General features: G+C 32.7%; 12 protein-coding genes and 1 long non-coding RNA gene across 19 annotated transcripts; 5 read left to right on the forward strand and 8 right to left on the reverse strand.

Annotated features, from left to right (window-relative positions):
• Positions 1–2,767: 2,767 nt before the first annotated feature.
• Positions 2,768–4,220, reverse strand: LOC123215027 (EPIDERMAL PATTERNING FACTOR-like protein 8). 5 transcript variants are annotated; one of them, XR_006501937.1, is made up of 4 exons: positions 3,929–3,974; positions 3,366–3,383; positions 3,131–3,274; positions 2,858–3,047 (listed from the first exon to the last, which is right to left on the reverse strand). XR_006501937.1 is itself a non-coding variant. In XM_044635063.1 (2 exons), exons 1-2 carry the CDS (start codon positions 3,225–3,227, stop codon positions 2,803–2,805), a joined length of 342 nt encoding a protein of 113 aa, XP_044490998.1. In that variant the 5' UTR covers positions 3,228–3,359; the 3' UTR covers positions 2,768–2,802. The 5 variants fall into 5 exon arrangements, 1 of the variants encoding a protein (XP_044490998.1); XR_006501939.1 differs by having other exon boundaries at positions 3,131–3,262; positions 3,929–3,943; XR_006501938.1 differs by lacking the exon at positions 3,366–3,383 and having other exon boundaries at positions 3,131–3,262; positions 3,929–4,220.
• Positions 4,221–9,148: 4,928 nt separating this feature from the next.
• LOC123214310 (auxin-responsive protein SAUR68-like) lies at positions 9,149–9,589 on the reverse strand. Its single transcript, XM_044634068.1, has one exon. The coding sequence runs from the start codon at positions 9,587–9,589 to the stop codon at positions 9,149–9,151; it is 441 nt and encodes a 146-aa protein (XP_044490003.1).
• A 2,462-nt stretch (positions 9,590–12,051) lies between these two features.
• On the forward strand, positions 12,052–20,182 carry LOC123214101 (alanine--tRNA ligase, chloroplastic/mitochondrial). 3 transcript variants are annotated; one of them, XM_044633826.1, is made up of 13 exons: positions 12,059–12,291; positions 13,281–13,391; positions 13,492–13,700; positions 15,182–15,360; positions 15,512–15,590; positions 15,677–15,811; positions 15,962–16,111; positions 16,277–16,387; positions 16,493–17,395; positions 17,495–17,767; positions 18,374–18,583; positions 19,085–19,242; positions 19,608–20,182. In XM_044633826.1, exons 1-13 carry the CDS (start codon positions 12,183–12,185, stop codon positions 19,942–19,944), a joined length of 2,964 nt encoding a protein of 987 aa, XP_044489761.1. In that variant the 5' UTR covers positions 12,059–12,182; the 3' UTR covers positions 19,945–20,182. The 3 variants fall into 3 exon arrangements, with proteins under 3 accessions (XP_044489763.1, XP_044489761.1, XP_044489762.1); XM_044633827.1 differs by having other exon boundaries at positions 12,157–12,291; positions 13,284–13,419; positions 15,162–15,360; XM_044633828.1 differs by lacking the exon at positions 19,085–19,242 and having other exon boundaries at positions 12,052–12,291; positions 19,608–19,758.
• Positions 20,183–23,252: 3,070 nt separating this feature from the next.
• Positions 23,253–24,762, forward strand: LOC123213316 (expansin-like A1). The gene is made up of 5 exons (XM_044632721.1): positions 23,253–23,414; positions 23,539–23,648; positions 23,740–23,918; positions 24,146–24,278; positions 24,371–24,762. The coding sequence occupies exons 1-5, from the start codon at positions 23,303–23,305 to the stop codon at positions 24,614–24,616; spliced, it is 780 nt and encodes a 259-aa protein (XP_044488656.1). The 5' UTR covers positions 23,253–23,302; the 3' UTR covers positions 24,617–24,762.
• An 8,812-nt stretch (positions 24,763–33,574) lies between these two features.
• On the forward strand, positions 33,575–35,474 carry LOC123213396 (cytokinin riboside 5'-monophosphate phosphoribohydrolase LOG5-like). Its single transcript, XM_044632827.1, has 7 exons — positions 33,575–33,901; positions 33,973–34,070; positions 34,163–34,193; positions 34,294–34,393; positions 34,541–34,611; positions 34,705–34,848; positions 34,935–35,474. Exons 1-7 carry the CDS (start codon positions 33,779–33,781, stop codon positions 35,043–35,045), a joined length of 678 nt encoding a protein of 225 aa, XP_044488762.1. The 5' UTR covers positions 33,575–33,778; the 3' UTR covers positions 35,046–35,474.
• An 8,677-nt stretch (positions 35,475–44,151) lies between these two features.
• Positions 44,152–45,488, forward strand: LOC123213276 (NAC domain-containing protein 6). Its single transcript, XM_044632674.1, has 3 exons — positions 44,152–44,389; positions 44,498–44,766; positions 44,853–45,488. Exons 1-3 carry the CDS (start codon positions 44,233–44,235, stop codon positions 45,288–45,290), a joined length of 864 nt encoding a protein of 287 aa, XP_044488609.1. The 5' UTR covers positions 44,152–44,232; the 3' UTR covers positions 45,291–45,488.
• Positions 45,489–49,599: 4,111 nt separating this feature from the next.
• On the reverse strand, positions 49,600–51,223 carry LOC123213263 (probable inactive chitinase-like protein LaCIC). The gene is made up of 3 exons (XM_044632659.1): positions 50,761–51,223; positions 50,523–50,664; positions 49,600–50,154 (listed from the first exon to the last, which is right to left on the reverse strand). Exons 1-3 carry the CDS (start codon positions 51,167–51,169, stop codon positions 49,761–49,763), a joined length of 945 nt encoding a protein of 314 aa, XP_044488594.1. The 5' UTR covers positions 51,170–51,223; the 3' UTR covers positions 49,600–49,760.
• A 3,168-nt stretch (positions 51,224–54,391) lies between these two features.
• On the reverse strand, positions 54,392–54,907 carry LOC123214311. Its single transcript, XM_044634069.1, has one exon. The coding sequence runs from the start codon at positions 54,905–54,907 to the stop codon at positions 54,392–54,394; it is 516 nt and encodes a 171-aa protein (XP_044490004.1).
• Positions 54,908–58,371: 3,464 nt separating this feature from the next.
• LOC123214690 (serine/threonine-protein kinase BSK1-like) lies at positions 58,372–66,437 on the reverse strand. Its single transcript, XM_044634631.1, has 9 exons — positions 65,950–66,437; positions 65,748–65,883; positions 64,981–65,114; positions 64,802–64,907; positions 64,123–64,208; positions 63,308–63,496; positions 62,717–62,881; positions 62,513–62,626; positions 58,372–59,017 (listed from the first exon to the last, which is right to left on the reverse strand). Exons 1-9 carry the CDS (start codon positions 66,268–66,270, stop codon positions 58,769–58,771), a joined length of 1,500 nt encoding a protein of 499 aa, XP_044490566.1. The 5' UTR covers positions 66,271–66,437; the 3' UTR covers positions 58,372–58,768.
• A 1,090-nt stretch (positions 66,438–67,527) lies between these two features.
• On the reverse strand, positions 67,528–73,089 carry LOC123213714 (protein ALTERED PHOSPHATE STARVATION RESPONSE 1-like). Its single transcript, XM_044633197.1, has 4 exons — positions 71,481–73,089; positions 71,012–71,214; positions 70,161–70,384; positions 67,528–69,188 (listed from the first exon to the last, which is right to left on the reverse strand). Exons 1-4 carry the CDS (start codon positions 72,805–72,807, stop codon positions 68,450–68,452), a joined length of 2,493 nt encoding a protein of 830 aa, XP_044489132.1. The 5' UTR covers positions 72,808–73,089; the 3' UTR covers positions 67,528–68,449.
• Positions 73,090–86,917: 13,828 nt separating this feature from the next.
• Positions 86,918–87,907, forward strand: LOC123215061. The gene is made up of 2 exons (XR_006501943.1): positions 86,918–87,535; positions 87,623–87,907. It is a non-coding gene; the product is annotated as an uncharacterized LOC123215061 (long non-coding RNA).
• Positions 87,908–91,930: 4,023 nt separating this feature from the next.
• Positions 91,931–96,215, reverse strand: LOC123213005 (protein HIGH CHLOROPHYLL FLUORESCENCE PHENOTYPE 244, chloroplastic). Its single transcript, XM_044632314.1, has 8 exons — positions 95,924–96,215; positions 95,602–95,849; positions 94,922–95,020; positions 94,471–94,665; positions 93,854–93,946; positions 93,650–93,745; positions 93,347–93,487; positions 91,931–92,568 (listed from the first exon to the last, which is right to left on the reverse strand). Exons 1-8 carry the CDS (start codon positions 96,072–96,074, stop codon positions 92,392–92,394), a joined length of 1,200 nt encoding a protein of 399 aa, XP_044488249.1. The 5' UTR covers positions 96,075–96,215; the 3' UTR covers positions 91,931–92,391.
• Positions 96,216–96,644: 429 nt separating this feature from the next.
• Positions 96,645–100,567, reverse strand: LOC123213536 (protein ROOT HAIR SPECIFIC 17). The gene is made up of 10 exons (XM_044632992.1): positions 99,939–100,567; positions 99,762–99,824; positions 99,585–99,675; positions 99,338–99,414; positions 98,772–98,860; positions 98,499–98,682; positions 98,017–98,198; positions 97,804–97,906; positions 97,381–97,712; positions 96,645–97,303 (listed from the first exon to the last, which is right to left on the reverse strand). The coding sequence occupies exons 1-10, from the start codon at positions 100,140–100,142 to the stop codon at positions 97,009–97,011; spliced, it is 1,620 nt and encodes a 539-aa protein (XP_044488927.1). The 5' UTR covers positions 100,143–100,567; the 3' UTR covers positions 96,645–97,008.
• Between the last annotated feature and the right edge of the window lie 3,784 nt (positions 100,568–104,351).

Consider the following 104,351-nt stretch of genomic DNA (forward strand, 5'->3'; position numbering starts at 1 on the left):
TGAATATCTATTGAGATGTACCTATCGGAGTGATGTAACCCCAATTGATCGTCTCATGTTTGTCAGTCTATTAAAACTATTTATGACCTTAAATAGGCACTTCGTGCATGGTATTATTGGTTGTATTCCTTTCTATTTGACTATGGCTTATCCATAATTAGTCTAATCCCTCACTATTCATCCATTGTAACTTATCCTCAGCTATGATTCTAACCCCAATTGATCGTCTCATGTTTGTCAGTCTATTAAAACTATTTATGACCTTAAATAGGCACTTCGTGCATGGTATTATTGGTTGTATTCCTTTCTATTTGACTATGGCTTATCCATAATTAGTCTAATCCCTCACTATTCATCCATTGTAACTTATCCTCAGCTATGATTCTACTTTTTATGTATATGATTTAGTTGTTAGTGGTTTTCATGCATTGATTGTTACATATTCTATATCTACCTTGTGTTCAGCCTTTGTTTGTCAAGACATGGGTTCACTCAGCTTCTTCCTATATATGGAACTTGTTCGATAATTCACCACAATGTATCTTTCTCAACAACGCTACATGATAAATTTGCTACGATGCTTTCAATTTAACTTGTGTACTCTTTATGCTGCATTTTTTTCAGTTCCAATACATCACCATTTATTGATGATGTCTCATTTCATGATGTTACAATTTGTCACAGCATGGATGGTGGTCTTCAGTATCTTACTCTTACTCGACCTAATATATATATATATTTTTGGTTGTAAATCAAGTTGTCTAACAACTATTTGCTCATACTCCCCAAGATATGTGTGCAATAAAAAAGAACACCCTGTTTTATGGTCTTACCTTTTATTGTGAATCTAACCTTCATCTTTTGTCTTATTTGAATGTTGATTAGACTATTGATGTTTCCACAAGATGTTGGATTACTATTAGGAAACAAAGGTTGTTGTGCCCTAATCTTGTGTGAAATTTGAGTATCTTGCCCTTGCATATGTTGTTGTTGATGTTTGATGATTTTGTTCATTTTATGTGAGCTCGACATTCCTCTCAACTCATCTTTACTTTTGTTTTGTGACAATAGTCTCTTCTCCATATGGTTGTCAATCTCATGTTTCATGCTTACACGACTTGATATATTGACATTAATCTACCATTTATTCGTTAGTTGGTTGCTCGTGGAGCTCTTTGACTCCGACATATTCTTAAAGCCTCTCAACATATGGATATATTTATCAAGAAGTTGTCTTACGAACGCTTTTTTATCTTGTGTTTCTATTGTAGTTTTAGGAACTTTTGTTGTTATTGTGATGAAATGTTAAATAAAATATATGATTATAATATGATTTTGATTTATTATATATTATTTTTTTCTTATATTAAGTATAACAAATTATAGTCCTTTTATTTTATTTTCATATGATTAGAATTTTATTTCAAATTATATTGTAATATTATATATTATGAAGCATTTTATAAATAATATTTATTCCATTTGCAAATTTTTCAAAGGGAAATTTTAAAAAATGGCCAAAATGCCCTCCCATTAAGCAAAAATACCCAAAATCACTATTTCTAAGCCAAAATGCCCAAAATCACTGTTTCAAAAAAAAAAATGCCTATGACTTTTTTTAATACCAAAATTACCCTTCCTCTCATATTTATATAACTCTCCCACTTACTATAGGGGTTTAATGTAATTTTAGATAAATATGAGGGGTTTTTGGATATTTTACATTATAAAGGCATTTTGATATTTATTTATTTATTTCAAACTTTTTTTAAAATGCCAAAATTACCCTTTCCTTCATTTATATAAACCTCCTCACTCACTAGAAAGGGTTAAATGAATTTTTATTAAAATTAGGGGGGTATTTTGATATTAAACATTATAAGAGCATTATAAATTCTTCAATGAAATTTTAGGAATAGATAATTGAGGGGTCAAATGAAATGTTATTAAAATTTGGAGGGCATTTTGATATATTGACTCGTATTTTTCAGATTTCTGAAGAATTTTTCGATTGTTGCCATTCTAAGGTTTTTCAACGTTTAGAATTCGAATTTCAGTTTCGTTTTTTCGAATTTAACCGTTTTACGATATATCGACTCGTATTTTTCAGATTTCCGAAGAATTTTTCGATAATTGCCATTTTAGAGTATTTCAACTTTTAGAATTCGAATTTCAGTTCCGTTTTTTCGAATTTCACCGTTTTACGATATATCGACTCGTATTTTTCATATTTTTGAAGAATTTTTTAATTGTTGTCATTCTAGGTATTCTAGGGTTTTTCAACGTTTAGAATTCGAATTTCAGTTCCGTTTTTTCGAATTTAACTGTTTTATGATATATTGACTCGTATTTTTTAGATTTTCGAAGAATTTTTCGATTGTTGCCATTTTAGGGTATTTCAACTTTTAGAATTCGAATTTCAGTTCCGTTTTTTTGAATTTCACCGTTTTACGATATATCAACTCGTATTTTTCAGATTTTCGAAAGATTTTTCGATTGTTGCCATTCTAGGGTTTTTCAACTTTTAGAATTCGAATTTCAGTTCTGTTTTTTCGAATTTAACCGTTTTACGATATATCGACTCCTATTTTTCAGATTTCTGAAGAATTTTTCGATTGTTGCCATTTTAGGGTATTTCAACTTTTAGAATTCGAGTTTCAGTTCCGTTTTTTCTATATAAATAAATAACTGATAATATAATAATGTAACGTGTAACTATATAAATAAATAAATAATTATATATTTTTTATCAAAAAAAAGATAGAGATACCCAAATTGTAGAAATAATATTTATTTTAGTGTTCAAGGGTCATAGATCTTATCTCCACATTTGCATTTCCACACTTGAGCATAATAATAACTCTCAATATAATCTTGAAGATCAATATTATTTAGTGCTGCTCTTGGAGGCTTTTTACTGTCATCAATAAGTACAAGAGTAGCCATGCAAGGCCTGCAATTAAAGCACTTGTTTGCACAAGCTGGAGGGCTTGAACCAAGTTTCATCTCGAAAAAATTCTTATCATCATCACTAACTTCTCCTGAAACTGCATAAATTACACAAAAACATGCAAGTTATTATTAACCCTAATTAAGCTTGAAAATAATATAATCACTTGATATTCTTTACCAGATTTTGGTGACAGAAACGAGAGCAAAAAGATGAAAGCTGCAGTGAATGTTGCTTTCGGCTTTGCGCCATGTGGGAAGTTTCTTAAAGGATTCATCACTATGATTGAGGCTTTTTTTTGTAAATTTTTTCCTGTAAGTTAAACTGAAGAAAAATTGAAGTTAAACTGAAGATGAAAGCTTGTAAATTTTTTCCTGTAAGTTAAACTGAAGAAGTTTCTTAAAGGATTCATCACCATGAAGTTTCTATTCATCTGCAGAAAAATTTTTTCCTGTAAATTTTTTCCTGTAAGTTAAACTTTCTTTTAAACTTGGCGAAAGGAACAAAACACAGCAGAACTTAAGCATGGAAACTTGCTTTTAATGTATAGAGAAGCAAAAATGAATTGTCGATTTTGGAAAACATTTTGCACAAATGCAATCCATATATTTATGATAGGTAAATGTAATATCTAATGAATCTCTGCAGATGAATAGAAAAAGCCATCTGTTATCTTTATGTACTGGAAATATCGTTTGACCGTGGGAAACACTGTTCCCACGGTCAGACTGCCGATCCTTTGGCAGCCATTTTCGGCCAAATTTTGATTGTTTCGGCCTCCGATTTTCACATAAATCAAATCTACACATTATATAACACAAAACCCCTCAATCAATTCAACGAAAACAACCAAGAATTAAAACATTTTAAGCATTGTTCAAATCGAAACCCTAAAATTTCAAACCGCAAAATCTCAATCAAATCTCAATAATATGAGCAATAACTTGGTTTAAATAAGATTACGGGATATATACTAACCTTCTTTGCCATTTGCGGCTGCCGGAAAGCAAGAAAATCGGCGGAAATGTGGTCCGCCGTGGGATGAACGTGGAAAGTTTTGAGTTTTCTTTGAAATGTACAGTAAAATCGCAAAGATTATCGTGGGAAATAAGAAATTTGGCTGTGTTTATATATAAGGGCATTGTTGTAATTTCGCAAAACCCACGGCGACGTGAGAAATTTCAAGAAAACCCGACGTGGGATAAGACTTTCCCCGACGCCCCAATAGTTTAAAAAAGCTAATTTACACCCCTAAAAAAATTTCAGTGTCTGTTTGACGTGGGAGAAATTGCTTGACGTGGGAAACACTGTTCCCACGTCGGACTGCCGACCTCTTCGGCAGCCATTTTCGGCCAAAATTTCGTTGTTTCGGCCTCCGATTTTCACATAAATCAAATCTACATAGGGTATTACACAAAACCCCTCAATTAATTTAATAAAAACAACCAAAAATCAAAACATTTTAAGCATTATTCAAACCGTAAACCCTAAAATTTCAAACCAAAAAATCTCAATCAAATCTCAATAATATGAGCAATAACTTAATCCAAACAAGATTACGGAAGATGTGATAACATTATTTTCCATTTTCGGTTGCTGGAAAGTAAGAAAATCGGCGGAAATGACTTTTGCCGTGGGATTGCCGTGGGATGTGGAAAAAATTGAATTTTCTTTGAATTGTACAGTGAAAATTTGTTGTGTTTATATATGGGGGCAGTTTCGTTATTTCACAAAACCTGGGTATTTTGGCTTAAACCTGAATTTTTTGGGTAATTTCGCTTAGACCCCTTTAATTTTGCCTAGTTTTTAAAATTTCCCTTTTTCAAAACTGACCATGATGAAATTGTAATGTTACAGGCAGTTTTTTCGAGCTAAGGGACTAACAAATGGTGATCGGTTGTTTTATACAACATCGAGGCCTAAAGGCACTTCATCTGTTGTAGCTTTTTACAAGAAATAGCTTCAACCACATTATTTTGCCTGGCAACCAAAAACAAAAAGTAAATTTTGTCTGATTTTCACCATTGTAATTCACCAAGTACGGCATTTAATACTGATCATCAACCGAAAGAAACAAACGAGAAAGAAGAAATACAGTTTACACAGATTCCCAAGCCTAAGTCCAAAGATTTAACCCAAAATGGCTCCGGGAATGCACATTAAGTTTTGGCAAGTACTTAAAAAAAAAAAAAAGGGTTTTGGCAAGCATTAAATGACAGAAGCATATTTCTTTGGAAATATAAATTCAATATGAGAATATAATATATATATATATATATATAGAGAGAGAGAGAAAGAGAGAGAGAGAGAAATTTCCGGGTAGCTCCCTAATAATATTGCAGTAAATTAAATTGTCTTCTTGTAACATTATTTTCTGCATGCTATTATTGAAACTATTCCTTTTTTCATTTTTTAGCAAAAGGACCAGTTTTCTGCACGCCATTGAAGATGTTGGCTTCTTATAAAAAAAATTCTGCATGTACTGTTGAAGATATTACTTAACTTTTATTACAAAAATACCCATTTACTGCATACTATAGAAGATATTGCTTTATTTATTTTAGTAAAAAGGGCCACTTGCTTCGTACTATTGAAGATATTGCTTTATTTTTATCATAGAAGACCACTTGATGGGATTTCTGGCATGCATGAGTTGCTTTGAGTTTTAGGCAAAGCATTGAAGGAGAATAAAGAAATATAGGAACCTTAACTACCTCTAACAGATGAGAAGCATTGGAATTTTTAGAAGAAATCTAGCACTTAATATTTTTTTTTCACAAAAAAACAATGATGCTAAATTGGTTTTTGTATGAAAAATCTTCGTGGCAAAACCAATGATGTAATAGTTACAGCTCCAATGAGATTTTACATTGTGTTTCATATGTCAGCAAATACTAACAGAATTTGCTTTCCTTCCTTAGTGTTAAATATTTATATATGCTTGCAGGTGTGTAAGAAGAGCCTTCTCTAGATCCTCAGGAATGCATTTTTTCAACAATGGCTTGACATACTCCAGAAAGGCACTATCACAAGGAAATGTGATAGGTCCATCTGTTGGAAGTCCGAACTCCTCTTCAGATATTCTGAATAGCTCTCTGAAGACCCCTGTGCTGAGATATTCCAAGGGAATTGTGAACCGAGTTCCATCAGTGGTGTACACAACAAAATGGCCTCTATTAGCAATCGATGAGGTCTGGTCTGCATCGCATCCTGGAAACAGGATTCTAGGGCTATGCCCATAAGTTGGCCCTAGACATGTCCAAGGAGTAAGGCTATGCCCAAAAGTTGTGCGGATCATATTGGAGAGCTTTAGAGTTTGGCCTAGAAGATGGCGCACGAAAATTTTTTTAAAATAATTTCAAAAATAAAAATAAATAAATTTATAATACACCAAACTGATACATTAAAATATGTGGATTGATCTATTAAAAACATACGAAGACATGACCTAGAGGGTCTAGGTAGTGTCTCAAGCTTTGTTATGTCGTGGGTTGGCACTATCTACAAAGCTCAGTATAGCTAGACAAATCGCATTGAAATTGGCTTGGCACAGCCCATGACTGTGTCCACTTGGCGCACTTAAATCATGCATTAAATCGCTCAGGCATCAAAATAAAATTCCAACAAATCATAGGGTTTATGAAGCAATGTTCTTGCCAGTCCAAAAGTTTGCCGACCACCACAGAAAATCTGAGTCTTCGAATCCTGCCTGTGTAAACAAAAAAGACACAAAAAGACGAAGAATATTTCGCCAACAGTAAGAGTGGGTGTCTACAAGGTTCAAGATTTTGTGCTTATATTGAGCCATAGCAATAATACTTTTCCTGATTGCCTTGTACATATCAGAATGAAGGACATCACATAGAAATTGACAAAGAACAATAAATTTAATATAATTTGCATAAGCGGCTGGTTTATATATATATATATATATATATATAAAAGAGGTAGTTCAGCAGCCCTCATTTTTTAACTTGCTCCTTAGGATTCACTTGTCTCTATCGCCATTTATATGCATTTTCTAGGTGATTCTTAACATTTTGGCTATGTCCTTGAAGAAGTTTAGAAGAACTAGAAATAATATTATAAGAAAAAGATTTTCTCATATCAGATTGGGAGCTAAAACTAAACTACTTACTTTCAGGTTTGAGCTCAGCAGTTCCCAATTATAACTCAAATTCTCAAGATGCAGCATAAATGTCGTCATGAAGGGAGAATGAAATATAAGGAGTGTCAAGGTTAGAATAATAATAAAAAAATAAGAGATAATAAAAATAATAATGAAATCTAGAAGGGTCAATGGTCGAGATAATAGTAATAATTCCTTTTTTAATTTTCACTTCATCAAGTGGTATAAAAAAAAAAAAAAGTACAATTTTTATCAAACTAATGATCGAGATAGTAACCATTATAAGTAGAGCATAAAGGCTATAACAACAATTGTTATATAACATCTTTGTTTAATAATCATCCAATTGTCAATATATTATCAATTTTAGAAGCACGATTTTATTTTTAGAACTTGTAATTCAAAGTGCATCTTGACACTTTAGAGCTCAGACTATTTAACTCTTCTTTTTGTTAGGGTTATGCCCTAAAATACAATTGTTTTCTAAAATAATGTGAACCATTGTTTTATAAATAAAAATGTTTTATTTATAAGGCAATAATCTCCCTTTTTTTATACATATTCACATGCATTTACATAAATGATCAAGGTTCCAAAACTACTGTGAATAAATATAATTAATCCGCGTTTTTAAGTAGTTATATGGGAGACACGTGATTTTATCATAGGTTAAAATTCTGTTCACAATCATGAAATGAGAGTTGGGTGCTTTGTTTCTGTAAAGTTTTTGTGTTGTCTACCTTTGTAGGGTAACTGTTAGGATCCTGAGTACAAGACATGGACTTGGATCCCACATTAGAAAGTATAGACAACTAGTGTGGGGTTTATATGGTCTTAGACTCTCTCATCTCAATAGCTAGCTTTTGATATGTGGTTTTCCTAAGGTTCGTATAATTTGGTATCAAAGTCATTACCATGTCTCCTAGTTGCAATCGTGCAGTACGGGTGGTGACGCCGGCATTGCAGTATTCCCCTGGGGCTAGCAAGGAGCTAGCACACATTAGAAAGTACGGATAACTAGTATGAGGTTTATATGACCTTAAGCTCTCCCATCTCAATAGTTAGTTTTTGATGTGTGGTTCTCCTAAGGTTCGTATCATTTGGTATCAGAGTCATCATTATGTCTCTCAATTGTAATCGTGCGGCACGGGTGGTGACGTCGGCATTACAGTGTTCCCCCGGGCTAGGAGGGAGCTAGCGCACAACCAGCCATCGTGGGCGCCAGAACTGTAGAATGTGGTGATATGTTAGCATCCTAAGTGCAAAGTATGAGATTTGGATCCCACATTAAAAAATATGGGCAACTAGTGTTGAGTTGATATGACATTGGACTCTCCCATCTCAATAGCTAGCTTTTGAAGTGTGATTTTCCTAAGGTTCGTATCAGTAACAAGTTTCGAAACACTAAAATGGGATTTTATGATAGACATATTTGTGCATAAAAAAGATGATTTAACCTGGACGTGAAATTTACGATTATATGATGTAACTATCCAAACAAAAATAAGAACTTACCTTAATCTGAGTGGATTTAAACTTTGTTCTTCTGCCAGAACAAACTCCAATAACCATATCATGCTAACAATTGTCCTTACTCCTTAGTATAGAACTTCTGAATTTTAAAGGTTGACAGAGTTAGACATGTCAAACAAAGTCTTCCTCATAAATTTAAATGGGGGCAGCTGGATACAGTAGGCGAAGTATAATAATTTAACTTTGACTGATGGCCCCCGTTTATGTTTGCATAAACTTTGCTTCTATATTCAAGTAGTCATGGTGCTGTATAGTCTCAAATTGCCACTGGCCTTAATATCATTGCATACCTTTGATGGCTATGTGAAAAATGAGACAAACTATGATGATAATTATTAATTGAATTTTGCAAAATCATATCGGATATTTGAACTACAGTGGCCTGTGGCTGTATTGTGCAAAGACTTACTCAGAATGTTGCTAAGGCTAAATGCATTCAGTTTACAATGAAAATAAGTATGCACCGTTGAATGGTGGACTCATGTGTATGATACAGAAGTTTCGAATATTCACAAAATGCAACACCTATGTTATAATCAGCTGCAAACAAATGACTGCTTTCCTGTAAATTCTCGAAGGAGTGTGGCAGAAGATGTGCAATGACTTGTGGTTATATAATCGATAAAAGCTTTTTCGGAGCCTTTATCTGCACTGTGTTTGATCAGAGAGACTATGCATTCAATGGAAAATGCATCAGAGGCCAATGTTATTGGCCCATCACCTGATATTCCAAACTCTTCTTCAGATACTTTTAAGAGCTCAACGAAGATGTTGTTGTTGAGATACAACAAAGGAATTTCTAAACGCTTTTGATTTGTGGTGTAGACAACAAAATGGCCTCTTCCAGCTACTGAGGGTTTCTTAGGGCTATTCACATTCAATTCTTCCTTGGTTCTTAGTACGGAGATTGCTTTTTCCCCCTTGGCCATCTTCTTCAGCTTCCTTACCAGGCAGGTAGGTTTCCTGGGGCTGATCATGTTGCCTTTCTCAGTAAATTAGACGTCGATAACTTTTATCAGGAAGAAGCAAAGATATTTGGATTTGTCAAACCTCAAACTGGTACTAGTTGCTGATCATATGGATAGAAGTAGGATACTAAATTGTATAGGCAAATGACTGAGAAACAAAGACAAAACTTTTATCCATGCAGATTTCTTCCGTTGTGAAATTTTCTATGCAAAAGAATCTGGTTAGTTATACAAGAATCGGCATGTCAGCTGTTTGCAGACGCCGTTGAAATTAACATTTCATAGGAGAGCTCATCTCTTCTGTCTTATGGTAAGGGACAAAAAGCAGCCCCTATCAGTAATGGTGATGGTTATAGATAATCTCTAAGCGCCATGCAGAAGAGTTGATATCAACTAGGGAAAAACTCACAAGAAGTGGAACTACCTTCAACAAAGGCTGAGAATTTAATTGAAAATTGACTTGGAAGGAACTGAGGTGATTTTGTGTGTTCACTTTGTGCTCATTAATTAAACTTAAAAGGGCAAGAGATTATGAATGCAGAGAGGAATTTTTCTTTCTTACTCGGATACACATGCAACACCAGAAATCCATTCATATTTTCCGTTAGCATAAGTCTCCTTATAGAGGAGAAAAAGGAGAGCAAGATGAATTAGCCTATTACATCTACTACACTTCTTTATCAAAATTTAAGTGCAAACCATGGATCACCATCCATTCTTACTAAATATTGCACTACCCAAGGTTATCCATTACAGTTTTACCTAACACCATGCTGGCTAAAGATTACAATACCAAAAATATCTTGGATTGTGGAGTCTCCAAGTAAACTCTTATGACATCAATAAATTTCTTCCTAAAGAAGATTACATCACCACATACTAAATGTAAAGGAAGATCATGAGGAGGAGATAATCTTTTTGCAATTTGTCCTTTACCATAAGACACAAGAGATGTGCTCTCCTATGGAATGTTAATTTCAAGGGCGTCTGCAAACAGCTGACATGCCGATTCTTGTATATAACTAACCAGATTCTTTTGCATAGAAAATTTCTCAATGGAAGGAATCTACATGGCTAAAAGTTTTGTCTTTGTTTCTCAGTCATTTCCCTATATAATTTAATATCCTACTTCTATCCTTATAATCAGCAACTAGTACCAATTTTTCACCTCTTTCAAGTGGTGACATGTAGCAACGGAAGTGAGTAAAGCATTTTGCATCTCTTCAAGTATGCGTCCTTGGGTCAATGAAATGACATAATCCAAGAGGCTGCTATCACAAGGCAATGTGATGGCTCCCTGGCATGGAAGACCAAACTCTTCATCTGACATTCTCAACAGCTCTATGGAGACATTTTTACTCAGATATTGCAAGGGAACCATGATCCTTTTCTTATCATTTGTGTACACAACAAAGTGGCCTTTACTAGCAACGGAACTTCTTGGATACAAGATTCTCCTTCACTTTGCAGATGCCATTCAATTCTCTGCCACTACCATGGCAATTCAATGAACCTTTTTGGGAAAGTACCTCCCACACAAAAAAAAAAAAAATGATAAACGAAGAAGCCAAGCCCAATATTAAAATTCGATCCCTAACAAATCCACCAATTTGGGCTTTCCTATAGTCCGATTGATCTCTTTATTTTATAGGGTTTTTAAAAAAAAATAAAAATCAAATGTTCATCAAAGGTTTGATAAAATAGTAGTTATCATTCCTTTAGATTTAAAAAGTCAAATTTTTTTCCATTTATGAAATATTTATATCATTTTATCCTAATGTTATAATATAAAATTGTAAGTTTTAATTTTTAAAACTTATTAGAAGACAAATAAACATTTCTTTATTTTATTTTTTAAAATTATCTTTATATATTTTAAAAATATATTTATAATCCTAATAATTTTAATATGATATTTATATTATTAATTTATTACGTTTTATTCATTTTTTATGTCATTATAATTTTTAAAAACTATTAAAAAAATTAAATTTTTAAATTTTTAAAATTCTTTCAAACTCTTTTAAAATTTTAAAGATCTCATAAAATTTTTATTATCACCCCTAAATTTTTAAAAAATTAAAATATAGTCTGAATGTGTGATTGCATGTCATTAACACTCTTATATATATTTGTATGGATATTTTTTGAATTTTAATTAAAATTAGTATGAGTTAGAGGTATAAAAATTATTAAATGAATTTTTTAAAATGCAATATTATTTAATTAAAGGTTTTTTAATATTTAAAAAAATAATAAACTTTTTAATAAATTTAATATATAGGGAAGAAATTGTCTTTTGCAAATTTAAAAGGTTAAACCTTGGTCGTAAATAGTCATTTAGCTCTCTCTCCCTCTTTTTTTTTTTAATTATTATTATTCGGTGTTGAGGCTATTCCAAGAGAATAGACAATTACGGTTTAACAAATGGGTTTACAAAAATCTAAAAGTATTGATTTGATGGAGCAGAGCAGAAGAGGGATAGAGAGGGAGAAATGAACATGTGGACAAGCAACAAAAAGCTTATCTTTTTTACATCTTATATATATAAAGGCCAAGTTGAAAAATAAGTGGATATTGAATTTCACACGGAGAGACAGCCATGGCAGGCTTCACTCTCCCATACTCTATTCATGGCGGGATATCTCTCTTCATCTCTTTACCTTCTTCTTCAACGCCGACAGCAAATTACACTTCTGCCCTCTGCGGTGGTTAGTATTGCCTCTGACGTCTACAGTTCATCCTCTGTGTTAATGTTCATGCTTTTTTCCTAATTTGAGGAAAAGTTTCAAATTTGATCAGGGATATTGATTTAGTTTTAACTGTGGTTTGATTCATTTGAAACAACCCCATTTAGTTTTAATTGTGAATATTTTTGTTTGTTGGTTTTGTGTAGCTGTGTTACTGGTGTGGTTTTAACAAATAAAAGATAAAAAGTTTCAAATGTGTCACTATTTGTGCAAATTAAAGAACTTTGAAGTGTTATTCCAATAATTTGAAATAACCCCAGTTGGCTTTTTAGTCTTAAAATTGTTTGGTTTGTCTGTTCTTTTTGCTGCATGATTTCGCATGTAAATTGCTTTTGTTTTTGGTTATCTGTTTTGAGCTTCTTAAATTAGTACAATTTGAAATAACCCCAGTTGGTTTTTCTTTTTTCCTGGAAACTTGATGAAATTTGAATCCTGATGTTAAACAATAACCCCATCTGGTTTTAGTAGTGAATTCACTCTTTATCTTATTGGGTGTTTATCGTTGGGTTGTTTTGAACATGGTAAAAGCTTCAAACTTGGATCTTTTTTTGCAAGTTAATGAACTTTAAACTGGGTTTTTGCTTATTTGAAACACATCCCCATTTGCTTTTTGTTGTGAAGTCCTTTTGCCTACTTGCTTCCATATATTATTTTTTATTAAAACATGGAACTAGGTATATTAGTAATTAGTAAAGATAAAAGGATGGACAACCAGCTGTCCACCACAAAATAGTAAAATGAACAGATGAAGCAAAATCTAAGAGTATAAACTTAAATAGCATATGTTGTATCAGTATGCCTACTGTATAAATTTTGTGTCTGATATATAACATCATTGAACATCTCCTTTCTTAGGATCTTATTTATTTATTTAAATTACACTAAGATCCTTGTGGCTGGTTTAGGTCTTTAATATTCAGTTATTCTATCTTGAATCTTGGTGGGATTAGCAGGATTTGTTACAGGAACAATCAATCGATTTTCCCCAAGTATTCTGCATTGTAGGCATTGTCTTCAGAGGAGAACCAATGCTGCGAAGTTTAGAAAAAAAAGCACATCAGGTTGCCGTATTTAAATAGTATAAAAATTGTGAGTTGGTTTTCGCAATTATCTTCAGCTTCTATCTGCATAGGATATTGTATTTATTTAGTTGCTTTTCAGCATCAATACAGCCTATGACTGAAGAACTAATGGAAGATGAGTCCAAGGATATCCCAGTGAGTGGGGATTCCATACGTCAAAGATTTCTTGATTTTTATGCTTCTAGAGGGCATAAGGTTCTTCCTGGTTCTTCTCTTGTGCCAGATGATCCCACTGTTCTACTGACAATTGCAGGAATGCTTCAATTCAAACCTATATTCCTCGGACAGGTATGGAAAAATTTTACTTGAAGTCCACCAAGATACAATAAAAAAATCAGGATGGCATAAATTTAAAATTTCAGTATTTTGTTACCTTTTGTTTGTTTATCTATTATGGCAGTTTTTATCTTTGCTTTGTTTGTTTCACTCAAGCCTTTTTCGTTAGTTCTTTATGTTCCAAGTCTTTTTAAAATTGTATGAAAGAACAAGAGATGGTTAAAAGTCATGTTGATAAGGACTTGCATCTGCAACTCTAATTCAATCAACAACACACCAATAAAAAAGCACACAACCAAACAGAATTAATCTTCTGAGTAAAATAGAATGGAACAAACAGAAAATTGGTATAAGGAAAAGAAAACAATGTTGGTAATAAGAGTTGTCAGCTCCTCCCAAGGCTTGTAGCCTCATAATCAACCAAAGGCTACCCAAAAACCAAAACAATATTTTTCCTCTCCCTTCCTCATTCCAGTTGTCTCTTTTTATTCTTCCAATATCTTAATCTTTAAATTCTAATATCAATTATAACTCTATCAGTTATTCAAATTCATGTATCAATTATTAATCAATAATTAATTTAAAGTGAGAATTGGGTTGAATTTTGAGTAAGAATTGAGCAAGGTCTTGGGTTGGATAAGTGAGGTTTTGAATCGGGTCTCTTTAATTCCTTTTGCTCTTTTTTAAGTCTTCCTACTCAACCACCTCCTTTTTTACGGCTTCCTTCTTAGCTTCCATTCCTTGTAGCACCCTTTCATTGTTTTAAATTCATTGGTCAGTTTAACCAACCTGGATTCCATAGCTTCTAGCTTCTCCTTCACTACCTCTCGACCAAACAAAATTAATCTTCTAAAGGGTAAATATAAAAGAGAACAAACAGAAAGATGAGAAATGGAAAACAATGCTTTGCTCTTTTTTATGTCTTCCTCCTTAATCACCTCCTTTTTTACGACTTCCTTCTTAGACAATTGTGATGGTGGTGGTAAGAGCAACACTTTCCATTTCTTTTAGCACTCTCTCATTGTCTTAAATTCATTAGCCAGTTTAACCAACCTGAATTCCATGGCTCCCAGCTTCTCTGTCACTACCTCTGACCAAACAAATTTAATCTTCTATAAAGTAATAATAGAAGAAAACAAACAGAAATATGAGAAATAGAAAACAATGCTAGTAACATAAGGTGTCCCAAGGTCGTAGCCTCCTAATTAGCCAATGGCTGTCCAAAAACTCCAATATCATAATCTTCAAATTTAAATATCAATTATTATTTTATCAATATTTAAGTCAATATCAATTATTATCCTATTTATTATTATGCTAATCTTTATTAATCAATATTATCCTGACACATGCCAATAATATTTAGTTGATATTGTCTAGATTGATTGTGTGTATGTATATGTGTATGATTTTTTTGTAACATGTCTGCTAAATTTTTGTTAGTTGTCTTTTTCGTCCTTGTCTATTCAACAGGCTTAACATAACCTTTTCAGATGCCCAGGAAAGTACCTTGTGCTACAACTTCTCAGAAGTGTTTACGTACTAATGATGTGGAGAATGTAGGCCGAACTACCCGACATCACACATTCTTTGAAATGTTAGGAAACTTCAGTTTTGGAGATTACTTCAAAAAGGAGGCAATCCAATGGGCTTGGGAGTTATCAACTGTAGAGTAAGCTTCAATCGATTATTTTCAATAAGCTACAATTCTTCAGATATATTGTTTGTGCTTCTTTGTGAAATGACAATAACAGTCTCATGGTCATTTACTCATCATTCTTTTCTTTTGGTAGCAAAGTTTATTTATATGCATACTGTTACAGGTTTGGGTTGCCAACCAACAGATTATGGGTAAGTGTATATGAAGATGATGATGAAGCTTTTGAGATATGGGTTAAAGAGGTAAGCTAGACAGGGACTCATCGCTTCTTATACATTTAGTTATGAGAGCTCCCTATATGTGATTTAACAATACAGGTTTGCATCAGGTTGGGGTTCCCATTGAGCATATTATAAGGATGGGTGAAGATGATAACTTTTGGACCAGTGGAGCTACAGGTCCATGTGGCCCATGCTCTGAAATTTATTATGACTTTCATCCTGAGAGGGGATATTTGAATGTGGTACGATGAGATGAATCCAAGTGAATCTAGTTTATCCATATATTCCCAATTTTACTTATCTATATTTTTCATTGTGAGGGGAAGAAGGGATTTTCTTTAATGATTATTTTTTCATATCTTGTCTTTCTTCTATTTGGAATCAATTTCCAGGATCTTGGAGATGATACTAGGTTTATAGAATTCTACAACTTAGTTTTCATGCAATATAACAAAAAGGATGATGGATCACTTGAACCCTTAAAACAAAAGAATATAGACACTGGTCTTGGCCTGGAGCGCATGGCCCGCATTCTTCAAAAGGTATCCAATACTTGGAAGTCCACCGAATTTTTCATTAGTAAATGAGCAATCTTTTTCAATTTACATGTTAAAGCAAAAATGTTTGAATTGTTGGTTGCTTACTTCTATTCTAACATACACATGTTAATGTCAAAAGCTCTAATGTTAGTCAACTTTCCTTTGCAGGTTCCAAACAATTATGAGACTGACTTGATTTATCCCATTATAGAGAAGGCCTCAGAATTGGCAAATGTCTCATATCATCTGGCTGATGATCGTACAAAGTTATATCTGAAGGTTTGTTTTCTTCAACATGTTGAAAGAATTTGTACTGTTTGATTTCACAAATAGTCCTTTCATGGGACATAGGCATCATTCATATAGAATTTTTGTTTTCCACAGATTATAGGAGATCATTCACGTGCAATTGTTTATCTAATATCAGATGGAGTTTTCCCATCAAATATTGGTAGAGGTTACGTGGTGCGGAGGCTTATCAGGAGGGTTGTTCGTACGGGTAGGTTGCTTGACATAAAGGGGGACTGTAGGGGTAATCCTGAAGGAGCATTTTTGCCATCCGTTGCTGAAAAAGCAATAGAATTAAGTACCCACATTGACCCAGATGTAAAGGCTAGAGCACCTCGCATTCTTGAAGAGTTGAAAAGAGAAGAACTTCGTTTTGTGCAGACACTGGAAAGAGGAGAAAAGCTACTTGATGAAATGCTAAAAGCTTGTAAGAATGAAAAGAATCCTGTTCTTGCTGGCAAAGATGCCTTTCTTTTGTATGACACATATGGATTTCCAGTGGAGATAACAATTGAAGTGGCTGAGGAACATGGCATTAGTGTAGACATGAAAGGTTTTAATGATGAAATGGAAAACCAAAAGCGTCAATCCCAGGCCGCGCATAATGTTGTTAAACTTGAAGTTGGTGATAGTGCAGATCTTGCCAAAAAAATTCTGGACACCGAATTTCTAGGATATGATACACTTTCTACCAGAGCAGTTGTGGAGAGCCTCCTGGTTAATGGAAAACCAGTGATAAAGGTTTCTGAAGGAAGTGATGTGGAAGTTTTGCTAAACAGGACGCCATTTTATGCTGAATCAGGTGGTCAAATAGGGGATCACGGTTTTCTATATGTTAATCAAGGTAAAAACCAACAGACAGTCATTGTGGAAATAAATGATGTTAAAAAATCACTAGGTAATTTGTTTGTTCATAAGGGCACTATTAGAGAGGGAGTTCTAGAGGTTGGCAAAGAAGTGGAAGCTGCAGTTGACCCAAAACTGAGGCAGCGAGCAAAGGTACTAGCTAACTGTAGGTTACATTTTCTTCTCCCTAATTCTGATGTTTAAGTACCATAGGTACACTATATACTGGAGATCAAACTTTGATTTTTACAGGTTCATCATACTGCTACCCATTTGTTGCAATCTGCCCTTAAGAAAGTTATTGGACAGGAAACATCACAAGCTGGTTCACTGGTGACTTTTGATCGTCTGAGGTTTGATTTTAACTTCCACCGACCACTTTTTGATGCTGAGCTTGTTGAAATTGAAGGATTGATCAATGGATGGATTGGGGATGCCACACTTCTTCAAACGAAAGTCATGCCACTAACTGAAGCAAAAAGGGCTGGAGCAATTGCAATGTTTGGAGAAAAATATGGAGAAGAGGTTAGAATTTTATTTGAAATTATGGCAACCACCTAGATTTAAATTTTACCCACCCAACCTACCCACATTCATGTTTACTTTTATTGTTCCCTGGGAATATCATTGACTGCATCATACATCAACAAAGTGATTTAATTCAGTTAATTCAGTAGTGTGCATATCCTAGTTGGTCTTATCAGTACCAACGGTGGCTATAAAAAGGTTAAAAGATTGTAAAAAATAAAAATTATATTCAAGTTTCTATTTTAAAATTGTTGAAATTACTGACTGATGAATAACATGTTCAGAATATTTTGGATGTTATCCCTGCTGCCATGACACTTGTATGTCATCATGTGATCACCTGTTGTAGATTGGGCACTTGAACTGCTGCCATGTAGTAAATTTGAACTCCATGTATGAGAAAGAAAAATTACATTTTAGAATCAGTGCAATGGAAACAAATATGGATTTTGAATTTATACTTGGATTCTTGGAATAAGTCAGAGGAAGGTGATTTGACTTGATAGATTTATCTATATAAACATCAGAAGGAATATATTTTTCACCGTGGTTTTAACATGCAATAGAAGCCAACATGTTTTTATTTTTTCTATTTTGTTGTAGGTACGTGTTGTGGAGGTTCCAGGTGTATCTATGGAACTTTGTGGTGGAACCCATGTCAGCAATACTTCTGAAATACGTGCCTTCAAAATAATCTCAGAGCAGGGAATCGCATCTGGAATAAGGCGTATAGAAGCTGTTGCTGGTGAAGCTTGCATTGAATACATCAATGCCAGAGATTATCATATGAAACAACTTTGCTCCACTCTCAAAGTATGTTTACTCCTTATGAACATGTATATGTTTAAACCTCTCTGGCACATGTTTGTAGTAGTAACATTCCCGCGACGTGAGGTAGTCCACATATATCAAATTGCCTTATCTTTTAGGGGTACAGATTTTCATAATCTGATAGAGCTTGATCGTTATTTTCCTTGAGAGAAGTACCTGACCTGAGTCCAGAAGCCTTTGTGTCCAAATTGCATTTGGTGCTCCTTTTGCTTTTATATATTTTATATTACTGTTGAAAGATATGATGCACTAGAAGAGGTCATCCAGAATGAGAAAGCACATTAAACTTTGTCACTCCAAGTTAAGATGGTTAATTTTGAGCATATCCAGCTGTCAGGAGGAATTTATGGTGGTCCAACTTGTGTTCATAGAAGCACTCCATAGGTTCTTTGACGTTTCAATTCATCAGTGCTTTTTTTCTTTTTTCCTTGTAAATCTTACAAAGGTAAATATAGAAGTGTTATATAATGTAATGTTGTGAAGGTGAAAGCTGAAGATGTAACAACTAGAGTACAAAGTCTTTTGGAGGAGTTGCGAGCAGCAAGAAATGAAGTTGCTGCTTTGCGTGCAAAAGCAGCAGAATACGAGGCATCAAATATTTCAAGCAAAGCATTCACAGTGGGGACCTCAAAAAAGATTCGGTAATTATCTGCAATAGTATAAACATATATGGTTGCACGGTTGTAATTCTCTGACCCATTCATCTAATCAACTTCCCTGGAGAGAGCTTGTACCTAAAAATAGGAGGAAAAACAAAGGAGAGGAAGAGGGAGAGGGAAAGAATCAAGAAACATTGAAGTCCACTAGGTGTTGCACTATCAAGTCATTATCTTTTATATACAACACTGACACTGATATTTCAGATACTTAACATTTACCAGCTGCATACATTAGTATTTCTTGATCTTCTATACAAGTTAAATTAAATTAAAATAATACAGAATTCTGTTGTGTAATGGCACCTTCAAGGATTTTTATTTTTTTATTTTAAAAAAAAATGTTACAGGGTGCTTGTTGAGTCCATGGACGATATTGATGCTGATTCACTAAGAAGTGCAGCAGAATATCTGGTAGACATGCTTCAAGATCCAGCAGCAATAGTTTTGGGCTCCAGTCCGGAGGAAGGGAAAGTGAGTTTGGTTGCTGCCTTCTCTCAAGGAGTTGTTGATCTGGGTATTCAGGCTGGAAAATTTATAGGTCCCATAGCTAAGTTGTGTGGTGGAGGAGGTGGTGGCAGGCCCAATTTTGCTCAGGCGGGTGGGAGGAAGCCTGAGAATTTATCAAGCGCCCTTGAAAAAGCTCAAGCGGATCTGGTCTCAATTCTATCTGAAAAGGCAGGTTGAAACAAATTACTCAGATGGTCAAGAAATTACATACACCAATTCTTCTGATGGCTCCTTGCAATATGGATAACATTTGGGGTGACCAGACATCTACTTATTATATATTTTGGCTAGATAAAGAAGTGTAGATTATTGGTTTGTTGCGTGACCTTAGTGATGCATGCTATACATTCAACACCAATTTGTAAAAGCTTCTAGCCTCTATAAGTTATGGTTCCTATCATAGTTGACAAAGAAAGACTTCAAAATTATTTTTAATAGTGTAGTAAGCTAACAATGGTTACTGAAAACTGAAGCAACAAACTAGATATGCAAAACTGTCTGTTGGATCTCCATCTAAACAAATGGAAAGCAATAAAAAAAAATACGTTATACATTAGCTTCTGTTGTTACAAAAGTACATATTCTTGGTGATTGTGGTTACCAACTGTTTTAAACGCATTTCCCCACCTGGGAAGAGAAATTCTAGAATTTATGATGCTTTTTACTGCCTCGGCCATTTACAAGGTATCATAAAGTTACCACATTGTTTCATCTTCCGTTACCAAAACCTCCCTGTCGTTCACAGCTGTTGCGCATCAAAGTGGATAATAAGCTCCTTGTCAGGTCACTCTAGAAACTGAACTACCAATTAAAAATTGTACTCGTGCATCCTTAACCTTTTTTTAATGAAATGGCAGCATAATTATGCATGAAGTTGCTGTTGCCCCATCATTATCAACAAGCATTATTGGCTCTGCAACACCAATTTCTATTTAATTATTAGAGATGCATGGAGATTTGGTGGACAATAATATTGTATACATAACTTTTGTGCATAAAAAAATTACAAAGAAGTGATGTAATGCTGATATAATATTGATGTGATAAATGCTTTTGATAAATAACATTTACTAAATTAGCGTCACATTAGTCTGTATAATATTTTTATATAGAAAAGTTACGCATACAGCATTATTGTTTGATGGGATATGTATTACCATCAGATACCCAAATTGCTATATCTCGAAAATTAAATCATCATTAATTTTGGTTTAAATCATCAGATACCCAAATTACCATCAGATATTCTCCAGGGGCAGGTAGAGCCTTCAAGACATATGACACTTGGTTTGATTTTGCGTAGACTGTATGGTATGCCATCTGATGCAGGAGATATGCATGGTAGTTACATTGCCTCTGTAGTCGAGACTTTTCAGTTCACAGTGATGGTTAAATTCTACAGAAGTATGCATATACTGATTGATGTCAATTTTGTCAAAAAATGGCAATAAACTTGCGTTCAACATTCAATGACTTGTAGAAAATGTGACTATGCCGTATTTATCGAGACAATGGTCGGCAAGAAAACTTGTACCAATGAGAAGTACACTACAGTATGGAATTCATTGTTGAAGATTATGAACAATAGTAAGTTTTTAGTACATTTCATCCCATAGCTCAAAAGCTCACGTTCACAAACCACAATTATGTAATTGTCTGATTGAGGTAAATTTTAGCGATATTACAATATAAATAAAGAGTGTGCCATGCACAAAAATTATAGCTCATAGTGATCTTTTTCTTCCAAACTAGTAAGAGAATAATTACACCTTAATTATAATTGATATTAGCATGGAAAGTGATTTCATGTTAATAGGAAAAGATAGTGATATCTTTAAAGAAATCGTAAAAATGGTTATAATTGTCAATTCTTATACTTTGTGTTGTGTTAAATATGGAGGCTTTTATTTGTATCCTAAGTCGACCTGCATATTAGCAACATAGCTAATCATTCATTGTCTAGCTTCTTGTTTTCTAATAGCTAGCTGCCTCTTTTGTGTGGAATTAATGCATTTGACCAAGGAGGGTTTTGAGTGCACACAACAACAATGAAATTGAATCTTTAAGAAAAGGTGGGGTTGAACAAGTTGGCATTGTGCTGGCTGATATGGATCAGCTCTTAGTTAGCTAGAAATTCATGATTGGTGGTGTCACCTTTGAACAAAAGTGTTTGGAACCTTGTCCAGGCAGGCAAGCTGTATGCAATAGCTTCAGCTTCAAGTTGGAGAATTCAGTGCACATTGTGGTTTACACCAATGACCCAACTGCAACCTGTTTTCTAGGAAAAAGACAGTCCGAAAGCCTACAAGCTTTAACTTGAAATGAAGAAACCCATCAAAAAAGAAATAATCAGGCTCTTGAAAGGTAGGTAATGGATCCAAAAAAAACCATTTATTCAGCTCCTAACTTCCAATAATAGTAAAATAACAATGCATTTGTTAACAACACCACAATAAAAGAAAGTAAATATACACTGCATGCTAGAATTAACAAACCTGAGAAGGAAAGCATGTCCACAAATTAATTACAAGTTTAGGATAAAGAAAAGACATGACTAGCTGTTGAGTTTTGGTGCCATTCTTGCTTGGAGAGTGGGACTTGTGCAGAATTTGTTCTTATCTTCTACACTAAATAAAAGCAGTCATCATCTTCTTCACCCATCTTATCCAATTCAATTCTTCCTTTCTTTCTTACTGGGACCATACATGTATTCACCTCTAATTAGGCCCACAAATGTCTAACTTTCTGTTAATCTAGAATTATCATATTATTAATATATTAATTAACCTCCCAACCCCCTCCATTATCAAATTAACACAAACCTCCCAGTCAGATTAACAATGTTATCCATAGCTACTTTTGAGTTTCCCTGTCAGCATTCTCAGCAAATTATAATCTTTTAAAAGGTGCTAAAATTAACCCAATCGATTTATTGACTCAACTAAACATCTTTAATCAGACTGAAGCTAAAGAAGCTATTATTAATGGCATGAAATTTCGACAGACTAATTTACATATTCCTGGAAAAGGAAAGGCCTGGTAAAAGCAATTTATATCGATTGTGAAATTGATTATTAGGTATAAAATTTTATCTATTCAATATGATTGATTCGATCGGAAAGAATAATCCAACCTAATGGAGTTTGTCGTTAAAAAAAAAAAACAGCTATAGAACAGAGAGAACACAGGAATGCAAAAGCTGTTTGGAAATAGGCAAAGAGTCGGTGACTGGACCCATCTCAGTCTATGTTCCATCCGCGTTTTCGAATATAAATTTTCTCTTTCCTCTGCGTGTAAGCCTGTTCCGTATTTTACATTATAATTAAACAACTTCAAAAGATTGATATCTAGAAAAAAAAAGTTTTACAACCTGTTTGATTATGCTGACCTGTAGTCCACACTTTTCTACGTGTGAAACGCTTCACTATTATATATATATATATATATATATATATATATATATATATATATATATATCGTTGCTCTCTCTTTTGTTCTCATTTCCCATTCGTATCTATATCTCTTTCTCACAAAGATGGCTCTCTTTCTTTGCTTTCTCTTTTTTTTATTGTCTTCTGCAACTGCTTGTGATCGCTGTGTGCACCAATCCAAGGTTGCTTATTTCTCCAAAGCCTCTGCACTTTCAAGTGAGTTTCTCCTGTTTTGATCATTTATTTATTTAATTTGATTTGTAATTAAATTTGGCATGACCCAGATGCTATTTGATGAGACTTTTGGTGGGTAATTTTAATTTGTTTTGATTTGATGCAGCTGGAGCTTGTGGGTACGGTTCCATGGCAGTAGAAATGAGTGGTGGACACCTTGCAGCTGCTGTTCCTTCCCTTTACAAAGATGGAGCTGGTTGTGGTGCGTGTTTTCAGGTAAATATATACATTACATTTTGTCCATTGTTAATTAATTTTTATTTTAAAAAAATGATTCTAACTTAATTAAATAAACATATTTTGACAGATGAGATGCAAGGACAAAGCTCTATGTAGCACCAAAGGAACCAAAATAATCTTGACCGATCTTCATAAAGATAACAAAACAGACTTTGTTCTAAGCAGTAGAGCTTTCATGGCCATGGCTAAGCAGGGCAAGGGCCAAGACATTTTGAAACTTGGGCTTGTAGACGTGGAATACAAAAGGTAAACAAATATGAACCCCTATTTGGACAGTATAATTTTATATTATGAGCTATAATAGTTTTGTCACGCTCACAATCATAATGCACAGCAAGAAATAATTGTAAACAGTAATCTTGTGGACCATTTTTAAACGTTACATCATTGTTCAACTTACTCCACCTTCTGCCACAATCACATTAATTGCCAGTAACGGTCCAAAACATAATTCACATTTTATATTAACCCAGGGTTCCATGTGAATACAAAAACAAGAATTTGGCTGTTCGGGTGGAAGAATCAAGCAAGAAACCAAATTACTTGGCGATCAAAGTGCTGTATCAGGGTGGTCAGACAGAGATAGTAGGAATGGATGTGGCTCAGGTTGGTAAAAGAAAATCGAGCTTACCATTCACTTTAGGAGAAGTAAATACAATTCTGATGAAGTTGGGTTGTTAAATGTGTGTTTTGTGCAGGTGGGTTCTTCCAACTGGGGATTCATGAGCAGAAGTTCTGGGGCAATTTGGGATACAAGTAGGGTGCCAAATGGGGCATTGCAGTTCAGGTTTGTGGTAACATCTGGGTATGATGGCAAGTGGATTTGGGCACAAAATGTACTTCCTGCTGATTGGAAACCTGGAGTTGTTTATGATTCCGGAATTCAGATTACTGACATTGCTCAAGAGGGCTGCTCTAAGTGTGATGATGGAACCTGGAAATGAGAGGAATTGAATAGTTGTTGCTACTAATTTTGATTTGATTCCTTCGACATATACATAATCGAATATTTTAGAGGATTAGAAAATGAGAGTACAGAGGAACATCATTTATTAATATACTAATATTATATATATTTCAATTTTTTTCATTTTTGGTTTTGACTTTGTTACATATGCTTATTGATGACATAGTTTATGCACCTCCTTTTTATAATAAAATGAAGAAAAATAATAAAATTTTCATTTGGGTATTGCATTGTCTCCTTTGTGTGAGAGACATGTCATGTGACCTTTATTAATTCGGTAACATCATTGAACAAAACATATTATTAATAAATCAGTAATATTTGACCCAATTACCCAATACAAATAAATACTAACTATTTCAAAGCTTAAACTGGCGGAACTAACTTTCAATAATTATAATATTTACAGTGCAATTCCTGGAAAAAATTAAAACTTAAAAATAGGCAGAATGATTATTTCCTCTGAAATAACAATTGTCAAAATCACAATTAAACATTTTAACAATTATAATATTTACAGTAAAATTGACAGAGTATTAGAACTTTCAGATAAAGATCTGAATTCGAATCTTAATTATGCAACGCATTAAATTAAGTGATTAAGTGATTTTAAATAAAAACACATAAAGTCTCAATAACAATACTACGAAAACATATCCAACTCACTAACCACAAGGATTTCAATTCAAAAGTAATCAAGGGCTCAATAATGTTGCATTTTTTTGAAATAAGCTCATTAGGTATAAATAAAATAAAATTTTGTACATTTCAAAACTAAATTTTAAATAACAATAAGAATAAAAAATATCAGGAAAAAACACAAGGTAGATTTAAAAACTTGAACCAAATTACCCAAAAAAACATGAGTAATACTATGTGTATCCACTTTGGATACACAAATGTATACACACTCATATGTGTCATCATATGATTGGTTATCGTTTTATTCTTAATTCAAAATCATTCAATCACATAATGATACATATAAATGTGTATACATTTGTGTACCCAAAGTGAGTACACATAGTTTTATTGAAAAAACATATGCTATTCAATGAGCAGCTAAGGGGATCGTGAGCAAAATTTATTGTGAAAAAAAAAAAAACTTGTGTGTAGTCAATATATATTATATCGTTACATAAAAACTCGTACAGGAAACAAAATAAATAAAACATTACAATTTAAAAATAGATAAAGGGAAAATCGAAAAAGTTTCTAACACATCGAAAAAGACAAGATGAGAAGGGAGTTATCAAGGTTGTTGATACGAGTTAAAGAAAGATAGATCTGTTGAAACTTTAGATGGACACAAAGTAAACGCAAATACTATTAAAGAATTAGTATTTTAAGGTTTGTTTTGTTATATACAATAGTATTTTGTGTTAAATGAAGGACAATTTTATTCCAAATAACAAATTACTCAAATCAAATTGGTATTTGGTATGTTTGCTATTTTAATTGGAAATAAGGGCATTTTGTCCTAAAATTATTATAATTGAAGTTTAAAAAGGGTTTGACAAGTGCTTGTGGGAACTCTGGCCAAGTAGGTTAATTAATGTGTTCTTTGATTCCCATTGAACCTACCATACTACTATTGGTTTGGTTTGGTTTGGTTTCCCACCCTTTTTCTGCCCAAAGGCACAATCACCTCTTCATCTCCATTACAATCTTGACAATATTTGACTGCCAATTTCAAGGTGCGAGAGACATTCATAATTTACCACTTAAGGACATGTCTAGAGGATTTAGTTTTGAATGAAATGAACACAACTATTTTTGAAAATGAGGAATATGACTAGCATTCAAGAGAAGAGAATTTTTGAAAGGTTTTATTATCTTACAATTATCTCGATTCTAATTCTTGTCAGATGTTGATGAAGACTTACATGGTTGTTGGCATATTAATGTCCAAAATGAGAGAGAGATTATTGGAGGATGATATTGAAATAAGCCATAAGCTTGAGATCTTCCTTTCTAACCTTCATCAGCTCCTGAACGATTGTGACAATATTAACAAATGAGATAGGAGAAAGAAATAAAAATTAAAAAAAAGAAAAAGGGATAATTAAGGCAAAAATATAACTGCGATTATTGCAGGTTGAATGAACTTAATGATAACACCCTTCTCACCCATAAGCCTCTTTGCAATCTCAAATCGACATTGACCCAACACAAAACATGAGAAGCCCATCATAGTCAAGGTCTAATTGGATGGGCTCGGCCGTTCTTATCAGGCTGAAAAGTATCCCACCAATTTGACGTCAATCCAAAAAGAGTTGAAGATCAAGAGAAAGGCTTAATAATTTAAATAAGCCTGCCAAATTGAAGTCTAATTCTTAATCTTTCCACACTAGTTCTATCAGCATTTGTAAGTGGTGGTTGCTTCTATCTTAATGTCCAAATACGCTAAACCAACAAAAACTTACTAGAGCTATAACTATTATACTAAATAAATCAGGGTTTCACAAATATTCTATCAGTTTTGTTAACCTTTTGATTAAAAAAATTTTTCGAATGTTGATGGATGAACAAACTCTTCCTACTCATTTTGATATCAATTGTTCAACATGAATCTTGGGGAATTCAAATTCAGAGATCATGTTGTGTACCAAAGCTAGCAAACTCTCTTGAATCTCCATTGAGATTTTATTGGAAGTCTCCTCCTAAGATTAATAAAATTAAAATTAACAATTGACTCTTAAAATTGTTGAATGAATAATTACAATTACATTTGGAATAGAAGACATTATTCTCCCTCAGCTTCTCAGCATTGAAAATAAAATTACAAGTCATACCATACAAAGATCTACAAAAATGAATCTTTATAAGCCTCATTACATCAATCATCAAGAAAATAAAACTCAACGCATCCCAATGTCTAATTGTTATCTTGTTGTAATGTATTAAAATAAGAAAAACACAGCTAGACACTATAACAAATTTCATAAAATGTGACAAAAATTTTTATCTTTAAAGGTAAAAATTTTGTCTTTAAAAGTAAAAAATTCGTTCTTAAAAATCAAATATTTCATTTCTAAATTGAATATTTATTGTAGTGACAGTTTTTAACCAAAGAATTACAAGACACCAATTTGAAGGCTTCCAAAACTATTACAAAGACTCTCGTTATTTAATAATGTCGGGCAAAATGCATGGAGTCTAAATCTGTATCTCTTTAGACTTCTCCTACTAGGACTTGCAAGATGCTATTGCTTTTAAATTAATTTAAGGCAAGTTGGATTCGGCGAAGTTCACGAAGCATACTATATATAATATTGTTCATCATTCATGCAAAATAGTTCAAGGAATTTTATTATAACAAGTCTTCAATGAAAGTTCCAAAAAGCTTGAAGGAAAAGTTAAATGCTGTTGACTCATCTTTGAATGTTGAAATCAATTAAGAAATTGATATGTAGCTGTAACCTGATTGGTTTGGCATGTGCTTCTACATTAGATGCCGAAACATTGTTAAAATATTCAATGAAAAGACACACTTTTTAGCTCAAAATTTGACAATAATTTGAGATGGTAGGTAGTCTCTCTATGGTTTTTTGAGATAAGAATAGGTAGTAATCAATCGGGTAATTTTTATATTTCTTAAGCAAGCCAAAAGGTAGGTAGCCAGACAGATTTAAGTCGCATCTTAGACACAATCAAGTTTAGAAGAAAGACCCCAAGTCAATAAGCTAACTCTTATCATCAAATAATTGCGGAGAGAATACTCAGTGTGTTAGGCAGAATCTTTAATATTTTCTACAACCATAGAATAGAATGTTATTAATTGGTTTGGTAATTAAATTTAAAAATATACCAATATATTCAAACTTGTCAATTGAATGTGATATTTAAGTTTGGAGGTACCTTCAAAAACCCTAATATTGTTTGTTTTGAAAGATTTATGATTAATCAAATATTATCAATACGTAGTTAAGATAAACTCATAGTGCCAAATTCATCTAGAAGATGATTTACGTGGAAGTCACAAAGAAAAATGTGGACATAAAGCGTTTTCCAAAGAGAAAATGCCCCCCACTATATGATCTTAATTAATTTAACTAATTAATCAACCGAAAAAAAAAAAGTGAAATAGCTCAAGCTAGTGCCTTCGATTTTTCAAAAAGAGCATGCTATATAGTGTGGCTAGCTTAGCATAAAATGGTTAAAAAGATTCATTACTTAGTAATTGACTCCCTTTACTTTTTTGCATGAATCAATTATCATGTAGAAGACCTAACTTATAAGATGTTGTGTACTTTCCTAAGCTATTGGAGTTTATTTTTATATCAATAAATTTATGCGTAATTATTTTACTACATAAATTAGTACATATTTGATATATATTATTATATGATTAGATAATTTTAAATTAAAAATAACATAACATTCTATCATATAACGACACATATAAATATTTATTCGTTTATATATTCAAAATAGGTACGTATAATACTGTTATTTTTATATAATTAAAAATTCATATGCTATTCAAATTCAAATCTAAAGACATACTTGATTATTTGATTCAATAGAAACTTATAGGAGAAAGATCTATATAGGGGAAAAAGAATTAATTTTTGAATATTAAAATGAAAAGACGGAAAGGCGGTTTAATTTTGGGATTTTAGTATTTATTTCACCCAAGATTTGCTTAAATGACACCTCTAAGTCTTATTATTTAACTTTAGTAGTAAAGGGGTAAAAAAAGTATCAGAAAAATCAACTAAAGAAAACAATTTCTTCTCAAATAAGACTGATCACCATCTATAGAAGGATTTGAACGGTAGTTGATCATCGACTCTTGCATGTATTGTTAGTTTGACATTATAATATGACTCCTGAAAGATCAACAAAGAGCACCTCCCTTTCATCATAAACTCTAAATTAACCTATCTTACTAATGAAGGAGGTGAGATAGGCAACGAGTAGATTTCTTGCAAGCTAACCAAATCGCGAGGAAGAAAGAGATTTTTAATTTGGATGCTAACTTTGAGCTCAGGTGACGAAATAAGTGGCCAATGTGAAACCCTATTTCGATAGCTTATATTTGGAACTCAATATGAAATCTTAATTTCTAGCAAGACTCATTTGGATAAGGAAAAACTCCAGAGATTAATTTAAAGTGAGATCCTTGCAATGAACCTTTCTTGAATCCTGAACCAAAATCGCCATCAAGAAAGTGAATGACTTTCCCACCTTCCCCACCTTTTTTTTTTCCCCATGATTTAACAAAGTTATTTGGGGCACTGTGAGGGAGGATGGATCAAAATGTCCCATAAAAAAAGTGGGGGTTTCCCTACCTTCTCCACCTCCCTTTATTTTTCATGGATTCCTCCGGTCAACAAACTAATCACAACTCACTAGAATTCAACACGACTCGTGCATGGAAGCTTGATGGAGTGAAGCTGTCTAAAGGAAATCATTTTTTCTTAATCAGTTTGATTATAAATCTAGTGTAATGGTTGTTCTCCACTAAACACAAGAATATAAGAACTTTATATTTCATCTTTGATGTCATAGTTGGAATAATAGGTACATGCTTCTCAGTTTTAATTTATATTAAATTAATGTTACCTAACAATTAGGTTTTTGGTAGGTATTATTAACTTTATAATATTTCAATTTAACGATAATCATTTTAGTGAATAAAATGATAACAATATAATAAACGTTTGAGTCACACACTCATATGTACTAATTGTCCCCATCTCAATCACTTTTTCTCCTCGCGCATCCACAATCATCACTTATATTTGTTGATGACATATCCGTTAATAATATTTTCACCCTAAACTCAAATTTTACGTGTATTATCTTGTGATTCACATTTGATATAACTAAACTTAGAGATTGCCACAAAATCGAAACAACATTGTCCTAGTAATTTACATGCTTAATGATTTTTCTAAATAAGAGCAAAAGGGTGTTTATGTATTTTCATTGATTTTATAGTTAAAGCTAATTGATTTTACTAGCAAGACTTTTGAACGGGTTAAAATTGAAATTTCAAACTTATAGGACGGGAAATGTATATTACAGCAAACCTTGGGCGGAAACAGTCATTTAGCCTTTGTTTTTTAAACAATCCCGAGTGGAGTGCAAACACATCCCAAGAATTAGCAGTGTTAATTTATGCAATGTGTTGGTTAATGATTGGCTAAGCTTGTGGCTAATCAAACATTCTTTCATTGGCACTGCAGTCTAGGAAAATGATTTTTCACAATGCTCCCTATAATTCACTGTAATCACCAAATTGCACCTCTGCCTTCTTTTTTCTTGCACCCGTTAACCATCAACACCCAAAAACTCTTCTTAATTACTTATGCCTCTCGTTGGATCAAATGTCCTTGTGAACTTATTTTATTAATGAACGCAAACATAGGAAATAGATTACAATCAATGAAAGTGAAGTTGAACCTCATTAAATTAATAATGAGAAGAAGAGAGAGCATTTCAATTCTACCATCAAACTACTGGTTCATTAAATTGAAGAAGAGAGAGTTGATGGTGATGGACGGCGGAGGATAATGATTGCGCCGTTCTTCTGAGAACCATTTTCACTTTGCTATTGCGCTACTTTCTTTCTAAATCAAATACTAGGCTACACACACGAAGTAACAGTTCCAGTAGCGTCTATGTTAACGGGCATTAACAACCCAGCAATCACCATCTTCTCCTCTCTCTCTCTGTCACTGCAGTAGCCTTTGTCATTTTACTGTTTGTAAACTGTGGAAAACGTACATTGCCATAGCCTTGGCCACCTTCAAAGACCTAATTATAGCCTTTTGCCACAACTTCCCCACACCGTTTATAAGGAGACATATATATATAAAATGAATTATGGACTTGAATAGTATCTGTATAGTACATGAGACATGGTACCACGAGTTATCACTTTGCAGATCACCCATGCATGCATCATACACCTTTTTTTTCTGTCTTTATTACTAAGCTCAAACCCCAACATGTATCAATTGGAGGATTTATGCAAGTCTTACAGAACAATTTTAATTTACCCTAACCGGCATTACAATAATCTTCTATTACTTATGTTGATGTGATAGATAATATAAATAGTAATCTGATTACCATCTTTACCTTAGGTATTTAAAGATTATCAAGATAATCTTGATTTTATTATAATTATATTAGTATTTATTAATTTTTTGAAACAAAAATAAATCTATTTTTAATTAATATAAAAAATATTTAAAAATAATTATATTCAAGAGCATTTAAGTAAAATAATTTACTAATAATCTTTTATTACCTTTAATCAAACACAATAATTATTTATACCTATCAAATTTTATCAAATATAGTAATCATTTATACCCAATGATCTTTTAAATAATCTATCTTCAAGATAATATTTCTATTTTGATAATAAAATATTATCTAAATCAAATACCCTCTAAATATTATATCATACATTATCAACCTTTAACATGAACCAACCATATTCAGTATATCAAATCTCAGTTGTATAATCATTAAATCAAAATTTTAATTTTAATGTATCTGCTCTAATCCTGCTATGCTTTGTCACCATCAGATAATTTTACAAAGGCAAGATTTTACAACTTTTGGATACATCATACATGCAATTTTTGGTGGGTCCTCATGCAGAATTTGCAGAGTTATCACCTTCTTCAATGTCATTCCTCCTTGCGAAACGTGGAGAAAACAATGAGAGCAAGATATATGTGGAGTAAAAGAATTAAATGGGGTCAGAACTGATCGGCTGCAGTAAACGGAACGGAAACGTGCTAGATGAAGGCTCTCTCTGTCTCTTTTCATTATTCTTTCTACTTCAGCGGATGAAATTCAGCTAAACCACATAGCCTCCATCATAATCCCCCCCTAACCACCCAACTACAAGACAATGACTCATTCCGGACCAAAACTCCACAAGGGTCTCTCTCAACAATAACTAAATCACTGTGCATGTCTTTCATATTCAACTAAATTAAGAGCCGTGTTAGTTTTTCTTCAGCCATCGCTCTCCTTTCTTTCTTTTGATTATTTGCACGCAGAGCCAGCGCCGACCGGATTTCTTAGAAATGAAAGTCTCGTATTTAAGATAAATAATATAATTAAATAATAAATAAGTATAATAAATTATATTTTAATATAAATAAGTTAATTTTATATAATATAAATTTTAACTTTTATATTTACAGGTTTAATGTATCAAAATTAAATAAATAGATTTAATTTGATCTAGATATCAAACGATAATATATCTAACCAAATAATGAGTCTAACAAATAACTTATGATGAATATATTGAAAGAAAAACAATATTATAATTAAATGATAGATAAGTGTGATAGATTAAATTTTAACATAAATTAATAAATTTTGTATAATATAAGTTTCAATCTCTATATTTAAACGAACAATATATTCGATATGATTGAATGTTTATTTACCAAAAATAGTCTCCCACACACCCTTTTGGCACCCTTTTGGCTTGCCTCTATGAATGAGAGATTCATAGACATTTTGCTCATAATCATTTTGTTAAAACCTTTTACTGATAAAATACTTGATGTTCTTATCAAAACGCAAAGCAAATGAAGTAAATAAACTTTTTACACTGCTGAGTTTGAAGGGGAGTTGGAATATATTTATAATATATTATTTTGTACTATAGGATATACTATTTCTTATTATAGAATAATTGATTTTTCTTGTATAGCTTACTACTTTCTTTGTTTTAAGACTCATGCGTAAATTCATGTATCAATACATTTTAAAATATTCAAAAATTATTTGATTCAATTGTGTAATGAAGCTTAATGCTACCGGGTTTCATATGAAAATTTTGATGAATCCGGGATAAAATAAAGACACGTGTCTCGCATGGGTCACGGTGCAGGGTTTATTATGCTGTCTGTCGCTTTGGCCTTTTTGTCTTACTTCATCTCTGTCTACTTTCTAGCTTGATTTTTGAGATTTATATAAATAATAATTTGAGCCAACCTTTCAAGTTCTAACTTCTAATTTATTTTAAAAGAACTTAATTGCTTTTTTAGTCAACAAGGTCAAATATTGTAAACTTGTAGTAGCATATTACCGCCCGTTCCCTTTTATATGCATTAAGAGCAGCCGAGTTGAGCTAAGCCAACCCAAAAGCATGGAAATGGAAGCAAAAGTTGTGAAGAACTCAAGATTCAAGAGGGTCTGTGTGTTTTGTGGAAGCAGTACAGGAAAAAGAAACTGCTACCGTGATGCCGCCATTGACCTAGCTCAAGAGCTGGTACGTACTGTTTTTATTTTCATGTTACACCATTCATGAAACTTCTGGTAATTATATTTGCGTGTGTAAAGGTTGCTAGAAGGTTAGACCTGGTTTACGGAGGAGGTAGTATTGGGTTAATGGGATTCGTATCTCAAGCTGTTCATAATGCTGGTGGAAAAGTTCTTGGGTAAGTAAACTCATAAAGCTATAATTTTTTCAAGCTTTACGTTATGTAATCCCTTATCCAAATGTGTGTTTTGTGGATTTTTTCTTTACTAGGATTATCCCAAGAACTCTGATGAACAAAGAGGTAAGATAAAGAGATCTCATCTGGGTTTTCTTTGAAAAATTTTCAATTTTTTGTTTTTTTTTTTTTTGTTTTCTGGGTTTAAAATTCTACTTTTCATCAGATTATTGGTGAGACGGTTGGAGAAGTAAGGCCGGTAGCTGACATGCATCAAAGGAAAGCAGAAATGGCCCGCCATTCCGATTGTTTTATAGCTCTTCCAGGTAAATTCAAGCCCAACGCTTCATTCTTGTTCTGTCCCCTCAGAATAAATTAATATCAATAATGTGTTTAACTCTTTTATATATATATATATATATATATATATATATATATATATATATATATATATATGTCAACATTGGTTTCAGGTGGATATGGAACTTTGGAGGAGTTATTGGAAGTCATCACATGGGCTCAGCTTGGAATACATGACAAACCTGTAAGTCATCACAAAAGGCCACTTAAAAAGTTTTACTTTTGGTTAAAAACCCTAACTTTGTTTTTGTTTTTGGTTTTAAATAATATTTTGCAGGTGGGTTTGCTTAATGTTGACGGCTATTATAACTACCTTCTTACTTTCATCGACAAAGCCGTTGATGATGGTTTTATCAAGCCTTCTCAGCGCAACATCATTGTCTCTGCACCAAACGCTAAAGAACTTGTTCAAAAGCTTGAGGTTTGTTTGTTTGTTTGTTTGTTTATTATTATGTTTTTCTCTTTGATTGTGTGTAGTTTCTGAGGCACTGTTTTGTTGATTATTAGGAATACGTGCCTGTGCATGATGGAGCCATAGCCAAGGCAATGTGGGAGGTTGAGACACAGCAGCAAGTGGCGTTTAATGCTACAACTTTGCAGACTGAGGTCGCTCTATAAAGAGAGACAGATCAACAGAAGATGAAGATAAAAAGAATTTAAAAAAATTAAAAAGTTAGGGGAAAAGAACTTCAAGTCCTTTGATTTATTATTAATCTCATTTTGGGTCATATACCAACCATGAATGAAACCATAATGGTATGTGAAAGGTTTGAATGACTGCAAGACATTGACAAAATTAAGTGGGTCTTTTTTGTTTGTTAAAAGCAACTTTTTAGAGGAAGAAAAAGCTAGTTTAGATCATTATTATTATTTAGTTTGGTATGATGATTAAGCGTTGCATTTTGGCATCTCCAATTAAGCACAATGATTATTGATGAAATTAAGGGAAAAAAAAGTCCAAAAATTATAAGACTTTAATTCTTTATGCTAATGGAAAAATATGCCTTGCCTCCTCCCTAACTAGAGCCTGCATGGTGGTTTTATTAATTTGCCCCTTTCGTTCTGCCTGTTTTTTAAGGTACTATTTCTGTGTATGATGATTTTTGCAATTGGGGTCACTTTATTGGCAGTGAACTTCGTTTTTTCTAATATTGGTGTCTTATTCTGGGTTTTCATTTGCAATATTTATGTATAAAGTGTCTTGGGTGAGTGTCTTCAGAGAGAGTAGTACTGTTACAGCTCATTACTAGCAGGGACAGGGATTTTTGAACTGTAGCTGGAGTCTGGACGTTGTTTGTTTTGATGCTACTGCAAAAGCAATGTAGATAAAGACAAATGCCGACCTGAAAATTTTGGAACTGAAAAAACTGATGATTCATGCCAAGGCCTTTCTTTTTCTATTGCCATTACATGAATTAGCACACTTGTAGCAGTGAAGCCCCAGCCCGCATGGCATTGTCTCTGCTAATTGCCACTGTGCCATGTTACGACACTTGGGAAACTTTGAAAAAGACCTCGATTTATCATTCATCACGGCTGGTACATATTTATAGAAGCTAATGATAAGTTTTAAGTTATTAAACTTCAGGGAAAACAAACAATTGATGGGGTTTTGAGTATTGTTGTCTCTGCCTGTAAAAGCTAGTTGTAGAAAGCATTTATCCCCCAGAAAAAAGAATAAGCATTATAGAATGTACTGGTTTTGGGACAATGTGAGTACAGAGACTGGTGGGGGACCAGATTAATTTTGTGCCGTTTGTGTATGCCTTTTTGCCTTGTGTTGTCTGGACCCCTTCTCTTTGCCTTAGCTAAGCAATTATGATACACAGAGTGCCGCCCAGAAGACATTAGGTCAACTGGAGGAGCAGTGTAGTTTTAACTGAACCCTGGGGACCAAAACTCCATTTGAAACAAGGAATTTAGTACTAGTAGTAACACCCAGACAGCAATTAATTCCAAGAATGTTATATATAGGAAACTTATAATTTCCCCAGATTACATGAACCTGAATGTGAAACGCATGACCCTTATTTTGTTTCATTAAAACTTCAGAAAAATTGTCACTAGGCCCTATATGGCTCCAAATTCACTCCAGGGATTTTCTCTTATGACACAAAAGCAGTGTTATTCTGTAGTTTAAAGATGGAGAGTGGACTGATGATGAGTCACTGCTGATTTTCATACTAATACAGCAATTCTTGGGGCTCATCAAACTTGAAAGGAAGCAATTTCCATTGCTAAAACAGTGGGAGCCTAACATCTCAAAAAAAGTATGGGAAATGGTACTTTTTACTGATTCAGTGACAAATCTGATAGCAATTTCACTGCTTAAAAAAGCCAGTAATAATGCTGTAACTAACAACTACTACTGATCTGACACTGACGTATCATCTTCTACTGTCTCTTCCTTCCTCAAATACACACATACCTCATTTGTTATGTTAATTGGTCAGAGATATTGGCTCAATTCAAACTGTGACACTTCAAATATCAGCCATCACATAGTTTTCTACTATAGTAAATTTTGGGTTAATCAGGGCTTGATTTGATCCAGTTTTAACATCTAAGTGTTGTATATAAGTTTCAATTCTGACCCAACAAAGGAACTATTGGGTTTTGAAGATCCAACATAATGGGCCATTTGTCCAATGGGACCCTTTTATTGTAGACATGTGGTCCTCATGAAGCTGCAAGGCAAATCAATTTTTCTCTCTTCTTTCTTTTTCTTGGAGGCCATAAGGTCAATCTTCCATAGTTCTTGGCCCTTAAAGCAAGTCTCGGCGAAAAGGATCTATCACAACTTTACCTAGAGAAAAAACGTGCTTGCTGTTAAATGTCACTTCCAATGAAGAAAATCTCAATACAACTTATGCATAATCAATTATAAGATGCATGCATGCATCAAGTTAGGCTCTTGTGACAATCTTCTATTGATTCAATGTATTTTAAAAGTTGTGTGCACGCTCTAAAATACACCTTTTTATCATGTTGGTCATATTTTATCATTTGTAAACACATTCTATCAAATATTTGAACAGAGAATATTATAAACATTTGTTTTTATATGTTTTTTTCATATTAAACGTGTATTAAACGATTATATATAGCACATATTAAATGACTATTTCAATGACATCTAGTTTTGTCCTTTGGCCTAATGGAAATAGAATTGAGACTTTTGATGATAACTACATGGAAAGAATGTGGTTTTGGGTTCTATTAATCTCTGTTAATAAGAGTTGTTAAAAATATGATTTTGTGTTTGTCATTTCAAATGCACGTGAATGTTTACAAGATCAATAAAATTATGTGTATTGATATATTTATATATGTCATTACATGATTAAATATTTTGAATTAAAGATAAAATAATATCTAATTATATATAACACATATAAATATATCTACAAAATAGGTATATATAATATTACTCTTATAAGATATATCTAATTATACATTTTTATATGACACCAAAACTCGGAACCCATTCATATTAGTAGAATCAAAAGGAAATTAAAAGGATTACCTAAAGGACTTGATAGATATTAACGATAATCTTTATTGGTTGGATGATGCTCTTTTTTTTATTTTTATTGTTTGTTTATGTATTTTGTATTGCGGACAATAATTTGAGTCTTCAATTATACTATTTGTTTACAAATTTAGTTTAAATCTTGACTATGTTATGTTAATGTAGTTGAGATTAAATCTTTGTCATGTATTATGTGGGTATTACTAGTACAAAAGATTAATCGAATAATTTAAAATGTTTTATTAATTTTAATCAATGGAAAATATTAAAATTCTTACGAATATCCTTATATTTTTTAAAACGTATTATTTAAAATATATCTTATTAAACTTGTACATATAATTTAACATTTTTTCTTTATCTTAATTTAATAACTATATTTTTACGAACATATTTTTTATTATAGGTTATATCTATAGAATTTTATACCTGTGTTTTTTGTTTCCAAATTTACTACCATATATGTTGATGTAACAACTCTTATTAATTGATTTTATTTATATAATTGCATGAATATCACTCGTATCGATGCAACAATTTTCTTTAGAAACAATATTATGTGTATATATTTTTACAATAAAACTATGTATACCCACTTTGGATACACAAATATGTACACATTTATATATGTCATCATATGATTGGATGATTTTGAATTAAGAATAAAACAATAATCAATCATATGATGACACATATGAGTGTGTATACATTTGTGTACCTAAAGTGGGTACACATAGTATTGCTCATATTTTTAATATATAATTTAAGTATACAAAAATATATCATTATGTGATTGAATATTACTTTATCTCTAATTTAAAATTATTTAATCACATAATAATACATAATCTAGATATTTAAATTATATATATATATATATATATATATATATATATATATATATATATATATATATATATATATATATATAATTTTATTATTATACAATTATATTTATTCCCTGAGTCATTCCCCATCTTAAGATTAAAAAATAGGGTTACGAAAAATTTATAATCATATTAACTATTGGTTTTTAAATTTTCTTTCTAACCATTGAAAACCTTACAGAGTAAAAATAATATTACATGTATTTATTTTTTTATATATAATTTAAATATATAAATAATATATTATTATATAATTAAAAATTATTTTATTTTTAATTTAAAATTATTTAATTATATATAAATATACCGTCTATATACTTAAATTATAAGTAAAAGCATGGATACATCATTTTACTTATTATATTAATCTGGAATGGTTGATAGTTGTTCGTAATCTGGGACCCTTAAAGCTGTAATTGTGGCAGTCAAAATGACGGTGCCAACGCAATTTCACGCCTGAACTTGACCTAACTAAGTGCACGCCGCACGCCCATTACAGCTCCAGTCTCAACTCTCAATTCCCACTGGAGCCGATCTGCCCTTTCTCTTACTCTTGTTCAATTAAAATTTAATAATCTTTGTTCATATTACGATTAATGGGTCTTGATTCAAACTGAGTTGTCTCACAAGAAGCAATCAATCATTATTTGTTTTGATTTTTAACCATCCAACCTATAATAGGATGAGGATTGATGCAGAATGGATGCCTATCTCCATCTTTGACAGCTAAATCTGAACATAATAATATTATACACATTTAATTTTAAGTATTTAATTTAGAGACTATTTAGTTTACAGTGAAAAAAGATTTTATTGGTAATTTATACCCCACGCTCCGTAACCCCAATGTCCATACGAGTTGACTGTGCACTAGCTTCTTGCTAGCCTCGGGGGAACACTGCAATATCACATTGCAATTGAGAGACATGGTAATGACTCTGATACTAAATGATACGAACCTTAGGAGAATACACTTCAAAAGCTAGCTATTGAGATGGAAGAGCCTAAAGTCATATAAACCTCACACTAATTACCATACTTTTCAATGTGGGATCCAAGTCTCAAATCTTGTATTTGAGATCGTAACATCTATTTTTTATTATTTATATTACTTTGTTTGATTTATCAGTAATAAAATATTACAGTAATATTCTATTATCAATAGTGATATAGTTAGTACTCTAATTACCACTTCCATATTAGATATTAAAAAATTATCAAGATAATTTTTATTTTATTATAATTTTATTTTATTTATTAATTTTTTAAAACTAAAATACGCTCACTTTTAATCAATATAACAAGTAATATAAAATATATTTTAAAATAATTACATATAAAAACATTTAAATAAAATTATATCATAGTATTATTTTATTACCTCCAATCAAACATAATAATTATTTATACCTATCAAATTTTATCAAATATAATAATTTTTATATTTAGTAATATTTTAATTAATCTATATTTAAAGTAATTTTTCAATTTCGATAATAAAATATTATTCAAATCAAATATCTCATTATTAGTATCAACATAATATGTCATAATATAATTATATATTTCCTTATTATTAATTTAAAATCATCTAATTAAATATTTAAAACTAAATACACATATAAAAATAGTGTTAGGTCTAAAAGCGATAATTCTTATTAAAACATTATAAAGATTTTTCTCGTACTAGTATTTGAATGAATTGTTATTTATGGTATATTGACTATCATATTGAATGTTTCCGATTAATATATTACAATGTATTGTATACCAATACCATTTCCTATGATATAAATATTAAATATATGATACTGGATAAATCTTCTAACTTATTATTTTTTCTTTTCATATTTCATACAACGATCCATTATTTATAGGTAAAACTTTTTACTATTATAGATATTTAAATTCAAAGTTCTGAGTGTATAACATTTTCGATGATAATTCAAAGACGATATTCAATATCAATACTATCTTAATACTCAATCGCGTAAATTTAAGATAAAAAATAATAAGTGTGTTGTGATTCGACCGTAAGTTCATAAAAATGAATATCTCACCAACCATTTTTATTTTTTTTTAAATAATCTTAGTTTTTTACTTTGATGATGAATTAGAAATTCAAACAAAGGGCAATAGTTCATTAAACAATTCATACTACTATCAAAACAAGAAATCTTTTGATAATGATATAAATTGGGTTAAAATATGATTAGGGTAATGTTCTTTTATTATAAACTTAGCTTTCACTACTGTCTCTAAAAGGGCAACCGTGTTAGATTGAGTACCATTCATTAAGCTTTTGGTGAAAAAAAAATTGCCTAGTTCATGAAGATTCCAGGAAATTTCATGGAAACTTGCTTGAAATTCTCTATAGTATTACTTCAATATATAAAACCAAATTAAAAAATCAACTTGATCAATATATAACAAGGGTTTATCAAGATTAACTTTTCTAGTAAAAGTTTACCAAAACAAGGGTTTATCAAGATTAACTTTTCTAGTAAAAGTTTACCAAATCACAAAGTTAAGATCTTTGACACCGAAGAATTTTACATGTGGATGTAAAAGAAATTTAAATACAAATTATAATATGAATGGTCTAAAAAATTGAACGCATGAAATTAATATACTATTTTTTTTTTTTTTTGCAAATTGAAATTAATCAATAATGTGAGTGTAAATTGTGTCTTTTTTAGTAAATTTCTTGTTTTAAATATAAAAGAAATCAACTCAAACCTAAATGACAGTTTTCATTTTTCAACTTTAAAAACAATAATTTCCCATTCTTGTGTCAATTTAGTTAAATAATATTTCCGTTAGTTTATAAAATCATATAATATGATTAACATCAATTATACCTTTAAAAATTAACTGTATACTTTTTTTTTTCTTTCCTTTTTTTCTCCCATTTCCATTAACTTTTCCAAGAACTCAAAAACTTTTCCTCCTCTTTTGTTATTCTCTTCCTTCTTCTCGTGTTCTGTCTATGCCAAGTCTAGGGGGATACACTTCACCTTTACAAAAAATGTTCATAAGAGAATTGTAACATTGATATTCAACTAGTTTTGAGGAAATCCCTCATCAGGGCCTAATGGGAGTCAAACCTTAAGAAAGTTAATTGGGTATGTGTAAGTATAGGCGACACATGTGAGAGGAATTTAAGACTAAATCTATAGGTTGAGCTTTAAGAGTGTCTACATTAGATGGTAGCTCTATTAAAGTCATCATGGGGATGATCCCATTTTGTTAGATGAGACAACAATTACTAGAACTTACACTTGTTATAAGGAAGCATAGTCGATGAGGGCATCAACATTCATCAGTGGGGGAGAAATATCACGAGCTTGCCTTTCACTAGGAAACTTGTCATAACATTAGTCTGATCTCTTGCTCCGATGTTAGACTCTTTTCATCGACAGATGTCCCATGTCATCTTTTGTGAACAACTATGCCCAAGGTGGTTGGATTGTTATGTGTGTAGAGTTGTTTGCTTTGACAGTGGCAGAGTTTTGGTGGTAGTGTGTGAATGAAGATAAAGGTGAAAGAAAGAATAATCTATTTTTCACTTTGGACAATTTATAGTTTACATTCACTTTTTTGGTCATTTAAATGTTATTTTAAAATATAATAAAAAAAATTATATATAGAAAAAATGACATATTATTACATTATCAAGTGATTTTAAATTAAAAATAAAAAAAATATTTAATTATATAATAAAATATCGTTACATGTTATTTATAAATATATTACTATTTAAAGTAAAAAAATAAATAAATTCATCAAATTAATTATTAAACTTCACTAACTATAAAAAAAATAATTTTATTTTATCTATGTTTATCTTAAATTTTAACAGAATTTGATTGAGAAATTGCCGTTTTAACGATCAGGAGTGGCATGGAGGATACTTAAAAAATTAAAAAAAAAAAACTAGGAAACAGTTGCTTTGCCTATTAGAAATTAGAGAGGATACCGGAATCCTTAAGAAAGCCTATGGTTTACCCTAGATAGAAAGACTTCATGGTAGCGTCCTCGGAGAAGACTTCCAAGTCAAACCACTAAAATGAGGAATCTCTTTAAACCATAGATATTATATTAAAAATAATTGCTGACAACGCGGAGTTTGCTTTTGAAATTTTGTGTGCTTTTGATAGTTATCACTTTACCGAAGACTTTGTGGAATATAAACAAATTGACCCAACATAGAAAATTTGATTTGATGGATACATCTTCAGACTTGAGTGATTGATTTATGCAATTTTTCCATACTGAATTAATTTGATTACTCCAATAAGCTCCCGTCCCGGCATGATTAACAATCTTCATCATAAAAACAAAAAAATTCCATGAATTTCTAAAGCTTTCTCAAAGAACAATTTAAAGAGTATTTCGCTGTTTCTCCTGCAATTACCTGGTGGTGTTTCTTGGAAGCCCGCAATTGCCTGGTGGTGTTTCTTGGAAGCTGAAGAATCGGTGAATGATAAAAAAATTTAATTTTTTGTCTTTGAAAAATTTTAATGATAAAAAAATCTCATCGTCATATATTGTTATAATTTCTTTCGATAGAAATATTTTTAACAGAAAAAACTATAACGGTAAATAATAATAAGATTTTTCCGGTTATTAAATTTTGGTTAAACGGGATAATAAATTATTGGTCCTTAAAACCATAGAAATACCGGATATTGATCTGTTATATTTTTCTTACAGTGAAGTTTGTTTTCTGTTTCTTTCCTTGTTTCTTTGAGTGAAGTTGTGTTAAATTTCCTGACAAAAACACTGGCGTCTCTACTGTATTGATGAAACTCAATACTCAGCCAAAGAATTGAAAAAAATAAAACGAAGAACACTGCGCGTTGTTATGACCATTTCAACCGAAACAGTAATAGACTTGACGGGCTTTTTTAGTATTCGGTGGACTAGATGAATGGCTGACCATCTATTCTATTTGTTTGAAACTTGAAATTGCAGTATAGTTCATTGTTCAACAATATGAGCGATCAAACTGTCTGTATGGTAGAATTTTACTCGGATGGAAAATCCTTCATTGCCCGAAATTTCCAAGTAAAAGTCCAAAAATTGAAGAAAACGTGTTGGTGTCTGCATCACTAGCCACAGATAAACAATTTTGTGGATTTTTTTGGTGCCATTAACGCGTGGGTTCCACTATTTTTTTAATTTTTAGTCTTTTTCAATCTTGCAATTTTTAAGAGACTTTTGATTCCATGTTCCCCACAGTTTCATGACTTGGTCCAGCTGTCTTTTTCTTCTTATTTCTCTCTAACTTATAAATAATACCCCTTCTCTGTGTGTGTTAACATACGGCAACAGCACTTTCACTTTTCACACAACCTTAAACAAATTTCCTGTTGATTATATCATGACATCAGAGCTTAAACTTCCAGGCTTCAGATTCCACCCTACTGAAGATGAACTCCTCAATTTTTATCTCAAGAACATGGTGTTCGGGAAAAAACTACATTATGATATTATCGGTTTGCTGAACATTTATCACCACGATCCTTGGGACTTACCAGGTGAATACATATATGCATAGACATATATATTTATATTTATATTTATATTTATCATGCAACTTGATTAGGCTTGGAGTCAATTGTTTTGATGGTTTAATTTGTTTTCAGGATTGTCGAAGGTTGGCGAGAGAGAGTGGTATTTCTTTGTCCCAAGAGACAGGAAACATGGAAGTGGAGGGAGGCCTAACAGGACGACTGAACATGGATTCTGGAAAGCCACTGGCTCTGACAGGAAAATTGTGAGCTCATCCGGTCCAAAAAGCATTATTGGCCTTCGAAAAACTCTTGTTTTTTATAAAGGGAGAGCTCCTAAAGGACAGAAGACCGACTGGGTTATGAACGAGTATCGGCTCCCTGATAGTTGCCCTCTGCCGAAGGTAAATATTATTTACAGCAAATTGTAAGACTGTTTTTAATTTCTGTCTCAAAAAGATGTTTATTTTTGTATGCATGTGCAATGTAGGACATTGTGTTATGTAAGATATACAGGAAAGCAACTTCCTTGAAAGTCCTGGAGCAAAGGGCAATGGAAGAAGAGATGAAGACAATTCAAACATCACCTTCTCCACCATCATCGTTTGAGACAATCTCTTTTTGTGGGCAACAAGAAGATCAACTAATGCCAACGATAGATATATCTCAACCCCATATGATCCTCAAGCAAGAACAAGAAGTGATCATGGTAGAAGAAAGTTTGGATGAAAAAGTAGTAAAAGATGAGAAAAAAGGGTCTTCAATGTCTTTGCAATTACCACCAGGGAAGACAGAATTGCTAGAGCTCCAAGTTCCAAAAATGAACATGGACTGGAGTCAAGACCCAGTTTGGAGTCAACTCAGTCCCTGGCTTCAAAATTTGACCCAAAATTTGACCCCTAATTGTGCTAACATTCTCAACTTCTAAAGCCTAATAGTATGTTGCCAAGAATTAAGTAACTTGCGTGATGTTGTACATATAGCTTGATTTCTTCGAATCCTGCTTATTATCTGTAATTTTGTTGTTAATTTATGTTGCTCGTTAAAGATGTCCGAACTGAGCACTAATTGTGCACTGTTTTGATTTGATGATATTGACGTAGATGGGATTCTACGTTTCAATTAATGTGCTTGATAATCTTCGTTAGTTATTTTTTGTTCTGTGTTACTGTGATGATTTTGATTGATTTCCCAGGCTGTGAATTGTAGATACTGAAGAAGTCAGCATGCAAATTAAATTCTGCGTATTGAATGTCAACAATGGAATTTTATATATGTTTTGATTTAAAGTGCTTTAAATATATATATATATATATATATATATATATATGAGATAATTTAAAATGGTTTAACAACTGGAGTATTACTTTTAATAATATATATTTATATTTTAGAATCAATTTAGAAGAAAGATTTATCCCCATTATTGTTAGGAATTTGTTTAGAATAAAGAGCAAAGTGATTTTGTTTTTGGTGGGTAAGTATATTATAAACTAAACAAACCGAAACCTCGAGCGAAGAGCTGAAGAACAAACAAAACTCAGCATAGCAGAGTACCCCAGGCAGCAAGACAACAATAATGCTCACAAGCTTAACCTATAAGTATGAACACTTAAACATGCCTTCTTTTGAAAGTCTATCTAAGTTATTACACGAATAGAATTCGAGAGAATGATCCTACAAAGTTGTCCAATATCCAACACCTAAAAGACAAGCTTGAGACCCTTGAGAAAATAATAAACAGAGAGATCAAATTATATTCATCAAAATAAAATCAAACAGAACGTAAAAAAATTAATTGTTTTAGTTTGAATCGTTATCGAAGAAAAGATTACAAACTGCCTAAATCATACATGGAAGCATGAAAAGCACTTGTGGATTGTCCAAACAGAGCAAAATGATATTGATGTGAAGCAAATTGATTGTTATAATTCATTAGTAAAATGAATTATTTGATCTTCTTTCTCTATAGTTTTAACCCGATTTTAATTTGTGGCAATTTGAGACCCACTAAACAAATTATTTTGCGAAGGTTTAATCATAATATATATTTTGATAGCAATGACTACTCTTATGCAGTCAAATTGAGCAAACAATCAATTCTTAAAGTATAGTCAAACACAATGATCAATGGATAGTAATGAATAATTTATAGAAAAAATAAATATAGTACAAAATACGAAAGACATATCCCAAGCAAAGTCATAGAAGTCTCAAAACAAAGCACAAAGAGCACACAGGCTCCCAAAAAACTAAAATACAGAAAGCCAAAAAATGACAACAAGAGCAAGAATGATCGAAACAAAGAAAATTAACTAAATAAGTGTCAAATAGCCTGATACTATAGTGAGACATCGTATTTGTGCCCTATGGAAGTGATCCTGGCACGAACAACCTCACAGATATATGAAATAACCTCCCTATAGTGCCTACGAGCCTGATAAAACTCTCAATTATTCCTCTCATACCATAAAAAGTAAACAGTGGCAGACAAGGATAACTTGGAAAGAAGATGCCCAAAGTCCTTTCTCTACCTAAGGTGCAAAGATGCCCAGTGTACAACGAAGGACTAAAAGATAGTTGGTCATGCCTAAAGGGTCTTAGCTTTTATTTCCCCCCATACAATAGCAGAGAAATCACAGTTGAAGAAAAGATAGTCATAAGTCTCCGCAGCTGATTCACACAAAGCACAAACTGTAGAACCCAAAATCCCATAATGCCAAAGGTGATCCATGGTATGGAGACGATCTATAGTGGCAAGCCAAAGAATAAAGGAGCATCGTGGAACGAGACCTGAGAACCATAGCAAATAGTGCACAGAAGTAACATCTCTCCAAGCCTGTAGCATATCCCACACCAAGTCTATTATAAACCTACCATAATAGTGGCCTTTCTAGACAAGGTGATCAAACACTCTAGGACGTAGATAAATACATATGGAATCCTAAATCTATTGAAGCTCAAAACCGCTCAAAGGAAAGACCCAAAAACTATCATGGATCATATCAGAAACCTTAGCATCCAAGGGAGTCCAATAGCCGATAAGACTTGAAAAGAGAAAAAAATCACATAAGCGACCTTACAAAAGCCAATAGTCAAAATTATACACTACAATAATTATTGTAGTCTATCTTGTACAAAGATTATCAACATTATATACGTCAAGTGTTGATAAGAAATTGCATTAACGATTTGGTGCAAGAAGGAACACATAAAAATATCTCATTTATCTCATAATTTTAATAATGGCTCACAAAAAATGACACCAAAAGCATTAAACAACTAATCTTCAAGTAGTTTAGAGACCGGTTCAGAGCCTTTCTCTTAAGGCTAGTTTATCTTCAAGGCTAGCACACATTACTCAAGTGAAGTACTACTCCTAGAACTCAAACTAATATCCTCGATGTTATTCAACCAACATGCGATCTTGTTAATTTGCTATACACTACAATAAAAAAGCCCAATTCCAAAAGGGAAATAGTTGTAGATACATCCACATCCATACCACATAGGAAGACTCCTACTGCTTGCCTTCAACCTCAATGAGAATGACTAACTAACTGTCAAAGCTCCCAATTGAGATCCCCTGTCATTCATCAATGAAAAGCATTCTAGAGTACTAGATTATTTGTCAAGCTCCATCAAGGAAACACTTTAGGCAAATGCTTGTAATTTGTAAGGATTACAAACCTAGTAATGATTCAACCATGGTTGATGACAGGATAAGCAGCCAAGCCTACCTAAGCCCAAGGTCACCAATGTACAACCACTTGAATGTTCATCAAATCTTTTTAAAAAATCAAACCAACTATGCCTCAATGCTTGTTCCTCCTCAAGATGTGGAATAGACTTTCTTTGTATGTAGTTCGATCTGTCACTCTATGTCTAGAGCTTGCTTATTGTCTGGTTACAATAGGTAAGATGATTGAAGCCAACTACATGGTTCAGAATGACATTTAGTGGATAATGCATACAAATGTTAGGAGCTAGCCTTTTATCTATAAGATAACATTCGCTTGGTATGCCAAGACATTGGTGCTTGAACTAACCTAAACTTTCCTAATGAAACAAGTCATCAAACCTATAAACCAAACGTACATGACCACTTAAATACCCATTGAGCCTCTTAAGAGAAGGTGGTTAATGCATCTCAACTCAAATCATGTTAGGAAGCTTTGTTATGTCTCTAGACGCCTTGATAGCAAAAACTAGTAAGATAAGCATCAAAGGAGGAGACATCCCCCCATCCATCTAACGACAACACTTGCCAACTTTTATTCAATAACTCCTAGTTTGTCAACAACAGAGCGAGCCAATTCAAAAAGAAAAGTTTTTGGAGAACAACAATGAGATATTCACAAAAGACTTAATGTTAAGAAGTTCCAGAAAGATCCCACCTTGTATAGCAACTACACTTTGATCACTCCTATTGGTCAAATCAATACGACTAATTTTCCACAACCATGAAGAAGACCAAAAAAAAAAAAAAAACCCAAGGGGCCATCCTCCCCAAGTCTTGTTATTCTTCAATTCATTTCCTTTGAGTTTAACAATTTTATGACATTTTAGCCCTTTTATAATTCTTGAATTCAAAATGATCATCAAACTTATCGAATCAATTTAAGACAAAAAGAAAAAAAACTACAATCATCAAATAAATGAAATTTAGAATTAATGTTTGTATAAATACTTGAATGTAACAAACTTCCTTCCTTGATTTCAAATTTTAAAGTTCGAATTTGAGTGCGAGTGTGAAAATAAGAATTTTTAAACTTTGTAAGGTTTGGTTGTGATGTTGATTTGTATAAACCATATGGTTTATATAAAAGGAGGTGAGGGTATTTTAGAAATTATATTTGGATTTTGATCATATTCGTATAACATTAAAGAGTTTGTCAATTTTGTATAAATCCTTTTAATTGGCTAATTCTAAATTACCGTTTTCATTTATATGACAAACCAAACTCACAGCGTTTGTTTTGTGTTTCTAAAAGCCCAAGCACTGTTTTGCATTCTCCTGCGCAGTGTATATAATGAAAGTTAGACCAGCTAAGCCCACATATAAGGGCCCAAAAGCAGGACAAAGTCCTTCTTTTGGCCCAAAGAAAAATAGAACTACATATCTAGTTGTCCAAGTCTTAACTTGAGTAGGCGCAAAGATACACCGAGCCCAAGTCAAATGCACTGCTAAATAATTTCTTTTATAACACTCATCATATAAAAAGTCAGACTTCCCATATTCAAAAACAATAAAAGCTTTCACATTAAGATTTCTCAGTTATAATTTAAACAGTAAAAACCCTTGCATCACTTCAATTATTATATACCCAACCAGAAGCTGGATATGATTGGATTTATTGCAATATGACACAATATTTTGGATACAAGGTTAATTAAGTTACATGGTTTCCACTAATATTCCAGGGCTATAAGGCTTCTGGCCATAGCAGTCAAGATTATCACCATAGCCAATGCCAAGCATGTCACAGTATCTCTTATAGAACCCAATGCGATCCTGAACCTTTGAATCGGCACCATGCCCACATTCAATCCCTCCATTTATTATATTTGTGATCACACCGAATCCTGGAACCCGGCCTGCTGACCGATCAGCACTAGTGGGTTGCCAGTTTCCGGTGATGACATTGTGGCATGATGGCTTGGGTGCCTGCGGGGTCATCCAGAACCACAAGGCTGACTTGAATGAAATCACTGCATTTGTTGCTAGAAGGTCCGGATTGTTTATCAAGTCCACTCCTATCGCATTTCCACACCTCTGATAGTTGTAGTTCCTGGATCACATTAATGTTCAAGTAAATATCGACAATTTTTAGCCAGAAAGTCTTAGATTATACATAGGCATTGTGTTAGCATGTTAATGGTGTTGATTTCATCCTGAACAACTATGACATTCTTAGACAAATCTTATATTGACAAAACATAAAGTAAATGTTGGGCATATATATTTTACATCACTTGAAGATGCTAAAATATGATTAGATAAATAGTTTGTAACTCTTTTAACTGTCAAAATATGTTCTTTGACAGTGGATCAGGCTGTTGAACAAGAGATGTTACGACAAGCAAACAGTTGCTACCTAACATATACCCCACCTAAGCCTTTGTTTCTAGACAAGAAACTAATGAAATATAAGCTTACCAAGAGAGCTGTATAGGACCTCTGCCAAAGTATTGCTTAGGGCATGGATATTTTGGATCACAGTAAGATGATTTGGGTTCCTGTTCTCTGAGAAAGCAGTATCCCCAAGCATAGGGGCCGTCTGGTGCACTTGGCCACCCCCCTATATGTTCATTTGCAGTCAATTAGCTAAACAATTTACAATGTTAAAAGAGTGAAGATAAACTATTATTGAAGTTTGTGCTAAATAAACAGTTACCAGTAGTTTCATGGGAAGTTTGGGCTAAGAAGGCAGCAACTTCTCTTTTGCGTGTGGCAGCATCACCAGTAGTGCCAAAGGCAGGGACGGCCTTTGCTGCTTCTATAAAAGCATCGTAACTGTAGAAGCTCTTGGAGGGGCAGTCATTCCTGTGTTTAAGCATTTGGTCAAAGGTGGATCTAGAAATGACACTGTCAATACCACCGCCGCCACCGCCACCGCCACCGCCACACTGGCTTTGGCAGCCTGTGGTGCAATATTCAGGTGTAGTGCCACACCAACCAAATTGGCTACAACATTGGCCTCCAGGGCAGAGCGCCCCCCCAGCTTGCTTTCCACATTGCTCAGCTGATGAACCTCCTAGTAGAAGAGAGAGCAAGAGAGAGAAAATTGACAACCATAGATTCATTTTCAAGACAGAGGTAAAGTGATACTGTTGATTTGTAAGTGTGTGGATATACTTTTTATAGATATATAAAAATGTATTTATGAGGTCCATGTCTCATTTAACCTACCCAAAAACAGTTACTTCTTTGACTGAAAGTATGAAAAGAAGAGCATCTGGGTATTGGCGGCTATTTAATCTTTTATACCCTTCTACATAAATGCCCATGTAAGAAATTAGATTTAAGCTTTCCTAATATGAGCTCTGATGGGTATAAATTCTTATATGAAATCTCTATTTATTTTAAAATTAATTTGAAGAAAATTACGTAGTAATGATTTATACAAGGATATCCTTGAAGAATATCCATGGTATGTGTCCTTCTTAGAAGAATTTCGAAATCAAATGATTAAAATCTGGTGGCATGAACATGGACTTGATTTGCTTGATGCATCGTAAGTGTTGGTCTACCACGTATCTTGGCTAGAATGCTATTAGATACTTTAGAAATTAATGTAAAGAGCAAATCAACCTTCACCACTTCATTCAATGGGAAAAGTCTTTTGCCCACTCATTCACTTTGATATGAATTGATTGCTTTAGTTCGGCAAAATAACCAAGCTTTTGTTCTTATCTTATCCTTATCTTTATTGAACAAGTCTCACGGTCGGTGATTACAGAAAAAATCATTATGCAAAAACTATCAGGAAATTTATACTTACAATTATGTTATTGATATTTGATGAGAATTTGATAAAATGATAATATGAAAACATAATATTATACCCTTTTATCTATGTACAATCCTCAATTTATTGGGTCAAAAAAAAAATTATGTAGTTACATGACTAGTTATAACGAGATCCTAGTATATTAAATTTAGACATCTAAACGATAAAAATGATTATATTATCTCACTAAAATATAAGATAATAATGCATTCATGTGATGATAAAGGATAAGATTAGAATGTAATCTTGTAATGGTAAGAGATTAAAATAGCATGTTGAGAAGATCATGAGAATGTTTGAATCTATCAAGTCCTACTCTTCTCACAATTACTCTCACTTCAAGGTAATTTACATGTAAGTGACACATGTAGTAATCATATAGTTGGTTGATTCTAATTTAATGTTATTTCCGTATATTTGATTAAGATTCTAATTTAATGTTGTTCCGTATATTTGATTAAGGTAAAGTTTAACTGCATAACAACTATACCCTAATTTCTAAAGTACGAATAAGACTTCAAAAACTCTTCATTTTTAACATAGATAGACGACTTGTACACAATTAGAATCTTTATTTCATGATACATTGTGAAAATTATATTTTCACTTTGAATTTAATATTTTGCATGAGGGTATCATATGCATGTTATGGGAGTTCAAATCACCATAATTTCTTTTTGAGCACAATTTGTATCTCATTAAATCAATAACATGTGTTACTTGTTTAATTTAAACAATTAAGATTACCTTATGCTCAAACCCAGATTGTCTATTAAAACACTTCCAGAGTCCTATTTCGGTTCCTTCTTTACTCTAAAATTTCTTTTTCAACTTTCAAATTCTCAAACAATTCAATGCATGGATGGAGTTGACCATATCTCCTCGATCACCAGCAAGACAAGAAAAAAACCCAGTTTGGCTTTTTTCCTAAATGGAAATAGCAAATTTCTGAACTTGATGAGAGCTTATATAGAATTTGCTATACACGAGTGGTGTTGAAACCAAAGAGAGGCAAGGGCCAATTGTAATCATTATAATTAGTATAATAGCACGTCTTACTAAATTGCATTTTTGTAGATTGAATGCCCTGGATGCTTCCATATGATAAGACTAATGACATTGGAGAGACAGTGATCCACTTCATAAGGCTCTGAAATAACTCAAGTAACATAATTATATAAGCCAACGTTCTGATTTATAATTTAATCATAAATTCCAGGTCCTATACTGATTAAATTGTTGTTCAAGCGGGAATAAGGTTCGTGATGTCGCCTTTATATGTTTTCCAGATGCCAGAAAGGCAGAAAGATTACATGTTACATTATACACCTTAGCAGATGAATGAACAGCAGTTGTTTTAATACTTGAACGTGTGACAATTAAATCCACCAATCGAATCCATAAAGCCAGTCATCTATCTAGGAACAATAGGAATCTTGACACCTCATATGACTAGTTAATAATTGCATATAAATTGCCTTAAATTAAACTTGTTCACCCAATTTACCCTTGTTTGTTGCAGGGTTTAGATTCTGGCAAGTTTTATCTCCAAGCAAAAAGAACTCCACCCAAAACTTTTTGCTGTGAAAGTAAATGATTTAGGGGCAAAAAAAACCTAAAGAAGCAGAAGATAGAATGTCAAAGAAAAATTGTGTTTCATTAATTTGGTATCAACAGGAATATGCAGGTGTATTTCACTGATGTAAAAATATAGAGTGCAAAAATTTTGTAATCTAATTGCTGAGAATGTTGAGAAGAGAAACTCTAGATTTGATCAAACATCTAGCCAATGACTCAAGTTCTTTCTCTAGACCTTGAACGTTCAACTCCAACTATTTAAGTTGGTTTTGGATGTTATCAGATTTGTTTGTCTTGTGAGAAGCCACACCATACAATTCAACATCCACGGTTTCAAACTCATTTATGTTTGTTTCTTCCCATGCTACCCGTTTCCTGTGCATTAGCTTGGAAACTATGCTAAGCTTTGAAGAAGCCCTTGACCCTGAGATAAGGCACAACAATGATTCAGTCACCTTGAAAGTGACTGCTTCAACCTCTCTTAACGTGCTAATTGTGGCGTTTGTCTCATGTACCTCCCTGATTGGAGAGGGTGATAATATGCAAGTGTATTTTTTTTATGTACAATTATAGAGTATCAAAATATTGTGAACTAATTGTTGAGGATGTTGAGAAAACAGATTTTAGTTTTGATCAAACGTTTATTCAAAGATTTGAGTCCTTCTTCAAGATTTTAAACGTTTGACTCCAACTCTTTAAGCTGATTTTGGATGTTATCTGATATGTTTGTCTTGTGAGAAATAATGCTAAACAATTCAGCATCCACCTTTTCGAACACATTTATTTCTGTTTCTTCGCATACTACCCTTTTCGGATGCATTAGCTTGGAAACTATGCTTAGCTTTGAAGAAGCCCTTGGCCCCGAGATTAGGGACAGCAAGGATTCAATCACCTTGAAAGTGACTGCTTCAGTCTCTCGTAACATGCTAATCTTGGCCTAAGTCTCGTATCCCCCACAGATTGGAGAGGAGTTCTGTTGTTTAAGGCATTTCAAAGTTTTCAAGGACTTTTGGATTGTCTTTTTCACTGCTTTCCTGGAGATCAAGTATTTGTTCACCTCAGCTGTAAGTTCAATATTATCACCCCTTCTTCTGCGGAAAATGGATTGAATTCCTTGAACAGATTCTTTTGTTTGCATTAATGCATCTTTAGCAATGCTGCAGATATCCAAGAGTCCAAGAGATCCATTCAACAACTCTTCAAAGGATTGCTTTTGTTGGTGGGACAGGGATAACTGAAGCAACTTATCAACACAATCATGCAACTCTTGAAGGCCATTGATCTCAATGCTGATTGATGATGATGATGTGCAGGTAAATTCAGAAGCATTTAATCTGCTCAAATGCAGATCAACTTCTGAAGTAATTGGGTGAGCTCTAGATGGAAAACTGTTAGAGCAAGTATGTTGAGAAGTGCCCACTTCTCCTTTAATTTTCCTTCCTCCTGTGACCATATGCTCAATATATATTGCAAGATAAGGGAGACAAGAGGAATCTCTTCCACCTATTCAATTAGAAACATGATTTCAGATTTGGATCTAAACATTATAACACAAATTCATCTGATGTCTCCTACCAGCTTCCCAATGTCATATTTCTTTTGCTTCAAAATCATGTTAGTATCTTAATTGTTGTTCATTGATCCATAAACTAATGCATGGACGGAGTTGACCCTGCTTCCTCATCAACAACACAAGAAACAATACAATTTGGCTTGCCTCCCTCTTGGAAATACAATATTTCCGAAACTCTTGAGGGCTTAAATACATCCAGTGCTATTATACAATTTGAAGCGTACGAGTGGTTGTGACACCAGAAAAATGAATAAAGGTGATAGCCAGTTTTCCTCATGTGCATTTACAATATCTGAACAGACACAATTTTCCTGTGGCTTCTAACATGAATGGTCTGGTACACATCATTTACACGGAGCTAATACTTGTTTATTAGATAATCCCTCTAATTCAACCAAATGTTCATGTTCATCAGCACAATCATGCTTAAATGTTCTAAAACGTGTTTAAATTTCATGAATTTTGATATGAATTTGTGGGAGCATAACAAATTTTAAAGATTAATAATATGTGAAATAAATCATGAATTATACAAAAGACATGATATTTAACATGATTCGGCATAAAATTGTTCATATTCATGGATGGGAGAGGAATATAGTTTGACACGAAAATATGACTACAACATGTTATGATATCTCAGAGGAACAGTCTGTCAAAACTTCAAATTATGAATTCTCAAAAAGCGTTTCCCAGGACTCCCCTACATGTCAACAAACTTTGCAATGTTTTTAAATATCTCTTTTTGTGTGAACAACTTGACTCTCAAAATCTTATGTTCATAGGGTAATGGAGCGTGTTCCCGTGAACAATTTTGACAGCATTTTTGGAACATCTTGTTCTATATCATGGATGGTGGAGATGTGTGTTTGATGTCTTTTTAGATTCAAAACTGTGTACTATTATAGATATAGTGGATTGGTTTATTTAAGTGTTGTCTTTGATTTTACTCTTCACATCAAAGATATTTCCATGTTAAATTACAATGTTCATTTTTATTATGTTTGTTTTGATTGTTTGGTATGAAAAAAATAATATTTTAAATAATCGTTTGTTGTCAAATATTTCAATTAAGAGGGGGAGAGTTTGATTTTGCTCATGTTAGTTTGGTTGCTTCCTCCCCCAACAAAGTTCAATGTGTTGCAGTAGAGTGAGCTAAACTTTAGAGCACAAATAGTCTCCCCTGGTTTTTCTTGTGCTGGGTTTTCCATAAAATATGTGTTCGTGTGTGTTACTTATTTTGTGTTTGGTTTATCATATATTCCCCAAGTTTCATAACAAACTAGTATCAGAGCATTTGGTTGTAATGACTTATACATCAGCATCATCTTCTAAGGCTACCATTGAGAAGTTTGATGTTGCAGTAAGCTTTTCCAGCTGGCAAGTCAAAATGTTGGTAATCTTGTCAAGAGAAGGTATCAAGAAGGCGCTTCGAGGATAAGCAAATAAACCCGAGAATATGGATGACAGTGAATGGGACAATATGGATGACAGTCTTTTCATTTACCCAATTATGTTTAAGCAATAATGTACTCCAAGAGATTCTCAAAAACGCATGACTGTCGGAGTCTGGAGGAAGTTGGAGAACAAGAACATGAAAAAATTTCTGACCAGTAGGTAATAATTAAAGAACTGTCTCTATACACTGCGGATGTTAAAAGATGCTTCATTAAATTCACATCTGGCATAATTTTCTTCCATTATAACAGATTTAAGTAAAACTGATGCGAGGATTGAAGATAAGGATCAATCTTTTTGTTTTTTTGTTTCATTGCCTACTCCTATGAAAGTTTCATAGACAATATGATTTTGGCAGAGACAAAATCTTCCTGAAAAGAGTTTAGTCAAATTTAGAGACAAAAGAAAAGACAATATGATGAAGCAAATATTGCAAATGACGAGATTAATGAGTTGTTTTGATTTAGTAATGTTGAGCATAAATTTAAAACATGTTGGATTATGGACACAGAAACCTCACAAAATATGACACCAAACAGGGATTGGTTTTATCACATATGAGCCGTTTAATAGAGGTGTGTTTTTAGGGCATGATCATCTATGTAAGTTGGCTGAAATAAACACAGTGCAAATCAAAATGCATGATGAGACAATCAGAAAATTTAAGGGTGTTAAACACATTCCATATTTGAAGAAAGCTTTGATTTCTCTCGGCTCTCTAGAAAAGAGTTATTTTGAGTTTGGAAGTGAAGATGGAGGGTTTAGTGTCTCTAAGGGTGCTTTGTTGTTGATGTAAGTAGACATATTGATACTTCATGTTTTCTACAGGGTTCTACAATTATAGGATCAATTGGTATTACCACTTTTGTGACCATATGAGCAAAAGCAGGATAGATGTTTTAAGTAAAACAGGTCTGTTGTGCGAATATCAAACGAGGAAGTTGGAGTTTTGTGAGCATCGTGTGTTTAGCAAACAGGAGACTGAGCTTCAGCATGGCTATGTACAAGACAAGAGGAACTATAGACTACATTCAATTAGGCCTTTCGGGTGGGCCAACTCAAGTTCCTTCTAAAGGTGGTAGATCTTGGTACAAGCTCACCTTTATTGATAAGTTGTCCAAAAACATTTGGACTAAATTTTTGAAGAACAGGCAAGTATTTGCTACTTTCAAGCAGTGGAAGAATTTAGCTGGGAAGCAAACTTGAATGTGTATCAAAAGACTTAGAACAGACAATGGGCTTGAATTCTAAAAGAAAAGTTCAATGAATTCTATCAAACTTAAGTAAACTGATGCAAAGATTGAAGATATTGCCTGTTCATATAAAAACTTTAAAGATACCATGATTTACAGCAGACAGAAAATCTTCCTAGGAAAAGTTAAGTCATATTTAGAGACAAAAGAAAAGGTTTATAATAATTTGGCTTTTATTGAAGGAAATGATTAGAGTGTCGGTTTGTTTATTGATAGAAGAATATCAAAGGAAAGAAATCTAAGTTATGAAAAATCTAAGTCAGGACATGAAGTTGATTTGTAATTATAATGAGAAGTAACACATTAAGGTCAACTGTTTCAAATTAAAGAGTAGGTTAAAAAACAGATGAAAACAAGTCTAAGTTAGAAGAAGCGAATATAACAAATGATGAGATTAGCGAGGTACCTTATCCCCCCTCTGCTATCAATTATTTAGTGCATTATGAATTATTTAAGAGGGTTCCTGATCTATTTGTCATATAAATATTAGCCTTTTCAAAGGACACAAATTTTCAGTGCAATGGCAACAATAGAAAATGTCAACATGTATGTAAACATGTTATAACACTAAAATGCATCTTTATTTTTATATTTATCAGCAATCTAAAGGATTGGATGTCGAGAAGAGTCATCTGGTCAACCACCAAGCCACAGAAAAGACATGCTATAATAATATGTATAAGAAACCAAGTTGATCAACAGATTGCAATATACTCCCACAGACTAGATCAATTGATCTACAAGTTATTTTGAGCCATCAACAGCAAGGATATGCGCATTAAAAGCCTACAGCAGATAATCAATTGATCTTTGATTATTTGTTGTTCTCAACTCAGTTTGTTTATATGCACATCTAAAAGCCTATTAAAATCATCCCTGGAAAAAAGAAAAGTCACATGCCCTACAAGTATCTCTGCATGTCAATTTAGCTGACAGGAAAGTTATGGTTTCCAACTCAAATTTTATACAAACTTTGCAATAGCCTCAACATTGTGGGTAATGGTATATTGACTTATCACAGTTACCATTCCTATGGTGCCTTTCCCCGCTGTTTCTTTTCCTCCAACGCAGCTCCTTCGTTCAACATGTCAGTGGCATCTGTATGCATGTTCAACTTGGCAAGTGCAACCGACTGCATGTAAAAGGCTGTTGGCCAATCTGGATAAACACACTGTGCTTGCATTGCATCTAAAAGGGCAGTATCTGGTTGATCAGAAAAGAGATAGCACAGACTACGCCGTGCATAAACCGTTGGGGAGACCATGGTTCCTTCTATAAACTGCAAAGGAAAAAGGGAACAGGAATGATAATGGTAAATTCCAACACAAAGGAGTTCTGATGATAGCCCACTTACAGATTTTATTTGAGTTATCAAAAATTCACATATAAGGAAAGCTAATGAGAACCAAATGTCTAATAAAATATATGCCATCATATCAAATATCACTTCAATCAAAAGTGGCCACTTGATACTTTTACGACTTCATAAGAATAGAATAAACAGAACATGATGAAATAGTACAAAATGTTTGCAAAAATTATGTGTCACAAAATTGTACCCGTAGGAGACAAAAATGGGAGCACAAGTGGCACACCGAGAGGAGGGACCACTTCGGACAAGAAACACACTGGGCAGCACATTGTGTGGGCAGTTATGAGAAGAATAAGCATAAAAGTGATTGTGGAGGTGAGAATGAGGCAGGTGGAAAAATTAAGGGAAAAACCTTTGGGGAGAGAACCTGGTCTCTCAAATACCAGGCCCGAGGAGAGTGTAATTGCTCTCTAATTAATTTCTTTATTTATTTATTTTTTTTGGCTTTAAGTGCTGTGAATATAATCAGGATTGTGGTTCAATGTGAGACCAAGCAAATATCAATACACATTGATTTTCTTATTCATCTCTCATTGTGTTATTAATTTGTATTGATTGTTTGGATGAATTGTTGGCTAAAACCTAACAATTGGTATCAGTGCACATCATTTTGAGGATAGGAAGAGTAGATATCATAAAGGATGACCATGGAAGATAGAGGTTCATCTGGCAACTGACATAGCTGGAAATTTAGGAAAGGTGGGAGAATGAAATTTGCCTCCGCTATGAATGTAAAGAAGAATTGAAACACAACTATAAACGCAAGTCAAGAGTTGTTCTTATCGGTAAAGGAGAACAATTAGGATAACGTTGACATCCTAATTGTATTCAATAGGGAAACAACTAGGAGATAAGCTATTGTGACTGAAATGGGAGTGTTTGGCAAAAAAACAATGGAATCTAATGACCAAAAGGATGAATAGGAAGACTTTGAGAGTAAATCGAAGGAATCCGCTGAGATCCAGCGGTAGGAATCCCTTTGGTGGTTTAGGGTTGAAGAAGACGGGAAAATGGAAGCCCAAAACCAAGATACCCGACATAACCTACAATTAATAGCAAGTTCGTGAAGTGGAGCCTAGAGAACATGTCTGGTGTTTGTAGTTCATCAAGTGGAAACTGTGTGAGAAATTGCTTAGAGATAGCAAGTTTCATGTTGACCTTGTTGAAGCTAGCCACGCGACTGTTTTAGTGACTCATATGCAGTTACAAGCTAATATTTTGAATGATAGAATGAACAGGACGACAACCATTTAACGGTTTTGGTTGGCAAGAATATGATATACATGTCAAATTTTGATGATTCGAGAGCGGTTTTAGCTAATAAAAAGGAAATTGTGGTCGTTGATTTGTCTATCGATCAAATGTTGTTTAGACTTGACGAGCTTGAAAGTGTAAAGAAGTGTGAAGCTAGAGTAATCACAGTGGACCAAAATGAGGGTTTAAAGGATCCAAACGAGCACAATTGAGGCACTGAAAAGGTTGATGATGGTGATCCTCCTCGATTATGGATCTCGAATGGAATGTATCCAAGTACCACATTTACAAGGAGTATTGGAGATTCAATTGTTGAGACAATTGGGGTTCCTGCAAATCTTGAGATTGTTGTTTTAGAGCTCACCAAGGATCATCCTTTATGCTTATTGGTGAAAGGGTCTTTTGAGTTTCTTTCTAGCAACATCGGTTTTGACATGGTTAAAAAATACAACCTGTTGGCCATATGATCTAATCATAAGCACAACTACATTTATAGAGACATAAAGTCTAACAACCTGCTGTTGGACAAAAGTGGTCAAATGAAGCTCTCTAATTTTGGTCTTTGCAAGCCTTTTGACGACACATATTTGCCTGCTATTAATGCAAATGAAATTTTAGATGATGACAATTTGAATGTAACAGTTGATGTTGGTGGTTGCTTTCCAGAATTTGGTAGTAGATGTGGGAAAAGCCCCCTTGAACAATTACAGCATTGGCAGATAAATAGGAGAAAACTGGCATATTCTACAATTGGCAAGACTTTGATTATATTGCTTCAGAATTGTTGTGGAAGGAAAGCTATGGAATGGAGTGTGACTGGTGGTCACTTGGTGCTATAATGTATGCAATGCTTATTGGTTATCTAGCATTTTATTCTGATAAAAATTCATGATAGAATGCTTTGAAGAAACATAATAGCTTTGAATTCAATGATTATGTTGTTTGATAAAAAAGTTCATATGTGCAAGGCTAGTAGGCTGTGTAATCATATGCCTAAGGAAGATTCAAGTTCATGGAGTGATAAACCAATTACTTACTATGAGTAGAATGAGATGCTCAAGGAGGCTTTGGTTATGTTTGTGACAACGCAGTTTCTCCCCTTCCACTCTAAGGATAAGGTGTCTCTCGTTGCACAGGATAATGGTAGGACTTACATAATTGTACCCGCAGAAGACAAAAATGGGAAAACAAGTGGCACTGTAGTATCAGTATCCTACGATACACAATATATATCCTACGATGCAAATGAAAAACGATATATATTTTAAAGTATATCGAATTAATACAATACAGTAGATATATTGAATGATACGATATGTACCATATGATATGATACATATTACCGACACAAATGAATATACCTTTTTAAAAAAATAATGGCGTGAAAGAGGTATATATGAAAATTAAAAATTTTTTCTAAAGGTGTTTATGATATTTTCCAAGATAATGACATAACAATTAGAACTTTTTTATAATTTTATTTATATTTAAAAAAATGTATCATGTGATAAGATACATGATACGAAAAAGTAGGTTTTTAATACACAATACGATACACAATTTGGATATCATAAGTGGCACAACAAGAGGAGGGACCACTTGAGACAACACACTTAGCAACAAAATGTGTGAGTAGTTATGAGAGGAATAAGCATAAAAGTGTTTGTGGGGGTGAGACACAGGCAGGCAGAAAAATTGTGGTAAAAACCTTTGGGGAGAGAACCTAGTCTTTCGAGCATTAGGCCAGGGGCGAGTGTAATTGCTCTCTAATTAATTTTTTATTTTATTTTGAGTGTTACAAATGTAATTAGGATTGCAGTTCATAGAAAAGACAGAGCAGATATCAATTCACATCAATTTTCTTATTCATCTCTCATTGTGTTACTGATTTGTATTGATTGTTTGGTTGAATTATTGGCTGGAACCTAACAAAATACTTTAAAAGGACAAGAAAATGTGCATAGTAAATAAGACAAGACAAATGTGAATCAACGATTAACAGTTGCTAAGCATAGAAATCCAATTTATATAACTTTCTTCCAATATGCCACCTGGAAAGTAACTTCTAATAAGCCTTGTTCACATGGAAACCATTTCATGATCCATACTTGGACCAAGAACATGTGCACGAGAAATTAAAGATTGTACCTGAGAGTAAAAGTCAATGGCAGTTTTAAAATCTTTATCACGAAATGCATGGTCCCCATGCTTCCTAGCCTCTAGCATGTCTCTCATTTGTTGTGTCCACTCTTGGAAAGATAACTGCACCAGTCCAAATTCACATAAATCTCTTGGAATGAAATTCAAGTGCCAAGATAGGCAAGACCATCTTGTTTGCATGTCAAATTTTACCTCATTTGTTCCTTCATCATCTCTGTAGTGGATCGTAACCAAGATCTGATGAATTGCAGTGAGGTCCATCCGTGAACAAGCCTCACCCATTGGTGAAAGAGGGTGTTGCAGGGTTGGTGGGGCTTCTTCATGCTTTGTGCTTCGAAGCATGAGAGAGGATGGAACCTGCAAAACCCAGAGTATAAAATAATCAGGCTCTTAATATGAAGTGATGCTCTAACATGAACAGTGAATATATCACTTTTTAATTACTATATGCTTCAGTTATTCAATAGCCATTATGCATATGATGTTTTAAAATATCAAGATATTTGCAATAATTATCATATATTAAAAGAAATAATCATCTAAACAAAAGTCCATTCATGGATCCTAGCCTACACTCAAGTGTTATGTTTGCAAATTCATATCCACTTCAAGTCTACCCCTCGATGTGAATAATAACCCTTTTTGCACCAGGTTGCATGAGTATTAAATTGAAAAATATTTAAAATATGTGAACATATGATTTGCGGTGGAGTAAACTATTGCAACAAGGCCTGCACTAATGATTGGAAATTTGAATAGTTACAAAAGAGCACAGTTCCTTACATCAGCTTTGGTTTGCAGAGGAGAAAGTGTAGCACCAAGGTCCTTTGTACTAGGTCGCTCCCTAGGTTCATATTGCAAACATTGGGAGGCAAGGTCAACAACCACTTTTGCTTCTTCCATAGAAAACTTTCCCTCTAAATGTGAATCCATTAATAGAGTGATGTTTTTTCCCCTTATCATGTCTAGAGCCTGTGTACATTGATAGCCGCAAAATAAATTCAGTGCTTGTATCTTGTATATGATTGACCAAAATGACAGAGATATACAAGGCTCTTACATCACACTTAGCATGGACAAAATATAATGATGAAATTTGACCTTAGGAAAAACAGAACAAGTCTGCAATTCATATGAAAATTCAAACTGGGTTGTCAATTCACTATGATGGTCAGCAAGTTGACAAACATGTTTACAATCAAACTCTAATAAAAACACTCAAAGAGATAAGTTTATATATTATAAATAATATTTGGTGAAAGAGCGCACATTAGAGGCATGTTTCTAATCCATATTCAGACACTGATTATGTACAAGAATTGCACCAGAAGCCAAACAGAAGAGACATACTTAAATTTAAATAATCCAACAATTCTAAATTTAATGGTTGTTGTTACAATGTTTATATATTTGAGAACAGAAGATGAATGTATGCAAGATTAAAAAATTGCAGATCTAAAGTTCATAAATTATAGTTAGAATACCAGATTCTGATAACACAAGCTGCAACAACCATAAAGCAATAGGTTTTTTATTTCAACCAGACAAACAAATTTACAAAAATATATGCTCACTCTGCATGCCAAAAGTATACTTACATGACTAGGAGGGATATGCTTTCCGCTTAGCAGATCTAGAAGGACAGTGCCAAAGCTGTAAATAACACTCTCAGGGGTGACCCTTCCTTACAATACACAAATTATGTCAATGAAAGAAAGCATATTTCAAATACGTTCAAGAAAAATAACACTTGATTCAGCAATTATAATGACTCATTACTCATATGTTATGGATCAACAACCAGATAGCTTTTTTGTTATTCAGAACTGTGGATCCCTGTATCAATCTTTATAATTCCCTCATGTATCCAATCATCTTTAGTCTTTACAATTCCTTCATGTATTCAATCATCTTTAGATAATCATCTTCCTTTCACTAAACATGGTTGTCACCGATGATGGTTCTAGATGGTAACTTGAAACTATTTTTTATTATTATTATTCTCTCATTTTATTGGCATTGAAAGAAACCATAATTCTTTATTCAACTTAATTAAAATACCTGATTTCTGTTGACAAGATTAATAAGTAAATTAGTACAACAAATTGATGCACATGCACATCAAGGTAGTCAGAAACTCTTTCAATCAAATTCCAGAGTAACTAAGGACTGTCGCTGACCCTCTTGGACTTGAAATGTTAGATTATTAAATGAGAAAAACTTAAAAAAAAAAGGGGGCAAACTATGAGATAATTTTTACAGTGGCAAAATAATTACCATTCCTCAGATACTCTGGAGGTGTGTAGGCAAGATTTGTGCTATAGCTTTTCCCATCCCTACTATTCTTCGTCAAGCCAAAACATGAAAGGCATGGATCACCATTCTGCAATGTCCCAGAAGTGAAAGAATGTTAAATAATAAAAGATAAGTCACATCAATATTCAAGGAAATGATACCTCATTGAAGAGAACCCGATAAGCATTTAAATCATGATATAACGGAAGGCCTTCAATGTTACAATAGTCTAAGGCCTCAGCAATATAGTATGCTACTCTTAGACGCATTGCCCACTCAATGGTTTGATTTTCCCCTGTGAGGATTGTACAAGATCACAAGATTAAATATCCACACAAAGAGAAAATACAATACAAATGATAATCCAAGGAAAATTCCAGAAGGATAATCTATGACAGACTGCTCTTATTTGGGATATGTGAATGAGGTTATAACAACTAACAAAATCAATTCAAAACCAGTTTGCAAGAAGCCTGTAGATACTTATTCCTTCTTAAATGAAAAATAAGCTGATCTTGAATAAGCCAACTTGACGATAATATCAAAGCCAACTTAAATGTTATAACTTTACATCAATTTAGTTGCCATTTTATATTATAAATATGTCTATCCTGCTCCCATTAGAAGATTTATAAATCTAATAGTAAAGAGACCATCATCTTAGAGGTTCAACACAAATGATTAGCTAAGGAATATAAATTATGTAACAAAATCCATAGACTAAGAGCTAAAACAAAATTCCTGAATCTTCTAACTGAAGTTTGAACAATAAATGAAGAACTAGATAAGCAACATCGGTGGAGAGACCATTTAAGCCACAAATCAGGACTCCTTGCTTCTACTTCAATACATGCATAGATAATATTGCAACAAAAAGCATCCATTTGAAATTTCAAAACAAACGAAGCTAAAGAAGAATCAAGCATACAGTGAAACAAATGTTTAGCGAGGGTATCATTGGGCATGAACTCAGCAACAAGCAGCCGCTCATCGCCTTCACAACAGTAGCCCATCAAATTTGCCAGCCTTTTGTGCCTCAACTTTCCCACACCCCTCGCCTCCTCCTGCAAAAAACAAAGCCACATTATTTACAGAAGAATCCAAAGCCTAGAAAACAACAAGCACAGTACCACAAACTGTTGAGGGTCAGGCCAAGCAGTCTTAGTAAACTTCTTAACAGCAATCCACTGGCGGTTGTTGAGGCGACCTTTGTACACAATATTTGGAGCCTTTTCACCGCTCTCAGAGACTATGTTATCAGAACTGAAGTTGTTGGTGGCGGCTTTGAGGTCCAAGAACGAAAATTCAATAAAATTTGAAGCCCCATTGGTTGCTGGGTCAGGAAGAGACGATGACGATGAAGGTGGTTCAAGATAAGGCGGTTGGTGACTACCTTGATGATCTCTCTGTGACTGAATCCTTTTAAACAAGGATGATTTACAGCAACCCATGAGCTTGTTTCGAAAGTTGGATAAGAATCATGAGCAGATGAAAGAAATGGGTTCTTCTTCTCTTATTTCTCAGTTGTTTGTTGGTTCAAGTTTCCTCAGTTCCCACTGTTGGCTTTGTTTGTTGAGGGTTTAACTGTAAGCTTTTACAGTTAAACACCGAGGTAGACTCCACAGTTTGTCTAATATAAAATAGAATTATTATTAATATTATATAATTCTGAAATTTATTTAAATAAAAAAAAAAAAAGAAAACCCAAAACCTGTTAAATTGAGAATTATCAATATCCTCACCGGCTGCAAGCCCTGACAAAAGTTGTATAGTTTCATTAATATTAGAATAAAATAAAATTTTTAATTTATCTAATTTAATAATTATAAAATCGATTATTAAATTTAAAATTTTATTTATTTCATATAATTAATTATATTGTAATATGAACGAAAACAATTTGAGCAAGATTCCTTTGTAATGCAAAAAGTGATTAACTTAGAGAAGAAGAAGTGGTCAATAATGCATTTGGTGTTGGATCATATTTTCATCACCTAATAAATAATTGATTTTAAGATGAAATCAATCTATTATTACTTTACCCTAATTTAGATTTAGCTTTTTTCAGGAGCATAATGCATTTATTTCCTTTTTATTTTTATTTTTTTGTTTAGTATTAATTAAGAATTAAATCCATTAATAAATAATTCAGTAATAAAAGAATATTTGTAATCCATTTAAGTTACTATTTCAAGGCATATATTCTTTACCAGTGAGTCCATTTCTTTATATGTCAAATTATGATATGCCACTTGTTTGATGCACACCGCCATGCTTTTGACAGTTTGCAGCATTTCTTGCCCATCACAATTATTTGTTTTCTACTTGTATAGTCATTCGTGCGTTTCTAAAATAAAAATAATAAATCAAGACTACCCAATACCATAATTTTGGTGATTCAGAATTGAATGCCCAACAATCAATTGGCCGCCACCATAAACCTACCTACCTACCTTTGCAACAACTACATATTTTTATACTATTTTTCAATGGATTTTCCGCATTATCTGAAACAGGACGACTTCTACTGTCAATCTATTAATATGATGTTACCATAAGATTCTTCTCCCTCCTTAATCTGTAGGTTTATCACATTTACCAGCATTTGCCAGAATTTCTTTTACACGACAAAGGGTGGTTCACTCCATTAAATAATTCTGCCCTTTGTCCAAGTTTAGCAGGTCAAGTGTGCGCTGTTACATCATCAATAATATGAAATGTCTTCTGGAATTTTGTTCTGATACAGCTAAGGGAATCCATAAAACCAGAACTGCTAGAACAGCGTTTACATTGTAATAACAAACATGGGGTGGTTTCAGATTGCTTTGTAACTGAGGTCTTCTGTAGAATATAAATCAATATTTAAAAGAAAGAAAAAATTTTACTAATCCTAAGCATTTCCATGACTTGCTGAGAAACAACCTCCATAATCTAATTCCAAACTCATCTTAATGCAAAACCAGGATTTCCTCACTTGGATTATTTGGCCGAGAGGTGCATCCACCTCCAGCCGTGTTCATTTGCAGGCAAATGAACTGCCCTTTATCAGTTGATCATCCCTTTCGTTGCATGCTTGTGGAGAACCCCATATGCTATTTTCGGGCATGAATGGTTATCAATACAATACCGGGAGATAATGTAGTCAAAGCTGATAATGTCCCTCATTTTGTCTGGCATCGGCAATGGAGTTTGGTTCGTTACAATGGAAGTGGCTTCATTTGGTTTCAAATCAGCAGGTCTATCCCCTTTCCACCTACATATCATAGCCAAGTTGCATCGATCAAATCCAAATGAATCAGAACTGTCTGCTTGGTCGGCAGATATTTTCTACAACATTAGCAGTTCAATCCTTCCCAATTTTTTGCCACCAGTATGTTACAGAGCTGAGCCGAGAGCTGATATTCACTTTCATCATACATAACCAAGTCTTCTCGAAAGATAAGTCTTTAAAATCCTACTAAAGGATAATAAATATAGGGGCCAAAGCAACTGGATTTGAGATAAAGGACAAGAACTAGTGACCCTGGACTTTGATCCTAAGCACCATATAAGGTCATGGCTGGACTACAAGCTGCAGATGATAACCAAATCAGCAATGTTTGAGATGACATAATTCTATCTCAAACAGTCCTATGAAACCCTTTCATTCTGTCGAGCATGTAATTCTTCTTCAGTACGCTTCAAGAGCTCTTCATAAGCTTTCACAGATTCACCTGTGAACCTCTCCATGGCCTCAAAAATACGCTGCAAACTACCCTGAAGACTACTAGTTCTAGTGTCACTCTGATATACAATATGTCCCAATTGATTGTTACTAACCCCAGAAACCAGAACAATTTTCTTGTCTAACGCCTGGATCTCCTTCTGTATCTTTTGTCCCTCTCTATCCAAGCTCCTAACTTTCCTCTCATAATCCTTATTTGCTTCCATCTTCTGGCGCAGTTCTTCCTTATCATGTTCCCAAAGTTGAAGCACAATCATAGCAAGAACTTGCATAGAGTCAATCACTTCCTTCTCAGATATTCTGTCCAAAGCTTGTGACCACTGATTACAAATTACAAATATAGGGGGTGCACCCATCCTACCCGGTGAGAAGGGAGCTATTCCATCAGCTGTTTCTTCAGGTTCATACAGAAGACACTTCATAAGCCAACAATTCAAGGCCCTGACATAACCCTTCTGCGCACCAATCCAACTAGAGAATCTAAAAATCCAATTAAGAACCTCACGTTCAAGCTGTGATGTTGCATCAAGATGTGAATCACCAAGTTTCTTGCCAGATCCAACGAGACCTAAACCTTTGGCATCTCTAATTGACTGACACTGACTATGATGGCATTCCAGCATACTTTTCCACATTCTGGTTAACCTGAAGTAAAGAATTTCAATGTAAACCATCATCAAACCAATTAAAAAGGGTGCACATGAGCAATGGAGTCACAAATGACATGCATTCCAAAAAAGCCACCATCAAGGAAACAGAACCCACAAACATCAACTAGTACAGGACAAGATCTATTCAAATTGAAAATGCAAGTAAAAGAAGATATATAATAACTTCTATAGTTGGTGACCAGTATTAATAGAAAATTATCTGATTAAAAGACACTCACAATCCCAACTAGATGAATGAACTTTAACAATTGACAAGCATATGTAAGCAGACACATGAATGATAGAGAACAAAAGAAATAGAGCAACTGAGATAAAAGAAAAAACCAACAAGCATGGACCAGCCGTTCTGTCTAAAAGCTCAGAATTAGACACTATCCAGTTCCAATATTCTATCTACTTTAAAAATTCACCAGCACCTAACTGGTATGCTGCAAGAAAAGCACCAGACCCACAACTCATATATCTAGAGATTTAATAGAAACATGAGGGCATTTTATGAAATCATAAATTACATTTACCAAACTAAAAGGTAGTTATCCTGGAAGAAATTGCTGTTGCAACAACAAAAGGACCACACCACTATCTTCCGTTGCTGTAGCTATAATGTGTCTGTCAAAAAATCCTGGAGTTTACAGTAGTGTAACAATATGATTCTAAAAGCTGTAAAGACCATCCCTCTCCCACACCAGCACTACCACAGACTCCCCCTGTATTAATATTATCCAACAATCTTGGATGAATAAGTAGACATTGTTAAGCCAAAGCACTCAATCCTCTCAATATTAAGCATACAAGCAGCATTAAGGACTTGGGACACAGATATCAAGAGGTATTTTAAACATGCGTCACAAACGAAGTCAATCAACCTGAAACTAAATTCTACACTCACAACATGAACAGATGACATCCAATTACCATGAGAAGAGCTAAAAACAGATAAAAATACCCTTGAATTAATTCATTTAGCTGCGGCCACAGCTCTTCATCCCTAATCTTGTTAATTGTCATAGAAATCTTGTCAACAACTTGAATTGCCATTCCTATTTTTATAGACAAATTCCTAATTAAGGTTCGAGTTGAATCAACTTTGTGGGCCTCCGCACCCCTTTCATCCAAGCGCTTCAGCTTACGGACCTTCCTGTCATGAATTACTCGCATCTTTTCCTCATTCTGTGAAATAAAAAAATTATGACAGAATCCTCTAGTTAGAAAGCACAGCCACCAAAACTAGCAAGTTTGGAAACATGGTACACAAAAGGCCTCAGTGTCACCTAGCTTATAAGCTTTCTAGGAACCACCGAAAGCTGGTCTAGATAACTCACACAGTAAAATCTTTGCAACACAAGATATGCTGCAACAATGATATCAAAGAGGAAAACATTTGGTAGAAAAGTAGAAATCTTCTATAAGAGCATACAATAAAGGTGGCCAAGAGGGCCTTCAAATGCCATATGCTGCACTAATATAACCTCAGGGAAAGCATTTTCCTAAAATGGAATTTCCCAACAAAAATACAATAAATCTTAGCCCTTTTAGATTAGAATAAGCACTGCAAAGCTGATAAAAACATTTACATAAATGGCTCCCATAAGACTAAAGACACTAGATATTAAATATTAAGAGAATTGTAATTGCCCAGGAAAAGATGTAAGAGGAATCTTGTACTTCATGAAAACAATAAAGCATAATTGAATGGTTGTAGAAACCCAATGGGTGGAAGATTTTGAAGGATTAATGGGAAAAAATGAAGTTATTCCAACAAAAACATTATTAAAAAAACCACAGGCTACAGTGTACCTTCACTTCATGATAGAGTTTCTTCTCCCAAAGATACAGCTTGTGCAAAGTAGAAGAAAGATTTCTCGTCATATCTTTATCAATATCTAGCAAAGCAGGGTCAGCTTTGTCGGCAGAGGATGATGAGTCAGCACTTCTAGATGTAAATGATGGTGAGGATACCACAGACAATGAAGGTGTAACAACATGCAACATCTTGGAAACTGGTTCACCGAGATCCATAAAATTCAAAGTTAAATTGCAGGTGAATTGGGTCTCCAAGTCTAATTTATAAATACCATTTGCTTAAAGAAAGAAAACGCTAACTTCGAACAGATCTGTAAACTTGATATTTAGGTCATTAAATTAGTCAATCTTTTGCCAAATTAGAACAGATCAAGCAAGAAAATGAGAGTACAACAGTTATCCTCTGACAAACAAAAAGCTTATAGATATAACTAATAAAATGCGTAAGCTTCGATCTGCATACCATGTTTCCGCTGGTAGGGAAGCTTTCCCACCTCAAGCAGCTCAGCAATTTCAGTTCCAGACTCAGAAGCTCTCACAAATTGAACCTCAAGTTCTCTTGCTACATCAAAAACATCGCGTGGACCAGCTCTAGCTGCGCCGCCATGCTCTTCATTCCTCTCTTCATCCACAACCTTCTGGTCCACCACATGCACCTCATACTCCACACCTTCATTATCCACACTAGGCCTTGTCTGATGCAAAGAAGACTCCGCACCACCAACACCGCCTCCACCTCCTCCGCCACTGCCGCCGCCACCACTGCCGTCAACAAACTTCTCCTCCACATGTACTTTCTTTACCTCATGAGAATAATCCTCCTCTTCCAAATCAGGAATTCCCTCTTTTTCTCTCAATTCCTTTGAATCCATACTTAGAGCGTAAGATGGGTAGAACTTATCATAACTCTCAAAAGGGTTCAAAAAATCCCACGCCGAAAACTGTGGTGGGGAAGGAGGAGGCGGTGGTGGTTTTGACGATGAAGCCACAGCCTCTGCCCTCTGCGGAGACCCATAACCAGGTGGTGCTAGACCATAATAACCACCAGCACCACTAGGACCAGGACCACCAGCAACACCATAGCCATAACTGGGTGGGAAATAACTAGAACTTAAACTATTGGAATATGGATAAGCATGAGGAGGATAGTATGAAGTTGAAGTTGAAGCTGAAGAAGATTCACCAACGTAATGGTGCTGAATAGTCTCGGAACTATATGGCTTCTGTTCAAAAACAATTGGAGGTTTTGGTTGATTTTTCATGTAATTCGTATGTGTAAATCCACCTTGTGAAAATCCACCCAGGATTTCGCGATCCGTATAATAAGAATTCCTGTAATCTATATGCTTAAACCCATCATGATGATCAAAGTCATGATCATGATCATTTAAAGGCGAAGAATTACCCGAACCCGACTTCTCATCGTCATCATCCGGATCCGAAACAAACTGAATGTGACCATCACCAGGATTCGAGTGAGAATGATAAGCTCCTCCAACTTTAGCAGAAGGCAATGATGGTGGTTCCTTAACACTAATCCCAACGGCATCTCCACCTTTCTTCGCCGGAGGCAAATTCAGCGTCGGCGAATCTCCACCGCCACCGCCAACACCTCCTTGATTAATAAAATGGCGCAAAGAATGACCCATCTGTTCCAACGAGTGAACATAATGAACATGTGTTTCCGCCAAAAGGTAACGCTGCTGTATCGCTTCATCAAGAAACCCACAACGGTTCCGACAGAGCGCCACGGCAGGCAGATCGTCGAGCTTCGAATTCGTACAACCCATTAGGGCCTTCTTATTAAAAAAAAAAAAAAGCTTTAAAATGTTGACACCAGAGAAGGCCAAGAATAACAAAACATGAGCATCAGAAAGACAGAAAGAAAATTCAGTGAAAAAGATAAAAAGAAGAAAACATGAAAGATGGGTATAGTGTTTGTTTCTCGAGAAAAATGAAGGGGTAAAGAAGGAGCACAAGGAGGGAATCTTTCCAGCTCGAAGAGTGTCCGGTTGTGTAAGTGTAGGTATATGTAGCAGAAACAAAGTGAACAGTTACAGTGTGTGTATTTTGTTGTGGATTTGAAGTCGGTGTGAATGTTGTTTTTATATTATTTTGATTTTAATTTCTATTTTCAGAAGCTGACGACGCTCTCTAAACAGAACCCTTTTTTTTATTATTTTTGAGTTTCCATATATGCCCTTGATCAAGAAACTAAATGTTTTCCTTGCATTATAATAAAAAGAAATATCAATAAATTCATTAATGTAAAAAAATTACTATCAAAATGACCAAAAATGGAATCTTCAAATGAAAATTCGAAGGACCTACCAAATTAAAGCTTAGGTCCTTTACTTTGTCTATTATCATTTTCCAAATTTATATATATAAAATTTTATATATAAATAATAATATATGTTATTTTATTTTTAATTTTTAATTATATAATAATATATAATAAATATAAAAATTACACATAAAATATTTCTCTTTTTTTTTAATGTTCTAAAATAAATGGGTAAATTGGTCACAATATGATATTGACTGACTGCCTCCTCATTGGTTTGTTGGAAATTTTAATATAAAATTGACATGTACCAGAAATGAGACGTGTAAACTGTACCTGCTTTTGGCGTCACCCCCCCGGACAAAACGTCTTCACTAGCGTGAAGAAGATGCTTGACTTATAAATTTAAATCTCATCAATAAATTATTTATTTATTTAATATGATAATTATAAAGATTATTATTATATTTAAATTTTAATTTATTTGATATAATTAATTTATCTTAAAAAATATTTAATTTAAATCTTATATTAAAAAATATAAATTTTTAATATGAGAAATTAATTTGTATTCTAATTTTTTTTTTTTTCTCCTTCTTTCTTCTAACCCTGAAAGTTGTTAGATGTGGGATATTCAAAATTCCAACCCACCAAAGCACGTGGAAGAAAAAAGAAAGAAAATAATTTGACCTAGCATTGGTCCCGAATGCCATGCATAACTTCTTGGTCAATTTTATAATATTTGTTGCTATGGATATACTTAACCGGTAATATTATATATATATATATATATATATATATATATATATATATATATATATATATATATATATATATATATATATATATATTTATTTATTTATTTATTTATTTTAAATATATATTCAATAATATAATAACATATATAAATATAAATTTATTTATATATTCAAAATATGTTAATAATTTTATTAATAATTAATTAATTCACCTGGTAAAATAATATACCACTCATACTATATATTATAATTGTAATTAGGGCTGTTTTTTGTATATATTTCTAGAATTCTCTGGGCACAAAAATAAAAAAGGTCTAAATTCAAAAGTGGTTCAACGTAAAAACAATGAAATTCTAACTGGTGAAAGTAAAATTAGTAAGTAAATGTTGGTTTATCTACTCAATTATACTTTTCGGTCATTTTCAAAAAACTTTAAGCAATTTTCAAACGACGTGCACCATGGGATGGGGCTATATAAAAGTATTTCTCTAACGGGGCGTTTGGTTGAGGTGAATTAATTATTATTATGATACTTTATTTTTTATTATTTTATATTTAGAGTTAGATTCGAATCAACCTTATTTGAATTTAAGTTTGAGTTTGACTCAAATAAGTCTGAAATAAACTAAGTTCAAATGAGTTCGAGTTTAAGTTTTAGAGTGTTTAATTCTTGAACTAAAAATTTTAATATAAAATAACATGATTTTAATAATAAACTAATTAAAAACTCGATTCAAGCTTCATTAGGAAGATGAAACTCTTCGTCTCTTATTGTCTCTCAAACATCGATCGAACGTCTAAATAGGTCTAGAGAGACCGTCAGAGAGAGAAAAAACTTTTGGAGAGAGAGACCACTGATAATGACACTGGAGATGACATTAAAGATTTGGAAACTAAATCCTAGAAAAAAAACTGTTATTTTTTAAAAGTTAAATTAGAAAAAAAATTTTAATTTTTAAAATTTAAAAGATAAAAATGAGATTATATTTTAGTTTATTTTTAATATTATAGATAAAATGATAATTTTACACTTATTATTATTAATTTTAATTAATTATAAATAAATATTTAAAATTTTTAAAATTAAAAAAGCACTAGAAAAACAGCATACATGAAGGAAAGATAGCTAGTAGCTATAGCATAGTTGAATAAGACCTTTGGCCTCCAAAAAACAACAAAATAAACAAGTGTAGGCCACAATAATTAATATGCCAGGACAAATAAATAAAAACAAAGTTTTTTTTATTGATTGAAGGAAAGAAAGCTTGTAGCTACAGGCTGCCACTGATGGACCACAGTACAAGGTACAAACCAAAAAGCAATCTTCCCAATCTAATAATAACATCTACCTAAAATGTTTTCCTCATCATTTAATTCATTTATCCAATTTAGTCTATGAAATTAATTAACAATTAATTTCACACCTGGAGGTGTAAAATTACTTGAAACTTTTTGGGAAAGAGTGTAAAATTACTGACAGGATATGGTATGATTGTACTTTGCCTTTGTGTTGTATGGACAGGCCATTGGGGTTATTTTCACTTAAAAGGATTACCCTTTGCTCACAATTTTTATTATTTAATTTTAAAAAATTTAAATATTTATTAAATTTTATTACTATTATTTAAAATAAAATTATTATTTTAAAAGTAATTTATATCTATTTTTTACATTAATTTTAAAAATTAAAAAATTATTTTTTATTCTTATTATTTAGAATTTTATATTTTAGAGTTAACAATTGTCTTTTAAAATTTAAAATATTATATTTACACCCCAAAAAATGTATTCTTTTCTTTGGTTATCATTCTTTCTCGCCATGTACTCAGTGGTGCCTCCCCTCCCTCTCTTGTGGTTTTCCGATACGAAAACCACCAAAATTTTGACTATAATAGCTAGATTTATTATGTGATAATCAAGTGTTTTAAGGGACTGTGTGTATTTTTAGTATACGAATAAATATACACTTATATGTGTTATAACATAATTAAGTATTTTTTATTTTTATTTAAAATTATTCAATTATATGATAATATATATTAAATATATATTCATTATGTATTAAAAATAAATATGCGTAATTTTATTGTTTAAATAATTAACCCTGTATACATTTTTTTTTTTTTAAGGTAAATAACCCATAACTCTCACCTTCATATCATTCTAATAAACTCACTTTTAACTCTTCCCTAGCCTTCAAACAATTTGTTCATAACTCTTTCTAATTTTTGAATGCAATAACTCACACCTAAAACACTATATAAAGCATGAAAAATCAATAAATCCAAGTAATAAGATTGATCTTAACTTTAATCTTAAGTTAAAATGATTATGTATTTTTATTATATTGATATATTATTAATAAACACATTGTTTTAATAATTAGGGTGGTATAAACAATATAATATTTGTTATGTTGCATTAATAAAATAGATTTAGAAATGTATATATAGAGAAAACAAGTAAAAAAAAAAAAAAAACCTTAACTATCAAGACAAAAATCTCCCATTGGTGTGACTTTCCAATTGGAGAAAAACACACCAACCCCAAGACTTCACTCTAATAGCTTGAAAAAAAAAAATATTTCAACCTCTAAAAAATGACATGAAATCATTTTTTTCTAAAGATTTTTTGAATTTTTGCTATTATAAGATTGATTACGATGGTACAGAGGACACATTACAAAAATAGAGAATAACACAATGATTTATGATGGAGAAAAATAAAAAAAAAATTAAATTCATCGTGGTATAACATAGCACAAATTGGTTAAGTTATTGAGAAATTGCTTAAAAATTAGTCGTGTTAGGAATATCTTCTTAATACTTATGAAACCCAAACATGCGCTGGAATATCTTATGACATAAAAAATGATAATAACGGTGTTTGTTACCTTGACTTTTGTTAAAAGAATATCAACTTATTTTATAAATGAGTTTAATTTAGATATTTTGAAAATTTGTAGAACATTAGATTAATAGAAAATTTCTTTCATTGTGATAGTGAAAATGTATTGTCTATTAGACATAAGTGTCAAACTCAATGTCTATATCATTATCTTGATAGATAAAAAAGGTATTGTCTACTAAATATCGTACAAGCATATAAATTATGTAATTGTTAAATAAATTATGTGATTATTAAATATAAACAAAATGTAATTGGAACTTACATAATCAATAGCTTGCCATTGAGTTGAATCATCCCAACATTGAATAAGCTTGTACATTTGAAATTAAGTTGTGAAACTATTGCTTTTAGTTTGCCGAGATATGTTGGACACTCATTAGAACATCGTTCGTAAATTGTGAATTAGATGTTCCACATATAAAGGTCATTGAAAACACCAACTCATCAGATATCTTATTAAACATATTGAGGGAGTCCAAGAGATTGACATACCAATCTTCTTTCCTCTCAAAGGCAATCGAAAACTAATTTTGCCTTTATTTCGTCTTGTTAGTGTTGTAATTGATTTATCATAATATTAATAAGTAGTTTAAACCTAACTCATAAAGTAACTTACAGTTATTTTGTTGAAAATATTGTTTGCATCATCTCAAGATTAAATGTTTCTAGTATTATAGTTATCATTCAAAGGAAGTTTGATGTTCCACTTTGCTCCACCAAACTCGTAAGATTATTTAGAATATCGTGCATTCGTAACTATAAAACAAAAGTCAATATCAATGATTTAACAAAATAAGAAAATTAAAGAATTGCTAAAATGATGATATAAAAACAAATATATTTAGAATGCAAATAAGAAACCTATTAGATTGTAAGATTTTATTGGAGGAACCTTTGACTTCTTTTTTGTACTAGTCACAACCTCACTTGCCACACATGATCATTTTTCTCATAGAATCGATAATCAAATCCCAAACTTTTTATATCCCATAGATATTTGTTAAACAAGGGTAGATAATTGTCAAGTTGTAGTATATGTGTCTTAATCACATTCCATAAGTCTACACCCAACAAATCAACGTGCAAACAATATAATATAATAAACTCAACTATACCACCGTCATTATGGCCCTATGTGCACCTTGTCAAAAACCAATATAAGGTTACTACATGTCATTGACCTCTTATTTGGAAAATATATATCATGTATTTTGTGTTGCATTGTGGAAGAAACATCGTTAGAAACGTTTGTGTTGTGATTAAATCTCAATCCAATACCCAAGTGAACTCAAACCAACTTAATTGTACATTCACTTCATTAAGGCAAATTAGAACTCATCATTTTCCTCTATTAATTTGATGTAGTAGTACTAACTATGTCAATACACCTTTGAATGTGTAAGTGTCTAAATCCAAATGTCTCAAAACGTGTCTCTTCAAACATCATCTTTTGTTTTCCATTTTTTTTTTTTTTTTTGAGTATTGCCCATCACATCTTTGTACCCTTTAAAAATCACTGGTGCTCTGAAATGATGAGAATTCAAGACCTATTAACCATTTCAATTGTATATTGTCAACCCTTTAACTATCTTTTCTTTTTACCAATGTTACATTCTACAAATAAAATTTGTAAAAAAATCATTACTAATAAAGAAAATTGTGAACAAATAAAATCATATATGCAAAACCTAATAAAAAACATTGAATAGATCTTGAAATAAAGGAGTTAGTGTAAAAAGCATACTAATTAAGTGATATCTCATACTATTAATATGGTATATGAAGTTGTCCCATAAAATATACCAACTTTCATATATGTTATCATTTCAATGTATTTGCAGTAAAATCCACGACATCAATAAATTCGATGAAATAACAAAAAGAAAATCAAACAATAAACTGAAAACCCTAATATCCTTTAAAACTTTAAAACCCAATAAAATAACATATTCAAACTAGTATTTATCAACAAAATTGAGTACAATGTTGTATGAAAACAATCACAATTAACCTTCCTTTTTATTTTTGAAGATTTCAAAATACTCAAATAAATATTGGACTTAGATTTATTTGCATCATCGTCTTTTTTTTTTGTTTAAAAATTTTTAAAATGAATATTAAATTTTAAATGCCAAAGAGTTAAAAATTGCAAATAGTTAAATTTGGGACAAAATGGAATTTAAATCCTTTGGAATTTTTTTTTTTAATCAAATGGATGAAAAATGCGATAAAAAACATGAGGTTGCATTTAAGAATTTTTTTGTCATGATAAAGACTAATGGTTAAATGGGTATAACGGTAAGAAGTTTGATTACTTTTGTAGAAGCCCTTGCAAATATGATTATTTATTTTTAAAACCCTTATTTATATCAATGTGGTCCCATCTATGTCTATCTGAAGAGAAGTAGCTCGTCAGTCAACAAAATATGATTGCAGACACTTCAGCAAGAAATTAAATGCTATCCCTAACAGGTCATTTTCACTCTCTGTCTTATGAGCCCCGGCTGCCTCCTCGTACCGTCTCTTTCATTTCTACATTTACCCTTCGGGTGAAAAATTAAAACTACTGTGTCAAACTTTGATCAATTCACATTTCCTAAACTTAATTGGCTTCAATTTCAGGTTCTGTCACCGGAAAGTTGTTGAAATAAAATTTAAGTGACAAAAAGGAGAATTCTAAATATTAGAGAGTAAGTGTTTAAAACTCATTTGATAATATTTTAATATTAAACTTTTGATTTATTAGATAAAATGATTATGACATTGAGTACTAAATCTAAGATTTTTTTTTATTGGTATAATTGATTAAATCTCAAAAAATATTATATTTTGATGGGCCCTCTATTATTAAAAAAAAATCTTGAACACTTTGGTTTCAAATTTCTCCACAAATTTAATGGATTTATCATTATATCCATAGTTTGGCTTGCAATCTTTTAGGGATATGATGCCGAAAAATGATAGTCTTGTATCTATCTTTCTAGGACATTTTATTTAATCAATTTTTCAAGGCATATAAATTCTAGGTAGAGAATCATATAAAAAGCTCATTTAGTGTTATCCATCCAATTTTAGGAATTTCAGGTCCAAAAATTGTCATATTTACAAAATTTCTAGTTTCATAGACAATATATACGAGTTAATTTTTAAAACTTCAGTTTCAAATATTATCTCATAATTACAAAATAGTTGATTTTGTAGGAGAAATATTGGAACTAATTTTTAAAAACTTCAGGTTCATATGTTATCCCATATTTACAAAACTTCTGGTTTTGTAATTAATATTCAGAATATTCTAATATGTATTCTGATTATATTTTGGACTTCAAATCCATATTTTTCACATTTTATTTTATGTTCATGTAATAACAATATCGAAAAAAGAAATTTTGAATCAATATTTTCTCGTTAATGAAAAACCATCAAACTCACCCAATAAGAAATTTTGAAGTGAACGCAATTACCTGAAATAGTTATCATGGTGTGAGAACTAATTTTTGATTCAAAGATGGTTATAATAGAAAATATCAGTGATACCACCAAAAGTGAACTAAAACTGAAACTAAATAAATTATAGTGCAGAGCAAACCATAAAACAATAAATGTGATTATAAAACTCATTGGTGGTGTACCTGTAGTACACACAAACATTGGGTAGATATACCTTAAGCACCCATAAGAATTAAATTTTGATCCCGTCGATCTAATGAATCTTGATGTTTCAAATCTTCTTTCAAATAATAAAATATGGGTCACTTGAATAGTGACAAGGATGCCCAAAATTTTTATAATTAAATCCATCATATATATATTTTGGAGTCATGAATATTATTTTGTATTTTATTTTCATATTCTCATTCCTTTCAATATTTTGTACGTTATAACTAACGTAATTTTTAAATGAAAGGAAATGAACTTCAAAATTGAAGCATTGACTTCAAAGGCAGATGAAGAAGATATGTGTTTGGTGGATAGTGCAACAACGTATACAATTCTCAAGGAAAAGAAAATTTTCTTAACTTTAGCATTGATTGAAGCTAAAATAAATATTATGTCAAGATCGATAAATCTAATTGAAGGCTTTGAAAGAGCCTCAATTGTGTTAAAAATGAGACCAAATTAAGCATCAATGATGCATTATATTCAAAAAGATTCAAAAGAAATCTACTTAGTTTTAAAGATATAAGAAAAAATGGTTATCATCTTGAAACCATGAGTGAAAATGATGTAGAATTCATCTATATAATTAGTAATACCTCCAGAAAAATGCTTATACTAGAAAAATTGTCTGCTTTATCATCTGGATTGTATTATACAATCATAAAGGCAATTGAAATCTATGCAGTATCGAACCAGAAGTTCGTTGATCCAAAAACATTTACGCTTTGACATTGCCTACTTGTATGAAAATTTGGACACTGAAATTTATATGAAACTCTCTGAAGGATGTAAATTGTCTGAAGTAAAAAGGGTCAATTCAAGAGGCGTATACTTAATTAAATTACAAATATCATTGTACGGATTAAAACAATCCGGACGTATGTGATACAATTGTTTCAGTAAATATTTGAAAAAAGAGGGATATGTGAATAACCTTGTATGCCCATATATCTTTATTAAAAGGTTAGAATCGGGATTTGTTATTGTAATAGTTTATGTTGATGACATGAATTTAATTAGGATTCCTGAAGAGCTCTAAAAAACAATTGAATATCTAAAAAAAGAATTTGAAATGAAGGATTTGGGGAAAATAAAATATTATCTTGGTTTGCAGATCGAACATAATTCAAAGGCCAAATGACTATTTCTCACCCAAGATATGTTGTAATCACAAGTTTCCACCCTTTATCTTTGATAATACCAAATACCCACCCATGAGCAGTTAAAATTAACGGTGGTAAGGGTAAAATTATGATTTTCTTTATAATATTAAAAATAAACTAAAATATAATCTTTTTTTACCCCCATAAACTTTAAAAACTAAAAGTTTCCCCCAGCCTAAGTTTTAAAAAATGGCAATTTCACCCTAGGGTTTCGTTTTGAAATCTCCGACGTCATCTTTGGCTCTATTGTCGACGGCCTCTCTCTCCCGAAGCATCATCTCCTTCCGATCGTCTCTTTCCTCTCATTTGGATGACCGATCAACGTCGGAGAAACTGTGGAAGACGAAGAACTTCGTCAGGGAAGACGAAGTTTTGTCTTCCTAGAGAAAGACGAAGTTATCACTTCGTCTGGGAAGATAATTGTCTTCCCAGAAAAAGACCTGTGGGAAGACGACTGTCTTCCCAGACGAAACGACAACTTCGTCTTTTATGGCTTCTCCGACACCGATCGAACGTCCAAATAGGAGAAAAGAGACTGTCGAAAGGAGAGGATGTTCGGGAGGGAGAGACTGCCGACAATGGAGCCAGAGATGACGTCAGAGATTTCAAAACAAAACCTTATGGTGAAATTGCCATTTTTTAAAACTTAGGTTGGGGGAAACTTTTAATTTTTAAAGTTTAGGGGGGTAAAAAGAGATAAAATTTCAAGAGGTTAGAGTTCCGTTAATTTTAACTGCTTATAGGTGGGTATTTGGTATTATCAAAGTTAATAGAGGGAAACTTGAGAATGCAGCATACCTTGGGCGGGAAATAGTCCATTGGCCTAATTCAAATGAAATATTTATCCATCAATTAACGTATATTGAAAAATTATTAAAACGCTTTAATATGGATAAGACTTATCATTTCAGAACCCTAATAGTTGTTCGATCTCTTGACCCTAAAAATGACCCATTTTATTTTAAAGAAGAAGATGAAAAGATACTTGGTCTTGAAGTACTGTGTTTTAATGTCATTAGAGTCTTATTATATTTGGCCCAATGCACAAGACCGAATATATCATTCACAGTTAATTTATTGGTCTGATTTAGCTTTGTACCAACTCATCGCCATTGGAACGAAATCAAACATATACTTCGTTATCTATGTGAAACTAGAGATTTGAGATTATTCTATTCTATCAAATCCCTTAAAAACCCTAGTTTGGTTGGATATGCAGATGTTAGTTATCTTTCTGACCCCCATAAGACCCGTTCACAAACAAAATATGTTTTTACTTATAATGACACAACAATATCATGATGCTTTACCAAACAAACATTGGTTGCAACTTTTTCAAATCATTCAAAAATTTTAGCACTCTATGAAGCCAATTGAGAATGCATATGGTTACGATCTGTTATCCTTCATATCCGGAATGCATGCAGTCTTCTTTCTACAATAGATACTCCTTCTATATTATATAAAGACAATGCAACATGTATTGCCCAAATTAGAGGTAGATACATCAAAGGAAACATAACCAAATATATCTTACCGAAGTTCTTTTGCACTCATGAACTCTAGCAGAGCAAAAAGATTGATGCCAAACAAATAAGATCCAGTGAGAATCTTGCAAATTTCTTCACTAAGACACTACCAACATCAACATTTGAGAAGTTAGTTTATAATATTGGCATGCGGTGACTCAACAAACAACCAAATTAATCTTATTATAAAGAGAGAGAGCATTTATTAGGCAAGTTTTTGAAGTTTATCATATATTGAACAAAATGTGCACTGTATTCTTTTTTTCTTCACTAGATTTTATTCCACTAGGTTTTCCTAGTAAAATTTTTAATAAGGCAGTTTAAGCACGTCTAACACCAACTTACAGGACATTAAATAATTATATTCTTTTACTTTAGTTTTTATTCTACTAGGTTTTTCCTTAACAAAGTTAATGTAATTATCTATAAATAGTAGAAATCTAAAGAAAAGTGTTATACATGGTGGATTTTTCCACCACATGATTTAGACTTTGGCTAAAAGATAATATGAAGACATTAAATGCCTTGGAAAATTAGCTTCGAAGATTGTCATTTTTGTTGACTAGAGGGGCGACAAAATTTCCCATAAATACCCCCCCTCCTCTCTTCATGTAAATACACTTTTTCAATAAAAGTTTTCTCACTTCTCCCTTTTGCTTCTTGTTATCATTTCCTAAGCCTGCCTTCTATTCCTTTAATAAAATTTAGTTACCGTTTCTATCATTCAATTAATTCTATTATATTTATAACATGGTTCAGATTCTTGCAGATTTGTTTTAGATTTTACTTTAGACATTTATAAAATTCAAGCCTTATAGACTAAATCTTAAACTTATTTACTAGGTACAGTAAATGCAATTTTAAAAATCAGACTTCTCTGACTACCCATTATTTGTAATTGAGTTCAGGTTATTCCTCTGCCCCTTGTGTGGTGAGCTCGTTAGTTTTGTTAATATAATTATTTGTTATATATATAAATATTCACTTCATAACAGAGCATTAAAGTTCTAATGACAACCAACCATATCTTTAAGACTTCAGAGAAATATTATAAAAATGCAATTATTTCCAATTTTAATTGAATGTTCCTGAAAATTTAAGTCAAACTCTAGTCTATGTACAAACCATTAATTTCTTCAATTATGTGTGCAGTCAATTAACATTATTAGATTCAATAATGTTAAAGAACAATTAAATTAAAGAATACCCACATCAATTCATAGTGATTCAATAATTTTTATTGACTTACATCTATACATTATGTATATACACCGTACTATTAGGCACTAACCAAACAATGGTAAATATACAATAGGGTTTCCCCAAATTGCCAGCAAAATTTTCCATTAAGAAACTCTATTATTGTTGCCATAATGACGATACAATGTTGTCAAATAGTACAATCATTGGGAGGGCAAAAGGGAGAGTGGGACAAGACTTTTTTTGTTTGGGGTTATGGGTAATTGATAATTATTAAATAATAATTAAAAAGTATACATTCATCGTATTTACAGGGAAACTAATACGTTTGTTGATTGATCTATTAATTTTATGGTATTTTTACTTTTTATGCTATATGAATTTTCATCATCTTCTAACGGGACTTTGTTTTGGTTTATGTATGATATTAGTAGAATTGTTTATCTTTCTAGTTGTGTTATTTAATTGTTTGGAGCTTTAGTCCCCATATGTGTAACTAGAAAAAAAAAAAATAATTATACAATCATCTCTAATGAGACCACCACCTCCTCCTTCTTCACTATAAACTTTATGTGAAATTGAAGATGAACCCACCATTGCCCCATTTGTTCTCTCTCTCTCTCTCTCTCAAAAACAAACCATGGCATAAAAAAGAATCCAATGTGTTACCACTGACAAAAAATATTTGCATTATTGGGGCAATTTCACATCACCATGTGAATTGTGACAAAAATTTAGCTGAAAAAGTTGTACTCCCTGTCATGTTTCATTATTGTTATTATTATTATTTCCTTGATTTCCATCCAAATTTAACCATTAATAAACTTATGAAATTTAAGCAATGGATTAATTATTTATGGTTTTGTTAATTATAATTCTAATTTATTGTGCAAATTAAAGCATACATTTATACTTTCTAAGGCTGATTCTCTGGCAATAATCATGCCCATCAGCACCTTGGTTCAGAATCAACATGTCTTGAGAACCACCCAATTATAAATTTCATGTACAAGTTTGACAAATCACGTGGCGTAAAGATGAGAAAAGTGAGTCTAATGATGGATGAATCAGCTTGAGAATCCTTCAAACTGATACGTGCCTACATTGAACTTTTTTTTTAATAATCTCATTAACGCTCTTTTAAAATTGATTACACATTTGTTCTTTGTTGAATTTTGCTAGGGTTTAGAGAGAATATACAATATTAACATTGTAGATGTATTTCCTCTTCCTATGGTGTGTGATATATATATACACGTTCACATTAGTTTTCCAAATTTATTACTATCAGAAAAACTTGTGTATATATACAATTTTAAACCTTACGTAAGAGACACTTGGATAGTAATAATTATAATCTGGAAAAACTCATATATATTTACTACAATGTTTTGAAAGATAAATAAAAAGAAAAATAAAAATAAATGAGATATAAAATTTTTAATTTGGTTTATCTGATGATTAAAATGCCTATATCTACGATATTGTTGCTGATCGATATGAATGTATTATAAGAGATGATAATAGTAATGTTTTGTTGTCTATTTTCAATGTTTTCTCTTGAATCTCTTCTTCTTCCTCCCTCTTCTTTGTCTCTTTACTAGTATTCTTTAAACAAAAATGTACATTCAAAGTAGACTAGCCCATTATCTTTTATCCTCTCAAGTCTTAACGAATTTCTAATTCAAATTTTAATGAAAATTAAATATTGTAGCTATCAATGATATTTTTGTTAGGAAGGTTGTTAACTTCTTTTTTTTTTTTATAAGTGTTATTAGAATATTTTTAAAAAAATTTAGATTAATTCCTTTTTTCGCTAGGTGTATAGTTGTAGCCTTGATTTGGAGAGCCTTCTTTTTCTCATGAAGTGTTGGATAAGAGTGTTTGGTCGCTAATCGTTTGTTAAGACATCTATACCTTAAGTATAATTTTCATGGGCTAACAACTACCACATAAAAATCATCCTTCCATTTTTTGAGTGTGAAGAGGACTTTAAGAAAATTGAGAATCTTACGCTAAAAAGGGATGTTGCCACATGAAGATTTCACCACATCTTTTATATTGTGACATGCAAGCTAACGTTCTTATGACTCCGTAGTCTTTAAGCAATGTATCCATTTTATCGTTTCACTTTCTTTTTCTCATGAAATGTTGGATAAGAGTTGTCTGATCGCTAATCGTTTGTCAAGATATCTATACCTTAAGTATAATTTTCATGGGCTAACAACTACCATATAAAAATCATCCCTCCATTTTTTGAGTGTGAAGAGGACTTCAAGAAAATTGAGAATCTTATGCTAAAAAAGGATGTTGCCACATGAAGATTTCACCACATCTTTTATATTGTGACATGCAAACTAACGTTATTATGACTCTATAGTCTTTAAGCAATGTATCCATTTTATCGTTTCACTTTCTTTTGGAATAAACTTAGTCATATATTGTTTACATATCAAGATAACCAACAAATGTTTGTGGATAAAATTGAATGGATATGATGGATTCTCTGTGCTCCTTTATTTTTTGGCTATAGAAGGAAGGGGAGAATACATAAAACTACATACCTCACATAAAGTCTTCCTCATTGGTTGCAACTAGCATATGCTCTTTTTTAAGGTTTTCCTTGATGTAAAGGATAGTTGAGGCATTCTCCTAAGCCAATGGAAAATAAAAGTTCGAAGTTTTAATACCCTAAATAAGAGGAGATAGAAGGTGATTTTCACAATGGTGTTTCATACTTGCTATTGGGTGGTTTACGTATGTTTTTGGGGTGATGACTTTCCTTATACAAGTATGTCACCATTCCTTCATAAACTTGTACAATCTTAGTGTGAGATTTTACTTTGATTCTCACCTTAGTCTTTATTTTGTCCTTTCTTTGATGGGCAATAAAAAAAGTAAGTTTGCCTCATCGAATCTGAAATAGACTAAAGGAGAAGAATTCATGGGAGATGGTTTCTAAGGTTCTTTAAGAGAATTCAACATTTTTTGCACTGTATTTTTTCTAAAGGGTACCCTAATAATAAGTATTGTTTATTTTCTTGTGGAATTTTTGTGCCACGTAATATGTTTTGATTCATTGTTTTGTGTATTTATAGGTTACTAGGTTTTGCTCTTCCATTGGGTGAAGAAATGGTCTAACATAAAGGTAAACCATGGATTCATAGGGAAAACTTGTACTGACAAGGGAGAGCTTGAATGACTCTTAATAGGATTATTACATATCGCATAAGCTTTGAAGATGAATTAGTTATGTTTTATAAAACAGAGAGGTTATGCATTGCTTTTTGATTTGAAGTTTGATTGTTTGTAACCTTTCAATATTTTTTGTTGTGAGTCATTATCAGAATGATTAATAATTGTTACTGTAAAACATGTTTATGTCCTTTTAATGTCAAACTATGAGTGTGTGAATACACACCTTAAAAAAATATATCGAATTATAGAGATTCGATATAAAAATATAAAAACCCAAAATGTATAAAAAAGAGATAATCGATTTTTACTAATTCAACCAAAAAATTTAAAGATCTATATCTACTGTATCATGTGTTATTGAGTTGATCAAAAAACATTACAAGATACAAATAGAATAATGATCCCTTATCGGTTTGGTGATGTGGGGTTGAGAATGGGCTAATTCCTCGGAGGAGTTAACATGGTGTGCTGGCTGGTAGTTGAATGAAGGGACCCAACCTCATTAATGCTAAAGCTCATGTTACATCGCCCCCCCATCCACTTTCAAATTTTCTCTTCAATATTTCTTTTCTCCCTCTCCCTCTCTCCTTCTCTTCAATTGAATCTTGCGATTATCCTCTCAACATTAATGCTCCAAGTCCAACTATGATGTCTGTTAGAGAGTTGTGTTACAACGTGAATTTAACAAAGAGCTGAAATTTACCTTGAAACTTTAAAGCTTTGTTATAATCAAAGTGGGTGTGTTGCTGAGACAGATTGAATGTCATTGAAAGCAATAGGAAAATTGTCCAGAGGATTTGAGTGGGTGGTGAGTTGTTCTGTGGGGAACACGACGCAAGTGACAGAAATAGTACAGTGTAATCCTATTCTGAGATGATGCATCTGACATCTCATATCACAATACATATATATATATATATATATATGCCAAAAGATTATATATACATATATCTCATCAATGTAAAGTGAAAACATCCATCTTTTCTGGGGAAATAAAGTGACCATGATCATATCAGTAGTTTGGAGAAGTTATTGAGCAATATTTTGTTTTAATTTGAATATATAAACAAATATATTTATGTGTATTATTATATGATTGAATATTATTTTATTTTTAATTTAAAATCAATCAATTATATAATAATATATTATCTATATACTCAAATATGTATATAAATTTGTATACATATAATTACATTGATTTAATAGAGAAGTAAGACAAAAGGAATTGATTATGTTCTCCTCAAGAAACAATACCAAATGTTTAAGTGAAAGTTAAATAAATTGAAGGGTGAATATGAATAGGGAATATCCAAAAATAGCCAAAAAGCCAAAAGTTTTGTAGATTGATGGATGGGTGATGAAGATGAAGATGATCCACCCCATCCCCACTGATCAGAATTACAATCATAATGCCCTTTTGGAAATATGGGAAAGTTAAAAATCAATCAGGAAACCCCCAAATATTATTTTATTCATAATAATGTCATGATATAAATAATAGATTAGTCACCTAGAATTGCCAAAAGGTAGAGAGCCCAAAAGGACCCACTGGGTGAATCACATTATGTAGTATTTACCTTTTTGAAAAAAAAGAAAAAAAGAAAAAACCAAATTACATGTTACAAGAAATAAAGAAAATGTGTTGGGAGTAAAAATGGTAGCAATGCATGTGAGTACAAGGTACAAATCAAGTTCACAAGTATACAAAAATAGATTGTGCAGAGTTTGTGAGACTTTGGAGTGTTCCTATGATTGCCTCTCACCATCACAAAAATTAAATGACACTAGTATATCCCATGTGCTTGTGGCCCATTTTATTTATAGGTCAAATGATTCTTTACCCCATCAAGATTCAATGAAACTGATAAAATGATACATTTTTATTTATTGAATTTGAAAAACTCAATTCTTATCTATTATATGCTTCTTTTATTAAATTGATAAAATTTATCATTAACTTCTAAAAAATATCAAAACTCAAATCAATTTTAAATATTATATTTTGGTAATTTTTTAGGGATATAATTGTTATTTTTTAAAAATTATTAAGGGATATGTTAAAATTTTTAAATTTTCAAAAACACTCAAACTTTTTTTGAATATTCAAAAACCCCCTAAAATTTTTGTTAAAACCACTAGTATTTTTAAAAATTATCGTTTACTCCTAATTTTTTGAAAAGGGAAAATAAAAAAAAGGAAAAAATAAAATAAAAAGAATAAGTAAAAATAGTAAATATAGAAAGAACAACAGAAAATATAAATATCAATACAAAATGACCTTTTTGCCTTTTTATTTAACGGAAGTCACTAATGGAAATAAATAATAGGTGAGAATTTGACTTTTTGAAACTTAAAAGGAGGAAAATTTGTCATTTCAACAAACCTTGAGTGAGAAATAGTCTTGTGGCCTTTATTTATATATGATAACCTTATACATATTACTAGTTTTTTTATTTTGAATTTTTATTTTATTTTATATGAATTTGAATCGAGCAATGTTACATGTATATACTGTAAATATATAAAATAAATACATATATAATATGTCATCATATCATATTTGTAGAAATTAAGCAATCAAATTTGAATCAAATCGAGTCATCTATTTAATTCATGAGTTAAATCAAACCAAACTTTTTCTAACTTGAATTTGATTAGATTTCAAAATAAATCGAATATTTTAACTCAAATTCAGTTCAAATTCAAACTAAACGAATTTAAACAAAATCGAACCAATTTTTAAACCTAATCCAACTCAATTCAAGTCCCACACTAGAGATGTCCAGTCCCATCACAACTCAATTCTTATTTGTAGAAATAAAAATACATAAAAATGAATTTCCTGGTTATTAAAAAAAAAAAAAACTCTCTGTGCCTCATTTGTTTCCAAATCTAGCTCTCTCAAGAAATTCATCCAAGCCTTGTTCTTCTCATCAGTATAAATAGTCACCTCATAGTATCCTGGAACAGTTACTTATCCATCTGTTTATTGTTTAATTTGGGGTATTATTCTGTTTGAAAAGTTTATAAGTAGATTGAAAGGTTGGTTTTGCAAAGCTTTAGTCAATTGTAGGTTACCACCTGGTTGGTTGACCCACAGACAATTCCTATGAAATGAATGCATCATTGTGGAGAAAGTCTGGGGTGGGATGTGTAATATGAGGAGTAGATGACTTGATGAGCTTCCAAAGAGATGAAGACAAAGACAAGACAGCCTAAAGAAAATCACCCAACTCATAATTGCATTATTCCACTTGATCATCAATTATTTTTGCCACTCAAATCACTTTTTTTTGAAAATTTTTAATTACTAAATCAAATAATTAAATATTATTTTATTTTTAATTTAAAATTATTAAATCATATAATAATATATATTAAATATATATTTACAATAAATATACATAATTTTATTGTTATTTTAATACCAATTAAATTAAAGTTGGACCAAATAACATGTTACTCCAAAATTATAATAGGGTAGAGGAAAACCAAAAAGAAAGGTGGTTTCCAATCAAACTTATATCACACTCCTTTCTAGTACAAATTATTTGATTGTAAGTAATGGAATATTGGATAAATAACAAAAATACATTGGATTTGGTCTCTTCATGTTTCTTTCATAAGAGACAATGATTTTCATCATATTTTAAAATCATTAACATCAAAATGTCCCTAACTTTCATTTGGGCAAAATGGGCTGAAGCAATTAGCAAAGGCATGTGAAAATCTAATTATTCATCAATCAAAATAAGCCTCAAAATCAAACCCATATCTGGTTATTAGAATGCCAGATGGGTTTGTTTTATTTGACCTTTATTGATTAGTAATAATCTCTCCAAAATTAACAAACACCTCTAAACTTGTAACTTTTGTGTTAAGTTACATCTCTTATGATGGATGGATTTTGGTAGGTAGGGCAAAAATGAAAATCCTTGTCCACCCACCATGGCTTCAATCTCAAAGGGAACCTCAAATGTCATAGTAATATGTGTCATCAGCTTCCATTTTTAGTTTGTTTGGGCAATTTTAGTCAACCCATCACCTCCAAGTAGAGATAGCCTTGTAGCCGCACGTGTGACTGAGGTTTAACATTTTTTTTTAATTATCAGTTTGAACTTACTCATTTTGTGCTTCTAAGATTGAATTGAATTTCAATCCAAGTAATTTTTTTTTTTTAAGAGAAATTATATAAGAACAGAGTCATCAAGCTCAACTCCTCCAAGATTTGCATTGTTTTAAACTGATATAAGAAGGGCAAATATCAAGCCTTGGCTCGGGTCTGAATGTCTTAATAATTTGGGCCATAACCCACTAATTTGAACCTCTTTTGGACTTGAGAAGCAAAAAGCCCAACTGCAACTTATTGTTACCCTTAGCCCACTTCCGATATAACATGAGTAATGGCTGGCAGTCATTTCCTTTTGTTCCTTTTTTTTTAATTCACCCAAAGGCTACATAATTTTAATGCTGAAGCAACATTTGGTTTGGTCCTTTGCTTGCTCATGACATTCGGTTTCATAAACAAACATACATATATGTTTTCTCCTTTGGCTAATCTTTGCCTCTTCCAAACGAAAAGAAAGGTTTACCTCTGTATCAGTCTTCATAATGTACCAATCTTTGTCAATCAATACAAAGCTCCATTATAACTGCAAAATGGTGTTCATATGAAAATATCAGTCTGCTTTGATTGTGCTTTCAGGTCTTTCAATTTCTTCAATATGTTCGTAAAGTAATCCTGCAAATATTTCTCGAGTGTAATTATATCATTGGAGTCCACCCCAAGAAGATTATATGTCTCAGTCATAGGAACAGAGAAAACAGTATCACTCGTTAGAACCTACAATTGCCCATTGCAAGATATCAGCATATATATCGTAAATAATGAAAATGGTATTTTTCAACTCAACAATGACACAACTTAAAATGAACAATTATAAAGAAAGTAATAGCATGGTAGCTATTAGCTAAGCAAGAATGAAATGGCTACATTGTTAAAATTATTATGTGAATTCTTATTTATTGTTTTTCAGTTCGGCCATTCTTAAGCATTTACAGCATCTCCAGAGCTTTTCTTCTCTACTTTAAACTTTCTTCCTAGCTGTAATCCATCTGACACATAAAGGTTATTGATATTTTCCTTATTTAGCATGTGGATCACCAGTATCCATGCTATATATGGGAGCAACATAAGTGGTTGAGTGCACAGGCAAGAGGGGGAAAGCCAACCTCACTACAGAAGTTGTATCTCTACGAAAGAGCAAGATCTAAAGGATATATTAAAAGAGAGTTAAAAGTCTCTGGAAATCAATTTATTTGAAAAAGGCAACCGAACAATTAGTCAACAACAAACTCATTATCCTTCATGTCAACTTGACACAAATCACAAAGATGAAAGTAACAGACGAAAACACAATGGAGGTTTAGTTGACATGCAAGACCAGATAACCAACGTTTTTCGTCTCATATTCAAGTAATCTGCTAGAGCACAAAGAATACTATTTCAGAAGGATTTATCAATTGAATGATATGTTGTCATGATTTAGATCAAGGTCAAAGGATATTAGCAAAGCAAAACCCAATGAGCAAAAATGCTAAATTCAGTAGAGAATTAATACCTCTGAAAATGCCAATCTATCAGCAACATCATTTGTCCACTCAAAAAACCGAGTTAGCTGCCGAGTAAATCTCAAGACAGAGACAGGGACTGTTGTAACATTTGCATCTTGCCCTGCAAGCCTCTCACACAATGTTATCACCTGAAATCAAGAAGACAATGTTGACAAAGATTAGGTACAGCATACACGTCTTTTACTTCGCTATATATCATAAATGATAGGCGTTACACAAATTGCATTGCAAATACATTTGGCTGAGAGGATTAAAGTTCTACCCAGCAAAAGCAAAATCTTCTTGTTTACCTCCTGAGTTGTCCATGCACGCGGACCAGCAAAAGTGAGAACCTTCCCATTGATGTTCTCATTACGTAAAGCTATGAACGTCAGTCGAGCTATATCCTAAAACCAAAAGAATTAAAAGCATTCAGATATCTGAGGTTGAAATAATTATTGGATTATCTTCATTCACAAAACCACTTTGGATATATATATAAATGCCTACAAAACCTGGGTGTCCATGTATGCAATTCGAGTTGGGGCATCTGTTCCCCAAACAGATTTTTCTTCTAGTATAGGTACCGCATATTGCCCGATTAGACCCTGGATAAGATGCAGCAACATTTACTTTCAGTGCATGCATTTTACCAGAAAATACTACTGAAACAGAGAAAACAATCTAGATGATTTGTTCTTTTTAAATTATTCAGACATAAAATCATTCAATGCTGTTTCTCAACAGTTACATTTTGTGTGAAAGGGTGTGCACGAGTATAATGTGGAGAATAATCAATGCTGGAGCACTATAATCTAACTTGTCCAGCTGACAGAAGAACCGAAAACTAAGCATGCAGAAACAACATTGATCAGAATTCAATTTAGGGGACATTTACTCACACAAAACCACATAACCTTTTTTTTTAAATTATTCAAACATAGTATCATTCATACCTGTTTCCCACTAGTTATATATTGTGTAAAAGGGCATGCACAAGTGTAGTGTGGAGAATAATCAATAATGTAGGGCTATAGTCGAATTTGTCCAGCTGACAGAAGAACTGAAGACTAAAGTATGCAGAAACAATATTTAACAGCATAATCAGAATTTCAATTTGGGTGACATTTACTTGCATGAAACCACATAATCGTATTACGATGTGAGTTAGGCCTGAGTCCTTCAGAAACTTCTCTGTGCAATACTTGATCTCCATCAGTGGAACCTCAGGGTGCTTGTCACAATTGTGAATGGAATAGAATACATACTTCTGTATTCCCATTGCTTTTGCACATTGTATAAGAGCGACTTTTCCTTCCCAGTCTACCTATAGAGAACAGATATATCACATAAAGCTGATGAACCATAATAACATACAATTAGAAATGACTATGACTTTACGTCACAGATAATTTAGGACAACCTAAATGAAAGTTCTATAAAAGGTATGGAATTAGCAATGCCAAGAGGCAAATAAGTAAATGGTTTATTGTACATACTGTTTATTTTTGTGGTATTTTTTAATCAAATAAAGGAAATTGGGAAAACAAAGAAACAAATCAAATTTTGAACGTGAAACTTACTGTTTTTATGGGCTCTTCTGGGCGTCCTGTGGCACAGTCAATGACTGTATGAACACCAACCAATGTTGCAGGTATGGTCTCTGGTTTGCTGAGATCTGCCTGCACAAATATATTTAACAATCAGTACATTTTTTTTTTTTTTGGTATATGAAACAAAAGGATATGCCTTTAGCATTCAGTATTTGAAACAAAACAAAGTAAAAAGTAGTTAGATATCTGAATACAATCAATCCAATGATACACACAACATTCACTATCATGGTATTTAAAGATAGACAGGACAGGAGTAAACAATGCAGGAGTATAACAATCAATCCTAATTCATACAACCTTCATTAATTAAACACCTATTGGAACCTAGCAATAAAATGCAACTCAGTCAGTAAACTCCTGTACAAGTTATGCTTGAGTTACTTGGTGGACATTGTTTCCGCTTCAACTTATACAATTAAATCAAATCCCTCCCCAACCCCGAGTGAGCAGGATTCTATCCGAAGTGCTATTTTACAACCCCAGATATCCGCTCAGCTGAACCGAACTCCCTTGAATCATTAAAAATTATGAACAAATAAATGCTTTCACGCACAAATATGAACAAACAAGGTAATATTAATACCAAAAATAATACAACTGAAACGCACATAAATAATATCAAGCATAAACAAGAACAAGAGACATACGTTTACAACGGTTGCACCCCAATCACGGAGGAAATCAGCGGGGGCAGGTCGAGGCCTCACAAGGCATCTAACATCATACCCTTCATCAAGTGCACGCCTTACCATCTGTCTGCCAAGTGTTCCCGTCGCACCAACCACCAGTATGCTTGTTGGCCTCACAGGTGTGCCTGGTCCCACATTCACCGCCTGCACACTCCCAACACCACTAACACTGCATCTCACCACCTGTTGTTGGGTAGAAAGTTTCCCTTCAAGAAGATCAAAAATAGATTAAGTAATCGGTATAATCAAATGGATAACATTGAAGAGAACGAAAGGGTACCTGTGGAGCAGGAGAGTGAAGAAGATAGAAGAGGGAGAGGGCTTAAATTGCAAGACCAGGAAAGTTGGGCATTGTCTAAAGAGGCTTTGAGGTGGCGGTGGTGGTGGAGATTGCCAGGTGTCAGGAGCTGAGTGGGTAGTCGCAAGGCCATTGCTTTTACTGAAACTGTTAACGGGCGGAAAGAAGAACGAAGAAAGGATGAGAAGACACAGAAGAATGTGGGCTGGAGTACAGCCACGTCCTTCTCTTTAGTGGATTATGGTTCCCGCCACTTGGATAACTGACATCTACTTCTTTGTCAGACATTTGAGCCAAACGACATCGTTTGCTTACAATAATAATATCCAATCAGAAAACACACATCAAACACCGAATGGTAGCCAAAAGGTTTCTATACAATTACAATTGTCTAATTTTATGACCACAAAGTTTGGAAAAAAATAATATCAACAATACTATCATGAAATCTTGCCATACTTGTTACATATTTCATACTGATACTTCATCTACAAGCATCCTTTTTATTACATCCTTTGACACCTCACTCATATAACAAATGGAGTGAGGAAAAACAAAAGCAAAAAATTATACCTTAAAAAAATTAACTTCATTGCCCATTTTCCTTCCCTTTGCCTATTATGAACCCACACGGCCTTCACCCACAACCCCCCCCCCCCCCCCCCCCCCCCCCCCAAAAAAAAAAAAAAAAGATAAACCCGAAAATAAATTAATAGAAGGTATGACTATGATTTCAATTACAAGATATATAAATGTAATTTAAGCATACTGTGAGTTTTCATCCCGATGGAGCAGTTAATCCTGGAGGTTCGATTCGTTGACGCCATGTACAAAATCTGGACACAAAACTGCTCCATAGTCAATATCTTTATGTGCAGAATGGTTAGGTGTATACCTACTCTGTCCAGTGAAGCAAATGTTAAAGAGGCCAAACTCATTTCTCGGATTGGGTTAGCTGTAGCATGAAACTGTTGTCAGTGAAGAATGTCTGAAGATGATTTTGTATGCAACTCTTTACTGTGATGTGGGTGGCCAACCTCCCCATTGTTCATTTCAAACCGATCTTGCTAGTTCTCCCCCGAGTGATCATCACTAGCCATGTCATTATTGTGTTGAGTTTGATTTAGGGGAATCAGCAGTTGTCTTGCCTTGAATTCCGAATCCTCGCATATGCAGGAAGATGGATTTTCATGAAACTCTCCTCTGCCGGGCTTCCACTCATTTGGTTCTCCCATAAAACCAATCTGATGAGTTCGAACCCTGGAGGCAAATGCTTCCCATGTCATGTTGTTTCGGTCCATGAACAACCGGTTCAGTTTTTTCGCATTTGGACGGATGGTTGGTTTGTGCCCAAAGTATCTCCTGCAATCCACAAAAAAGAAACTTTCAGTGAGTAGCAAACACTCGGGAAAATTTAAAAGAAGAATGATGGAGGATACCTTCTTCCAGCTAGAATTCTAGCCATGTTCCCATTGTTGTTGGTGATGAAAACATCACTTTCATCACAAACAATGAAGTCCAGTGCAGCCATGCGAGAAGAAAATGATGAAAACATCCCCAACTCTGCCTTGCTTGCTAAGGTCTCTTTTGAATGAAAATTTGGAAACAGTGCTTTCAGTGGTGCTAACGTCTCTTTTCCTCCATATACTTCTCCTGACGCAACATATAGGTGAACATCACTCCCAAATCCCAATGCTCTCAGCATCAGACCAACTTCCTCTGGAGTGAGTGGGCATTTTCCATGCCTTCGTTCCCTTTCAGGGTTGCCTGCCTGCATTTCATACCAATATAAACACGAGATTTAAGTGTCATACACTGCTTATGATGTCTAACGTTTCCTTGAGAAACAACAAAGGTCTCACGTGTAAACTTTTCCACCGCTTCCGTATAGCCCCAAGTTCCCTTCTTTCTTTGTCTCCTCCACCATAATAGCATCCAGAGAATGCAAGCATATCAGATTCAAACCTATGACATGATATATATAAACTTGAATCATTGAAATTCCTTCCTCTTCCATGCATATCAAGTTCCGTATATACTGATTGACGATATACAAAATAAAGCAAAATTTTTACCTCAAGTGCAGAGCCAAGAAATGCTTGCTTTTCATTCTCATCCTCTCAACCAACAATTTACCCATTTCAAAAATTGAAGCACTGAATCTTAAGGCATGGTAGTTAACTCTACATCTTAGCTTTTGCAAATCTGAATCCAAATAATTTGAAAGCCTGTAATCGAACTTGGTGAGTTGAACAGCCTGCCAAAGAGAGAAAAAAAATTACCGGAACTGTCAATTCCCAAATTAATGAAAACTAGACAGGGTTTCCTAAGGCCAGATAGAGCTATCAAGAAGAACTAATGAGCGTCATGATTCACTTTATGTTTAAACATGAGGCTTTCCAAGCATTATTTTATAAAGGACATGAATTGATCACATTCATACCGCACTATATCCTCTCCTCTTGTACAAAATCATACATTAAATAAAATAAGAAATTAATGCTCAAAATATGGAGAAGCGGATCTGATAATTTATCTATTAAGCACATATACTTACATGCTTCTTGTTAAGAACAGGTAAAACATGACTCTCATAGAATTTTGGAGAGCACTTCCTTGGAACACGCATGTTGTGTGGAGTCAAAACTTTCCCTCTCATTTTAGGAAGTTGTTTGATTATTTTAACATCTCTTGAGAGAAATGAAATGAACCAATCAACATCAAAAATGTCCCCAAAATCGCTGCATCAGACATAAATAAACATATTGATCCATAACCTGCATTTATATTAATGACAATGTTGATGTAACCATTAAGTGTGACAGCAGACCTGGAATCCTTCCAGTAAGATTTTTGATCCAGCTTTGGAACGACAAGAGTCGCATTTAAAATATAAGCCGCAACCACTGCATCTGTAATCTGCAACCAAAACCCTCCTCGTCAAAAACAAATTCAGAAACATTCCCATCAGTAACACTAATGTCATGATCCCATATGGAGGAAACAATTAAGCCACCGTACATGACAGCAATAGTGGCCGCTTCAATCTTTTCCAACGAACTATCTAGGGGAGATATACAGATTCATATAAACTATAAACCGCATTTGACGTAGTGCAACAGTACATTTTATGCATCTGTTTGCATACTAGACATTTTCTTATCTTTGATGCTTTCAATTAAAAGCATTTATTGCCCACTGAAGGGGGAAACAAAAGAGACCCAGCTGCAGTGACAGCCACCAGTTATAAGACAAATTAAAAAGTCTTATCAGCAGAAACAGAGAATTCCAAGACCTATCAAACACGTCAAGAGTATGCAATAAGCCAAAACAAACAAGGAAACTCTTGAAAAAATTGTTGAAGCAACCCCTATCATATCCACCATACAAACTCACCCCTGTCCTCTGTTGGTTTAATCCTCCACTGGTAGCAATCATCAAGTATCGATTAGGTTGTGTCTTCACTTCAGCAGCTGCATAACATAAGGCTCCGAACTTCAATTAATCATCACAAAAATCAGTATTTACAATAATAAAATTTCATGAACAGAGTATTCAATAAAACTATTTGTCTTCAATTCTAAACAACTCTAACTCTTTGGCTTTGATGATAAAAACGTGAATATGAAAATCAGAATTTTACGTTGAAACTTTTCGCTTGGAGCACTGCAGCCGAAGTAGAATTTCGCTTCCCTTGACTCCCACAAATCTCCAACCAAGCTTCCCCCGTTGGACTGTAAGCAACGAAACGAAACACATTTAATTAAAAAGACGGCACCGTAACACGCAAGCAATAAACAGAAGCTAAACACACACGTACCGGAACATGAAACACCGTATCTCCACCTGAATTGATATACGAGTCGGACACTACGATGTTGAACTAAAAATCAAAACAATATATAAAAAAAGGATTATCAAAAAACGACGTCAAATCACCGCAAGCTAAGACAACATGAGCTCGAAACGATGAAAAGGTGATGAGTGTTGTACGTACATGAGAGCGTTGAAGGTGTTTGAGGTGCGTGGAGACAGGAGGAGCTGAAGAGAGAAGAGAGACGGCGACGAAGACGAGAAGGACGCAACCGGAGACGGCGGAGATGAAAGGAAACAGCTGACGCCGGCGACGGAGGAGGAAAATCAAGTGACAAAGAGCCATGGTCATAGGATTACTGCTGTTATCTCGCTTTTTCCTCTTCATTGTATCGTTACGACGGCAGAGTACTACTGAGATAGAAATTTTGTTAGCCTTTTTTGAAAATTTAGAATCTCTGTTTTTGGAAACAAAGCGGCTACAACAACAACACCAATAAAGTGTTTTATTTATTTATTTATTTCTCTCAAGTTCTTGTTGCTGTCGTCGTCGCGGGTTTTGTATTGTCAGTATCTTCTATCGTTCGTCTCCCTCCGCCAACAACAACAAAAGCAATCTAAATTCTCGACCTTGAACCAATCGCGCGAAAATGTTGGGGGGTTTTCTTCGCCTGTGGCTGCTAAGTAAAAACGCCTATCATCATTGACATATTTAGTTAATTAGTTAGCATCTTAAATTGGATTTGAAATTAAAATATTTTTAAATTAGTGATAAAATTAATCCAATCTTTCGGAATTTGAATTAGTGTTTTTCAAAATTGAAATTATAGAAACAAATACGATGTTGTGTGCGAGTAGCTTACACGCCAGCCAACTCTTTCAACAGCATTTTACTTCTTACCGGCAATATCTTTGTTACTTAAATCTCTCTTTTCACGTGTGTGGCACGTGATGACCCACCAAACAGAACAAACGTCCTTCGTTGGACGCACGTGCTTGAAAGCGCGTGGTGTAAGATGCTTGAATATCTAAGGCGTTGTCGTTTTGGAGATGGTAATAACGGTCCACAATGTGATATAAGAGCGGTAGATGATTGTGTTTTAGGAATTAAACTGAAGAAAATGTCGATGCTTTACTTGTTAATTATGTAACAGCTCAACCTTAATTTAATTATCTTCCTAATTAACTAAATTAATAATATGGTACTTGTTAATTAAGAAACAGTTCAGCCTTAATTTAATTATCTTTCTAATTAGGTAAACTAATAACATTATCATATTCATATCATATGGTAAACTAATAGCATTACCATATTTATATTAAATAAATTAATAACATTACCATGAGAGCAGTAGATTATTGTGTTTTAGCCTTTTAGGGACTAAATTGAATTATCTTCCTAATTAACTGACTAATAACATTACCATATTCATATCATATGCTATAAATTTATAGGTTATTTTTACTAAATGAAGTTTGAGTTTGTCTTTTTTTTTTTAAAGAATTCTAATTATATAAATCACACTTTATTACCCAAAATAAAATTCAATTAATTAAAAAAAGGGATTTTAACACAATACAAAGTATGTAATTACCATATTACCCTTATTATTGGTGGTGGCAAAAGTTGTGATTCCAACCTTCTACTATCATCATGTTTGCTAAAGGAGATTATAGTCACCACAACATCAAACATTGTAAACTCTTTTGTCAAATCTTTGATGACATCCTCATCCTAATTCTTAATACATCCAAGTAAATTCTTTGGGAGACCAATTGAATGACAAGTTTGTTCTTATTCTCTCTATCTTCTTTTGAAAGAAAATGGGAAATTTGATAAAAGTTTTCAGTCATATCTTGTAAAAAAGAAGAAGCCAACTTATATTGGACCCCAATGGATGCTTCATTAGCAAAACTATTGGAATGAGCATGGCTAGCCAGCTTACATGTTTCATATGCAAGATCATGGATAAAATTAAAATCTCTTATTTTGATAAATTTTCATCGTTATTGCCTCATCATCATCCTTCTTGTTGAGGTCATTTCCACCTTACTTTGTCACCTCATTCATATTTTCTTCCCTCAAATGCTTTGTTAGTCTTATCGTTGTTAGCATCTCCTTTTACATTGTCTTCATTTGCAAATGCATCTTCTAGCTCTTAATCTATTGCACCAACTCTTATGAATTCTTTAAATCCTATGTTGATAAAGCCTTCAAGAAGCTCAAAACCGTGAAGACTAATAATCCTACCAGTATCTCCCTACAAAATTTAAAATCAAGAAGACTGATATAACACATTTGGTCTAATAGTTAGACTTACTATCAATATATTATTCACTTTAGATACACAGTCTATCAAGTTTTGTTTTTTAGCTTTGTAATTCAAAAAACGTCTTGACAACTTAAGAAACTCATAGATTATTTAATCAGTTTAATCTTCTCATCTCCAAGTAATATGAGATATATAGACAAACTTAGTATCTCTCTTATGCTTTATTGATGTGGAATTTTCCTCTTTAAAAGTATCACAACTGACTATGTCAAGACTATTCTCAAGGAGTTGAGCCACAACTTGTTATGAACTTTGTTTTGTTCATCATTTTCGGGCCCTTGAGTTCCCTCATCTAAGGAAAAATAGTGACAAAGTTGCTCTCTAAACCCTTCAAAATCATCAGGAAGATGAGCTATCCACGGTTGGTGAGTGATAACAGTGACTAAAATATTATTTGCTACTTATTTTTTTTCTCCTCCATCTTTCTATTTTTTTTTTTTTTAAATTTTACTTTATATGATTTTTCTAGTACATGTGTCAAGTTTAAGAAAATCAACTAGTTTGCCTTACTACATTTTCTATTAAAAAGAGTTATGTATTTGAGTGGTATAATGTTATTTATGCAATCTGAAGGTGGAATAGCGTTTTTAAGCCAACTTGGGTGAGAACATGTCATTAGGTGAAACGAAATAATATTAATTCCCCACACACCTAACCCTTTGATAATGAAATATAACTATTTCAAAATCTAAATATCCACCCAAAGGACTATTTTTTTGGAAGCTTCACTTTGACGTTTTTTCTTTTCGGCCAAAGGACTATTTTTCACCCAAGGTTTAGTCAAATCACAGAAGCATACTCATGATAATTCAAAACTCTAAATATCTATCATAGATTAATTTTTATTAAAGAAAAAAGTGAAATCATCGTTTTATCACTAAAATAAAATCATTATTTTTGTTAGTTGTAAAATAATAATTTTACCCCTATCTCTAATAAAATATTCTAACAGAAATTAGTCTATAGATAGGTATTTGAGTTTTTAAACTATCACATATATCCTTTTGAGATTCAATTAAAACTTGGGTGGGAAATAATTCTTTAGGCCATGTGACTATTTCCCACCTAAGGTTGGAGGAAAGATAATTTTTATACTTTAAATTTGAAAAAAACTAATTATCCACACTTATGTCAATGTTAAAAGTTTTTAATAAATTAAAGAATATTTATATTATTTTATTTAAATATTATATTATAATATAAGTGTTATTAATTTTTATGTTGTCTTAAAAAGTTTAAAATATTATAACAACACCCTTATTGTGAATAATATTATAAGATTAAAATGTTATTTTTTAAAATTTTTAAGAGAAAATAGATAATTTTTCTATCTTATTTTATAAATTATCATATTTACTTACGTATATTTTAAAAATATAATATAACTCTTAATTGTAATATGAATTTATACCCATATTTGTTGTATCTTGTTTAATTCTTTAGTAGTGTAACAATTAATTTTAAACTAATAAGCGTCATATTAAAATTATAAAATTTTATAAATATCCCCAAACTTAAACCCCTTAAAAAATTTTAATTAAAACCTCTAATATTTTCAAAATTTTATTTTCCTCAAATATATAATTATATGTCGTTAACATTCTTATTTATATTTGAAATAATTTTAATTGAAATTAGGAAAATTATAATAAATACTTAAAACTAAATGGTGTTAAGCAAAATTGTCCAAAACTTTAAGGATTAAGCAAAAATGTCCTCAATTTGAAAAATAACTAAACTGCCCTTATATATAAGCCCTACATTTTCCACAGATTTACTGTTCAAATTCAGAGAAAAATTCAGATCTCTCATGAGTCTCCCACCGACGTAATGGGTTTCGGTCTTTTCCATCGATTTTTCATATTTTTCAATAACCAAAAATAATAAATAAGGATAATACATCATCCAATTTATTGTTTAAATCAATTTATTGTTAGGAATATTGAGATTTGAGAGAGACTTTAAGGTTTGAATGTTTAAGGTTTTGATTTTGAACATGCATAAAATGTTTTGATTTTTAATTGTTTTGCTTAAATTTCTTAAGGGATTTTGTGTTATTGAATGTGTAGATTTGATTTATGTTAAAATTGGAGGCTGAAATGACGAGTTTTGGCTAGAAAATGGGTTAGATTTGTTGGTATTATGTTAATCTCCCACAGGTGCTCGTGGGGTGGGGGAAAAATTTAATGTTTTCAAAATTTTAGGGGGAGGGGGAAAAGTGGGAGATCCACGAGGGTCTGCGGGAAATTTTACATTGAATTGTG

This window comes from Mangifera indica, chromosome 4, assembly GCF_011075055.1.
Source record: "Mangifera indica cultivar Alphonso chromosome 4, CATAS_Mindica_2.1, whole genome shotgun sequence".
Lineage (NCBI taxonomy): Eukaryota > Viridiplantae > Streptophyta > Magnoliopsida > Sapindales > Anacardiaceae > Mangifera > Mangifera indica.

Coding starts and splice junctions, on each gene's coding strand:
- LOC123214101 (XM_044633826.1), top strand. CDS start 12,183: ATGGCAGGCTTCACTCTCCCATACTCTATTCATGGCGGGATATCTCTC. Junction 13,701..15,181: donor AACCTATATTCCTCGGACAG/GTATGGAAAAAT, acceptor TAACCTTTTCAG/ATGCCCAGGAAAGTACCTTG. Junction 16,388..16,492: donor GTACAAAGTTATATCTGAAG/GTTTGTTTTCTT, acceptor TGTTTTCCACAG/ATTATAGGAGATCATTCACG.
- LOC123213005 (XM_044632314.1), bottom strand. CDS start 96,074: ATGGCCTTGCGACTACCCACTCAGCTCCTGACACCTGGCAATCTCCAC. Junction 95,021..95,601: donor GGGGTGCAACCGTTGTAAAC/GTATGTCTCTTG, acceptor ATATTTGTGCAG/GCAGATCTCAGCAAACCAGA. Junction 94,666..94,921: donor CAGAAGAGCCCATAAAAACA/GTAAGTTTCACG, acceptor TGTTCTCTATAG/GTAGACTGGGAAGGAAAAGT.
- LOC123215027 (XM_044635063.1), bottom strand. CDS start 3,227: ATGAATCCTTTAAGAAACTTCCCACATGGCGCAAAGCCGAAAGCAACA. Junction 3,048..3,130: donor GTTTCTGTCACCAAAATCTG/GTAAAGAATATC, acceptor TAATTTATGCAG/TTTCAGGAGAAGTTAGTGAT.
- LOC123213536 (XM_044632992.1), bottom strand. CDS start 100,142: ATGAAGAGGAAAAAGCGAGATAACAGCAGTAATCCTATGACCATGGCT. Junction 99,415..99,584: donor TCCAAGCGAAAAGTTTCAAC/GTAAAATTCTGA, acceptor TATGTTATGCAG/CTGCTGAAGTGAAGACACAA. Junction 97,304..97,380: donor AGAATTCTAGCTGGAAGAAG/GTATCCTCCATC, acceptor TGTGGATTGCAG/GAGATACTTTGGGCACAAAC.
- LOC123213316 (XM_044632721.1), top strand. CDS start 23,303: ATGGCTCTCTTTCTTTGCTTTCTCTTTTTTTTATTGTCTTCTGCAACT. Junction 23,919..24,145: donor GTAGACGTGGAATACAAAAG/GTAAACAAATAT, acceptor ATATTAACCCAG/GGTTCCATGTGAATACAAAA. Junction 24,279..24,370: donor TAGGAATGGATGTGGCTCAG/GTTGGTAAAAGA, acceptor TGTTTTGTGCAG/GTGGGTTCTTCCAACTGGGG.
- LOC123213263 (XM_044632659.1), bottom strand. CDS start 51,169: ATGAATCTATGGTTGTCAATTTTCTCTCTCTTGCTCTCTCTTCTACTA. Junction 50,665..50,760: donor AACTTCCCATGAAACTACTG/GTAACTGTTTAT, acceptor ATGAACATATAG/GGGGGTGGCCAAGTGCACCA. Junction 50,155..50,522: donor GGTCCTATACAGCTCTCTTG/GTAAGCTTATAT, acceptor AATGTGATCCAG/GAACTACAACTATCAGAGGT.
- LOC123213396 (XM_044632827.1), top strand. CDS start 33,779: ATGGAAATGGAAGCAAAAGTTGTGAAGAACTCAAGATTCAAGAGGGTC. Junction 34,194..34,293: donor GAACTCTGATGAACAAAGAG/GTAAGATAAAGA, acceptor ACTTTTCATCAG/ATTATTGGTGAGACGGTTGG. Junction 34,612..34,704: donor TTGGAATACATGACAAACCT/GTAAGTCATCAC, acceptor AATATTTTGCAG/GTGGGTTTGCTTAATGTTGA.
- LOC123213276 (XM_044632674.1), top strand. CDS start 44,233: ATGACATCAGAGCTTAAACTTCCAGGCTTCAGATTCCACCCTACTGAA. Junction 44,390..44,497: donor CGATCCTTGGGACTTACCAG/GTGAATACATAT, acceptor ATTTGTTTTCAG/GATTGTCGAAGGTTGGCGAG. Junction 44,767..44,852: donor ATAGTTGCCCTCTGCCGAAG/GTAAATATTATT, acceptor TGTGCAATGTAG/GACATTGTGTTATGTAAGAT.
- LOC123214311 (XM_044634069.1), bottom strand. CDS start 54,907: ATGGTCACAGGAGGAAGGAAAATTAAAGGAGAAGTGGGCACTTCTCAA.
- LOC123214690 (XM_044634631.1), bottom strand. CDS start 66,270: ATGGGTTGCTGTAAATCATCCTTGTTTAAAAGGATTCAGTCACAGAGA. Junction 62,627..62,716: donor ATGATGAAGGAACAAATGAG/GTAAAATTTGAC, acceptor GGACTGGTGCAG/TTATCTTTCCAAGAGTGGAC. Junction 59,018..62,512: donor CCATTGACTTTTACTCTCAG/GTACAATCTTTA, acceptor TTTCCTTTGCAG/TTTATAGAAGGAACCATGGT.
- LOC123214310 (XM_044634068.1), bottom strand. CDS start 9,589: ATGATCAGCCCCAGGAAACCTACCTGCCTGGTAAGGAAGCTGAAGAAG.
- LOC123213714 (XM_044633197.1), bottom strand. CDS start 72,807: ATGGGTTGTACGAATTCGAAGCTCGACGATCTGCCTGCCGTGGCGCTC. Junction 70,385..71,011: donor AACTCTATCATGAAGTGAAG/GTACACTGTAGC, acceptor TTTATTTCACAG/AATGAGGAAAAGATGCGAGT. Junction 69,189..70,160: donor CTAAATGAATTAATTCAAGG/GTATTTTTATCT, acceptor TCTTTACTTCAG/GTTAACCAGAATGTGGAAAA.